Source organism: Lactuca sativa, chromosome 8 (genome assembly GCF_002870075.4).
Source record: "Lactuca sativa cultivar Salinas chromosome 8, Lsat_Salinas_v11, whole genome shotgun sequence".
In the NCBI taxonomy this organism is placed as follows: domain Eukaryota; kingdom Viridiplantae; phylum Streptophyta; class Magnoliopsida; order Asterales; family Asteraceae; genus Lactuca; species Lactuca sativa.
This window is the reverse complement of record NC_056630.2, coordinates 133,929,465-134,073,643: the sequence shown is the minus strand read 5'-3', so window position 1 is coordinate 134,073,643 and position 144,179 is coordinate 133,929,465. Positions and strand designations below refer to the sequence as shown.

General features: G+C 38.4%; 4 protein-coding genes across 7 annotated transcripts; 2 read left to right on the top strand and 2 right to left on the bottom strand.

Annotated features, from left to right (window-relative positions):
* The first annotated feature begins 45,286 nt into the window (after positions 1 to 45,286).
* LOC111918373 (leucine-rich repeat extensin-like protein 4) lies at positions 45,287 to 46,631 on the top strand. 2 transcript variants are annotated; one of them, XM_023914045.3, is made up of 2 exons: positions 45,287 to 46,257; positions 46,402 to 46,631. In XM_023914045.3, the coding sequence occupies exons 1-2, from the start codon at positions 45,390 to 45,392 to the stop codon at positions 46,533 to 46,535; spliced, it is 1,002 nt and encodes a 333-aa protein (XP_023769813.1). In that variant the 5' UTR covers positions 45,287 to 45,389; the 3' UTR covers positions 46,536 to 46,631. The 2 variants fall into 2 exon arrangements, with proteins under 2 accessions (XP_023769813.1, XP_023769812.1); XM_023914044.3 differs by having other exon boundaries at positions 45,290 to 46,631.
* Positions 46,632 to 49,654: 3,023 nt separating this feature from the next.
* LOC111918372 (60S ribosomal protein L31) lies at positions 49,655 to 50,662 on the bottom strand. Its single transcript, XM_023914043.3, has 3 exons — positions 50,536 to 50,662; positions 50,242 to 50,351; positions 49,655 to 50,061 (listed from the first exon to the last, which is right to left on the bottom strand). The coding sequence occupies exons 2-3, from the start codon at positions 50,322 to 50,324 to the stop codon at positions 49,782 to 49,784; spliced, it is 363 nt and encodes a 120-aa protein (XP_023769811.1). The 5' UTR covers positions 50,325 to 50,351; positions 50,536 to 50,662; the 3' UTR covers positions 49,655 to 49,781.
* Positions 50,663 to 76,455: 25,793 nt separating this feature from the next.
* LOC111918370 (zinc protease PQQL-like) lies at positions 76,456 to 82,999 on the bottom strand. Of its 3 annotated transcripts, none has more exons than XM_023914041.3 (21): positions 82,413 to 82,999; positions 80,846 to 81,092; positions 80,648 to 80,773; positions 80,425 to 80,562; positions 80,194 to 80,328; positions 79,824 to 80,081; positions 79,606 to 79,743; positions 79,456 to 79,525; positions 79,161 to 79,374; positions 78,952 to 79,057; positions 78,631 to 78,864; positions 78,373 to 78,537; positions 78,145 to 78,294; positions 77,963 to 78,054; positions 77,802 to 77,883; positions 77,643 to 77,726; positions 77,440 to 77,556; positions 77,244 to 77,354; positions 77,030 to 77,110; positions 76,783 to 76,953; positions 76,456 to 76,703 (listed from the first exon to the last, which is right to left on the bottom strand). In XM_023914041.3, exons 1-21 carry the CDS (start codon positions 82,622 to 82,624, stop codon positions 76,626 to 76,628), a joined length of 3,009 nt encoding a protein of 1,002 aa, XP_023769809.1. In that variant the 5' UTR covers positions 82,625 to 82,999; the 3' UTR covers positions 76,456 to 76,625. The 3 variants fall into 3 exon arrangements, with proteins under 3 accessions (XP_023769809.1, XP_042752961.1, XP_042752962.1); XM_042897027.2 differs by having other exon boundaries at positions 80,648 to 80,798; positions 82,413 to 82,553; XM_042897028.2 differs by having other exon boundaries at positions 80,648 to 80,798; positions 80,846 to 81,087; positions 82,413 to 82,551.
* Positions 83,000 to 113,631: 30,632 nt separating this feature from the next.
* LOC111918369 (deoxyhypusine synthase) lies at positions 113,632 to 116,168 on the top strand. The gene is made up of 8 exons (XM_023914040.3): positions 113,632 to 113,854; positions 114,139 to 114,395; positions 114,503 to 114,670; positions 114,766 to 114,984; positions 115,105 to 115,191; positions 115,306 to 115,411; positions 115,521 to 115,756; positions 115,838 to 116,168. The coding sequence occupies exons 2-8, from the start codon at positions 114,186 to 114,188 to the stop codon at positions 115,943 to 115,945; spliced, it is 1,134 nt and encodes a 377-aa protein (XP_023769808.1). The 5' UTR covers positions 113,632 to 113,854; positions 114,139 to 114,185; the 3' UTR covers positions 115,946 to 116,168.
* The last annotated feature ends 28,011 nt before the right edge of the window (positions 116,169 to 144,179 follow it).

Below are 144,179 nucleotides of genomic sequence, written 5' to 3'. Positions count from 1 at the left end.
AGGAATAGGGTTATGGAGTAGATGAGCATGATATAAGCAATTTTCCATATATATTGGAATTTAATTTAGGTGTATAAAAGAAAATTACCAATATACCCTTATCTAGGTTTTTGAATTGATTGGTTCATAATCATGCCTACATCCACACAATAAATAGTTAGAACAAATGAACCTACTTGCCTACCGATATATACATATATATATATATATATATATATATATATATATATATATATATATATATATATATATATATATATAAAGAAAAACTAAAAAAATGTTCCATAGTAGAATATTTTAGTTTTTATTTTAAACAAAAAACTCTAGTCCCAAAAGTTATTATTTGCTTTTGATAACTTTTTGCTTTTAATTTTTATGTAATTTTCATTTTTAATAGATAACTATTTTTGCCGAATAATTATACAAAAATAAAAGTTAAAGCTATCAACTAGTTTTGCCAAACAAATACATATTTGCTACCAATTAGTTTTTGTTGAAATTCACACTTGATATTTAAACAATCTGATAATTAGTATTATGGACTAATCACGAATTATTTAGAATTGACAAACAAATAAATGGTCATTCACGATCAAATTTGATTTTAAGAAAGGAGTAGAAATTAGAACGTCTAGATGTCGCAAGATAATAAATTCAATTATTATTATTATTATTATTATTATTATTATTATTGTTACCAAGTTGCGTCCATAAATCAGAATGATCTTTCATGATGAGATTTGATGGTAAGAAAAGAGTAGAAGCAAACTGTCGGGCGAATTTAAATGTGAAACGATAATGTAAAACTGACATTTTGATGGTTGATCTTGATTGTTGAAAACTGCACGGATCGGAATCATGTCCTTAAAGGTTTTTACTTCGCTTCTAGGGTTGTAAGAAACAAAGTAAAACATCAGGATTTAATTCATATTTATTGGTTTCCCAACAACAGTGAAAAACAATAAACGCAAAGCGAATAATCAGAAACCAAAAGAAAGTTGCGATTGCTTGAGAGACAAGGATTGTTTTTCGTGTGTGTAAATAGGACCTAGGAGGTCCTATTTATAGTGGATGAAAACCCTAGAGGCCCCCAAGAAATACGACCAGGTGACCAAGTCCAGCCTCTCACAGGTTGACACATGGCAGTTTAAATTTTGAATCAGATATCAAGATATGCTCTTATTCAAATTCAAACTTGAAGTCTATCCGATCTTTCCAAAGGATTCTAGAAGGTTACATATCCTCATCCACGAAGTCAATGGCGGTCAACTCTTTGACCAGTTCGGTCAAACTGACTTGACCCAAACTTGTCAAAAGTGTCAAGTGCGCCTAAATCAATCCATTTCGAGCACTTGCGACATCGGCTAGGCTAGGCGCACATGTGTGTGCTTGACCCATCTCTTGATCCACTTAAATCTTTGAAGGCTTATCAAGAGAAAACCAATATAAACCCACAAAATGTTTATTCCTCCAACAATGTAGGATAAACGAAAATATCCAACTTGCCTTATTGTCTTATAGTCTCCAACAATTTTACCTAGGGGTGTGTATGGGGCGGTTTGGTTCGGTTATTGGTCAAAACCGAACCATAACCATTATAATCGTTTAATGCATTTTGGCAGCCATTGGTTATTGATTAGTAGTGGGTTTGGTTAATAGTTTTACATGGTTAATGATTTTGGTAATGGTTAATATCGGTTAACCGTAATAGTCCAATATGACAATAAAAATAGATTTTAGGTTACTATAAAAGAATGAAAAGAGAAGGTATATTGATATATAATTAAAAAAAATATATTATATTGCTTCAAAACTGCATATCATTGTCACCTTAAAGAAAATAAGGTTTTTAAAGCAAAACTAATCCAAAACGCATATTAGATGGGTTGGGTTGGGTTACCTATTTGGGTTCATGGGTCAACCCGCTAACCCGCCTAATATATTTAATTATCTATCTATTTTGATTTTTAACAATCTGAGATCGTATTATACTATTATTTATCATATACTTAAAATTTAATTTGGTATTCGTATCATCAATCGTATAGTCATATGTATCATGTGTGTGGCTCGTCCATCCTTGACTCCTTGTGCAGCCATTGTGTGCGCTAATAAAAAAACGCATCTCTTTCCACCCTCCGGTCTCCACATTCACGAACGAAGGAGAAGGACTGAAATTCAAAGGAAGAACCATCACGAATTCACGATTCATTCACTCATCGACCGCTCCTCATCCGCTCAACGGTCATCGTCTGTCGCACTATCGCACGAAACTCGTCGACGTTGCACTCGCTGTTGTCAGCTTCGACCCACCTTCTTTTCTTTCTTCGGTAAGTAGCAATCTACATTCTACAATCTACACTATATAAATTAGTAGATTACCATCATATATAATTCCAATTTGAAATTCTTCCACATTTTGCGGTGCATACAAGCTACAACAAGATATAATGCTGATTTGAATGCTACTGTGCTATAATTATCTCTCATTCTATCTAATCTATCACTAAACCACTCCAATTTGAATTTTCTTCCACATTGTGTATCTTTTACCCACTATGTTAAATAAAAATCTGATTCTAATTAGTGATTGATTCCTGAAATTGAGTAGTGATATCGATTCCTGATTTTGACCTATTTTATACTAATGTTATTTTAAATTTTGATCAGTAGTGCTTCTTTTTCTGTTAAATAGTAATGTTAAATTGTTAATCGGTATATTGTTTGTGTAGGTCGATGTGGAAGATGTTATTGTTGACAACGAAGAAAGTGAAAGTCATGATTCGATTAAAGAAATTGAAGCATCAAATTGATCACAAGGAGTTGAAAGTATTTCTTCAAAGAGCTAAAAAAACTTCTTCCATTAACATGCTTGAGTTTTGGAAAGCCCAACAATATAGGTATCCAAAATTAGCTAAATTAGTTATGGATATACTTTGTGTTCCCATTTCAACAGTAGCATCAGAATCGTCTTTTAGTCTTGGTGGAAGAATTTTGAATGAACATCGAAGTTCCATGAAACGTGATGTGGTTGAAGCTTTGGTTTGTAGTCGGGATTGGTTGTTCGGAGAAAAAGGTAATATTTCAAAAAATTTGGTTTTTCGTATTAACTAACATTTTGTATTAATTTTTTTCTCTTTGTTATGAAGTTGATTTGAATGTGAACTGACAACCTAACTCAATATGTAATGAATTTCAATCAATGAAGACAATATGGAGGTCACAAATTCCAATATACTTTAAAGTGTCATTTGGTGAATTCTTTTTAGTACAAATATTTATGTATCTTTCAAAAGATCATAAATTTGCTTTTGCATATTTTTTCTATTTGAAGGTCATCTTGAAGAAGTTGGTGTTGGAGGAAGAAATGGGAATTGTAGCATGAATAAATTATCAAAATTGTTTTTGGATATGTTTGAACAATTTCACTTTTCATGAATATTTTGATTTTTTAGTTTTATTTGGATCTTTTGACTTTATGTTTATGATTTTATGACTTTATGTTTAATGTTTATGACTTTATGACTTCATTTTATTTGGATTTTTCAATTTCATCTTAAAATGTGTTGCTTATTAAATGGGTTATATGGGTTGGGTTCGACCCACTGACACGTGAACCTGCTAACCCATATACTTATACGGGTTATGTGGGTTGAGTTGGGTTGATGGTTCCAACCCGACAACATGATGGGTTTTGAGTAAAATAAATAAACTAGAAAAACAATTCCTAAGTTCACATGCAACCTACTTTGGATCTATGTTTTAACTATTGAACATATAACTATGAATTGCAAAACAAGAACCCTAAGGGAAGAGGCTATTTTTCAAAAATAACAAATTAGGGTTTAGAATCACATACCTTTCAATTGTTAAAGTAAACAATTGGTAATCCTTTTGATCTTGATCTTCTTGGAAGCCTAACACCACAATTGTAATGACTCTAATGGAATCACACCCAAGAGCTAGCAAGAAGAAAACTATAGAGAGAGAGGGGAAGAGAGGAGGAGGAGTATGCAATTTCGGTCTAGGGTTTCTTCAAGAAGGAGTGGCCGAATTTAGGAGCTCTAAGGCTCCTTTTATAGTTAAGCTAGCTAGGGTTTTAAGGGATAACCCTAATGTTCCTTTGCTTAAGGCCCAATCTAATCCATAAGCCTTATCCAAGGCCCTTGGACGAAATCATTAGGGTTTCCCTATGAATTTTGTCCACCTCCTCCAAGGAGGTTCTGGAATGTTCCTTCTAACTATTTAATAATTGCAAACTAGTCTCTGTATTTTATAATTAATACAGTTAACCCCAAAATTAATTCCAATTAATTTCTGGCTAATTATTAATTAAGTTGTATGATTTCTAGTTAGTATATTATTTTCATAACACATTAATAAATCATTTATATTAATTTATTAATCTTAGAATAACTTAATTTCTCTCATTTCATAATGTCCTTGTCCAGTTGTTAGGTTATCATCTAGTGGAGTGCCCTAGGGACTGTCTGTGGTCATGTAAGATAGCCTGAGAACTATTGATCTAGGCTTTCTTGCATGTTCCTTGTGTCGTTGTAGCTCTAAAGTAGGATCATATGTTCGGGTGGCTATCTCACCTCTGGCTACATATGGTTACACATTTCATGGAGGTTAGTTGGTAGTGGGACTGTATGTTGTGATATGACTAGTAGGCGATAGTGAGCTGGATGTTTGATGTTTTCCTATGTTATGTGCCTACTTGATCCTTGTTTTTTATATGTTTATATATGGTAGTGGTGGGATGAGGCAGTCCTGCTTTGTGTTGTAGGCCAAGATACTCAGTGCAGGCCGGATGTAAGCCGTAGGCACGGAGGCTCTGGAAGAGCGGTTGGGTTGAGGCGGTAGGCCAAAAAACCCTTGGTATTCCATCTCGATGGACGATTGGACCGATGCATGCTTGTGTGTCTATCGTATGGGGTATTTTAAGGGGAAACTCACTAAAATTTATGCCTACCCAGTTGTTTATGGTTTCAGGTATCATCGGTGATTGCAGGAAGGCAAAGGCGGGACTGTACACACTCATTAGCAGCAATGAGGGTTTCACATTCATCATAATAATCTAATTTCATTAATTGTAATTGATAATAAATGGTTTCTCTTAAAATGGTTTTTATAACTTGAGAAGCTTAACTTTAAATAAAAATGAAAATTTTTTGGCCATGAAATTCACGATTATTGAGGATTGCTCATATAAAAGAAAATTGAGAGGAATAGGGTTATGGAGTAGATGAGCATGATATAAGCAATTTTCCATATATATTGGAATTTAATTTAGGTGTATAAAAGAAAATTACCAATATACCCTTATCTAGGTTTTTGAATTGATTGGTTCATAATCATGCCTACATCCACACAATAAATAGTTAGAACAAATGAACCTACTTGCCTACCGATATATACATATATATATATATATATATATATATATATATATATATATATATATATATATATATATATATATATATAAGAAAAACTAAAAAAATGTTCCATAGTAGAATATTTTAGTTTTTATTTTAAACAAAAAACTCTAGTCCCAAAAGTTATTATTTGCTTTTGATAACTTTTTGCTTTTAATTTTTATGTAATTTTCATTTTTAATAGATAACTATTTTTGCCGAATAATTATACAAAAATAAAAGTTAAAGCTATCAACTAGTTTTGCCAAACAAATACATATTTGCTACCAATTAGTTTTTGTTGAAATTCACACTTGATATTTAAACAATCTGATAATTAGTATTATGGACTAATCACGAATTATTTAGAATTGACAAACAAATAAATGGTCATTCACGATCAAATTTGATTTTAAGAAAGGAGTAGAAATTAGAACGTCTAGATGTCGCAAGATAATAAATTCAATTATTATTATTATTATTATTATTATTATTATTGTTACCAAGTTGCGTCCATAAATCAGAATGATCTTTCATGATGAGATTTGATGGTAAGAAAAGAGTAGAAGCAAACTGTCGGGCGAATTTAAATGTGAAACGATAATGTAAAACTGACATTTTGATGGTTGATCTTGATTGTTGAAAACTGCACGGATCGGAATCATGTCCTTAAAGGTTTTTACTTCGCTTCTAGGGTTGTAAGAAACAAAGTAAAACATCAGGATTTAATTCATATTTATTGGTTTCCCAACAACAGTGAAAAACAATAAACGCAAAGCGAATAATCAGAAACCAAAAGAAAGTTGCGATTGCTTGAGAGACAAGGATTGTTTTTCGTGTGTGTAAATAGGACCTAGGAGGTCCTATTTATAGTGGATGAAAACCCTAGAGGCCCCCAAGAAATACGACCAGGTGACCAAGTCCAGCCTCTCACAGGTTGACACATGGCAGTTTAAATTTTGAATCAGATATCAAGATATGCTCTTATTCAAATTCAAACTTGAAGTCTATCCGATCTTTCCAAAGGATTCTAGAAGGTTACATATCCTCATCCACGAAGTCAATGGCGGTCAACTCTTTGACCAGTTCGGTCAAACTGACTTGACCCAAACTTGTCAAAAGTGTCAAGTGCGCCTAAATCAATCCATTTCGAGCACTTGCGACATCGGCTAGGCTAGGCGCACATGTGTGTGCTTGACCCATCTCTTGATCCACTTAAATCTTTGAAGGCTTATCAAGAGAAAACCAATATAAACCCACAAAATGTTTATTCCTCCAACAATGTAGGATAAACGAAAATATCCAACTTGCCTTATTGTCTTATAGTCTCCAACAATTTTACCTAGGGGTGTGTATGGGGCGGTTTGGTTCGGTTATTGGTCAAAACCGAACCATAACCATTATAATCGTTTAATGCATTTTGGCAGCCATTGGTTATTGATTAGTAGTGGGTTTGGTTAATAGTTTTACATGGTTAATGATTTTGGTAATGGTTAATATCGGTTAACCGTAATAGTCCAATATGACAATAAAAATAGATTTTAGGTTACTATAAAAGAATGAAAAGAGAAGGTATATTGATATATAATTAAAAAAAATATATTATATTGCTTCAAAACTGCATATCATTGTCACCTTAAAGAAAATAAGGTTTTTAAAGCAAAACTAATCCAAAACGCATATTAGATGGGTTGGGTTGGGTTACCTATTTGGGTTCATGGGTCAACCCGCTAACCCGCCTAATATATTTAATTATCTATCTATTTTGATTTTTAACAATCTGAGATCGTATTATACTATTATTTATCATATACTTAAAATTTAATTTGGTATTCGTATCATCAATCGTATAGTCATATGTATCATGTGTGTGGCTCGTCCATCCTTGACTCCTTGTGCAGCCATTGTGTGCGCTAATAAAAAAACGCATCTCTTTCCACCCTCCGGTCTCCACATTCACGAACGAAGGAGAAGGACTGAAATTCAAAGGAAGAACCATCACGAATTCACGATTCATTCACTCATCGACCGCTCCTCATCCGCTCAACGGTCATCGTCTGTCGCACTATCGCACGAAACTCGTCGACGTTGCACTCGCTGTTGTCAGCTTCGACCCACCTTCTTTTCTTTCTTCGGTAAGTAGCAATCTACATTCTACAATCTACACTATATAAATTAGTAGATTACCATCATATATAATTCCAATTTGAAATTCTTCCACATTTTGCGGTGCATACAAGCTACAACAAGATATAATGCTGATTTGAATGCTACTGTGCTATAATTATCTCTCATTCTATCTAATCTATCACTAAACCACTCCAATTTGAATTTTCTTCCACATTGTGTATCTTTTACCCACTATGTTAAATAAAAATCTGATTCTAATTAGTGATTGATTCCTGAAATTGAGTAGTGATATCGATTCCTGATTTTGACCTATTTTATACTAATGTTATTTTAAATTTTGATCAGTAGTGCTTCTTTTTCTGTTAAATAGTAATGTTAAATTGTTAATCGGTATATTGTTTGTGTAGGTCGATGTGGAAGATGTTATTGTTGACAACGAAGAAAGTGAAAGTCATGATTCGATTAAAGAAATTGAAGCATCAAATTGATCACAAGGAGTTGAAAGTATTTCTTCAAAGAGCTAAAAAAACTTCTTCCATTAACATGCTTGAGTTTTGGAAAGCCCAACAATATAGGTATCCAAAATTAGCTAAATTAGTTATGGATATACTTTGTGTTCCCATTTCAACAGTAGCATCAGAATCGTCTTTTAGTCTTGGTGGAAGAATTTTGAATGAACATCGAAGTTCCATGAAACGTGATGTGGTTGAAGCTTTGGTTTGTAGTCGGGATTGGTTGTTCGGAGAAAAAGGTAATATTTCAAAAAATTTGGTTTTTCGTATTAACTAACATTTTGTATTAATTTTTTTCTCTTTGTTATGAAGTTGATTTGAATGTGAACTGACAACCAAACTCAATATGTAATGAATTTCAATCAATGAAGACAATATGGAGGTCACAAATTCCAATATACTTTAAAGTGTCATTTGGTGAATTCTTTTTAGTACAAATATTTATGTATCTTTCAAAAGATCATAAATTTGCTTTTGCATATTTTTTCTATTTGAAGGTCATCTTGAAGAAGTTGGTGTTGGAGGAAGAAATGGGAATTGTAGCATGAATAAATTATCAAAATTGTTTTTGGATATGTTTGAACAATTTCACTTTTCATGAATATTTTGATTTTTTAGTTTTATTTGGATCTTTTGACTTTATGTTTATGATTTTATGACTTTATGTTTAATGTTTATGACTTTATGACTTCATTTTATTTGGATTTTTCAATTTCATCTTAAAATGTGTTGCTTATTAAATGGGTTATATGGGTTGGGTTCGACCCACTGACACGTGAACCTGCTAACCCATATACTTATACGGGTTATGTGGGTTGGGTTGGGTTGATGGTTCCAACCCGACAACATGATGGATTTTGAGTAAAATAAATAAACTAGAAAAACAATTCCTAAGTTCACATGCAACCTACTTTGGATCTATGTTTTAACTATTGAACATATAACTATGAATTGCAAAACAAGAACCCTAAGGGAAGAGGCTATTTTTCAAAAATAACAAATTAGGGTTTAGAATCACATACCTTTCAATTGTTAAAGTAAACAATTGGTAATCCTTTTGATCTTGATCTTCTTGGAAGCCTAACACCACAATTGTAATGACTCTAATGGAATCACACCCAAGAGCTAGCAAGAAGAAAACTATAGAGAGAGAGGGGAAGAGAGGAAGAGGAGTATGCAATTTCGGTCTAGGGTTTCTTCAAGAAGGAGTGGCCGAATTTAGGAGCTCTAAGGCTCCTTTTATAGTTAAGCTAGCTAGGGTTTTAAGGGATAACCCTAATGTTCCTTTGCTTAAGGCCCAATCTAATCCATAAGCCTTATCCAAGGCCCTTGGACGAAATCATTAGGGTTTCCCTATGAATTTTGTCCACCTCCTCCAAGGAGGTTCTGGAATGTTCCTTCTAACTATTTAATAATTGCAAACTAGTCTCTGTATTTTATAATTAATACAGTTAACCCCAAAATTAATTCCAATTAATTTCTGGCTAATTATTAATTAAGTTGTATGATTTCTAGTTAGTATATTATTTTCATAACACATTAATAAATCATTTATATTAATTTATTAATCTTAGAATAACTTAATTTCTCTCATTTCATAATGTCCTTGTCCAGTTGTTAGGTTTAAGGGCAACCCAAAAGGACTGTGTTACTATCAATTAAAGTACATACCAATTATAGTAATGGGCTTAGACACCTAATCCAACAGTCTCCCACTTGGATAAGTTTGTAATTATAATTGCCAGTATGACCTCTAAACTTACCAGCAAATTGTAGCTTCCAAAAGCTGCTGACGAACTCTGACCAAGTCAGTTACGTGTCCAAAGATAAGTGATCATAAAATCCTTCATTATGCAGGATATCCCTGGACATAAGACATGGAATGCAATCAATCTTTTTTTCCAGAATCTATGTTTCCCAATTTCTGATTTGTGATGATATAGGACTTCAATTGAACACATCAATTTAGTCCTGGCTGGGCCCATCACATAAGTCAACACCAAATCATCGAGGGGCCTACATATATCGCTTTTCCCATTAGGCAAAAGGAATGAATAAACTTTGAATCATATGCTTGTATCTTTTACCTGTCAAACCATACATGACAATACGTTTTATAACACCAAGTTACTGATGCGTTTTCGTATCACCAATGCATAACTGACTTGTAAATTACAGACTCATTTCTCCGTTTCAAGATTATAAGATATTATCGTCTCAGTATTACTCGTGATGAATTCCATGAAGTAATACTCTGAGTGAGGGTTTATCCAATACTCAAATCTCCATTTCTAAGTACTCATGAAGATTGCATCAATTTTATTGCTATGTCTAACTCCCTTAGATAATCCGCAATCCAATTCATGACAGTCTTAATTCACTACTTACTTCCAAAAGTACGAGCGACTGTGGAGTTTGAATAATCATATTATTTGGGAAGTAAAACATGAAAAATATGAAACACAATAATAAACAATTGACAAAAGGCGGTAAACAAACTCATAAATAACACTATATCATTTAATCACCAAAATTCAATTACATTTACTTTGTTACAAGTTTCAGAATAAACTAATCTAACTGCTAAAACTAATATCATCTCTCAGTCTGATGCTCTGATCATGTTGAATTTGCTTAACCCTACTCATACCCTTTGTAAGGGGATCTACTGGGTTATCCTTAGATGATAACCTCTTTATGACAAGATGTCCTTCTTCAACTCTATGTCTGATGAAATGGTACTTTCTTTCGATATGTATTGTTGTACCATGATCTCTGGGTTCCTTAGTTAAGGCAATCGTTCCTTCCTTATCGCAGAACAGTTCCATAGCCGGAAGCGAATGCGAGCCAGAAGAAGAAGGCGAAGGCGAGGCTTAGTCCGAGGGCTCGGTCCGAAGGTCAGAAGCGAGGGTTCGGCAGGCCATCAGAAGAGAAGGTTCGGTAGCCATTAGAAGAGAAGAGGTCAGATCCGAAAGGTGCCGAACGTTCGGGTTCGGTTGAGGCATGCGAGTTTCGGGCCCGAGAGGACCTTTCGGGTTCGGTTCAGCAGCCTTCGGCTCAGAAGGGTTCGGTTCCTAAGAGGGGTTTCGGTTCCTAAGAGGGGTTTCGGTTCCTAAGAGGGGTTTCGGCTCCTTAAGTCCGTTTTTCGCGTAGACTTCCGTTTTTGGGCTGTTTTCACCAAATTCGAGGGTCGGAATGCCCCGAGTGATTATAGAAAGTTGGGAGAGATTTCGAGAGAGATTTGAGAGAGATTCCACATACTCAGAGAGATTTGGGAGAGATTTGACATACTTGGAGAGATTTCACATACAGAGAGATATTTGGGAGAGATTTCATATTCTTAGAGAGATTTGGGAGAGATTTTGACATTCTTGGAGAGATTTCTCATACAAAGAGATATGTGAGAGAGATTTCACATTCTTAGAGAGATTTGGGAGAGATTTGACATACTTGGAGAGATTTCACATACAGAGAGATATTTGGGAGAGATTTCATATTCTTAGAGAGATTTGGGAGAGATTTGACATTCTTGGAGAGATTTCTCATACAAAGAGATATGTGGGAGAGATTTCACATTCTTAGAGAGATTTGGAAGAGATTTGACATACTTGGAGAGATTTCACATACAGAGAGATATTTGGGAGAGATTTGACATTCTTGGAGAGGTTTCTCATACAAAGAGAGGTTTGGGAGAGATTTCACATACTTAGAGAGATTTGGGAGAGATTTCTGATAAGAAGAGATGGAGTGAAAACGATTGAGAGAGGTTTCATTGGTGACCTTTTTGAGTGTCCGGCTTCGCAATGCAAGGTCCGTAAACCCCGTTAAGCCTTGTTTAAGGATCTTGCATACTCCCGATGAGTATGTAACATTGTTTTATCGGTTTGGCTCTCCACGTACCACCGTTTTAGGTTAAGGAGATCTAGATGTACGCACTTTTCGATTTATGATCTCTCATTAGAATAGAGAGTTGTTTAGAAATTACATAACGTAAACTCTAGTATCTACGGGCAAATTGACTTGACCAGTTTGACTTGTTGACTTTAGTTGATTTTGACTTGACCGAAAATTGACAGTTGTCACATCATCCCCCCGTTAGAGGGAATTTCGTCCCGAAATTTGAATTTAGGCAAGGAGTAGGCACGAATAATCGAACCACGAAGTGGGGATACTTCCTAATCGACTGGTTCTCGCGCTCCCACGTGACTCCAGGTCCTTGGTTAGTATTCCAGCGAACTTCCACTAATGGGAAGCGGCGTTGCTGCGTTCACTTAACCTCTCGGTCCATGGTCACTATGGTTCTTTCACGAAGATGAGGCTCTTGTGGAACTCGATCTCGTCGAGGGGGATTACAAGAGTCTCATCGGATAAATACTTCTACAAGTTCGGGATGTGTCGGGTAGGATATACTTTACTAAGCTCGCGGGAGTAGGTTGAAATTGCGATTACAGGGCTGATTCTTACAAGAATCTCGAAAGGCATAATTATCTAGGGTTTTTGCTTTCCACGCTTTCCGAAGCGTACTAAGCCTGCCCATAGTGAGGTTTCCAGAGGAATTTGGTCTCTTATTCCGGAATTCTAAAGGTTTCTTCCTTTTGCTTCTCTTCCCAGCCAAGGGTTGCTCCCTTCAGGGTCAAAGTCGTAAGGCGATTCTGAAATTTACGAGAAGTCCCAAAGGGACTAAGACGGTAAGTCAGCGAGACCCGAAAGTTTTGGGGTATTCCTGCTGACGTCTTTTGCGCTGACTGTTTTCTCAACGGTTTCGATCAATTGAAAGAGTCCTTAAGGATTTCCACATTGATAAGGATGTGTCTTAGGAATTTGAGTCCTCAATTCCAAAACTCGTATCTAGAGAACTTCGGGTAAAGCTTCTCTGATCGCATTGCTTTCGCGGTTTGTTGTAGCTGCTCTCCCTGGTTTCCTTCTTACTACGAGGGTAGATAAGCAAGTCACTTACAATGACAACGACGAACTGATCCTAGTAAGAATGGCACATCCTATGAATACTGCGAACGGGTTGGTCCTATCCGAGGGGTATCAATACGGACTTGCAGCGTCCGTATCGAATTTGGAGGATTGTCCTCGGACATCCTTCTCCAATACTCGCGACTGGTGATATTTAGATCTCAGGTCCAATTCCTGAAGGGTACCTCGTTCCTTGTGGTTGGTCAGCCTATTTGTCTATGCGAGGTAGATAGTAAAGGTTTCCATTGAAGATATTGTCGGGGCCTCTGAAGTTAATGGAACTATGAGCAATTTGCCTTTCTCTATGAAGAATAAGACCAGAGCTTTCCAAGGTGAGAAGCTTGGTTCTTCCATTTCACTGTTGGGTAGTTTGACAGGTTCGGACCTGATAGTTTTTGTAGCTCGGTAGGAAGCATGTGGGTTTGGTTTGCGCGACTAGGCCTTTTCGGATGGTAGGACATTTACTCGTCCCTCTGGGCAATCTTGGCCTGAAGCTCATGGCAGGACTCGTACCACATTCGTCCCAAGCTTCCGTGCTTGAACCTTGTCTGCTACATGCGTGACATTCCCAAAGGTCTCCTGTAAATGCTTGTGATAAGGTTTCGGGAAGTATAACACTCCTCTGATGCGTGTTTTGGGGTTCCATAGCAAAAGATGATCCGTAGGTTCGTGCTGGATGTTTATGAGAGACGAAGGATTCGATGTTTGGGGGGGTTAGGTGAAAGGTCCTTTTGTAGACGTTAAATCGGGAAGATGAGGGCTATATCAATGAAAATTGGATGATGACAGCAATATCTTTTTAGATAAAACGAGTTAAGCTGTATTCGCAATAAGAGATCACTAGAGTGATAGAGTATCTTGTGTTTCTTTTCAGGGTGATTCATTTTGTTTGATGTTATCATTATTGTAGATGATTCACACCATAGTGTCTAGCACTGGCAGTGGGTGTGTTTCGAGAATCAGTAATGATATTTGACATCATGATCCCTGACAGGTCTCCCTATGATCGAACGGTATATGAACGTCGTATGTGATCTGATGTTGGTGAATCGTCGAGTGGGTGGCCCCACTCAATTCTTACTACTAGACACGTAATAGGAGTCAGGATGAAATTATTTGTTTCAAGACTTCAGTATTTTGATTATAATTAACCCCGACGTATGCACAAAGTCATCACATCTTACAGGTAATGATCCTAAGATCATATATGAATGACTTTGGTTTGATTTGGATGAGGGAGTATTTTAACTACTTTTAGAAAGTCATGGATTTTAGCAAGCATATAAAAATTCATTACAAACATATGATACTTAAACGTTTTTGTCGTTGGGAAACATTACAAAAGTCCTAATATGGTTCCCTATTACCCTTGCTGGTTCGTTTGTTATGCTCCTTCGCTTTCCCCGTCATTCCTCTCAGTTTGACAGTTTCTCTTGAAGTGTCCCGTTTCACTACATAGGAAGCACACTGGAATTGCTTTGGTAATGGGGGTTGGTGTGATGTACTAAGTCGGGGTCCTACAGAAACGGGCGGTGTGCCCTTTCCTGTTGCAGTTTTTACAGTGTATCTCTTGGCAATCCCCATTGTGATGGAATCCACACTTATCACACTTTGGGAGTGATCCCTCATATGGTCTGGCCGACGTTTGAGTGGCAGACCTCGTGGCTAGTGTTGAGGCATGTGTCGTGACTGCTGTTGTGATGGTGGGGGTGGCCATAGGTTGTTGTCTTTTAGTGGATCTTTGAGATTGGTGGTGCTCTTTCATGTTCCAAAACTTTCTCTTCTTGCTCGTAGGTTTGTGGCCCGAGGTATTTTCACTGGCAAGCACCTGTTGGTGCTCCTGATTGTTACCATAATCTGTATTGTCAGTACCGCTTTCACTCCTGCTGGCATTGTTAGCGTCAAATTGTGCCATGACGGCTGTCACGGCTGCCGTGACTGCAGCCTGAAAAGTAGCAGCGTCTATCTGCAGAGTTGGCGCCTTACTAGTTGGTTGGTTGCCTCTTGGTGAAGACATAGCTCTGTTTCACGATGAAAAACGTCTTCGTTAGTGGAAATGATTATCTTAAGTGCATCCTTTCGATTTATATTTACGCATATAAATTTTTGCACACTACTGTACTATTCCTAGTGTTTCCGCTAACATTCTTGAAATGGAATTACAGCAGTGGGTAGGAGTAGGTTTCATACGGGCGTTAAGCTTTACTCATCTTAGAATCATGTGTGTCCAAACACGCTTGGCTGAGGAGTTTTGATGGGACCCGGTGTATTAGTGTTGGTATGATCGCACCCATAAGTCTATGAAGAAGGAACTTCTCAACAAAATGTTTAAGGGTGAGATGATAATGAGTTTTTAGAATGGCTATACGTCACGAGTTTCTAACTAAGTTTTATCTTATATCGATTTGTAACGTCATTTGGTCGTTAAGGGCATTCTGAAAACAATTCATAACGGGAGTCTTTATATGGTAAACCCATCAACTTTTAGTAGTTCTGTATCCAAGTGAACCCTTATACTTGACCCAAGCTAGGTCCTTATTATGACCAATTGATGTATGCTTAGTTATATAATTAAGGCTAAGTAGACCTTCGAGTCTGTTAGGTATGTCCTAAGCCCATCTTGTTAATATGACTGTAGTAATTTGGGTTTTGGTGAAAATTTTTGACCTAGATGTAGGTTTACCTCACATCTGTGCATGGAAAAGTTTTGATAGCAACTAGATCCCTCGTTTAGTATGACCGCTTAAATCCCAGTGTCGTGCTTACGCCTAGAATAGAGTAGCACCAACGCATACTCACGAATCTAATTTACAAGGTCTTGTGAGAGGTATGAACTCTACTTACGACGATCTGTCCCTTGCAATGCATGAGGCAAAGTCGATGCACCTTGCAAATCGATGCTTGGCTGCAATCCTCCTCTCTTTGAATGTTATGTGTCTACCCCGTTACTCTCTTACCTCTGCCTGAGTGGTGATAAGGTCCTAAATAGAGAGTTGGTCTCCGAAATAGTAGTCTCTTTCTGAGTCTCGGGTACGTGAGACAGTAGGGCCTGTAGTAGCGTGCAGTTTCCGAACTCGGGTTATAGTCTACCTGCTTTAATCCCCGATGTTCGCGATCTGCCGAGTCTTCGCCGGGAGGGCTCTGTCAGTCGGTCCCCCGTGGTTGAGGTCATAGCACCCTCGTTGGTCTCCACGTGGTGGTTGTTGCCATTGCTATCGACATTCAACCCTCGATCACGATTGCCCAACGGGGCACAGGTTCGATGTAGTCGAAATGGTTCGCGGAAACCCTTGCTATGCATGGAGGATTGATTACCTCCGGTTCTGCTTCTGATTCTCCTCATAATCATTCACCACTTCTCGGGTTCGGATTGGGAAAGTAGGGGTCTTCCGGTAAGTAGGATCTTGCTATGTTGTACTTGCGAGAATAAGAGTGGAAGAGATAATTACTAGGCGTCTAACTCTATAATTAATCACTTATAGGGGTGATCCTTATTAGTTACTTCTATGATGACATAGTTCATACTAATTACATATAACAAGATATGATAGACCTTCGAATAAGTGATCCTACCCTAGATCCACATCCAAACAAGGAAAAGGAAGTAAGGCAATGACCACAAATTCTAAGTCTATGATTTCTAAGTTATATAATATCTTAGGGTATCCACTTAGGGGCTATAGATCTATTATTAAGGATCTATTTAGTTTTAATATAAGTAATTATAATAACGCAAAATACCCCTATGGTATTTCATTGTGGTAGTGTTGGTAAGTTTTTAGACTTGTTGCCATATCACAACCATTCTTGGGCATGTGCTAATCACTCCTCGGACCAGCATAGTTGATCAGGCTATGCCACTCCCAAGACTGACCATACATCCCTGAGCTTACCTGTGATATCCAACAATCATTACTTTTGTTTTGTTCTAGAATGATGCTGACCTTAGTATGTATGCATGCATGTATACTTTTAATAAGAAACTACTTATTTCTAAAAGTATAGTTGTTTTGAAAACATAAAATCAGAGACTCTAGTCCCAATGCATTTATAGTTTGTATATCTTATGTGGTTCGATATACTGAGTTCACTATAAACAATGCTCTGATACCAATCTGTCACACCCCCAAACCAAGGATGGCGGAAACGTCCGAGGGTGGAGGACTTCATGTAGAGTATCACAACAACGAGTATAATAGTGCTCAAAGTAAATACAACCATCATAAATATAATTGAAAAAGTTACACCAAAGTATATGTTTACATGATTCGAATCAATTACATTATGATACAAAATGAACTGTTTGACGATTTATCGTCCCATCCTCAAAACGTTGTTGATTTCCTGTTTTCACTGGATTCCTGAGAATACAAGTAGTTTTGAAAAGTGTCAACACAAAGGTTGGCGAGTTCATAAGAGATTTTTTTGGAGAAGTAAACCATTTTCCTTGTAAAAGCGATAGAATATGTATCCAGAAAATCCGATATTTTCTTTATAAAAGTTATGTAATGTAGTCTTATAACCGAAGACCAAAATGTATAAGTAACCTCTCTTACTAATAGAAAATGATATGTGTTTAAATTGACATAAACGCGCTTGAATTAAATGAAATTCCCGTAAATTCTTATGTTTGTTAGTACTTTATGTATATGTAGTCCTAAATCCCAGGACCGAGAAAATAACAAGTGTTGTCCATACTTAAAGATATAAATGTGGTTTCAAATGATGTGTAGTCATAAATACCAAAACCGAAAGTGTACAATAATATCTGTACTTATTGAGATAAAAAGTGATTTTAAAATCGACATAAAACCCATTTAAGTTTTATAAAAATCCCGTAAACTTTATGTATTGTTATATCCCTATGTGAGTCGCTATAATCATACTATGACTAAATGAACCTGCCACGACGTTTCTCAGGCGTCGTAAAACTGAAATGACATTTGTCACCCGTAGACCTGCAAGTCCCACTATAGCTAGCAGCAAGGTGTGGGGTGTCAAACCCAATATAGATCTATACACAACTATCACGTTCTCCCTCCAGGAGACTCTGATTATAACTAACAGGAATTATATCCCGCACTCGGACGTACGGAAAGAGATTGTCTCACAATTTAGGTTAACAAGTTTACGAGTTGTGTGCGTGAGTGTAAAACCTTTCTGTATGAATGTACCCTTTTTGTATGTGTGTGTTACGTGATGTATCATAAACTATACCTATTATAGTTTTATCCAAAATGTTTGTAATATATAAGAACTCTTTTATGAAAAAGCGTTAGTGTTATGAAAACCATTAAACTATGCTTATTATAGCTTATATACGTGTTCTAAATAAATGAATAATCTTATCATGAATGACTTATTTTCAGTTTATGATGATAAAATTTACAAAGAAACACATTCGATACTTAGAATTTATTATTATACACTTTGCTCAACATAATACAAAGTGTTATGAAAATTATATGATGTTAACTAAATTAGACCTTCCTGCACTGTTTTAGAAAAGCCATAGTAAAATCATACGAAGTCGAAAACTAAATCCGTAACTTCTGAGAGTTCCCAAAATGTGTCTAGCTTACTCATAATTTTTATCATGATTTTTAATGATCTCTAACTTGGGTGAAAAGGTCCATAATCACAGACTGGTCCGGATTGGTGTTTGAAATGATAGGCAGTTTTGTAAAATTCACCATAAATTGTAGAAAAATCGTATGGAGATGTGCAAGTAGTCATTTTAAAGCTAAGAACTTGAACTACTTACACCTAAAACAGTTTTGAAAACAAAAATGTTTAAGTCGTCCAAAACAGTCCGTGAATGGAGTTGAACGTTTCTGATGAAGGCTGTTAGAAAAAGTTTAGTTATGTTCTTGGTGTTTTAACTTGTATTCCCCCCCTAAAAACTTGAGAAAACACGAAAATGTAGGGGTATGAACTCACCTTGAGTGATTTCAGTAGGTAAGTGTTGAAGAAGAGAAGTGTTCAACCCAAGAACACTTGAAGAATCACTTGAAGATTCGAAGATCTAACAAGAATGTGATGATGTTTGTGTAAGCAATCTATGATTTTGAGTAAGAGGATGTGTAATAATCATAAGAAAGATGATGATACTTACTAATTGTAGGAGAAAAGTCTTGGAGTATGCCTTGAAATTCTCGAATTAGAGAGAAAAAGATGAGAGAGTTTGGAGTGTGATTCTTGGTAAAAAAATGAGAGAATGATTAAAGTGTGAGGAGAGAGGATAGATGTTCCAGCCCTAAGAACGTGGGAATAGTTGAAAATAGTGAGAAAGGACCTATGAAGTGACTAGGGATGGGCTGGTGGTGAATAGTGACATGGAGTGGGTATGGGAGTGGTTGCTTGTGTCATAAAAATAAGTAAAGTCAACACTCTACCTTTGTACTTCACCCACTCTCTTGTGGATAAGGTTTTATCCTTAAAAATGTGATTAATTAATAGTTAAGAGTCCTTATATGTTAAAATAAAGTTTTGGGTGAAAATCCCGTGTTAAAACAATTAAAAACGGGCCTAAAATGTAAATTTAGTCGAAAACCGGGAGAAAAAGGCTTCCCAGCGAGACCTCTCGGTCCTAGGCCGAGGTTCGGTCAGGCTGGTGCCGAGCCGGAAGCGAATGCGAGCCAGAAGAAGAAGGCGAAGGCGAGGCTTAGTCCGAGGGCTCGGTCCGAAGGTCAGAAGCGAGGGTTCGGCAAGCCATCAGAAGAGAAGGTTCGGTAGCCATTAGAAGAGAAGAGGTCAGATCCGAAAGGTGCCGAACGTTCGGGTTCGGTTGAGGCATGCGAGTTTCGGGCCCGAGAGGACCTTTCGGGTTCGGTTCAGCAGCCTTCGGCTCAGAAGGGTTCGGTTCCTAAGAGGGGTTTCAGCTCCTTAAGTCCATTTTTTGCGTAGACTTCCGTTTTTGGGCTGTTTTCGCCAAATTCGAGGGTCGGAATGCCCCGAGTGATTATAGAAAGTTGGGAGAGATTTCGAGAGAGATTTGAGAGAGATTCCACATACTCAGAGAGATTTGGGAGAGATTTGACATACTTGGAGAGATTTCACATACAGAGAGATATTTGGGAGAGATTTCATATTCTTAGAGAGATTTGGGAGAGATTTTGACATTCTTGGAGAGATTTCTCATACAAAGAGATATGTGAGAGAGATTTCACATTCTTAGAGAGATTTGGGAGAGATTTGACATACTTGGAGAGATTCCACATACAGAGAGATATTTGGGAGAGATTTCATATTCTTAGAGAGATTTGGGAGAGATTTGACATTCTTGGAGAGATTTCTCATACAAAGAGATATGTGGGAGAGATTTCACATTCTTAGAGAGATTTGGAAGAGATTTGACATACTTGGAGAGATTTCACATACAGAGAGATATTTGGGAGAGATTTGACATTCTTGGAGAGGTTTCTCATACAAAGAGAGGTTTGGGAGAGATTTCACATACTTAAAGAGATTTCTGATAAGAAGAGATGGAGTGAAAACGATTGAGAGAGGTTTCATTGGTGACCTTTTTGAGTGTCCGGCTTCGCAATGCAAGGTCCGTAAACCCCGTTAAGCCTTGTTTAAGGATCTTGCATACTCCCGATGAGTATGTAACATTGTTTTATCGGTTTGGCTCTCCACGTACCACCGTTTTAGGTTAAGGAGATCTAGATGTACGCACTTTTCGATTTATGATCTCTCATTAGAATAGAGAGTTGTTTAGAAATTACATAACGTAAACTCTAGTATCTACGGGCAAATTGAGTTGACCAGTTTGACTTGTTGACTTTAGTTGACTTTGACTTGACCAAAAATTGACGGTTGTCACACTGCCCGCATCGGGCCTTCAGTCCACCTGGTCCACCCTCCGAGTCTAGTCATGTACATCGATTCTACAGTGTGATTGGCCCTGCCGCACCGGGCCTTCAATCCACCTGGTCCACTCTCTGAGTCTACAGTATGACTGGTCCACCCACACCGGGCCTTCAGTCGGCCTGGTCCACTCTCCGAGCCTCGGCACGTCTGGTCTGCCCTCTTGGGGCCTTCAGCCTATCCGTATCGCTCGTTGGGCCTTCGGAATATCCAGTCCGCCCTGGGTATGTTGGCCTACAGCACAAAGCAGGACCCGCCTCAACCCAACCCCCATCAAACAACCATGTGCACATAAAACAATTAATCACATAACAAATCCTTAACCAGACAAACAGTCTAACAGATCACATAGCATATCAACATCCTAACCAGGATTCCGACCTAACCGGTCACTAGCATAACATTACCCTATATATCGGGTACCAACCTTCACCAGGTCACTAACATAAAATTACCCTATATACTGGGTACCGACCTTAACCAGGTCACTAACATAACATTACCCTATATACCGGGTATCGACCTTAACCAGGTCACTAACATACCAGAATGCAGATCTAGCAAAGCAATAACATAACAAACAATACCCGAATTTCCATCTGATAAAGGGTCGACCTTGGTGCCGTAGACCCTGTCGATATAGTGAGGATAACTCACCTGCAATTGCCAACTAAAGAGATAAGACCAAGCTGCTCCGACCACCGACACAAACTTCACCACAGAACACTACCGAAAAACCAATTCCATAAATACCAAAATACCCTTGGAAGTCAAACTGGTCAACTCTTTGTCAAATTCAGTCCTCGGTTAAAGTCAACCTTCCTGGTTGATTTTACTCGCCGAGTTAACCCGTCGAGTTCCTATACTCAGAAACTCCCATAACACGACTCAACTCGCTGAGTCGCCCCAAGACTCGTCGAGTCCAACGATCTTCGAGTCCCATCCTGCTCAACTCACAGAGTCGTCCCTCGACTCACCGATTCGAGGCTTAACCAGAAGAGGTTAGGGTTTTGCGACCAGACTCGCCAAGTCCAAGGCAATCTTCAACAGACTCGTCGAGATGTTCTTCCAACTCGCCAAGTCCATGCTCACGTTCATACAACTCGTCAAGTACACCCATGTGACTCGCCGAGTCTCTCCAGTTCTCTATCCATACAGTGGCTTTTCGAGCCATGCAAGGGCTCTAATCCATAGATTCACTCTTCTACAGTCTAACCCTCACATAAAGTTGCAAACTTTACGTGAAACCAAGGAGATATATGCCCAAAACACACTAGGGCTTGGGTTAAGGACTAGGGGGCTTCACCAACAACTCTTAGACAGGAGCTTTATGAAATTTTGGACCATCACAAGCCTCGATCTGAAGTAGCAACCTCAAATCTAAGCCTCTTACTTGAAATAGCTCTCAATCATACCAAAAGTGCCCCAAATCTCAAATGATAATAGATCTAGATGCAAAAGAGCCCAAGCAACAGATTATTACCTCCAATATATGCCCCAACTGAAGTAGATCCCGGATCTACACCACTCCTTTGCAGCAAGCCTCTTGATCTTCAAGCCCTTTTCCAAGATTTTCTCTTCCAAAGCTCTATTCTCTCTATTAATGGAGGCTAACTCGATTCAAGGGTTTTTGGATCTCAAAAGGGTAGCAAAGAGACTGAGGGTGGGTTATAATGTGCTTTATATAGGGCACAACCCCCGGGATTAGGGTTTTCTCTCTTAAGCACCAACTCATCGAGTCCAAGCCGCCGACTCGGCGAGTTGGCCACTTAACCCGCGACAGATTCCCGCTCCGACTCAGCAAGTAAGCATGCCTACTCATCGAGTCCCTTTCCTTAATTTACACTTTAAGTCCTTCAATAGCACCTATGGAATTTGGGGTGTTACACTCGTGGTTTGAGTGAAACCTTTTGCAACCAGTCGAGCCTTGAATGTACGTACATTTCCATCCACGTCGACCTTCTTTTTGAAGATCCATTGCACCTAACTGTCTTTCGACCTGGTGCGTTATCAACCAAAATCAAAACTTGGTTGTCATACATGGACTTTACCTCGTTATCCATTGCCTCTTTCCATTTGGAATCCTCTGGGCCTGCCATTGCTTCCCTATAGTTAGCTGGTTCATCTAGGTTTACCAGTTTCCTATCACTAATAAATGTGTCGCCATCTGAAGTAATATGTAAACCATATAACTCAGGTGGCACACTAACCCTAGTGGATCTTCGAAGAGGTAATGAGTCATCAACTGGTTCAACAGGAACTGCTTCCTCTGGTTGAGTGCTAGTATCATCTAAGGTTCCTTCATTGGTTAACTCTTAAATTTCTTCAAGGTCAATGGTACTCCCACTGTCCTCTTTGAATATGAGCTCTCTTTCTAGAAGGACTCCTCTTCGTGCTACAAAGACTACGTTTTCACTAGGTCTGTAGAACAAATATCCAAAAGACTATTTTGGGTAACCAATGAAAACATATTTCTCACTTCTAGCTGCTAGCTTGTCGTGAGTCTCTCGTCTTACGAAAGCTTCACAACCCCAGACTTTAATATATGCTAATGAGGTAACTTTCCCAGTCCACATCTTGTGAGGTGTTTTGGCAACCTTCTTTTAAGGGACAAGATTAAGGATGTGGGTTGCTGTCTCTAAGGCATACCCCCAGAAGTGAATATGAAGTGAAGCACGACTCATCATAGAGCGAACCATGCCTAACAAGGTTCAATTACGCCTCTCAGCCACACCATTTAACTATGGTGTCCTAAGAGGAGTTAATTGTGAAACTATTCCACATTCCTTTAGATAGTCATTAAACTATATACTAAGGTTCTAAGTATCTTTATCTTCCTGCCCAATTGATTCTCAACTTCATGTTTAAACTCCTTGAACTTTTCAAAGGTTTCTGACTTATGCTTGATTAAGTAGATATAGCCATATCTGTTATAATCATCAATGAAAGTCACATAGAATCGATTGGCATCCACAGTGGTTGATCTGAAGGCTCCACACACATCAGTATGTATGAGATCCAACAAACCTTCACCTTTTTCACATGATCCTGTGAAACGTGATTTTGTCATCTTTCCCAAAAGACAAGATTCACACATATCATCTGGTTTTAGTTTAAATGATTCCAACACTCCATCCTTTTGGAGTCATGCTATATGTTTCTTGTTAATGTATCCAAGATAACAATGCCACAACCATGCCTTGTCTATACTATTAGATAATTCAATATTAAACACATTATTACCTAAGCTATCAACACAAGTCATTGTTTCATACACACTATCACAAGGTAAAGTTTCAAACACAAAATTTCCATTCTTATAAACAGAAATTGAACCATTCAAATCATTAAAAGAATACTTAAAACCTTGTTAGAATAATGCATGAAATGAAATAATGTTTTGCTTCATCTCTGACGAATAGCAACAATTCAATAAATCTAATTTAACATCATTATTAAGCAAAAGTTGATAAACTTCGATCTTGGTTACTGGTGAAGACTTTTTGTTTCCCATGATCAAGTTTATCCCCCTCGCTCCACCTCCTTACTTCTTTTAGCCCCTGCAAATCATAACAGATGTGAAAACCACATCTTGTATCAAGGACCCAAAAATGAGAAGATAATGAGTTATTAGAAGAAATAGTGTAAATACCTGTTGAAGATGGCTTTACTTTGTCATCCTTGATATCCTACAGATACTTTGGGCAACTTCATTTCCTGTGCCCCTTGTCATTGCAATAAAAGCAATCAACATCTTTTGGGTCAGAACCATAGGGAATGACAACATTGGGCTTGGCCTTTGGATCACTACCAGACGACCCAGCTTGGGCCTTGCCCTTCCAAGTTTGCTTAGGAGGACCTTTCCTCTTTTTCCCCTTTCCCTATCCAATAGCCAAGATGGGGGAACTAGCAAGAGTGGAGACTACACTTTATTGGGTTTTAAGTACTATAACACTCCTATGGTGCACATGCAACCCTAGATGCTTTGGATCTATGTTTTTTTCTATTTATACATGAAATTTCAATTTTCCAAAGCATACATCCTAACTAGCATACAATGGAGGATATAAAATATAAAACTCATAGTTAGATAAATACCAAATGCGAGAGGAGGCTTGAGAGAATAGGCTACTTAGCTCAAACTCGATTATCACTCTCTTAGAATGAATGGGCAACTGATTTTGGCTCTAGGGGATTGCTTTTATAGTATTACAAAGGCTAGGGTTTCATCCATGCAAACCCTATTGCACCATGACCCTTCATATTACTTAGGCTCCATGGGTTAAACCTCCATGGATTTTCATATTGGTTTAGCCCATCCTAATTAACCATGGATCATTGGCCCACGCTATAAGAATCATTGATTCAATTAATCAGTCCCCGTATATTTAATCGATCTTTTTTTTATCACTAAATTAATTCCAAATTAATTCTTGATCAATACTAATTAAATAATATGATTTCTGAATTAATATATTATACTTATAATATATTAATAAATCACAAATAACCTTATTCTCAAAAGTCCATCCTATCAAATTGCACTGGTGAAGGCAACCTAAAAGGACCATGCTACAATCGGTTCAAGTACATCCCAGTTATAGTTATGGGCTTAGACACCAAATCCAACATACTTTTTGTAACGACCCAATTTTCACGTCCAAAAATTTCGTTTTTAAAACATTGCTTAATTAAACCATTCACAACGAAAACCAAACTTGAAATCAATAATAGTTAAACAATCAAAATATCAGAGTATCAATCCCAGGATAAACTCATAAGTGCGGAAACAAGGAGTGTGTGTGATGAGCCGCTACCACGCCTGCTCCTTCCCCTTGGCTGAAGAGTTACCTGAAACAACAATTGAAAAACGTAAGCACAAAGCTTAGTGAGTTCCCTCATAGTACCACATACCATACAAGCATATAACATACCACATTCAGCTAGGAGTTACGGGCCTCGCCCACACTCATGAAGATACGGGCCTTGCCCACACTTTGCTAGCCGGGAGATACGGGCCTAGCCCACACTCCACCCTCGGAGAGATACGGGCCTTGCCCACACTCAACCGCTAACCCATAACATACAAGTATCACACAGACAACAAGTACGGACAACTCTAGCATACTGGCACGTATATCATAATCGACTAAACTAAGAGATACGGGCTTGGCCCATACTCTCGTGCTAACATTTCGTCTACACGGGTCGGCCTTGGTGCCTTAGACCCATTCCTAATGGGAGGAGAACTCACCTCGAAGTAGCTGCTGGGCTATGTGGGAATTGACTGTCTGCTGCTGCCGCTGCTCCGGAAATCCCCCGGCTATCATTCCCACAAAACACTCAATCAAACATTGTTAACTGACCATCAGGCAAATTGACCATTATACCCTTGGTCAAGTTAATAGTCAAGGCCAGAGTCAACTTTCGGTTGACCCGAATCGCCGAGTTGGCTCTCCAACTCGCCGAGTCTTTGTCCAAACAATTGTTTTGCAACCCGTCTCTACTCGTCGAGTCGGGCGTTGACTCGGCGAGTTCTCCTTCTAAGCTGATGTCCAAGTCCTTCATCCTACTCGCCGAGTTGTATGAACAACTCGCCGAGTTCATCTTCATCCGATGAACAATTTATGTTGTGACTCGCCGAGTCGTATGAACAACTTGTCGAGTCTGTTCTTGATCTAAGGAGATTGCCTTGAACTCGCCGAGTCAGGGCATTGACTCGCCGAGTTCCTCTATGGATGAGTTTGGCTTTCAACTCACTGAGTCACACCCCGTGACTCACTACTCACACTCGACACAACGAAAAGGGGACAACTCGGAGACTCGCGAGCAGACTCGCCGAGTCAGATGAATCGACTCGCCGAGTCGTCGCCATGCAGTCACTATATACGCGATTTTGCTCGATTCCAGTCCATGCCATTCACAGATCTGGGTTCCTAGAGCATGAATAACACGTAAAGTTTCCAACTTTACGTGTAGATATTCACCAATGAGAGTTTTAGGGTTCAAAATGCACCAAAAGAGTAGATCTAGGGTGAACAAGCAACATGGGTCTGTAAAGGCAACGGATCTGAGCTCCTGGAGCTCAATCATGCCTAGATCTAAAGGCCATTCAACTTATTACGAATTATATTGCACATACAAGCTTGGGGAAGGGCTCAAGAAAGACTTAATGGAGTAATAAGCATAGAAACAGAGGGAAAACGGGTTATACCTCAAAGGAATCACTGAGAGAACACTAAGATGCTTGGCTTCCTTCCCTTCCTCTTGATCTACTCCACTTCCTTCTCAAAACCTTCAAGAACACACAATAATGCTTCTAACTCTCAAGGAAATAAGCTTTGAATGAGGGTTGGGAGCTCCGAGGGTGAATGGGGGCTGGCTTGGGGTGGACATGAGGCTTAAATAGGGTGCAAACCCCTGAAACTTAGGGTTTCATCCAACAGCGGTGACTCGCCGAGTCCGGAATATGGACTCGCCGAGTCACCAACTTAAACATGTCCCGGGTCCCGTCCCTACTCAGCGAGTCGGACCTATGACTCGCCGAGTCCAAGGCTAAAAAATGGAAAATACTCAAATAAGATTTACGTACCAGGAACCAGGTGCTACACTTTTACCTTTCATCCCCGCCTCAGCTGTCTGCCACAAGTTGTGCAATTGGGCCAATATCTGCTTGGTGTTGTTTAGATGGTAAGTTAGGATGAATTGACCATAACAATCAGGCAGTGAGTTCAAGACCATGTCAATGACCAATTCCTCATCAAAATGCATGTTAAGTGATATTTGCATATTTAGCCTCATAATAAGTATAGATTTTTATTGTTTATTAGCTATTTTACTGCATATCATGGACAAAAGGTACTTAAAAGTGTTTGAATTGTATTTTCAGTCCAGAAGTGAAGCTCGGAAGCAAAAGGAAGCAGGAGAAGCGATTGGGAGCTTGGGAATTGAACAAAGAAGAAAAACACCAAAAACAACACCTACTCGGCGAGTAGGGACAACTACTCGGCGAGTCCGATCGAAGATTCGAGAAGATAAAGACTCCGAGACTTATCTGCCACAACTGTAAATTTTAAGCTATGTAATCTATACATTCAAGTTAATGTGAATCAGAAACTTTAATCAAATACAAGATACAAGTACTACAAATAGTCATCAAACAATTGGAGACCCTAGAAGTTCTTGTTAAGTCTAATTTAGACTAGAACTTCCTTATTGGATCCAAATGGGCCAATAAGCTTCCAATTAGACTATCATGGGCTTAGAACCCTAATTGGGCTCTAATTGGACCCACATTCGTTTATTTCAATATTTTGGGCTAGGTAGAACCTAGAAGGAAATAAAACACAAGTTTTGATCCATAATTAAACCTAACCTAGCTTAATAAAGCACAAAAATCACAATTTTATTTTATAAGTCCAATAAATACCCTAATTAACACTAATGTTGGGCTTAGGAGCAAAAAGCCCAAAAACCTTTTTTTTTCCTTCCCATTTTCGGCCCAAAGGAAAAAGCCCAAGAAGAAGGGTTGACTTAACACTTGCCACCTCACTATTATCCCACATATCTCCATGCATGGACCAACATGTACCAAGGAATGTCAACTCAAACTCTTTCTCTTCTCTTTCTTCTTGTTTGGCCGAGAGTTTGCACACACACACACAAAACACTCACAAACTCTCTCTAAAATACACTCAAGACTTCTTCCTCTTCTCCATCCAAGATCTCGAAATTTAGGGACCTTCCAAGAGGATTTTGCAAGTAAATCATCACCTAAGGTAAGATTATTCATGGATCTATGGTTTAAATTCTTTTGTTATTAAAAATCTCTTCCTAATCCATGTAAAAACCATGATCTTGCACTCTAGAAACCCCATAATCTCGAAAAATTCATCAAGGAGTGCAAGGGCCAAAAATCACTTCATTTCTTCCAATTTTTCTTCAAGAACCGAAACTACACACCCAAGGTGAGATTCATACCCCTATTTTCTGTTTTTAAGAGTTTTTGTGGGGGGGAATACAAGTGAAAGTGTAGATCTATATGTATTTGTATGCCTTGTATGATTTCCATGCTTATATGTATGCTTATATGTGTTTTAATGTTGGATCTAGCCATTAAACCCCTCAAAACCGAGATATAACTCATGTTTTATGATATTAGCTTCAAATATGTTACTACATAATAAGTGATACTAGATAAATAGCCAAGTGGTTAGCAACAATTTTCTTTAAGCTAAAAACACACATTTTGGGCCAAAAATGTGAAAAATACAAAATTAAGGGCCCAAATTGACATTTTACAGATTCTGATGGTTGGAATGTGCCAAAACAGTTTTCATAAAGCTATTTCTGGAATTCTATTCAATTAGTGGATTAAAAACATAAATTTCAAGCCTATTGGGCTAAAAATGAAAATTTCGGCCCAATAAGGCCCATTATGCAAATTTTTCTGTTTTGAAGGGCCAAAACTGTGAAATTCTGTAAAACAGTGGACTATAAGTGTCCCAAACCCTTTTCAAAGGTTTAAAATGCTTTTTAAATTTAAAAAGGACCAAAGTTGCAAAAATTTTCCATTTTGGGCCAAAATTGTCAAAATTGCGAAAAGATGGGCTAAAACCGAGAAAAACTGCATTTTCAGGGACTTAAACTGTTTTCTTTGAAAAATATGCTGGAAAATATTAATTTCAATAATTTTTGGTGTTAAAATGTCAAGAAAAATAGTTTAAGGACCAAACCGGGAAATATTTAATAAAAGGGTTGAAAATGTAAATTTTACAAATGATGAGGGGCTGAAAACAGAAATATTTCAAGGCTGATTCAATATGTACAATGTGATCAAATAATGACACCTCAACTATCAACGAAATACAACTCATTACAATACCAAAAGTCGTTGCTAAACGAATTGGCTCGGTCTCGAGCCAATGGAAATCTACAACTACTAACTCTTTGATACATACAAATAACGATTGGTAATACATATACACACGAGTGTGCACAGACGTCTACGCACCATCTTCGGGCCCCAAAAGTGTAAAATCTTGTTTGTTGGGCCTAGCTAGCCCAATGACCTGATCTTAAGGCCCGAAGACATTTTTTTTCTACGATGTGTTGAGTTTTACCGACTTGGCACAACGTAGGGTGACTTTCAATGGCTTGTACCATTGGACCCCAAGGGCCATGGTATTGCTAGAAAATTCTACACATTTTACGAGGCGGGTCGGGGACCCCTCGCACGCATATTTTCCCCAGCCGGTTAATGGAGTTACCGGGGTCTTCGTGACCTCTTTCTCTTCGGATGTGGGACTACACCTTGTCCGGGCGATTGGATAACGTGATTAGTACTGACGACGCCTTCGGGAATCGTTGGTATATCTATAAACCGGGCGTTTGTGTAATGCGGGTTTGTAGTAAATAATCAATGCTCGAGAACCTTCCAACGTCGCTTGGGACCGATACCACTATTTTCGTAATGGTTTCAACGCAACTCAATGGATTTCAAAAGAACTAGGGAAACATCGGGTTTCCCTAGGGTTTTCATTACATACCGATTTGAAACGCATACATCTTCAACGAACATTTTTCACAAGTATAGAAACAAACAAGCATACTTATGGATCTTCACAAACGTTTTTTTTAAAAAGCTTATCTTTTCAGAAAATATCGGATTTTCTGGTGGTTTTTCAAACAATACAAACATTTGAATTCAAACACTACTTATGAACTCACCAACATTTCATATGTTGACGATTTTCAAAATACTTGTATTCTCAGGAAACCAGTGAATCAAGGGAAATCATGCTCAGTGACGGTTGCAGTTTATTTTTGAATGAACCAAACAATATTAATTTTTGGAAATGTAATGTTTAACACAATGTATGACATGTAAACACTACTGGTTGTATTATGTTGATGAATGGTGACGAATGTTGTTTTGTTTCATATATATTCAATGTTATGGTATTCAATTGAGTCACGACAGCCCCCGGACGTTTCCGCCGTCTGGTTCGGGGGTGTGACAGGTTGGTATCAGAGCTTTGTTTATAGTGAACTAGCATGTCGAGCCATACATTGATATGCAACTATAAACCAAAAAGAGGGACTAACATAACTCTGAACAAAACAAATGAATAAAATACACTTGCTTGTATTAGGAGTAAGGACCTAACGCTGAATCAAACACCATAATACTGGTATCTCGGTTAATTCGGGACTTTTCTTAGTGATACCAAGGAGTGAATGTAGCCTGATCAACTACATTCTCTCCAAGGTAAAACTAACACATGTCTTGATGAGATCGGAATAGCCAGGGAACCTAAAAATTTTACCCTATATCACCCAAAAAGAGAATATTTGCTTAGTCTGTGTAATAGTCATAGTACCCTAGGAATAATGTAGCATAATTACGTACTCGCGCAGACAGCATGGCTGGTTTTCATCACCCTGGAGACCCCTACTTCCCTAATCAGGGAAACAACGGGTGGCTAGAGGAGGAGGAGGAGCCTGAGGAGGAGCAGCCGGGTATCCAGTTTCATCAGGCCTTAGTAGCTCACGGGATGCTGGTGGATGAGCCGGAAGAGCATCCAGGAGAAGCACACGACGTCGAACCCGACGAATATATAGACACCGACTACGAATTTGGAGAGGTCGACGATGACGACGAGGAGGGTCAGGACGGGGGCCAGGACCCCATCCCACCATGCGAGGACGAGGCACAACCAGATCACCCCGCTCCACCAGTGAACCCCCCAAGGGAGAACCGTTCCCTCGAAGCTGAGATTGCCGCACTGCGACAACAGCTGTATGCTATGGAAGCTCGGGCAGTGAGAGCAGAGCACGAGAGGGATGAAGTTATAGGAGACATGGCAGAGATGGCGCAGCTACTAGCGCAACATTTCGGCATATGACTTCGGCACCACCTCCTGACGCAGCTCATCGCGGTTAGGGATAGACCTATCGTAGTAGGATATTAGTAACTATGTTATGTACTCCGGCTCTATGTTTAAGTGACTACACTACTCATGGAGCCGTTATGCTGTCGGATTAGTGTTACTTATGTATGCCCCTACGAGCAAATTTTCTTGTACTAAATGCGGATAATATTAATGAACTTTTGTGTGTTTTGCTATGATATTCACAGTTGTTATGTGTTGAGTTGTCATGATTATATGCTTGATGATAGAAATGCTTAGGTTCGTACCCTACACCTAGTTAATAGGATCATAACCTCACCAAAACCACGTACACTCAACATCTTTCCGTTTCATGACAGAAAGATGCCTCGCCCAGCTACTCGCGGAAATCCCGAACCAACCCCGCCGGAAGTTGACTCCACCGCTTTCCAGGCAGCCGTGTCTGCTGCGGTCACGGCAGCTATGGCACAACTTCACCGAGGAAACAACGGAGGAGGCAATGGTCAAGGCTCCGGAAGTTCGAACAACGGGACGAACCAAGGGCTCACTAAAACATGCACCTACAAGGATTTTGCGAACGCTAAACCCCGAACTTTCAACGGCACTGGGGGAGTGATCGCTCTAAAGCGATGGATCGAGAAGGTAGAGTCGGTGTTCGAGATATGCGAGTGCCCCGAGCAGATGAAGGTGAAGTTCGCAGCCTGCACTTTCGTGGACCAAGCACTCACTTGGTGGAATGGTCATATAGAAGCTATGACACTCCCTGTCGCCAACTCTATACCCTGGGCAGAGATGAAAGAGATGTTGACGGCTGAGTACTGCCCCCGAGGCGAAATACAGAAGATGGAGCAGGAACTATGGAACCTCACGGTGCAGAATGGGAACATCGATGCTTACATATCGAGATTCAGCGAACTATCTCTGTTGTGCCCGGGTATGATCACATCAGAGGGGAAGAAGATTGAACGATTCATTTGGGGATTGACATCCCCCATTCAGGGGAACGTGATAGCTGCTAACCCTGAAACGTTCGACAGCGCGAAGAGATTGGCAAAGAGGCTCTATGATCATAACCACAAAAAGGGCGAGAAACCGGTAGAGACTGAGAAGAAAAAGGAGAGCGATGGTAAGAAGGGATGGAACAACAAGAGGAAGGGGCGTCAAGGTCCCGAGACCTCTAAAAAGCAGCAAACGGTGGCAGTTCACGCTGTCACTGCGCCGGTACCAGTCACATCACATGCTCCAGCCTCAGCTACTTCAAATACTTCAAGACCCTATTCCGGCACTCATCCCAAATGCAACAAGTGCGGTTTCCATCACCAAGGAGAATGTAGGGAGTTCCATTGCACCAGTTGCAACCGAAGGGGACACACTGCAAAGTTCTGCAGGACTTATCCTTCTCAGAATCAGAGTCAGGGAAACAACCAGAACAACAACAACAATCACCGCAACACCAACAACACCAATGCCGGCGGCAACAACGCAGGGCCTAGCCACACCTGTTTCGGGTGTGGAAGGACGGGACATTTCCGTCGAGATTGCCCTAACAACAACAACAACTCCGGAAACAGAGGAACAGGAAGAATGTTGACTATGGGTCAGAGTGATGCAGTTCAAGATCCCGCAGTTGTGACCGGTACGTTTCTCCTAAACCACACTTATGCATGCATCTTATTTGATACCGGAGCGGAGCGAAGTTTCGTAAGCGAGAAGTTTAAACATTTATTAAAACAACAACCCCAGAAGCTAAATGAAACCTATACGGTGGAAATGGCCAATGGGAAAACCGAATCCACTAGGGAGATCTACATTGGATGTACCCTAACCCTTAACCAGCACGTCTTTCGAATAGACCTAATGCCAGTATCAATTAGGAGTTTCGATGTGATTATCGGCATGGATTGGTTAAGCCCCCACCATGCTGAGATTTTGTGCCACGAGAAGGCCGTTCGCCTTCATCTCCCAAATCACGAAACCCTAGTAATTTACGGAGACAAACCCAGTACGAATCTCCGCCTCATCTCGTGCATCAAAGCGCAAAAACACTTGCGAAAGAACAACTTAGCGTTCTTGGCCCACATAGTGGACAAGACCAAAGAAGAAACTAACATCCAAGACATTCCGGTAGCGTGTGAATATCCGGACGTGTTTCCCGAAGATCTTCCAGGAGTACCCCCAGAGAGACAGGTTGAATTCCGAATCGACCTCGTTCCAGGAGCAACTCCCCTCGCTAAATCACCATATCGACTGGCTCCTGCTGAAATGCAGGAATTGTCCAGCCAACTCAGTGAGCTTCTGGACAAGGGATTTATCCGACCTAGCTACTCGCCATGGGGAGCTCCGGTGCTCTTTGTCAAAAAGAAGGACGGATCTTTCAGAATGTGCATCGATTACAGAGAGTTGAATAAACTCACTGTCAAAAACCGCTACCCACTCCCGCGAATCGATGATCTATTCGATCAGCTCCAAGGAGCTAGCTACTTTTCTAAAATAGACTTACGGTCCGGATACCACCAACTCAAAGTCCGAGAAGAGGATATTCCTAAAACCGCTTTCCGAACCCGCTATGGACATTACGAATTCGTCGTGATGCCCTTCGGTCTAACAAATGCACCCGCCGCATTTATGGACCTAATGAATCGAATCTGTCGACCGTTCCTGGACAACTTCGTCATTGTGTTTATCGATGACATCCTCGTCTATTCTCGAAGCAAAGAGGAGCATGGCCAACATCTTCGACAAGTCCTAGAAACGCTGCGATCGGAAAAGCTTTACGCCAAACTCTCCAAGTGCGAGTTCTGGCTTCGGAGTGTGAATTTCTTAGGCCACGTAGTTAGCCAAGATGGAATTCATGTGGATCCCTCTAAGGTCAAAGCTGTGGAAGGATGGGCAACTCCGACTACGCCCACAGAAATTCGTCAGTTCTTAGGCCTAGCAGGCTACTATAGGAGATTCATCCAAAACTTCTCTAAAATCGCCAAGCCACTTACCTTGCTTACACAAAAGAGCGTGCCATTCAAGTGGACAGACCGACAAGAGATTGCGTTTCGAGCCTTGAAGCAAGCTCTTTGTAGTGCTCCTGTACTATCTCTACCTGAAGGAACGGAAGATTTTGTAGTATACTGTGACGCGTCAAATCAAGGCTTAGGTTGCGTTCTCATGCAACGTGGAAGAGTGATAGCGTATGCGTCCCGTCAACTAAAGGCGCACGAAGTAAACTACACAACCCATGACCTAGAACTGGGAGCTGTGGTCTTCGCTCTAAAAATTTGGAGGCACTACCTGTATGGTACAAAGTGCACCATCTTTACGGACCACAAGAGCCTCCAGCACATCTTGAATCAGAAGGAGCTGAACATGAGACAACGAAGATGGGTGGAATTGTTAAACGACTACGAATGCGAGATCAAGTACCATCCAGGCAAGGCCAACGTGGTAGCTGACGCATTAAGTCGAAAGGAATACACAAATCGCCGTACGAAAACGCACTCGATAACCATTCAGTCTCATCTGACCGTTCAAATTGCATCAGCCCAGGCAGAGGCTATGAGAGCGGAAAATAGAACTAACGAGGCATTACGCGGAATGGAGAAGAACCTGGAAGTCAAAGAGGATGGGGTATACTACTTCATGAACCGCATTTGGGTTCCAAAAATCGGAGGATTCAGAGAGACCGTCATGAAGGAAGCCCACAAGACACGATACTCCATTCATCCTGGTTCGGACAAGATGTATTTGGACATTAAGCAGCACTATTGGTGGCCTAACATGAAGGCGGAAGTCGCAACTTATGTTAGTAAGTGCCTTACGTGTGCCAAAGTAAAAGTGGAATACCAGAAACCTTCCGGATTGTTACAACAACCGGCAATCCCTGAGTGGAAATGGGAGGGGATTTCTATGGACTTCGTGACCAAGCTGCCCAAGACATCGGACGGATTGGACACCATATGGGTAATAATCGACCGACTGACGAAATCTGCCCATTTCCTGCCAATCAAAGAGTCCTACAAGATGGAGAGGCTGACACGTTTATACCTACGAGAGATTGTAAGACTTCATGGAGTGCCAAAATCCATCATTTCGGATAGGGACAGTAGATTCACGTCACGCTTTTGGCAGTCGCTCCACAAGGCAATGGGAACTCATCTGGATATGAGCACCGCGTATCACCCACAAACGGACGGTCAAAGCGAACGAACCATTCAGACGCTTGAAGACATGCTTCGTGCATGTGTGATAGACTTCGGAAAGTCTTGGGATACCCACCTGCCGTTGATCGAGTTTTCATATAACAATAGTTATCATTCGAGCATTAAGGTGGCCCCTTTCGAAGCACTGTACGGGCGTAAATGTAGATCACCGTTATGTTGGGCTGAAGTAGGTGACACCCAGCTAGCAGGAACACATACGTCGGATAGAGCAATGACAGGACCGGAAATCATTCGCGAGACCACAGAAAAGATTGTTCAGATCAAAGCTCGATTACAGGCATCGCGTGACCGGCAAAAGAGCTACGCTGATAAACGGCGAAAGCCCTTAGAATTCCAGGTCGGTGATCGAGTATTGTTGAAGGTCTCACCCTGGAAAGGAGTTATACGTTTCGGAAAACGAGGAAAGCTAAACCCGCGATACATTGGACCTTTCGAAATCGTCGCCCGAATAGGTCCAGTAGCCTACAGACTACAACTACCCCCGGAGCTAAACGGTGTGCACCCCGTGTTTCATGTTTCTAACCTGAAAAAGTGCCTATCAGATGAAACTCTTATCATTCCTCTTGACGAAATCGAAATCAATGAGAATCTCCTGTTCGTCGAAGAGCCAATCGAAATCATGGACAGAGAGGTGAAGCGTACTAAGCAGAGTCGCATCCCGATCGTGAAGGTACGGTGGAACGCAAAGCGTGGGCCAGAATTCACGTGGGAACGCGAAGACCAAATGAAGCAGAAGTACCCTCACCTATTCTAGTTTTCTCAAATCTAGCTTTCAAACAGAATTTCGGGACGAAATTCCCTCTAACGGGGGGATGATGTCACAACTGTAAATTTTAAGCTATGTAATCTATACATTCAAGTTAATGTGAATCAGAAACTTTAATCAAATACAAGATACAAGTACTACAAATAGTCATCAAACAATTGGAGACCCTAGAAGTTCTTGTTAAGTCTAATTTAGACTAGAACTTCCTTATTGGATCCAAATGGGCCAATAAGCTTCCAATTAGACTATCATGGGCTTAGAACCCTAATTGGGCTCTAATTGGACCCACATTCGTTTATTTCAATATTTTGGGCTAGGTAGAACCTAGAAGGAAATAAAACACAAGTTTTGATCCATAATTAAACCTAACCTAGCTTAATAAAGCACAAAAATCACAATTTTATTTTATAAGTCCAATAAATACCCTAATTAACACTAATGTTGGGCTTAGGAGCAAAAAGCCCAAAAACCTTTTTTTTTCCTTCCCATTTTCGGCCCAAAGGAAAAAGCCCAAGAAGAAGGGTTGACTTAACACTTGCCACCTCACTATTATCCCACATATCTCCATGCATGGACCAACATGTACCAAGGAATGTCAACTCAAACTCTTTCTCTTCTCTTTCTTCTTGTTTGGCCGAGAGTTTGCACACACACACACAAAACACTCACAAACTCTCTCTAAAATACACTCAAGACTTCTTCCTCTTCTCCATCCAAGATCTCGAAATTTAGGGACCTTCCAAGAGGATTTTGCAAGTAAATCATCACCTAAGGTAAGATTATTCATGGATCTATGGTTTAAATTCTTTTGTTATTAAAAATCTCTTCCTAATCCATGTAAAAACCATGATCTTGCACTCTAGAAACCCCATAATCTCGAAAAATTCATCAAGGAGTGCAAGGGCCAAAAATCACTTCATTTCTTCCAATTTTTCTTCAAGAACCGAAACTACACACCCAAGGTGAGATTCATACCCCTATTTTCTGTTTTTAAGAGTTTTTGTGGGGGGGAATACAAGTGAAAGTGTAGATCTATATGTATTTGTATGCCTTGTATGATTTCCATGCTTATATGTATGCTTATATGTGTTTTAATGTTGGATCTAGCCATTAAACCCCTCAAAACCGAGATATAACTCATGTTTTATGATATTAGCTTCAAATATGTTACTACATAATAAGTGATACTAGATAAATAGCCAAGTGGTTAGCAACAATTTTCTTTAAGCTAAAAACACACATTTTGGGCCAAAAATGTGAAAAATACAAAATTAAGGGCCCAAATTGACATTTTACAGATTCTGATGGTTGGAATGTGCCAAAACAGTTTTCATAAAGCTATTTCTGGAATTCTATTCAATTAGTGGATTAAAAACATAAATTTCAAGCCTATTGGGCTAAAAATGAAAATTTCGGCCCAATAAGGCCCATTATGCAAATTTTTCTGTTTTGAAGGGCCAAAACTGTGAAATTCTGTAAAACAGTGGACTATAAGTGTCCCAAACCCTTTTCAAAGGTTTAAAATGCTTTTTAAATTTAAAAAGGACCAAAGTTGCAAAAATTTTCCATTTTGGGCCAAAATTGTCAAAATTGCGAAAAGATGGGCTAAAACCGAGAAAAACTGCATTTTCAGGGACTTAAACTGTTTTCTTTGAAAAATATGCTGGAAAATATTAATTTCAATAATTTTTGGTGTTAAAATGTCAAGAAAAATAGTTTAAGGACCAAACCGGGAAATATTTAATAAAAGGGTTGAAAATGTAAATTTTACAAATGATGAGGGGCTGAAAACAGAAATATTTCAAGGCTGATTCAATATGTACAATGTGATCAAATAATGACACCTCAACTATCAACGAAATACAACTCATTACAATACCAAAAGTCGTTGCTAAACGAATTGGCTCGGTCTCGAGCCAATGGAAATCTACAACTACTAACTCTTTGATACATACAAATAACGATTGGTAATACATATACACACGAGTGTGCACAGACGTCTACGCACCATCTTCGGGCCCCAAAAGTGTAAAATCTTGTTTGTTGGGCCTAGCTAGCCCAATGACCTGATCTTAAGGCCCGAAGACATTTTTTTTCTACGATGTGTTGAGTTTTACCGACTTGGCACAACGTAGGGTGACTTTCAATGGCTTGTACCATTGGACCCCAAGGGCCATGGTATTGCTAGAAAAGTCTACACATTTTACGAGGCGGGTCGGGGACCCCTCGCACGCATATTTTCCCCAGCCGGTTAATGGAGTTACCGGGGTCTTCGTGACCTCTTTCTCTTCGGATGTGGGACTACACCTTGTCCGGGCGATTGGATAACGTGATTAGTACTGACGACGCCTTCGGGAATCGTTGGTATATCTATAAACCGAGCGTTTGTGTAATGCGGGTTTGTAGTAAATAATCAATGCTCGAGAACCTTCCAACGTCGCTTGGGACCGATACCACTATTTTCGTAATGGTTTCAACGCAACTCAATGGATTTCAAAAGAACTAGGGAAACATCGGGTTTCCCTAGGGTTTTCATTACATACCGATTTGAAACGCATACATCTTCAACGAACATTTTTCACAAGTATAGAAACAAACAAGCATACTTATGGATCTTCACAAACGTTTTTTTTAAAAAGCTTATCTTTTCAGAAAATATCGGATTTTCTGGTGGTTTTTCAAACAATACAAACATTTGAATTCAAACACTACTTATGAACTCACCAACATTTCATATGTTGACGATTTTCAAAATACTTGTATTCTCAGGAAACCAGTGAATCAAGGGAAATCATGCTCAGTGACGGTTGCAGTTTATTTTTGAATGAACCAAACAATATTAATTTTTGGAAATGTAATGTTTAACACAATGTATGACATGTAAACACTACTGGTTGTATTATGTTGATGAATGGTGACGAATGTTGTTTTGTTTCATATATATTCAATGTTATGGTATTCAATTGAGTCACGACAGCCCCCGGACGTTTCCGCCGTCTGGTTCGGGGGTGTGACATTATCGTATACAGGAATTAAGAGATGGACTCGGCGAGTCGGCAATGGACTCGACGAGTCGGTTCGCATCTATAAAGATAACTTCTCATATCGACATTCGACATTCTGGAACCCTTCTGGAGAGATTAGCTGCGATTGAAGAGCCAGAAGAACCCTAGAGGACGAAGATACAACCTAGAATCCAATTCCGAAAGAGATTTGAGGCAAATTCTCATCATTCTACTTAATCTTTTGTTTTCCATTATGGCTAGACAATTAGAATTCGTTTTGTTGCTGTTAATTACCTCAATCATGAGCTAAAACTCTTAAACTTCTGTTTGGGGATACAATATTGATACTATGGTTTGATTTATGGTAGGATTAATTCAATGTTGGTGATTTTGTTGATTTTAGCTTGTTAAAGAACCTTGTGTGTGAATAATAACTATTTTTCTGTTAATAGGAAGATAATTAAATAGTATGAACATCTTTTAATTGTCAACCTCATATGTTTATGTGACCACTTCATCATATGACTAGGATTAATGAACATGAAACTAGAATTAATAAGAAAAATAGGTAAATTCATGTATGAGCTTGTGTGATGACCATCAACAAGAAGTTAACTAAAGGACCAAATTAGTTAGCTATTACAAGTCTAAATTAACCCGAACAAATAATCTAGTGAATTAAATTAAATTAGACAACTGATCACTGTTTGAGTTAGTTTGTTCTCTAAGGATTAGTGCAGCGAACGTGAATCTAATCACTTGAATCGGTAACCAATAGAAGAATTAATCCATTGCACAATTACCATAATATCAACCATATGATCAATTGAGTTGAACTAAACAGAAGTCCTTCCCATTATTGAATCTAGTTAATTCTTTGCTTTTCTAGTTCTTAATTTAAGTGATAGTAAGTTTCTAGTCTTGTAAAACTAGAGAAAACCCCTACTTATTAATTAATTTAGATAAAATTAGTTTTTAGTTTTAATTTACCGTTCCCTGTGTTCGATACCCTACTTATTTAGCTATACCACAATTGATAGGTACATTGCCTTTGTGTGTTCATTTTATAATTAAAAGTAGGTTTAAAACTAAGTTGTTCTACACACATCATTGAGCTTGACCAAACGCTATATGTAGCATTGCATTCTTTGCACATGACTAACAACCGAGTCCCGTTCCTTCATCCTGCAAGCCATGAGTGACTTGATACCTCAAGCTTTTCTTGACGAGCTCGCTTATGGTACTTTTCCATAAGGTCCTTATTCATCTCAAAAGGTCAGTAATCCTCATAGTACCTCTGCAGTTCTGGGGTCATGGTTGCGACCATGATGCAATCCACTTTGGTTGCATCGTCATATTCTTCGGGAGTAGCTTTGGTTTCACTAATCTCTTTGAGCTCCTTCTCAAGGAAATACTCTTTGTCCTCAAATCGAAGCGCCATTTTATTTTTACGCATCCAATCGTTATAGTTTGAGCCATCCATAACGACTTTGGAGCAAATGGAGAGCAAAGAGAAGTTGTGGTTGGAGGATGATGAAGCAGAAGTGTTTCCAGGAGCAGACATCTACAAAAGAAGATAGATTTAGTTAGATTTCAAGATACCTCCATATAATAACCCAAAGATGTAATATTAAGGTTAGAATCCAACTATGAGGATTTACGACTTAGAAATGGGATGTCGAGATCCAAGTGTAAATTTCATAAAGGTAGGTGAATGATGATTCACCAATTCCACCATTAGACGAAATGAAATGAAGTGAAATTCCTAATTCTTTTGAGATACATTGAAACTATTCAATGGCATGTTTTAATCTCAGATTATGCTCTTCTATTTGTGATTGGGATGTCGTGGATCACAAACAAGATGTGAATAACCATGCAATTATGCTTGGTAACCTCATCTTCATTTATCATATCTATTGATGTGTCGGTAAACCACACACGCTTCATCAACAATGATAATTATGAGATACCCATTACGACTCTTTATTAGTCCTTATTAGTGTGTCGGTTAACTACACATGCTCCACTAACGACTTATAAAGTGTAATGTGCAATTTCATGGGTTAGCATACTATTCACATTTTTTTCTTTAAGTAACTAGAGTTGGGATTTTGTAAAATAATGTTCTAGTACTTTATTAATAGCATTATACTTTTAATGAGATTAACTTGTCCTATCAAATCTGTTCTACTAACTACCCTCCACTATCAAAGAAGCGGTGGGTGAGAGTGGACACCCATTCAACCGTTATTTTATAGGCAATTTCCTTATACCCCCCTTATAGACTAGTTTCGTGAATGAGGAATACTAGCGATTCGACTGACCGATTCTTATACATATATAATATTTAACTTTTAATTATAATATATATAAGGTGTGTTTTAAACCTTTTAAAACTTTAAGGTTTATATAAATTTTCGAAAATCAAACTATTAATTTCAAATTTAAAATAAACCAAAAATTAGATTTAATAATTATCTATTAATTAACTTTTAATTAATTTATTAAATCTTGTGAGTATTATCTAATTAAATTAAACAAATAATTCAATCCTAATCCTTAATCCTTTAGATTTCGAAAATTTAGGGTATAGGATAATTTCCTTATTTATCAATTATCCAATTAATACAATTAAGTAACAATTATTCAAACAAGAAACCCTAAAACCCTAAGGTAATTTCGAAATCCGGGGAGGGAAGCTAGGGCTTTTCAAAACCCTAACCCTAATTTCGATTAGGGTTTATAGAGGCTATGGTTTTTCGAAAACCCCTGGAACCAAAACCCTAAAGACAAAAACTTTAGCTTTAGGGTTTAATAGCTATAAACCCTAATTTGCAATTCAACTATTATAGCAATTCAATTTAAAACAAAACCAATGGCTCTGATACCATTGATGGGTTTTAAGTAAAACAAATAAACTACAAAAACAATTCCTAAGTCCACATGTAACATACTTTGGATCTATGTTTTAACTATAGAGCATATAACTTTGAATTGCAAAACAAGAACCATAAGGGAAGAGGTTATATTTTGAAAATAACTAATTAGGGTTTAGAATCACATACCTTTCAATTGTTAAAGTAACCAATTGATAATCCTTTTGATCTTGATCTTCTTGGAAGCCTAGCACCACAATTGTAATGTCTCTGATGGAATCACACCCAAGAGCTAGCAAGAAGAAAACTATAGAGAGAGAGAGAGAGAGGGGAGAAGAGAGGAGAGGAGTATGTAATTTCGTCCTAGGGTTTCTTCAAGAAGGGGTGGTCGAATTTAGGAGCTATAAGGCTCATTTTATAGTTGAGGTAGCTAGGGTTTTAAGGGATAATCTTAATGTTCCTTTGCTTAAGGCCCAAGCTAATCCAGAAGCCTTATCCAAGGCCCTTGGACGAAATCATTAGGGTTTCCCTTATGAATTTCGTCCACCTTCTCCAGGGAGGTTCTGGAATGTTCCTTCCAACTATTTAATAATTGCAAACTAGTCTCTGTACTTTATAATTAATACAATGAACCCCAAAATTAATTCCAATTAATTTCTGACTAACTATTAATTAAATGTTATGATTTCTAATTAATATATTATTTTTATAACACATTAAATAAATCATTTATATTAATTTATTGATCTTATAATAAATTAATTTCTTTCCTTTCATAATTTCCTTGTTCAGTTGTTAGGTTTGAGGGCAACTCAAAAGAATTGTGTTGCTATCAATTCAAGTACATACCAATTATAGTTATGGGCTTAGACACCTAATCCAATACAACCCATATATTATATGGTTTGGGTTGAGTTTCTGAATTCCAACCCGAATCCAACCCAATTATCAGACTTAGTTAAGAGTATAGTTCTAAATCAAATAGGAGAATATAACATAGGCTAGAGGGTATGGAGCGGGAAATGAGTGAGATAACCTTTCCCTCGCCTCAGAACACCATACCGAGGGTGAGGGAAGATGAGTGCGGGAAAAAAGTGAAGGGAGTTTATCCCTTACTCTCTCTCCTCGTATGATTGGTCAGTCTTTTTTTCCAGTTTTTTTTAATATTTATTAAATTATATACCTACTAAAAAATTATAAAAAAATATATCAAAATTCATGGTTTTTAATTCCCTGCAAAATGAGTATAATATTTGTATAATATATATATATTTTTAAAATAAAAAAAATAAAACTTAGTGAAAGATAATCATTTTCTGTATTTTGATGAGTAAAATTAATATGATAGAAAGTTGACATGACACTCAAAAAGTGAACGATCTTTCTCATACATACAATGTTGTCTAACATAAACGCAAAAGTAATATGTGAAATTACAAATGTCAAGATTTGGTCGAATACGAAAAACAACTATTCAGGCTTAAAAGAAATATGCGTTGAATAAGTCCAAATACCGAAAACAACTCAAAAATTACTTCAATTACAACATTTGGTCTTAGCTATTTAGCTCTTGCATACTATGTTGAATGAGTGAATGCTTGTAATTAGCATTCAAATCGCATAGTATTTGACTCATGATTGATGTGTTTTTTCAAATTTTAATTGTATATATTAAAGTATAAAATTATCGGTTCGGTTTATAATGGTTCGGTAAACTTATAAAACCAAAACTGAACTGCTACCTATCGGTTAGAAAAGGATAGAATTCCAAATCACCGGTTTTAGAAATTGTTCGGTTATATCGGTTAATTTGATTTTTGTTCGGTTTTTCGGTTATTATGTTCGCACGTAGTTTTGCCAAACAAATACATAATTGCTTAAATGAAACAAAAGCGTTTGGAATATATTCAAATGGAGAACTTGATCTCTAAGTCTTCCCTAATCATTTACTTTTTTAAATATATTCAAATATCGATGTGTCTTCTGTCTTTTTTCTCAAGGTACTCAATGTACCATTACATACTTGATGCTACATAAACTTTCTAGATTCAAATGTTATATATCTTGATAATAAAAGCATAACTCAATTAATTGTTTCTTAGATTTGATTTATTGATCAACCTTTAATGAGCACCACGTATAGTGTGGGAGGCAGACCACACTACTCAAGTGCATGTGGGTATACCCATGGAGAATAGCTGCAATCCATACAGTACAATGTTTACTTTCACACTTTTTTTTTGCTATGTGCTTCATGGCTTTATATAAATTCATTTATCAATCAAAAGATTTTTATTAATTTATATAAAAATTATTTATGATTGTTGTTCAAAATAGGCTCACAATGTGCAAGAAAAAACATATAAGCATTAAGGTAACCACCATAAATGGGACACAGTCTAGTGATGTCAAAAAAAATGTACAAAAAATTCAAATAACCAATAACTTTGGAAAAAAAAATAGTTAGTAGTACATTTTTATGATAAACAGCATTGAATATAAAGTCTTTTTTTTTCTAAAATCTTACCTATTCTTAAATACCAAAAACATATTTCAAACATTATTTTCTGCATTTTTGCTATATTTAATCACCTAATTTTTAAGTGCTTTACATAAAGAGATTCAAAGACAATCATTTAATGCAAGACCAACCCCCATCATCTTCCCCAATAAATTTCTGTAGAAAAACACACCCAACTCCAAGAACAACCCCAAAGAAATGGAGGAAAAAACTAAACTTTTATTACTTTCTTTACTCTTTCTAGTTGCAGTTCACGGCGGCGCCGGAGGTTTTGTTGGTGGTGGAAGAACCACCAGAAACGGGTGGTCAAACTCAAACACATCGACTCTCAACAATGCTTACATTGCCCTCCAAGCATGGAAGTCAGCCATCAAAGATGACCCTAAAGGAATCTTGAACTCATGGGTCGGGTCAAATGTGTGTGATTACAAAGGAGTTTTCTGTCAAGATTCATCAGTTACAGGGATAGACCTTAACCATGGTGGTCTCGAGGGTATTCTCGTAAAAGAACTTTCCCTCCTCAAAGACATGACTCTCCTTCACCTCAACAGCAATAGTTTCACAGGCACAATCCCAGATAGCTTAAAAGACCTTTTTGCCCTCACTGAACTTGACCTCAGCAATAACCAATTCTCCGGACCTTTCCCTACCATAATTCTCCAAATCCCAAATCTCGCGTATCTAGACCTTAGATTCAATCTTTTTTCAGGACCCATTCCAGAGCTTGTATTCACCAAGAATCTTGACGCAATTCTACTCAATAACAACAATTTCGAAGGTCAAATCCCACAGAGTCTAGGCAATTCCCCTGCTTCGGTAATCAATTTAGCCAATAACAAGTTGACAGGTGACATTCCGATTAGCTTCGGGTATTCTGGTTCAGGATTGAAAGAAATCCTGTTCTTGAACAACCAATTAAGCGGTTGTATCCCTCAAGGAATCGGAATGTGGTCAGATTTACAAGTTTTTGATGCGAGTTTCAATTCGTTGATGGGTCATATCCCTGATTCGATTTCTTGTTTGGAAGATATTGAAGTGTTGAATGTTGCACACAATGAGTTGTCGGGTGAGTTGCCGGATCTGGTTTGTGAGTTGAAATCGTTGATGAATTTGAGTGTTGCTTATAATTTCTTTTCTGGGTTTAGTCAAGAATGTGGGAAATTGTATGGTAGGAATGTGGGATTTGATTTTGCATTGAATTGTATTCCAGGGAGGGAGATGCAGAGGCCTGAGCCAGAGTGCGATATGATTCCCGGTGGTAGTTTGAGCTGTCTTAGAATCCCATCTATGAAGTCTTTTTCTTGTGGGACATCGTTTAGATCTTCGAATTCGCGAATCCCATGAGGATAAATATAAGATTTTGTATTGGAATAGAGAAATTATGTTTCAAATTGATTATTGACATTAACTCGCAAAGTGAGGTCGGAAAGTTATGGGTTATTCTCAGTATTCTCTTTGCACGCATATAAGCATGGATTTCATATTGGCTTTTAATTTGTTTCCACCGTTTCGGTTTGATATGGATATATTACATACAAAGTTTTATCGTTTTTTAGTGTCTTTGGCCTTTGGGTTTTACCAAGATGAAAAGAAATATGCCAATGTATGTTAAATATAAGGCAAAAAAATGATTACTTTTCTATTTAATGTTAAGACATGGTTTAGATCAATAATGACCATAAAATCGAGCATATTTGTGAATTACGAAATCCAAAACTATAATGAACATTTGTTTGAAGAGCTTTTTGGCTAAAATGAACATTTATCTGAAGAGTATACCTTAGTATAACTCTTATTTTATGGCTTTAAGTCTTTAACAAAATGACCATTAAATCCTCAAAACAAACCTCGCGAACCACGAAGGTAACACAAATATCAAAGCTATTCATGGTGTCTATGGGGGTTTTGGCTATAATATTGAAGGATTGAAGAATAAACGAGTTCGGCCCTCCATAGTTGGTTCTATTAACCAAAAAAAAAAGTCGATTCCGCATACAATTTTGAAAAAAAAAATGCATTGGAGATGGAGCATTGACCAAGATTTGGACAGAACTTTGGCTCAGTTAAAGATTGTCGAGGTTCCGATGGTTGGATTTAGGGATGGAGGTGGACCATACAATGTGGAGCCAAGGACCAATAGCTTTTGGCTCTTCTTCAGCTCCCTGAATCGTTTGTATTATTGGAGAAAAAATGATTCATGGAGTTGGGTGTTGGCCTACATTGAAAGGTTCACAATTGCAATGGTCAGAAGTCAAATAAATGATTAGATTGTGGGAAGTCGTATGTGTGATTCCGAATCGAAATACTCGTTTCAAGTTTTCTTAGCCCGTGTAGCTGCTTCACAACCGTAGGGTCTTTTTTTTTAGATGGAGTAACCTTTCTTTTATGTGTTTCTCTTCGAACAAATATCAAGTTGACTCACACTAAGAAAAGTGTCATTGAAGCGTTACAATGCCTATGTGGTGGGTTATATATAACTACGTCAACTTCCTTATCTTTGGATGGAAGACCGCTAGGAAGGATACAATATTTGTTAGTATTGTACAAGTTTTTATAATTTGTTTAATTTTAGATTTGGTAAACTGAAAGTTAGTAAGGTCTTTTGGATTCAAAACCAAGTCTTCGCAATTAATTGTAAGCTTTCTAGCTTCTTGCTAACTTCTCATAATATTAACCCTTTCAGAAAAGAAAAAGAATATATATATATATATATATATATATATATATATATATATATATATATATATATATATATATATATATATATATATATATATATATATATATATATATATATATCACAGGTCCATACTTTTCAAAAGTTCATTTTCATCTTCATCATTGTTTGCCATCTCTTTCACCGCAAAAATGAGCAAAAGTCATCATTTTTGTTTGTGCATTTGGATCATCAGTTGATAAAAATGAATGTGATGCAAGCAAATAATCATTAAACCTTTGTTTTTATTGTAGTAGCATAATTGTTAGTTGAACACACTTGGCAGTGGACTTTAGCATTTAATGTTATTTTGTTTTGGTTATTTGGGTTTGATAAGCATAAAATACCATTTCCTTCACTAAAATTGAGGTAGTTTAAGGGAATCAATAACAACATGATGATGAACCCCTTAGTGGCGGAGCTTCAAGTATTGATTTGGGGGCCGAAAATAAAATATGTATAAAAGTTGAAGAATAGGGGGGCCAAAGTCAAAATTTATTGTTTTAGGCTTAATATGTAAAAGTTTTAATAGTCAGAGGGGGAGGAGCCCCTCCTGGCCCTACTTAAACTTCGTCCCTGGAACCCCTTCCACATGGTTCATGTTGGTTCGTGAGACCCGCACAACTATCCATTAACCATGCATGAATGGTTGAAATTATTCACATTGACGTTGTTGTAATGGTATAAGTGTGAATATGTAACTGTATTTTCCGTGTGATTCGATATATATAATCATTGTCTAAAATGTCCTTTGATCAATGGTTATTACCCGTCCTTATTAACCATCAAGGTGAATGTGCTATTTATGAATGAAATAAAGGAAAGGTTGTCTCCTACTCCAACTCCAACGACGCTATTTAGAAATTCATATTTTGGATCGTGGTTGGAGTTGTGTAATATGAATGGGGATCCTTCACTCATCCATATGATGTTGATTTCAATCATTCATCATTAACATGACGATGGTGCATTGTAGTTTCTATCTAGAGGATACAAACTACATTTTGGACATGAAGTGTTTTACGTATCTTCCTTGCACATGGGTGGATGAGAATGATATTTGCTAGTTTAAGAGTATTGCCTAAATATATTGAGGATTTACTTGGGTTGTTTACGACATTTCCAAGGAGAAAGTTATCCGTGTACGTCTCTTATTTGCATTGTAGCTCAAGGTTTTACCACATTTTCGAGGATAAAGTAATCCATGTATGACTTTTGGTTACATACAATGTACATGTGTCGAACATGTGTCATTCTTAAAGCTTTTTTTTGTTTCAAATTGTTTTATGTTTATTATAATGAATTCTTATGGAAAATTACATACATTTGGATGCAATGGCCATTTGTTAGACCGTTGTCTGTGTTTTGTTATAATGAACTTTTTTGTTGCAAAAGTACCAATAGGCAATGGGGATCTTTTACATGGAAATTTACAATAAAAATTGAACTTTATGCAGAACCAATAAAAATAATGTATCCTTATTTTGTTTGGTGAACCAAACCAAGTGAAAGGGTCGAGATTTGAGAGGATGTAATTGGCACCCCTACTTGTCCAATGGCTTATGAGTTATGAGTGGGGCAGACTACAACTACAGAATTGTTAAATTTTGGTATGAGTTGTGAAAGAGGTGAAGAATTATGAAGGGGATATGATCTTCTGTAAGAAATCTTCTATACTGAAGAGACTTTAAAACTTAGCAGATGCAATATAGTTTCTTTCAAAGACAACACAAATGAGCTACCATAATCCATCAAAGACAAAATGTAATAGATTCAAGGAAAATGTAAATTACTAGAATCCAAATAAAAGTAGCAAGGATAAAAATAAAAACTAAACTCTGCCAGTTGTTTCAAAAAGGTTGGATTTTGATGAATTAATCTTCATCGTCGATGACCTTAGTGCCTAGTCCCTTCAACCCCTCTGCTGGGATCTCTGCAACAGTGACAAGCGAGTAAAGTTCTTCCTTTGCATCTTCATCATCGTTCCTCTTGCGGGCAATACGAACCCTAACCCTTCTGGGAACACTTCTGATTCCTCGGCTCCAAACATACTTGTTTAGCTTCACATCCACCCTTACATCTGTTGTACCCATGGCCTTCTGGGCAAACTTCCTGATCTCCTTAATCGCCTTAGGAGCCTTCTTCTTGAATGTGCTGTTGATCAACACAGATAGAAAATTTTACATATAGGGTAGCAAAAAATGTACAATCAAAGTCAAGCATAAACGCGATCGCATAATACAGATGTTGGCAAAAATAAGGCTTCCGAAAGAAAGTTCAATCGAAGTAGACAAGCATATATGAATAATTTATAAGAATGAATCAAGTATGTACCATCCATGGAGGCGCTTGTGAAGGTTGATAGTGTACTCCCTGGTAACAACCTCTTCTTTTCTTCCTTTAGTTTTATCCACCATTTTTACTCTCTCGTATCTGCACCTTACCTGCAGACGAACATACAAACAAGGAATCAAAACAACAAATCAGTAAAATTTCCATCAAAAAAACATCATAATTCTTATATGAGGCAACAAACAATATCTCCATTGATTGCTAACAGATATGCTACATCATCAAATTAGATAGTCATGGAATTCATTTGAGCATCAGAGAAGACAGAGATCGAACCTGCGATTTGGGAGCTGGAGAAGAGAAGACGGAAACAGAGGCGCAGAAATGATGGGATGAAGGCAATAAAACCCTGATATTGATGCGTTAGGGTTTCCTTTTTCTGTGGGCTTGGCCCAGAGGCTGTATTGGGTCATTGTTGAAACTAACGGAAGGCCCAATTCATAAAAGGATTTTTTTATGGCCCTGAGAATTCGAGACTGGTAAAGAATTAATATATATTTTTGTGTTTGAATCGATTCGTTTAAAAAAAATGTATTTTATGCTTTATAAATGATTATATAAGTTTATTATTATAATAATGATGACATAATTTTTGGAGGTTGTACAAATTAAAAATACTGGATATTTTTCGATTAACTTATTTGTTTCTCTTTTAATGTGATTTTTTTAACTTATATTCACTATTTTGATAAGAAAATGGTTCTTCTTGCGGTCTCTACTAATTCATGTAAATTGTTTTTTACTTACATGTTATTTATGTATCAAATAAATTTTAGATTTTATAAGTTTCTTTGGTCCTAGACATGCCTATATGTAAATAAGTAAAAATAACACAAATGTTCTAAGAATTTTTTAGAATTGGCCTATTTAGTCTCTAAACTATTTACATGGCTTTATGAGGAAACGAAGTCGTTTTTTACGGGTCGATTACATCTTTTTGGGCAAAATGAAGAGGTCACCTAGATACCCATATTGACTTTGAATGTTAACCCCATGGAGCACCTGATAAACTCAGTACTATTGTTCTTCTTCCCCACCCTAAACTCACCTTATAACGCCATAACCAACCAGATAAATTCACTTTTTGTTGCATTATTGATGGGTTTTGAAGAAGGATAACTGGAACAAGACGACAGTGGGTTCCTGGTAGATTGTATTCTTGAGAGAGAGAGAGAGAGAGAGAGAGAGAGAGAGAGAGAGACCCCAAGTATTGTCTATGTGTCACTCAAACCGGCTAAAACAAGTAAAATGGACTAAAAAGACAAGTTGACCACGAGCTGGTTTCCTCATAAAGCCTCGAAATTGTTTAGGGACTAACATAACCAATCCCAGAAAATTCGTAATGCATTTGTGTCATTTCCTCATGTAAATATTAACATATTCTCTTAATAGCTAAGCCAACCTATAAACCCCCCAAAATAAGACATTGTCTCTAGCAAGCAACCACAAAACTAACATCGGTATAAGATCGTACCAAAAAACAACCAAATAGCATCACCCTCGCTAAAAGAACGAATAAACTCTTTGATCTCGTCAACACCTAAGATACTCAACATAAACAAAGAGCCCTTAGCATCTCTGTTGTCTGGCTCCCAACAACAATCTTGCTACGCAATCCTCACCAACAACCTCATCGCCCAGCCCTTAGCATTTGTGTTGTTTGACTCCTGACAACAGTCTTATTGTGTAATATTCACCAACAGTTTCATCTCCTAGCTCTCACCAACCTTATTTCCTAGTCTCTCAGTAGCTTGCTACCCGACTTTCCATACCAATTACCATTATATTTCTGCCCAGACTGATCACCCGAGGTAGACAATATGATCGCAGGTTTTTCAACTCAATTATGTAAAGGTTCAAAGGTCCATGAAATTTACCTTGAGTTGATTGGCTTCTTAGCCCAATTCCATCTTGATCTATTCCATGTGATGCTCTTCTGCGTGACTTTTTTCACGATCGTCGGCTCCTAAGCCCGATCTGTTCCACGCGATGCTCTTCCGTGTGACTTTTCATGATCACCGGCTCCTAATACCGATTTGGTCCACGCAATGCTCTTTTGCGTGACGTTTTCACGATAATAGGCTCCTAATCCTGATCTGTTCCATGCGATGCTCTTCTGCATGACATTTTCATGATCGCTGGCTCCTAAGCCCGATTTGTTCCACGCGATGCTCGTCCGCATAATTTTTTCACGATCGTCGGCTCCTAATCCCGATTTGTTCCACGCGATGCTCTGTCGTGTGACGTTTTCACGATCGTCGGTTCCTAAGCCCGATTTCTTCCATGTGATGCTCTTACACGTGACATTTTCACGATCTTTGGCTCCTAAGCCTGATCTATTCCACGCGATGCTCTTCCGCGTGACCTTTTCACGATCGTTGACTCTTAACTCCTATCTATTCCATGGTATGCTCTCCCACGTGAGGTCTTCATTATCTACTTGCTTCTTGACCCAATATTATTAAGGCTCAAAGGCTCGTAACCTTTGCCTCATTCTCGATTTCATTTCAAAATGATTATTGGCTACTAATCTCAACCCTAAATCACGCGATATAAAATATGCAATGTCGCACCTCAGACGATGAAGAACCTTTCCTCAAATTACGTCTCATTACAACACATGCATTATCGTACAATAACATAACGTTTTTTTTTAAAAAGAGTAGTACACTACTACTGTTAATCTGCAAAGCATTTTGAAATCATAATTAGTTTATAATTTCAAGAAATATACTAACTATCAAATTTGATTTTATTAGTTTTTTTAGATGCAAGTGTTATAGATTGCAACTTAACACCCTAGCAGCCTCGCTGCTATGACAACACGCATTGTAACGGCCACATCGGTTTGTAAAATATTCACAATGGACTTCTAAAAGTGTGCATTGTTGATCAGTCACAAAATTGTCCCACCCACGGGCAAAGAAATGACAGTTCCCTATGGATATCAACGGTTTCCGCTCTGTGTGTGAATACCCATTCTTGCATAGCACGCGACTTCCTCAATGGTGTTTTTATGAACAACTTTTCGCAGTGAATGGAAGTCATGAATCACAGACATAATACATTTCATCTAGTTTACAGACTTCGACGGTCGATACAACATTGCTATGGAAAGGCTACACTTCTTAGCTACCTTGACCCAACATCCTATCGGCATCTTTGTCGCATAACATTCTTATAAGCAACCTTGCTGAATTGTCATCATATCATCACTGTTGCACATTGTCCAAATAGCAGCCTTGTTGCATACTGTCAAGCCATCCATGCGCTAGAAATGGCAATGGGGCAGGTTCGGGGCGGGGCAGGGTATCCCATACCTGAATCCGAAATCAAAATTTGTCCTCATCCCCGACCCAATACCCGACGGGTTCCTTATCGGGGCGCCCCATCGAGGCTGAAAATTTCCCCAAACCCGACCCTAAACTCAAAATCCGACATCGACCCAAAGATCGAAATCTATGCCAAAAAAAATAAACTAGTTTGGAAAAATCTACAATGGAACAATAAGAAATTAAAACTTTACATAGGATTACAATACCAACTTTTACGGTTTTACAAATTCAATAATATATTTAAACCTTACATGAACCTCATACACTCCATCTTCATTTCCATCTTCGTTAAACCTTACATACGTTTTTATTATGCTTAATAATATATTTAAATAACCAAAGTTCTCATCTCCTTCAAACCATAAGATCTGAAGGATATTACAGATGTTTAGACTTCCATTGACTAAAATGATTGTAAGAGTTAAAGTTGATGGCCAATAGCCTTGCATATTAAGCATATCATCTAAACCCTTCAATCTCTCCATTCCTTAACTAATCAAGTAACGAATCTTTTTGCTTGTCATTGCAATCTTTGTTCTTCTCCATTTCTTGTCTAACTATTTGCATCAATTCGCCTAGAAACATATTGTTACAAATCAGATACATAGTTTTAATCAGATAAACTCATATGTGTATTTGATATATATATATATATATATATATATATATATATATATATATCAAATACACATATGAGTTTATCTGATTAAAACTATGTATCTGATTTGTAACAATATGTTTCTAGGCGAATTGATGCAAATAGTTAGACAAGAAATGGAGAAGAACAAAGATTGCAATGACAAGCAAAAAGATTCGTTACTTGATTAGTTAAGGAATGGAGAGATTGAAGGGTTTAGATGATATGCTTAATATGCAAGGCTATTGGCCATCAACTTTAACTCTTACAATCATTTTAGTCAATGGAAGTCTAAACATCTGTAATATCCTTCAAACTCCATTTTGTTGACCACAAATGTTTTGCATGGGGAGTCAAAGAATAATGACAAAATTGTTCCTACTGTCTTGATCTTCTTCTCCGCGGGTATGTTATCTACACAAACCTTAATTTGATTTCAAGTTTGTTCACCAGTTGTCGTTAATCCATTCCATGGATTTTCTTGCCCTGTTGAAATCTATTCGGATTTGTTTCTTGTTCTCCGATCTCGCAAACTCAAGATATGTTCAGATGTTTCAATTTAGGAATTTAACATTGTTCTTCCAAGTTCTAATTGCAACTCAATTTGAGTTAATAGGTTTAACATTTATGGTAAATTGTTCTTCTAGGTTCTAATTTTCATATAGTTTTTTACCAAATACATTATTCTCAATTCTAATTAAACCATCACTACACCACTATTTCACAATTGACACATGAATGCAACATTTCTCCTTCTATGTAAGTCAATTTTTATGTTCCATTTTGAATAATTTCTTGTTTTTTTTTGCACTTTATTTTGTAATTTCATAAAGAAAAAAAGATGGAATCACTTGAGCGACAATAACAACCAACTCAACGGGCAAATTTGGGTGAGCCTTGATGATATTCCCAATCTTCAATATGTAACTTTGTTTTATGAGCTCTAGATATATATGTGATAGATTTAAGACTCATTTTGTCGTAATATATATGGGTTTGTCTCATACTGTCCTTTCCCTCAGCAAATGATTCTCAGTTGGTCCCTGCAAGGTTTATACGGATACCAATAAGAAGAAACCTGAAAACAACCGGGTTGAATTGATTGATACATGAAGTAATATAAATCTCCACAAAGGTAATTAGGCCCTGATCGATGTCCATTATATCAATCTATTTTTTTTCAACAACATAATTGAGCTTCTTCTCCATATGCTCTTACTTTTCTTTGATTATGTTACAGATTCACTAATTAAACATCAGTTGGTTTTGCGTAACCACAATTTCATTGACTCCTGTGTATATCGAGGATGCAAAGTTAAGGGTATATATTTTGGATTGTGAAAACAATTTTGGTTTCATTCATAAATGTGCATGATGTTCTTGACCTAAATACTCCACCTCACTTCCCTGATTGTTTCTCTGTTTTCTTCTCCTTCCTTCCTTTAGTGATTGCTCGATTCCACAAAATCACTATTGAGTTCAAAACGATTTTGCTTCAGGTATGAACTACATATTAATTGTTTAATGTTGTTTAACTGATAATTGCCTTAGATGAAATGCCTAATATATTAGATAATTGGACTTTTTCTTATTGCCTAATAAGTGCTCGACTAAATGCCTAAGAGATAAGATGACTGTAACTTTGCTTAATGTTGTGTCGTTCAAACAACAAAGAATTGAATGACCTCCTGAAAGCTCTTGTTAGAGAACAAGCAACCAATATGTTCTTATGCTTATTTGATGTATCATGTTTCACTCTATTCCTAATTATAGGGGTTTTATAATGCACTTCATTATAATCATGCTTAAGGTCACAAAATGGTAAGTTTAGACTTGTAGTTTAATCATTCTTCTAATCTTATCAATGATTCATCATCCAAATAAAAGGACATGATATCATCAGGTAAAGAATCAGATGGCCTATCATGATACTCAAAAAACATATAATATAGCACATCCTCTAAATAGCATCAGGGGCATCATATTTGATGATAAAATGAAACTAAAGCCCATATAAATGCAAATATAATCAAATCATGGCTTGATATAAACCGGCCATATTAAATAGAAATGTTTATGTTAAGAATAATATGTGGAAATCATAGGTATAGAAGATGTTTACTGTTTTAGACCTGCTTTATCATTATTTCTTGTGCTCTTGGCATGTAGGGGACCTCAATCTTTAAGAATTTGGGAGTTATGGTTCTTGAGGATATGATATACCTTTATACCAAATACATGTCAAAGGGCCTACAGTCTTATCAAATTAACAATGTTATTGTCATTTGTTATTATAGTAGTATAATTGATTGCATGTATGTACAACTCACTAAGATATTCCATGAGACCATGATTGATCAATTTCATTTTTATATGATTATGAATGAATGTGCTTATGTTTCTTTAGGTGTAATAGAAACATAAAAATAACAATATGTAACCCATAATAAGGACATACTTACATTTCTACACATCAAATAGTAGTGTAATTACAGTCCTAACCTATAATAGCAACATATTTGTCTCTACTGATGACAAAATATTTCATTGTTAAAAAAGGCAAGTACATTGATGTTATGTGTAAAAAATAGAAATATGTTCTATTCCCTGAATATGCCCTTCTTTTTTAAAAAATGGATAAATAAATTGTTTTATATTGTTTTACTAAGCTTTTGTGTTACTTGCAAGGGAATTATGGGGTACATGTGTAGTGTATGGATGATACATTGCTTGTTGTCCTATTTATTTGGATAAATTTTAAAGTCAATATATTGTTCGCTCAGTTGATGAAAGTGTCTCTATAGTGTCACTATGATATGCACCAAAACATGGTCACATGATGGTATGCTTTTTTTGTACAGTGGGTTTAATATGAAAAATGTGACACATAGCAATATCAAATTTATGAGATTTTTAATGGTACAAGATTTGATGGTTAATTTTCCAAATTGCCATATCATATACCGAAGAGGTTAAGAAAGGAGAGGTGTCCAATGTCCCACTACCTCAAATTAATCTCTTTGGAGCAAAAGATTTACTGTAAACTATTCTTAGTGATCATATGAAGAACATATTGTTGAAGATAAAGAAGCAGGACATGCCGGACAAGGTAAGGTTCCATGGGAAAGTTATAATTAGGTGATTCAATATTTTTTTTGGTGATTATATGGTTTTAGTTTCTAGAATAATTACTTATTTTCTATGAATCTTATGTTCTGGATATCTTATCAATCAAATACTGATATGCATTAATTTTGCTTTCTAGCATATTATCTATTGACTTTTTGGGTGGTTGACTATTGCATCATGATCATTATGCAACAAGAAGCTAAATGCTCGTAGTCTTCCAATTTTGATGAGCTTCAAGGCTCTTCTTCAACTCAACAAAAATAAAATGGCAAGAATCATTTTTAGAGTCTCTCATATGAACTCATCCTTCTTAATAGGTTATAAAAAATGCTTGAGGTAAAAAATAGCCTTGGAATCATGTATAAATTTTGAAGACTATGCTTTAATCATAGTCTTGGGTCGTGCTTATCATGGGCCTAGAACCTTCTATATATATATATATATATATATATATATATATATATATATAAGATAAAGTAGAATGAAACCCATACAATGTTAACTAAATTATGCTAACAGATGAACAACCCATAAAGCAGAATGCAATCAATAGTTAAAGAAAAAATCAACAACTTACACTCCTATGATAAAAGCGGATTACATGTTTATCAAATCATATTTACTTAAATGTGGTTGTGTATGAAATTAGCAAAGACATCGACTGTTTATGAAATGGGGATTTGAAATAAGCAAAGAAACCGACTGTGAATGAAATCAACAAATACATCGATTGTGTATGAAATCAGCAAAGAACATATTTTATATAACTATGTGTAACACCCATAAAAATCATGCCAAATTTAAACTTTTCCAAAACACTTAAAACCATTTAACATTACATAATTTGTTTTCAAAATAATAAATATAAGAGTATCCCAATATCAAATCATGAAATCATAACAGCAGGAGGAACGGTACGATCATGTCTTCGCCTTTCCACAGTCACCAGAGGTACCTGAAATAACAAACTGAAATTGTAAGCCTGAAAGCTTAGTGAGCTACCCCCAAAATACCCATACCCGCGATAATATACATATAATCATAAACAACATACTATGGGTCCAATCAGCCATCGGGTTGGAATACCTCAGGCCCACAACCAACATGTTGGAATGCCCACATACTATGAGTCCAATCATCCTCGGGATGGAATGCCCAGGTCTATTGGCCTCCGCACAAAGCAAATAAGCCTCAACCGCCAAACAAACATGTGCACATATATATAACAAACAAACACATAACAGTCTATAGACAACAACTAATCTAACGGATCATACCACATAGCACATAATACCATCCGATCTAACAGATCATACCACATACTACTTAATATTATCCTACCCTCTAGGATACCGATCTAACAGATCATACCACATACCACATAATATTATCCTACCCTTTAGGATACCGATCTAACAGATCATACTAACATAACGTAACCAGATAACAATCCAAAGGGCCGGCCTTGGTGCCTTAGACCCTTGAGTATAATGAGGATAACTCACCTGACACTGCTGAAATCCCACAGATAAAACTCCAGTTGTTGGTTGATTGATTCCTGAACTGTCAACATCAAACAAAACCCAATTAATAATTGGGTTCCAAGCCCAAAGTCCAATTCATACACTAAAGGCTCAATAGTCAAGTAATGGGCCAAAAGCCCAATATATGGCCCAATTTTCCAAATTGGGCCCATACCTCTACATGGTCTTTCTTTACAGCCCATCCAATTATTCTAGTCCAACTCTTTGTATTCCCATGACCTAATATCACATAATCATAAAGGCCCAATTATGGCCCATCTATGGCCCACTTTTCCAAATTGGTCCCAAGACTCTGACATGGGCCTCATCCTAAAATCCATACAATTATTTTGGTCCGTTTACTTGTTCTTGGATAGCCCATCAATATTCCAATAACTAAGACCCAAGTGAAATTAGGGTTTTCACAGGAAATGACGATTAAGGTTAAGTGTTCCTATTTAACCCATTAAGGACTTATTCCATTAAAGACTTAATCCATTAAGTCCAATATTGCCCTAGGTTAATTTTCCAATGATTATAATTTAATATTTTAAGTTCATTAAATAATTCAGATGCAGTCCCGATAAGTCCTAAATTAGGGTTTCATGGCATTAGGGTTTTCCAAACCCTAATTAGGGTTTCCAACCCATATTAGCCCAATAGGCCCAATAACTAGGTCCTTTGGCCAATTAGGGTTCATTAGACCCATTATGATTCCACTAGGCCCATTAATATTTCACTAAGCCCATTAGGGTTTCAAGCATCCCAACCAAATCAACACAACAAGGCAAAACACACCGTCACTCGACACGGCGGCTGGTGGCGACAGCCACCAACCTACGGCAGCCACTTTACAATGCTAAATCTCAAAATAAACACACACTATACAAAATAAACACAAACAACCACCCTATGGTGGCCGGTGGTGGTGGTAGATAGTGGCAGCCACCACCTCACGGTGGTGGTGGTTGTTCTTGCAGTTTTCGGCCAAACAACCCTACACGTGTCACAACTAGAAATTTTTGTGCCTTGTAACTACAACACTTATGTCAATTATGAATCAAAAACATGAAAGCATGTATGAGTCTTACTCTATAACAACAAAATTTCAATCAAACACTTCATACAAGCACTACAAATAGTCAACAAACAATTGGAAACCTTAGAAATCCTTGTTTAAGTTCATTTTGGATTAGGATTTCCTTATTGGGACCAATGGACCAATAAGCTTCCAATTGGACTATCTTGGGCTTAGAACTCTTGAATGGGTTCTAATTGGACCCACTTCCATTTATTTCAATATTGTGGGCCATATTAGGCCTATAATGAAATAAATTATTTAAATGAACCATATTGGGCCATAATTAACCTAATTTAGCCCTAATAGGTCATAAAAATCACATTTATATTTATTTGGACCAAAAATCACTCAACATAACCACGAAAATTAGGCTTAACCATTTAAGGCCCAAAACTCTCTTCTCTTTCCTCCAAATCTCGGCCCAAGCCCAACCAAAGAAGGAAGAGTTGACTTGTGAGGTTGCCGCCTCATTTATACATCACATACCTCCATGCATGGACCAACATGCATCTAAGTTAGTCACCTCAACTCTCTCTCTCTCTCTCTTCTTCTTCTTGATTCTCGGCCGAGAGCCTCCCAAACATACACACTTCATCCAATTTTCTTAAACAAACTCTCTCAAAGAACATCCTCACTTTTCTTCATCAAATTTTCGAGAATCAAGAGCTTTTCAAAAAGACTTTCCACAAAAATCATCATTCAAGGTAAGTTTATATTTAGATTTATGATCTAGTATCAAACATCTCATCTTAACTCATGCAAATTCATGATCTAACTCCCTAGAACCATCTAAGTTCGAAAACTTCCTCAAAAAGTTGCTAGGGACGAAATCTTCTCTCAAATCTTCATCAAAACCAAATCCAAACCACAAGGTGAGTTTCATACCCCCCTTCTTTTCGGTTTTTATAAGTTTTTATGGGGGAGAATACAAGTAAATGTGTATATCTATGTGTAAATGTATGCTATGTGTGATTTGATGCATGTATGTGTGTGATATCATGTGTTTGTGATGAATATGTTATCCAAAAAGTGTGTAAAAACCGAGATCTAAAGCATGGGGAAGGAAATAAACATAACTTAAACTATTTTACACTAATCAAGTCAAGAAAAATAGTTTATATGGTTAGGATGAACATACTTGAACATAAAACTCATTTTTGGGCTTAAATTGTCAAAAATACAAAATCTGGGGTCCAAACCGACAAATTATAAATTCTGGAGGATCAAAAGGGTCCAAACAGTTTCAATGTTAATTTTTCTGGACAACAACATTTTTGAGGGGCTTAAAATGTAAATTTTGGATTTAATGGGCTAAATTTGGGCTTTTCGGCCCAATAAGCTTCAAATTTGCGAGATTTCTAAATTTAAGGGGCTAAAAATGAAATTTTCTGTAAAACAGGGGATTTGAAGTGTATAAAAACTATTACAATGGTCAAAAATGCCTTTCAAATTCAAAAAGGATAAAAAAAATGTAAAAATTCTCTATTTTGGGCCAAAACTGTAAAAGTTGCGAAATTGGGAGTTTTAACCGAGAAAACATTATTCTGGAAGGACTAAAGCTGTTTACAAAACAAAATTGGGTTAAAAATGTCTTTTCAACAAGTTTATGATACAAAAGTGTCAAAATAATGTTTTAAGGACTAAAATGAAATTCTTTTATATAAAGGACTAAAAGTGCTACTTTTATAAAAGAAAGGTTGTGAAAAGGTAAAAATCTTACTTTTAAACAAATTAATTTATTAAGACAAAATACAAGATCTAATAACTACCGACGAAACGTAAAAACAGATACACTCTCAATAACAAATATCGTTACAAAACGAATTGATTCGGTCTCGAATCAATAACAAAATGAAAAAAATCAATAAACCAAAGTATTTCAATAAACACGCGATAACTATGAGGAGCCAATAAACAAACTTTGGGCTTGAAAGTTTCAAATCGTGCTTGTTGGGCGTTGCTAGCCCAATAACATGATCTTTGGGCCCGAAGGGAATACGCTTACATGTTAATGGGCCTTCTATGACCCAATTCCATGTAAAAGGACTTCAATAGCTCTAATGTGTTATTGGGCCCTGATGGTCCATTAGTACTGCTAGTGAGGTCGAGAAGTCAAATGCGAGTTGGTCCAAGTGCTTTTCGCATTCCCGATAGCCTTGATTAACTTATGGAAATAAAGAGGGCTTTGTACCCTCCTTTCTCCTCGGTTGACCGACTTATGAGAATTCGAGTAAACAGATTCGTGACGTTAAACAAGAGAAGTCAGGGTGGTTGGATTATGTGAGTAGTATGGACGACGCCTCAAGGATCGTTCGTAATTTGTAGTTATAAACTAGTCATTTTCATTAATGCGTGATTGTAACAACTCACAAACCTTAATTAATCCAATGTCACCTGGGTAATCAAAAACAATCATCGTATAGGTATAACAATAAACAAGTCATGTAATTTACGTATTGGGAAAACATCGGGTTTTCCCGGGAAGTTCAACATTTTCACCTATGTGATGTAAACAAAATTCAACAATTGTACATGTTTTCAAAATCGACAAGCATATTTACGGATCTTCACACTTTTTATAAACAAATACTCTTTTCAGAAAATATCGGATTTTCTGTTTTTTTTTTCAAACTTCACAAAAATCATTTTTCCATAACATTACTTATGAACTCACCAACATTTCATATGTTGACGTTTTCCAAAATAACTTGTATTCTCAGGTACCAGGTAAGCCGAAGAATAAGTATCAAGTTATGTCATGGTGTTTTGCTTAGATTATTTATCGAACGATTTATGTTATGAAAATTGTAATGTTTAAAACAATGTACTGAATGTAAACAATATCAGTTGTAATATTTCAATGCATGGTGATGAATGATGTTATGATTCATGTATAATCATTGTGATGGTATTCAATTTAAGTTGCAAGAGCCCTCAGACGTTTCCGCCGTCCGGTTCGGGGGTGTGACAGGTTGGTATCAGAGCTCTGTTTATAGTGAACTAGCATATCTAACCACACATTGATATGCAACTATAAACCAAAAAGAGGGACTAACACAACTCTGAACAAAACAAATAAAACATAACAATAAAAACATCCTTTCTTGTATTAGGAAAAATAACATTATACCGAACCAAACAAGATAATGCTAGTATCTCGGTTAAGCCAAGACTGTTCTTAGTCGTATCAAGGAGTGGATGTAGCCTGATCAACTACATTTCCTCCAAGGTACAACTATCACATGTCCTGAGGAAATCGTGATAACTAGGGAACCTAAAAACATACCCCTTTACCCCCAAGAAGAGAACATCCGTTCAGTCTATACAATAGTTGTAGCGTCTTAGGAATAATGTTAGCATATTTACGCACTCTCGCAGACAGCATGGCTGGTTTCCATCACCCCGGAGATCCTTACTTCTCTAATCAGGGAAATAATGGATGGTTGGACGAAGAGCCTGAAGAAGAGCCTGAGGAAGACCACGAGGAGGAATCTAACGGGGAATCGGAGGCAGAAGTCGAGGGCGAACCTGCCGAACCAGTAGAAGAACAGGAGGAGGAAGAAGATGAAGGAAGCTTCGAGGAGGAACCCAGCGATAACAAAGGGGGTGATTCGGACGCGGAGTCTGAAGTCATCAACCCCCTTACCCGATTAGGGTGCCCGCTTACCGGGTGGACCCCACTGGCCCTACACCCCCTTGGGGTATTGATCTTTGGAGATGGAGCAGGTAGCAGGGACAACGAAACCCCGTTCGGCATGTCACGTGAGTTCTTTGACCTGAGGGATGGAGGTCCGGCTGATCGAGTCCTTCCGGTCATGGTGAGACGATTACGGAACACCGACGACCTAGCTCAGAGCACCGCCGACCAGGTACGCCAGATGTGGGATAGGGTCGAGCGTGCAGAGCAGGAGACATGAGACGTCCTTCGAGAGTTCCACATGAGGCTGGTGAGGTGGGAGTCCCGACTCCGGGACGCAGAACGACATGTGGCTCGTCTTCAGGGAGCATCCACTTCCTCAGCCCCACCCCCGGGCACATCTCACCGCGACTAGGAATAACAGTATCAGTCTTTAGTACTATGTCATTAGGATCCATGCTATGTACCCCGACTCTATGTTTAAGTGACTACACTACTCATAGAGTCGTTATGCTGTCGAACTAGTATCACTTATGTATGCTCTTACGAGCAAAATTTTCATGTATCAAATGCGGATAATATTAGTAAAAATTTTATATGTTTTACTTTGACGTTGTAATCTGCTATGTGTTACATATCCATGATTGTGTGCCAAATTGTGAAAGTACCTAAGTTCGTGCCTCACACCTAGCTTATAGGATCACACTCTCACAAAAAGCACAGATACTCAACATCTTTCTGTTCCATGGCAGAAAGATGCCTCGACGACCCACCCGCAAAAACCCTGAGCCAAACCCTCCCGAGTTCAACTCTGTTGCTTTTCAGGCAGCGGTGTCGGCTGCGGTCACCGCGACAATGGCCCAAATACACCAAGGGAACAATGGAGGAGTCAACGGACCAGGCGCCGGAAGTTCGAACAACGGGACGAATCAAGGACCTACCAAAACATGTTCCTACAAAGACTTCACCAACGCCAAACCACGAACCTTTAACGACACTGGAGGAATGATCACCCTGAAACGATGGATCGAGAAAGTGGAATCGGTATTCGAGATACGCGATTGCCCTGAAGAGATGAAGGTAAAGTTTGCCGCATGCACTTTCTTTGACCAAGCGCTCACTTGGTGGAACGGACATGTGGAAGCCATGACACTCCCCGTAGCCAATTCCATGCCATTGACAAAGATGAAAGAAATGTTGATGGTCGAGTATTGCCCTCGAGGTGAAATTCAGAAAATGGAACAAGAGCTGTGGAACCTCACCGTCTGAAACTCGGATATAGATGCACACATATCAAGGTTCAGTGAACTGTCTCTGCTATGCCATGGCATGATTACCTCAGAGGGTAAGAAGATCGAGCGATTCATATGGGGACTAACCTCCCCGATCCAAGGAAACGTGATAGCTGCAAATCCCGAAACTTTCGACAGTGCCAAGAGATTGGCCAAGAAGCTGTATGACCACAACAACAAGAAGGGTGAGAAGCCAGTGGAGACTGAAGTTAAGAAGGAAAATGATAGCAAGAAAGGGAAGAACAACAAGAGGAAGGGACGTCAAGGCTCCGAATCGTCCAAGAAGCAGCAAACAGTGGCAGTTAATGCTGCAACCACTCAAGTTCCATCCACACCACATGCTCCAGCCTCAGCTGCTCCAAGTGCTCCTAGACCTTATTCCGGTAATCTTCCCAATTGCAACAAGTGCGGTCTCCATCACAATGGAGAATGCAGAGAGATGTAGTGCACCAGTTGCAATCGAAAGGGACACACGACAAGGTATTGCAGGACTTACCCTCCTCAGAACCAACAACAGGGAAACAACAACAACAATAACCGCAACAACAACAACACCAACACTGGCGGCAACAATGCAAGACCTAGCCACACCTGCTATGGATGTGGAAGGACTGGGCATTTCCGTTGAAATTGCCCCAACAACAACAATCCCGGAAATGGAGGAACAGGAAGGGTGCTGACCATGGGTCAGGGGGAAGCTATTCAGGATCCCGCTGTTGTTACCGGTACGTTCCTCCTAAACCATACTTATGCATGCATTCTATTTGATACCGGAACAGAGCGAAGTTTTGTGAGCAATAAGTTTAAAGAATTGTTAAAACAACAACCCCAGAAGCTTAATGAAATCTTTACGGTGGAAATGGCCAATGGGAAAACCGAATCCACTGGGGAAATCTACATCGGATGTACCCTAACTCTAAATCAACACGTCTTTCGAATAGACTTAATGTTTGTTTCCATTAGGAGTTTCGATGTGATTATTGGCATGGATTGGTTAAGCCCTCACCATGCTGAAATTATGTGTCACGAGAAGGCCGTTCGCCTTCACCTTCCCGATCACGAAACCCTAGTTATTTACGGAGACAAACCTAGCACGAACCTTCGCCTCATCTCGTGCATCCAGGCACAAAAGCATCTGTGAAAGAACGATTTGACGTTCCTGGATCATATAGTGGATAAAACCAAGGAAGAGGTTAGCATTCAAGACATTCCAGTAGCGCGTGAATTCCCAGACGTATTTCCTGAAGATCTTCCTGGAGTACCCCTAGAGAGATAAGTTGAATTCCGAATTGATCTTGTTCCAGGAGCAACTCCCCTTGCTAAATCGCCTTACCGACTAGCTCCTGTTGAGATGCAGGAATTGTCCAGCCAACTCAGCGAACTCCTGGGCAAAGGATTCATCCGACCCAGCTACTCGCCATGGGGAGCTCCGGTCCTCTTTGTCAAAAAGAAGGACGGATCTTTTAGGATGTGCATCGATTACAGGGAGCTAAACAAGCTCACTGTCAAAAATCGCTATCCACTCCCACGAATCGACGATCTATTTGACCAGCTCCAAGGAGCTAGTTACTTCTCTAAGATAGATCTACGATCCGAATACCATCAACTCAAGGTCCGGGAAGAGGATATTCCTAAAACCGCTTTCCGAACTCGTTACGGACATTATGAATTTGTCGTAATGCCCTTCGGTCTAACGAATGCCCCTGCCGCATTCATGGACCTAATGAACCAAATCTTTCAACCATTCCTCGATAACTTTGTTATCGTTTTCATTGACGACATTCTAGTCTATTCCCGAACCGAAGAAGAGCATGGCCAACATCTCCGACAAATCCTGGAAACCCTGCGAACGGAGAAGCTATACATAAAACTCTCCAAGTGTGAGTTCTGGCTCCGTAGCGTGAACTTTTTAGGTCATGTTGTTATTCAGGGAGGAATACATGTGGATCCTTCTAAGGTCAAAGCCGTTGAAGAATGGGCAATTCCGACGACACCCACAAAAATTCGCCAATTCTTAGGCCTAGAAGGCTATAGGAGGTTCATTCAGAACTTCTCTAAGATCGCCAAGCCACTTACCTCACTTACACAAAAGGTCATACCATTCAAATGGACGGACAAACAAGAAGTTGCATTCTGAACTCTAAAACAAGCACTCTGCAGTGCCCCGGTACTATCTCTACCAGAGGGAACAGAAGATTTTGTGGTCTACTGCGACGCGTCAAATCAGGGTTTAGGTTGCGTTCTCATGTAGCGTGGAAAAGTGATAGCTTACGCATCCTGCCAACTAAAGACACACGAAGTGAATTATACAACCCATGATCTGGAATTGGGAGCAGTGGTCTTCGCTCTGAAGATTTGGAGGCATTACCTCTATGGTACGAAGTGCACCATCTTCACGGACCACAAGAGTCTCCAGCACATCTTGAATCAGAAAGAGCTGAATATGAGGCAACGAAGATGGGTTGAACTATTAAACGATTATGAGTGTGAAATCAAGTACCACCCAGGCAAGGCCAACGTGGTAGCTGATGCCTTGAGCCGGAAAGAGTACTCTGATCGTCGCGTGAAAACTCTCTCAATAACCATCCAATCTCACTTAACCACTCAGATCAAGGTAGCCCAGTCAGATGCCATGAAGGCGGAAAACAGAGCAAGCGAAGCATTACGCGGAATGGAGAAGAATCTCGAGGTGAAAGAGGACGGAGTATACTATTTCATGAACCGTACTTGGGTCCCTGAATTTGGAGGATTTAGGGAGGTAGTCATGAATGAAGCTCACAAGACGCGATACTCCATCCATCCAGGTTCGGACAAAATGTACTTGGATATTAAACAACATTATTGGTGGCCTAACATGAAGGCAAAAATTGCCACTTATGTCAGCAAATGCCTTACTTGCGCCAAAGTAAAAGTGGAATACCAGAAGCCCTCAGGGTTATTACAACAACCAGAAATCCCCGAGTGGAAATGGGAAGGGATTTCTATGGACTTTGTGACCAAGCTACCCAAGACGTCAGATGGATTAGACACAATATGGGTAATAGTCGACCGACTGACGAAATCCGCCCATTTCCTGCCAATAAAAGAATCCTACAAGATGGAGAGACTGACAAGAATATACATCCGAGAAATTGTGAGGCTTCACGGAGTGCCAATATCTATCATCTCAGATAAAGATAGTAGGTTCACTTCACGTTTTTGGCAATCACTTCAGAAGGCACTTGGAACCCATCTCGACATGAGCACTGCTTATCACCCACAAACGGACGGTCAAAGCGAACGAACCATCCAGACGCTCGAAGACATGCTTCGTGCATGTGTGATAGACTTTGGGAAGTCCTGGGATACCCACTTACCCTTAGTTGAATTCTCGTATAACAACAGTTACCATTCGAGCATCAAAGTCGCTCCTTTCGAAGCGGTACATGGACGTAAGTGTAGGTCACCGTTGTGTTGGGCTGAGGTGGGCGACACCCAGCTAGCAAGGGAACTAGCATCAGACAAGACGTTAACAGGACTGGAGATCATACGTGAAACCACGGAAAAGATAGTTCAAATCAGAGCTCGACTACAAGCCTCGCGCAACCGACAAAAGAGCTACGCTGATAGACGGCGAAAGCCCTTAGAATTTCAGGTCGGGGATCGAGTACTATTAAAAGTTTCACCCTGGAAAGGGGTCATTCATTTTGGAAAATGGGAAAACTGAACCCACGATACATTGGACCTTTCGAGATCCTTGCCCGAATAGGTCCAGTGGCGTACAGACTGCAGCTACCCGCTGAGCTCAGCAGTTTACACCCCGTGTTCCATGTTTCCAATCTAAAGAAGTGCCTATCCGATGAAACTCTCGTCATTCCCTTGACGAAATTGAAATCAATGAGAATCTCCTGTTCGTTGAAGAACCAGTCGAAATCATGGACAGGGAGGTGAAGCGTACTAAGCAAAGTCGCATCTCGATCGTGAAAGTACGGTGGAACGCGAAGCGTGGGCCAGAATTCACGTGGGAACGCGAAGACCAAATGAAGCAAAAGTACCCTCATCTATTCTAGCATTCTCAAATCTAGCTTTCAAAAGAGTTTCGGGACGAAATTCCCTCTAACGGTGGGATAATGTCACAACTAGAAATTTTTGTGCCTTGTAACTACAACACTTATGTCAATTACGAATCAAAAACATGAAAGCATGTATGATGCTTACTCTATGACAACAAAATTTCAATCAAACACTTCATACAAGCACTACAAATAGTTAACAAACAATTGGAAACCTTAGAAATCCTTGTTTAAGTTCATTTTGGATTAGGATTTCCTTATTGGGACCAATGGACCAATAAGCTTCCAATTGGACTATCTTGGGCTTAGAACTCTTGAATGGGCTCTAATTGGACCCACTTCCATTTATTTCAATATTGTGGGCCATATTAGGCCTATAATGAAATAAATTATTTGAATGAACCATATTGGGCCATAATTAACCTAATTTAGCCCTAATAGGTCATAAAAATCACATTTATATTTATTTGGACCAAAAATCACTCAACATAACCACGAAAATTAGGCTTAACCATTTAAGGCCCAAAACTCTCTTCTCTTTCCTCCAAATCTCGGCCCAAGCCCAACCAAAGAAGGAAGAGTTGACTTGTGAGGTTGCCACCTCATTTATACATCACATACCTCCATGCATGGACCAACATGCATCTAAGTTAGTCACCTCAACTCTCTCTCTCTTCTTCTTCTTGATTCTCGGCCGAGAGCCTCCCAAACATACACACTTCATCCAATTTTCTTAAACAAACTCTCTCAAAGAACATCCTCACTTTTCTTCATCAAATTTTCGAGAATCAAGAGCTTTTCAAAGAGACTTTCCACAAAAATCATCATTCAAGGTAAGTTTATATTTAGATTTATGATCTAGTATCAAACATCTCATCTTAACTCATGCAAATTCATGATCTAACTCCCTAGAACCATCTAAGTTCGAAAACTTCCTCAAAAAGTTGCTAGGGACGAAATCTTCTCTCAAATCTTTCATCAAAACCAAATCCAAACCACAAGGTGAGTTTCATACCCCCCTTCTTTTCGGTTTTTATAAGTTTTTATGGGGGAGAATACAAGTAAATGTGTAGATCTATGTGTAAATGTATGCTATGTTTGATTTGATGCATGTATGTGTGTGATATCATGTGTTTGTGATGAATATGTTATCCAAAAAGTGTGTACAAACCGAGATCTAAAGCATGGGGAAGGAAATAAACATAACTTAAACTATTTTACACTAATCAAGTCAAGAAAAATAGTTTATATGGTTAGGATGAACATACTTGAACATAAAACTCATTTTTGGGCTTAAATTGTCAAAAATACAAAATCTGGGGTCCAAACCGACAAATTATAAATTCTGGAGGATCAAAAGGGTCCAAATAGTTTCAATGTTAATTTTTCTGGACAACAACATTTTTTAGGGGCTTAAAATGTAAAATTTGGATTTAATGGGCTAAATTTGGGCTTTTCGGTCCAATAAGCTTCAAATTTGCGAGATTTCTAAATTTGAGGGGCTGAAAATGAAATTTTCTATAAAATAGGGGATTTGAAGTGTATAAAAACTATTCCAATGGTCAAAAATGCTTTTCAAATTCAAAAAGGATAAAAAATGTAAAAATTCTCTATTTTGGGCCAAAACTATAAAAGTTGCAAAATTGGAAGTTTTAACCGAGAAAACATTATTCTGGAAGGACTAAAGCTGTTTACAAAACAAAATTGGGTTAAAAATGTCTTTTCAACAAGTTTATGATACAAAAGTGTCAAAATAATGTTTTAAGGACTAAAATGAAATTCTTTTATATAAAGGACTAAAAGTGCTACTTTTATAAAAGAAAGGTTGTGAAAAGGTAAAAATCTTACTTTTAAACAAATTAATTTATTAAGACAAAATACAAGATCTAAGAACTACCGACGAAACGTAAAAACAGATACACTCTCAATAACAAATATCGTTACAAAACGAATTGATTCGGTCTCGAATCAATAACAAAACGAAAAAAAATCAATAAACCAAAGTATTTCAATAAACACGTGATAACTATGAGGAGCCAATAAACAAACTTTGGGCTTGAAAGTTTCAAATCGTGCTTGTTGGGCGTTGCTAGCCCAATAACATGATCTTTGGGCCCGAAGGGAATACGCTTACTTGTTAATGGGCCTTCTATGACCCAATTCCATGTAAAAGGACTTCAATAACTCTAATGTGTTATTGGGCCCTGATGGTCCATTAGTACTGCTAGTGAGGTCAAGAAGTCAAATGCGAGTTGGGCCAAGTGCTTTTCGCATTCCCGATAGCCTTGATTAACTTATGGAAATAAAGAGGGCTTCATACCCTCCTTTCTCCTCGGTTGACCGACTTATGAGAATTCGAGTAAACAGATTCGTGACGTTAAACAAGAGAAGTCAGGGTGGTTGGATTATGTGAGTAGTATGGACGACGCCTCAAGGATCGTTCGTAATTTGTAGTTATAAACTAGTCATTTTCATTAATGCGTGATTGTAACAACTCACAAACCTTAATTAATCCAATGTCACCTGGGTAATCAAAAACAATCGTCGTATCGGTATAACAATAAACAAGTCATGTAATTTACGTATTGGGAAAACATCGGGTTTTCCCGGGAAGTTCAACATTTTCACCTATGTGATGTAAACAAAATTCAACAATTGTACATGTTTTCAAAATCGACAAGCATATTTATGGATCTTCACACTTTTTATAAACAAATACTCTTTTCAGAAAATATCGGATTTTCTGGGTTTTTTTTTTCAAACTTCACAAAAATCATTTTTCCATAACATTACTTATGAACTCACCAACATTTCATATGTTGACGTTTTCCAAAATAACTTGTATTCTCAGGTACCAGGTAAGCCGAAGAATAAGTATCAAGTTATGTCATGGTGTTTTGCTTAGATTATTTATCGAACGATTTATGTTATGAAAATTGTAATGTTTAAAACAATGTACTGAATGTAAACAATATCAGTTGTAATATTTCAATGCATGGTGATGAATGATGTTATGATTCATGTATAACCATTGTGATGGTATTCAATTTAAGTTGCAAGAGCCCTCAGACGTTTCCGTCGTCCGGTTCGGGGGTGTGACAACACGCAATACCTACTCGACAGAAATACACCCACACACATTTTGTTGGTAGAAAGGACCCAGCTACCCACCTAGCGGCGTACAGTGGCGCCGGAGACGCTAAAGGCTGCGGCAGGCAGCAACACCCAGCGAAGGGCGGTCTTTACGAGTTCGTTTCCTGTGACAGCAAAGTAACACACACACATAAGTGTCGCTTGAGATCCTGAAGCATCTTGTCGTCAACGGAAGTGACAGCATTAATGACTAGCGGCGACACTAACGCCAACTAAGGGAAATAGCGAAGAAGGGTGGTGGCGGAGAGAAGATGCGACCGTGGCAGGTCGCGACCTCAATTGGCAGACGGCAACAGCAACATGTCGTGTTCCCTTACACGCCCACTGCCCCAACGACCAGGAGCAACCCCTGTCTTCAAAGGAATGAACGCACAATGGTTCTTATCTTCGATGTCGGCGGTGGAGCGACGGTATCTAGGGGTCACGGTGGTTGCTTGTTGATTGGAGATGGGATGGTAGCGGCACCGGTAGGGAGGTGTGAGGGTGGCATCAGTGCCGGAGACAAAGGGGGAAGCATAAGGTGGAGAGGTGTGGCGGCTGAAGATGTTACGCTAGGGTTAGGTTTATGGGGTTATATACCCGACGCCATCCAAACTCATCCTCATAATGACAATTATGGTCCCCCCCTTCCATAAATAATTTCGAAAGTAATCCAATATTTACGCTTTCTACCCTGGCTTTGGAAATCTTCTTCGAATTAAATCTGATAATTACCATTTAAACCCTCAACATTAAAATCCTTTACACCTTAGGTACAAAATTTACCAAACATCCCCCAATATCTTAATTACGACATAATCAACCCTTCCACCACATTTCCTTTTAAATTAAATCCAAATAATCACCAAGGAGCCCCCGTATTCATAAATAATTATAAACTGAGTCCGAAACTTACACTTTTAACCCTCAACTTCTAAATTATGCCGATTAACTCCTCGAAACCAATACCCTGCATATATAATTATTGATTTTAGGGCTACTATACATTCATCAATTTATTTATTTATTTAATAAATAAGCGGGGTGTTACACTATGAAATCAAATTCAAAAAAGAAATCAACAAATACATCTTATTCAAACAATGGCATAAAAATCGAAACTTATATGAGTCGTCGTTGCCTTGCTTCATCGGAGTGAAGGCAAGGTTGCGTCGGTGAGTAGAAATCAATAAGATCATCAACGAAGTAGCGAACAAGGGAATCAATCTTCTGAGGCGTATATACGACAAGTGGAGTCGACGAAACAGAACCATTGTGAATTGTGAATGTCGACTGCAAACGGAAGAATGGAAAGCTGAGAATTTGGATACGCTCTTAGCGTTACTAGGTTAAAGTCATAATGGGCAAAAATATAATTTCATATATATATATATATATATATCGGGATGGGTGGGGTGAAAATATCTCATTCCCTGTCTCGAACCCGATAATCCTTGATAACAACCCGTTACCCAATAAGAGCAACCCGACCCATCCTGTAATCTTTGGGTTTGGTTTTTTTTTTGCCATCCCTACCCTGCGTTGCACATATCTAAGTCAACCTCGGGATCTACTACATAACACTACAACTTCTTATGGGCAAGGTCAGTTGTTCCATTAATGTTGGTGCACATTTGTTGCTCAGTCCAATGCAATTAGCTGCAAACCAATCACATCGGACTGGGGGACTTGATGGTATTGGTCCATTATGATGGCCCAATAACATGACTATGTGGCTGCTTAGTAGCAGTGATGGCCAACCTTGCCTGGCTATAATATTTCCTGCATGACACCACTTCCCGACCGCACAGCTTGCTGGCACCGCTGCCAGCTAGTTGGGCCTGAAGTGGGTTGGCCCAAGGTCTGACCTAATTCCAGTTAACCTAATTGTCCCCTATAAATATAATGTTTCCTCCTCCATGAAGGGGAAACTTCTGATCATTTGGAACTATAAAGCATCACCCTTCGTTATGCTTATACTCACACCCATCACACCTAGATGGTTCCCTCTGGCCAGGAGGAACCATGTCCCTTTACACACCAATCTGACTTGATCGTCGGAGCTTGCTCCTGAGGCATAATCCATGGGGAAACTCTAACGGTCTTGTTACTTATTGTAGTTAGGAATCCAATTGGGAACATGCTAACGACGCTCATCTCCGATCCACGATCCATATCCAACACACAAGACATGATGCCCGAATTTTGATGTCGCATCATATGGATATATCATAACTAACTTGAAGGTCTTATATTTTTGTTGGCTCAACTAGGTAAGGTTAGGTAATCGCCTTCTCATAGGTGATCTGAGTTCAAATCTTAGGAGTTTCAAATAAGGTTCACCATGAGTTTGGGATTGTGAAGCAATTCTGAATAAGGTTGCTTAGCACATCACCTATGATAATTCATATCGCCTATATTCTTGTAAATTGAGAAATCTATAGCGAGCAATAAAAAAAATATTTTGAAGAACAAAAAGGAAATAAAATATCTAACGTGAATAAAGACATGCATGAAAACCCTATATACTTTATATGTATAGTTAACTATTGATCATATACAATGACAATTTCTAAGATTTCAACCAAAATATAATCTATTAATACATTATCATTTTTTTACGTTGAAACATTACATAAGTTCAATTGAAGGTGTCTACTTGTATACCAACATCTAATATATAGAAAAATCAAAGCCCTTTTCACTTAAACATATGAGAAAGTCCATGTCCTCAAATTTGAAGAGGGCGAAAGTGAGAGTTGGAAGGTCGGTTATAAGCCATAATGATTGACTTTAGTCAATACTTAGCCCCTTATAAAAGACTAGTTGAAAGGTTATTGTAAAAAAAGTTTAAACCAAAAACTCTTTTCATTAAAAAGAACAAAATTATATCAAAATCTCACTACAAGACACACTCTCACATACATAAAAATAACCTAATCATCAAAGATAACTTATTATAACTTATAAACTAGCTTTAGTTTTTGATAAGCTACTTTGAAATAGAATTTGATTTGAGAAGCTTATGAATTTTTTTCAAAAATATTCCAAATATATCTTTAATTATATATTATGTTAATTTTTAGTTATATAGCCAAGTATCTATTTATGTAAATTTACATTTACTATCTAGCTTATAGCTAATTTTTACCAAAGACTATTAATTTATAAAGTAACTTATAAGTTACTAGCTAGTTTTTCAGAGTTTTTAATCTAATTTGTCAAATAGAGCCTTGAGAGGTCCGAGAGAGAGTGAGAAAATAGGCGGGAGAACTATATAAGCCTATAAATACAGAGGGATACACGCGTATAAGTATACAAACACATATATCCTTCCGGTTGTCATCCGTAACTCAATGGTACACATTCCAAGATGCCAAGTACAAGCATCAAAGCAACATCCAATCCTCAACTCTACCAACAAATCCCTTTAGTTTTACATTTGTTAGAATTAGTCCTTCAAGTATTAAACTATGCACCAAACTTGTCAAGTTAGAATGGTGCTTATATGTGTAATTAAGAAATACCTTTTCAAAAACTATTTATTTAAGTCAATAAGTGTTTATAAAATTTTCTTATCTAAACATTTAAAACTTCTTATTATCAATGTCAAACTGCAATAAGTCAATAAACACTTCAAAATAAACAATCTCAAACACCCCCTTAGTTAGGACAAAACCTAATATATATGGTCTTTTATGATTTTAACAATTATTTTTAATAATTGGCAATGAACCCGCACATACCCAACCACATTTACAAAGGCGATTAAAGAACTAAAACAAATGTTTTTTGGGATGTTGAGATAGATTCTAAGATCAATCATATCAATTCTTTGGATTTTAGAACTAGACATGATATATATTCTACATGATTTTTCTCTACTCAATCATATGCAACAAGATGGAAGACTTGTTAACTTGAATTGTATATTTGAGAATGCTAGAGTGAGGTGCAAACCAAGATACATCATTTGTTTCTTTTGATCTATGGATGATTAAAGATAACACTAGTTTTAACTGTTGCAACCACAACAATAGAAATATGTTTTTCTACAATGAAACTTGTATAACTGGATTTGCACAAGTTGTATTTTAGATAGTTTTTAAACGACTGAGTATTTGCATCGTTAAAAGACAATGATTTTTCAAGGTCACAAATGAAGATGTTATAAATCATCTCCAAAATGAACTTGTAGTGAACCGGAAAATATCATTTTTTTTCATTGTGTTAATGTTATTTTACTTTTTGTACTTTTATTTTTATTATCTATTGTCTATTTAGTAGCTATCGTGTTTTAGATTGTTCTTCCACCATCTCACTCTCCTTCCCTCTTTCCCTGGTTTGGTCTGAACACACACACAAACCACATACGGCCTTTGGTTCATACACACGAACATTGTTTTCCTTTTTCAATTGTAATCAGTGAATTCTAATCAATTTTTGGTTTGAGTTTTAACCAACAATGCCTCTCCCACATAGACCATGATGTATCTTGTATCTACTATTCAAAATTTCTAGGTCCTGATGACTACTCAAGCACAGACTCTATGATTCCGAAGATCTTCGTGCATATCTCCAGATACAGAAACCCAAAACTACCATACCACCAAATCCAACTTGAACCTGCACCCACCCACAACAAAATCATTACTTTCTCATAAAAGTTTTGTAAGGAGTCATTGTTTTGACTTTTGTAACTGACCTTTGCATCAGTGATGAAGGACTTTAGCCTTTCAAAACGAGAAGCCTGAGGCATTAGAATTACTACAGTGTATTGTTTTTTGCAAGGGAAAGGTAAAGTCTTTTGCAGTGATTGCTGAGCTGTCACTGGTGTCAAGATTTTCCTAACGTCTATGCGACTCTCATCTTGAACCTGCATCAAAAAATCACCAATTATTATTCAAAAAAAAAAGTTACATGGATAAGATTGTGTGAACACAAACACTTACAGCAAATGAAGTACCAACATCCCCTGAATAGATCCTAGATTGATAGCTGTGCAATATCCGATCAAGCCACCAATAATTCTCCTGAGATTTCTTACTTTTTTTAGTTTTGTTTTTAGACTAAACAAAATCAGCTACACTCAAGGGTACCAAAAATGTAATCGACTCTTGTTTTTAACATAGATATCACTTTTTGAGTTTTTTTCATATTAATCACCTGTAGTCCATTTTCGTGGGCCCGTTGTTCAATCTCGAGTACTGTAGAGATATCTGCGTCTGAAGGTCCTTCTTCTTGAAGACGTAATATCTCATCCAAAGCAAGATCAACCTGAAAGGAAAGTCATATACTTTTCATATGATAAATGAAAAATATCCACAACTGTTTTCAAGGATCAAGATGTAAAAACACATACCAGTGCTAGAGCGACATCTGGATCACAAGAAAAGTTAACACTAATATCTCCACGAGCATTACCAACTCGCGAAGGTTTATTGCCACCAAGAAATACAGAAACACCAGCTGAGTAGATCTGGTATGAAAACAGCATTAGAGTTTTAATTAAAGTGATGAATGAATTTAGGCAATGAAGTTTACACGTGAAGCATAAAAACAAACCTGTCCATGCTTGAAACGGAGAACCTGAATTATTTTGGCTTCCAATAGTTTGCTCAAAAACCCAATGAAGTGAACGTCCTCCATCTATCATGGAAACAAATTATTACTTTATTAGTCCTCCATCTATCAAGAAATGTCACAAGCTTCTCATCAGCATACCATTTTTTCATTCTTTAACTCAACAGGGAAGCATAACTGAACAGAACACTGTGCTTCCACCATAGGGCTGCGAACAACTTCTCTACAAACAACACCATGTATTAAATAAAATTTACTTATTTTTTGTTATTAAAAGTGAAAAGGGAAAAAAATGTACAAACCGAGTTATGGTTGTGGGAAAAGTAAAAGGCAAGCCTTTCAGGTCATCACGGTTGTACTTTAAAATCGGTTCAGATGGTCTTGGGATTCCTCCCTGCAATAAAATTCCATAACACATTTCACATAATCATATTTCCAAAAGTTTTAAGTTAAATTTAAATATAAAAAACACAATTCTACTCACCAAATATTGTAGTATCAATGGCCTTGCAATATCAGGATCAATATTCCCGACAATCACCACAGTGAAAGTTGACGGGTCCTTGAAACATTTGTTGAAATATTCACATGCTTTAAATGGGTCAACTTTTCGAAGATCACTAATTCTTGTTGGCTGAAAAAAAGATTGTAAGATGTACTAGACTCTATAAGTAAACCAAAATATTTTTTTTTTTAAAAAAAAAAATCTTACCCTGAAAAAATAAGAGTTCCCATAATTAATCTCCCTCACACGGTTTGCAAAGACAGTATATGGGTCTCTTTCTTGGGCATTGACCGATTCTTCTGACATTTGCATCACAATCTTAATGTCCTCTTCCCCTGGTACCACCCCAGTTGCAAACAGTTGATAGACCAACTAGCAAGAAACATAGAATTTAAAAAATAGGATCAAGAAAAGGATATTAGGAATTTTAGCCAAAAATGTGTACAAATGATTAGTTGAACAAACCTGGAAGGCAGTTTCCAAATCGGTAGGCGAACAGTCACCGAAGAAAGTTCTCATATATGCACCAAGTTTTGTACCAATTTCAGCTCTTTTACCAGCAAGCATGTCTAGAAGTACTGAAGGCCTATAACCAAAAATACCAATTTCTCCAGCAATTGTGGAACTCATTGAACACGAAAAGTATTCGCTTTCTGGAAGTTCAGATAAACCCCCGTAGGCGTATCCTGTGAACAAAACCTGTTCAAACACAGCATTTTAATCACATGACAAATATGCACATAATAAGTTTTTACAAGTAGTAATTTTAAGTGCATGAAAACAAACCTGGTCTTCAAGGAAGTCTGTGTGCTTATAGCAGACACGCATTCCATTTGACAAAATCAGCTCAGTGACTCCAATATTTGAATATTCAGACTCCTGAACTACACTCCTATAATAGACCAAAAAAAAAAAGATTTACCAATGGGAGATTAGTAAATATACAATTTGCAGAAATGATGTCATCAGTTGCATTTCATGATGAGGAAAGTTACCCGGGGTTTGGTTTTAAAGTAACGATTTCTTCTGGGATGTGTTCTTCGTCCCAAGGGGAAATGTTTCCATCTTTCTCGAGTGAATTTATTTTTAAAACAATATTTTTTAGATCATCCACTGTTGCAGCAGCTCGAGGCTCGATTGTCTTTATCACACAACTATGTGTGGTGCGAAAATTCTCAGAATACTTTGATACCTCGGATGCAGAGATATCTACCACATCAAAAAGTAAAGCCACCATTAGTATGTAACATTCAAAAACATATCTATAAATTAATGAAGTTAACAACTTACGTGGCAAAATAGTTTTCTGAAGTTGTGCTTCATACTCAATTCCAACAACAGGTTCGCCACGAAGAAAATGCTAAAAGTTAAACACCAAGAATTAGAAAATAAAAAAACTTAAACTACAAAGATAACGATACAAGGGAATCAGTGGAATACATGCAAAAATTCCTCCCGTAAACTTGCTGACTGTACTTGGTCCCGCTCCAAATATGCAGATTCGATTTCGGACATCATTGATGCTCTTGCAACAGAGGTTTCGCGTTCAGAAAATCCATGTATCCGAACCCTAGCAATCTGAAAGAATTTATATTAGTTAACAATATTGAATCACACATTCACACTCCAACATAAAGATGGAAATGAAGTCATGAAACCTCTGTGAGCATGGATTCCAAGGCATAAAGAGTGCCTTTCTCTTTACAAGATGAAGTCATTATATACGCCTTAATTGGTTGAACAACCACATCTGCAGCAACCGAGCATGAAAAGTAAGGTGGGTCCTTCTTGCGTGACATTTTAAAGAATCTTTGATTCATCGCGTGGTAAAACATGGCTTCCACAAGTAAATTCCGGTAGTCCTTTACGGTTTTCAGCTCATCCACTTGTGACTTGCAGCTGATCATAACTGCTGACTGTGACAAAAAGAAAATTTTATATTTCATATGTTTTGTTGAATGTAACCCCAATAAACATATGATATTAGTTCTATACTATTTATTACATTGGAGATTGTAGAACACTAACCCCAGCAGCTTCAGATTCCACAAAACATGAAATACGAGGTTCCTCGTGAGATGGAACTACAAATTTGGGTATTTCCATGTAATCGGTAGCTAACACTTTACCACCAAAATGGGTCTTTATCAATTCAACAACACTCTACAAGAAAGAAAAAACAAGAGATTAAAATATAGCTTTTTGTTTGTCACTTATGATAGACAATTAGAAAGCAATTGTATCATTCTAATTTCTAACCTTTGTATCAGAAAAGTCTCCAACAGCAATAACAGCCATATTCTGGAGATGATACCATTTTGTGTAAAATCGTTTCACAGTTTCAGGAGAAACTGTCCGGATCACCTTCTCTAATCCAATTGGTAAACGCTCTGCATACTGGAATAAAAATAATTGAAATTTTAGAAAGAAATATTTTTGAGACAATGAAAAATAAAAAGAAATATTTATGACAGATACAGACCTTTGAACCTTCCATCATCAAAAGCCAATGTGCATCCTGCATTCTGCCATTGGCGTTCCTGTTTGCTCTGTACTCTTCCATTACAGCACCTCTTTCTTTTTCTAAATCCTCTGCTGATACTCGAATCTGCACACATAAAAAATATGGAAAACTGGAAGAAGGATGATGCAGATGTATGTCATGTATATTTGTTCTTACCTCTGAACTAAATTCTGCCAAGACTGAAATGGCTTGAGATAATAGCTCAGGTTTGTCAATAGGAACAAACAGCTCATAAACTGTTTCATCAGAAGATGTGACTGCATTTTGACAGGCACCAAACTCTGCTCCAATGCTTTCAAGAAATTTGACAATGTCATGATTTGTGTATTTCTTGGTTGCACTGAAAGCAAGATGCTCAACTATGTGAGCAACTCCTCGCTCTTCTTCCTCTTCCAGAACTGAACTGTCATGTATTAAGATTTTCAACCATTAATGTTCATTTCTGACTAAAAGTACTTGCTTCTATATGGGCATATACTTTACCCCAAATTTAAGGTTCTCCAACTTGCAACATAAAACAAGCAAAGGTATGAGGTATCTATGATGTAGTTAGAGGAAACACGTGGTTCTTAAGTATTAGAATGGAAGTATAACAATAAGAACCTACTAGAAACTAGCACAACCCCATGACTTGCACGTTAAAAGGATAAGTTTCATGGCCTCTTTAACACCAAAAGAAGTAAAAAAACAGGGCATGCACATATAATTATGAAAACTTTAGACAAACCAACCAGCAAACCCTAATTCACTACTGTGTCTGTAATCTCATAAATGTAAGAATAACTAAGAGCGTGTCTACACATAATATATATCTAATGAACTATGCACTGCTGGTGACATCCCATCAAGATAAAGTCAAACATAAACCTGATTTTCGAAAAAAAAAATATTACATTTCTTATAATTACATAATATACATAAAGAATTTTAAGTGCTAAACTGTTGAAAATTTCAGGTCATAAATATACACCACGTCAACAGGAAAGTAAGATAGTTTTGAACAATCTTTTTAAGTCATAAGTGACTTGAATCTTTTCCTTATTGATTCCCTGTAAACTTCCAGATTTTGACCATTTTAAATGCATCCAAATGTGCATCAACCAAATCAACTAGTCTGCTAACTGTCATCCTAATTGCTTATCCAACCAATGCATTAAGTTATCAAATATCATCTATAATTTGGCCAGAAATGTATCACAACATCAGATTTCAAGCGCAAAACTAGTACATAATCAAACATTATTTACAATTTCAACTACAACCAGCAACATTGAGTTCAAATGCATACTAATTATATACTTAGCTAAATCCTTAACTTGAATCATTCACCAGAACAATCCAACAAAAAGGCTTAAAATGAATCACTAACATTAGCAGTAACTATAAAAAATTAAGCACAGCTTTCAGATGACAAGGGAAAAAGATGAATATTAGTAAGTAGATATTAAGGCGTAACACATAGCATTTCAGGAAGATTAAATGGGAATCATGCAGTTACATTTGTTCCAGAAAATGCATAACCAAATATTATCGGATAACAAGTAAATCAATATACATCAACATTATGCTAAAACCCTTGCAAATCTAAAGTAAAACTGCTTGGCGCTAGAGTAATCAACAAAAAACAGTTTAAATAATTCAAAACGTGATGATGAATAAGAAAAAATAAACACAAATTGCAAGTGAAATTAAGCTATTATCATGCTGATAATAAATGTGTTACCCGACTCTGACGGCGAGTGCCAGCGCTGCTCTCATTTTAGGCTTGGAATTCAATCGCACATAGTAACGGAGTCCATTGTCGAGTTTACCGTAGTCCGCACCGTATGGAACATCCGATAAAACTTCTTCATAATTCAAGTCTACCATTTTCAGTGACCTAAATCTATGCTTCTTCACAATCTCCGATGACGCCTCCGCCGGTAACAAATCCATTTCTCCTTACTCCTTTCTCTTTCACACACATAAACACACTCCAAAACCACGCACAATTTCTCTCTGTCGCGGTTGAGAAGTGCCCAGAGAAGATCCGCGACGTCTTCTGTTTTATACGAGTCACTATCTCTCCACGTGTATGCCGTCGGGTTTCCTTTTCCGGTAAAGGTCAAACAAGTGAAAACATACGTCAAATCATATACGTGGCACTTACTTATTGGGTGAGATATATTTTCTTTATATTTTGACAAAACTTCAAAAATGGTCCCTGTATTTTTCAAAAATATCAAGTTTAGTCCTTAAGTTCAAAAAACCTCACAGATGGTCCTTGTGGTTTCAAAACTTTTAACATTTGGTCCTTCTGGCTAACTCCGTTACCATTTAACCGTTAAGTCAGGGACATTTTTGTCATTTCATTACACAGGGACCATTTATGAGGTTTTCAAATATTTTTTTTTTAAATAAATAAATAAATATATAATATTTAATATACAAGGGGTCCCACCCCACCCCATCTCTCTCTCTCTCTCTCTCTCTCTCTCTCTCTCTCTCTCTCTCTCTCTCTCTCTCTCTCTCTCTCTCTCTCTCTCTCTCTCTCTCTCTCTCTCTGACGAGCCTCGTCTTTATCTATCTTTCTCAGCCTTCGTCTATCTCCATATTTCTCCCTCGCACCTGAAGTCCAACGCAGACCACTGATTTGGCGAATTAGGGAAACCCAAATCGATTTGGCGGCGACGTTCTATAGAAGACGAAGGGCAGCGACGAGTTAGGTTTTTCAGATCCGGTGAGTTAGAATTTCTAGACCAACGATTTAGGGCCGCTATCTTCCCCATAAAACCCTAGCTCCAAAATCTTCATCGGCAACCCGAGCCCCGATATGTTGAACGATGACCCTAGCTTTGATTTCAGGTTTGATAGCTTGATTTCATATGTGGTTTTGACCAATGATTTCAGGTACGGTTATGCTTGTAGATACACTCCTAACATTCGATAGTTTGTAGCTCCATATGCTTGTCCGCATAACGCCTCCAAAGCACTCGCCATTCCTAACTGGATCGATCCCATATGAAAAGATTTAAAAGCAAAGAAACAAATAGAAAGTACTCAAATATTTCGAAAAAGGGTAAAAATCTTTGGGTGTTTAATTACCAAAAGGCCGAAGTCGAAGCCGACGATGACATTGGTGCCAATGGAGATGGCGGCGAGCTCAAGATCGCCGAGATGGTCGGCGAAGGCTTGGGTGATCATAAACATGGACTAGGAGGCTATGCGGCTGAAAATGGCTGGGCCGACTATGTGCCATAGCTTTTTGGATTCAATCAAGAACCGGTGTCGGAATGAGAGATCGAGGTCTTGGTTCTGGAGATTGTACCCTTTCATGTATCTGACAACGAAAGAAAGAAGCCTCGCTGCTTCCTTTGATCGATTTGGAGAGAGAGAGAGAGAGAGAGAGAGAGAGAGAGAGAGAGATGGGGTGGGACCCCTTCCATATTAAATATTATTTATTTATTTATTTAAAAAAAATATATAATTAAAAACCTCATAAATGGTCCCTATGTAGTGAAATGACAAAAATGCATCTGACTTAACGGCTAAATGGTAACGGAGTTAGCCGGAAGGACCAAATGTTAAAAGTTTTGAAACCATAGGGATGATCCGTGAGGTTTTTTGAACTTAGGGACTAAACTTGATATTTTCGAAAATCATAGGGACCTTTTTTAAGTTTTGTCTTATTTTTTATCAACTTAATACATAGCAAAAGCAACTAGCAAGTATAACCATATAATAATGAAAAGGGAAATTACACAAATGGTCCCTATGGTTTGTTGTAATCTGCATGGTTAGTCCCTAAGAAGAATTTTTAACTCGAAATATCCTTTTATTCGTTTTTGTTGCGTCTTTAGTCCCTGTTCGACCTAAAATTACTTTTTTACCCTTACTTTTTTTATTAATTAATTTATTTCGTATTTATAATTCTAAAATAAAAAACCCACCCCACCATGGCTTCACCAGTTCATCTCTACCTCCACCTTTCTCCCTCTCCCCCAAATCAATGAAAAACGTAAAATTATTAGACAAGCCGCCGTCAACCTCCACAGCTCCTCCGACAGCCTCTATTACTCGTCTGCCACCGGAAAAAAGGCAGGTATTAGACCAACCCAACCAACTCGTCTTCTTCCCTCTATGATAGAAGACCCAGTGATACCCTATCCAATTCATCTCCGACAAAGATGATGAATGTCAAAGTCAAACCTATGCAAGTCAAAATCAAACCCGAAGGAAATGAAAACCAAAACTAATGTTAATCGAAACTAGACTTGATGATAATCAAATAATGAAGATAAAAATCAAAATCAAGATGAAAATAAAAATCTAATTCATGAGGTTGCTGAAACGATTTTGGTGGTGAGACAAGATCTAAGCGTATACCATCGCCCCCACCCTAAATACGACACCTGTAACAGAGGCAAATAACCACTACCATCACTCGACTGCAGATCCAAGAATACGAAATTGTTCAGATCGATTGCAGATCGGAGAAAACGATATTCTTTCTACTTCCCTTTATCGATTTGGATCTCCAGCACCAACAGTCGGTGATCCACCGCAATAGACGAACTTAGATCTCTGGCACTGACATTTTGATATTGCAGGGGTTAGGGTGTTTGCCAGAGTTCAAAAAGAGAGACGAGATGAGAGAAGATTGATGATGCGGAGTTGAGAAAAAGAGAGAAAATTGCGCTCTTCGTTCTCCAGAAACATGCAAGGCATTTGCAGCATTTGAGGGAGATATGGAGAACGGTAGGGTAGGAATGAACTAGTGAAGCCATGGTGGGGTTGGTATTTTTTTATTTTAGGATTATAAATAAGAAATAAATTAATTAATAAATAAAATAATAAGGGTAAGAAAGTCATTTTAAGTCGAACAGGGACTAAAGATGCAACAAAAACAAATAATAGGAACCTTCCCAGTTAAAAAATCTTCTTAAGGACTAACAACGCAGATTACCCCAAACCATAGGGACCATTCGTGTAATTTATGGGAAGAATACCACTCAATCCTAAAGAAATGCAATTCGATTTCGATTTGCGTTTTAATCACTTGAAAGAGTTAACTTGTAAATCATCAATCGTCTTCATTGGATTGTTATAGATATGTTGTTATAGATGTGTTTGAACAATGAGTCATTTTTCGCCTTCCAAATAACCCTAAAAAAGAAATAAATTAAAGTTCATCTCAATTTAAAACCATTTTTATCCAACTTCAAAATCTTTAAATTGAACAAGAGCTCCATTCGGTTTTTAGGATAAAATGGGAACAAAATAATCCACGGATGCATTCAAGACCAAATTGTATCAGCAAAAAAAAAAAAGGATCCACACCTTCATCACAAATCGCATAAAGAGGACAGCTAATCGACGACATTCTCACACACCGAATGGTAAGATTAATTGTCACTGGTATCATGTCTAAAAAGAGCCTTTAAGCAAAATAGTTTACCTTAATTTGAACCCACTTAACCCACATAAACATGTTAGTATGCTCATCTTCTATGAGCATCCTAAGAGACTAAACTAGAAAAGACCCAAATTGTAACGTTCTAAATACCATAGTAAGAATTTTCAAATTTAAAAGGAAATAAAGGTCATTTTCATAAATCCAAACACCATGTAACGTCTAATTTTCACAAACAATTTTTTCATTTTTAATCAAGGTAAAACATCATTTTATAAAACCTAAGTAAGAAAATTCATTTGTTTTAAAATACACTTGCTTCAAAATCAGAATATTGTAATAAATGCGGAATCTCCAATGCTCATGATGAGTGTGTATAATTTGTCACACCCCCAAACATGAACGGCGGAAACATTCGGGGGCGGAGGACGTCATGTACAGGATCATAACAAATGTAAAATAGTAATCAAAGCAACAACAACCATTGTATTGATAATAAAGTGTTTACATTGAATACATAAAGTATATAGTGTGATTTCAAAAGTAGATGACCAAAACAAAGACTTGAAGTTACTATGCTTCATCTTCTTGACACTTGTACGAGTACCTGCTTATTAGTTTCCTGAGAATACAAGTGATTTTGAAAGTGTATCAACATTTAAGTTGGTGAGTTCATAAGTATTTGATTTAGAAGGTAAGTTTATTGTTTCTTGAAAATGTTTGTATGATATTACAAAAAATCTTATATTTTCTTAATAGCTTGAAGTGTAGCCCGTAGCATTGATGACAAAATATATTTGATTCTTACGTTTAAAGAGTGATATATGATACTTTGAATTTGTATATGAGAAGTGACCGATGTTGGTTCCTACCATGATTACTTAGTGCATATAAGTTATATAAAATCAAGGATCGATGTAACACTGAAAATTTTAAAATTTATTTTTCACAATTTATAAAAGCATTTCTCTCTTAATTTCATAAAACATCAAATTTCAAATTCCAATATGTATCATACAAATCCCAAGATCACATAATTATATCGAATTCCTCTACGTGTGTACAGATCAAGCCGGCGCCTTCCCACGGTCATCGCTAGTACCTGAAACAACAACACTAACACTGTAAGCACAAAGCTTAGTGAGTTCCCCAAAATACCACACATAAAACACATATTAGCCACTCGAGGCCATAACTCTATGGGTCCGTGCACCCAACTCTGTGAACCCTCAGGTTCTAACTCTGGGAACCTTCCGGTTCCAACTCTATAAGCATGCACAACATAAATCACATAGACATCATGCAGTACAACACATAGCATACACATAACATACACATACTCTATCACATGACTCTGATTACCTACTCAAGGTAAAGTATAGTGAGAAGACTCACCTCGCGTGTCTCGGTATCTCACGATCCCTGGAAATCCCTCGTACTCGATCCTCCGAGCTCTAATCCTCCTATAACATCACAAGACTCTAATTAACACTTTTATCTCTAAGGTTGACTATCCCTAAGAAGTCAACACAGGTCAACGGTCAATGGTAAACGGTCAACTTTGACCGGACTCGGCGAGTGCACGCGGCAACTCGGCGAGTCTAGACGTTCTCACCAACTCTCTAGGATTCCCTTTCTACACGTCGAGTACTCCCCCTGACTCGACGAGTTCCACCTGGAAGAATCGCGGGACCACCCCGACTCAACTCGCCGAGTCTCAAGAACGACTCGGCGAGTCCCAGCTCGACTCAGACCACATGACAATCCTCTCTAACTCGCCCTGACTCACTGGGTCAACTCCTGACTCGTCTGGACCACTCTCTGGCCGGTCCAAGGCAATCTTCAAGCTACTCGCCGAGTCTGCTCATCGGACTCGGCGAGTCCATTCCATGCAATCACTCAAACTTGCTTCTAAGGTCAGATCTACTCCAACAATTCATAGATATGGCCCTCCTAGACTGATTCATCACGTAAAGTCCTAGTCTTGATGCATTAACAACCTCTATATGACTAATTATGAAGAATCTTCAACAAATCTCACTACACAAGGTCATGACCTCCATTGTTCTCTATAAAGCTTGAAGAATGAGACTCTCTGGACCTCTATGGATCCAGATCCGAAGTCTCATCACTAGCATGGGACTATTTGGCCATCAAATCAACTCAACAAGGCCACAAGAAACTCTAAAATCGGTTATACTTCACAAAACAGGAGATGAGTCGAAATTATACCTTTAGATTGAAGGGTCAAGCTTCCAATCCACCAAATAGCAGTCCCCTTTGCCTCCTCTTGGCTAGAGCCTCCTTCTTCTTTGCTAAACAACACACAAATGTCAAGAATTGCCTTCTTTCACTCTCAAATCGCTAAAGCACTTTTAGGGTTCCTCTCTATGGACTGATGGATGCAAATGACGGCCATAAGGCCATTTAAATAGGTCCCAAACCCGAGAAATTAGGGTTTCATTAAACAGCGTGGACTCGCCGAGTCCGAACGAATCCCGCGTCCAGAATCGCGACCCTACTCGGCGAGTCTGAGCTCCAACTCGCCGAGTCCCTTCTCAAAACTCAAAATATTAAAACAATAAAATACCTGGAGATCCGGGCTGTTACAATTCTCCCCCACTAGGATTAGACTTCGCCCTCGAAGTCTCGCTCTAAAATAGCTCCGGATGCTGAGCCCGCATCTCGCGCTCCGGCTCCCAGGTCATCTCTGATCCCTTCCGGTGTTGCCACTGAACCAACACCAAAGGTACCTCCTTGTTCCTCAGAACCTTGACCTTCCGATCTCTGATGGCTACTGGTCTCTCGGCGTAATTCAGGCTCGCATCTACCTGAATATCCTCTAATGGAACTACTGCCGACTCATCGGCAATACATTTCCTCAATTGCGACACATGAAAAGTGTCGTGGATTTGCCCCAACTCTGCTGGCAATTCCAAACGATAGGCTACCCGGCCTACCCTCGCAATCACGCGAAATGGCCCAATATACCGGGGCCCCAACTTGCCCCTCTTCCTGAATCGAATCACCCCTTTCCAAGGAGAGACCTTCAGGAGAACGAAGTCACCGACCTGAAACTCAAGCTCGGACCGGCGTCTGTCTGCATAACTCTTCTGTCGACTCTGGGCGGTCAACAACCTCTGTCTGACCTGCTGAATCTGCTCTGTCGTCTGAAGCACGATCTCGGTGCTGCCCATCACTCTCTGCCCGACCTCTCCCCAGCAAATGGGGGTCCGACACCTCCTACCATACAACAACTCAAAGGGTGGCATACCAATGCTCGAATGATGGCTGTTGTTGTAGGAAAACTCTGCCAAGGGTAGATACGCATCCCAGCTACCCCCAAAATCCAACACACATGCTCGAAGCATGTCCTCAAGCGTCTGAATCGTCCGCTCACTCTAACCGTCTGTCTGAGGATGATATGCGGTACTAAAATGCAATCTAGTACCCAACTCCTCATGAAATTTCTTCCAGAATCTGGAAGTAAAGCGCACATCACGGTCTGAAACAATCGAGATCGGCACCCCATGCCGAGATACCACTTATCTCACATATAACTCTGCCAACTTCTCTGCTGAAGAACTCTCACTGATGGCAAGGAAGTGAGCGCTCTTCGTCAACCTATCCACAATCACCCAAATTGCATCAACTCCCCTGGCAGTTCTCGGCAATTTGGTGATGAAATCCATAGTGATCTGTTCCCATTTCCATTCGGGAACCTCCAATGGCTGCAACTTGCCATGCGGTCTCTAGTGCTCGGCCTTAACCCTACGGCAGGTCAAGCACCTCTCAACGAACCACGCGACGTCCCTCTTCATACAGGGCCACCAATACTCTCTCCTCAAATCCAAATACATCTTCGTAGCCCCCGGATGGATCGAAAATTTCGACTGATGAGCCTCCTCCATCAAGGAAGTGCGCGTACCACCCACAAACGGTACCCAAATCCGACCCTGAAAAGTCATAAGCCCTCGCCCATCCGTAACGAATTCTGAAACCAAACCAACGACCCGTTCCCTCTTCTGCATCTCCGGCTGCACAGCCTCGGCCTGTGCCCCACGAATGGCATCCAATACCGGAGCTATCATGGTCAATCTCAAACATACATCTCGCAATGGAGTGCTTTCCGCCCTGCGGCTCAACGCATCGGCCACCACGTTGGCCTTGCCCGGGTGGTACAGGATCTCACAATCATAATCCTTGACCACATCTAACCACCTCCTCTGACGCATGTTTAGATTGGGCTGATCCATCAAGTACTTCAAGCTCTTATGGTCCGTGTATATCGTACATCGAACCCCATATAAGTAGTGGCGCCAAATCTTGAGGGCGAACACTACTGCCCCCAACTCTAGATCATGCGTGGGATATCTTGTCTCATGAGGCTTCAGCTGCCTCGATGCATATGCTATCACATGACCCCTCTGCATCAACACTGCACCCAACCCCAAAATCAATGCATCACAATATACTACAAAATCCTCCATCCCTTCCGGGAGAGCTAATACCGGGGCTTCGCACAACCTCTGGCGAAGTGTCTCAAAGGAGGTCTGCTGCTCGGGACCCCATGAGAATGCAACACCCTTCCGGGTCAACCTGGTGAGCGGCACTGCGATCTTGGAGAAATCCTTGATAAATCTCCGATAGTACCCTGCTAATCCAAGGAAGCTCCTGATCTCAGAGGGTGACTTTGGCACCTCCCAACCCATCACCGCCTCAACCTTGGCCGGATCGACCAGAATCCCTTCCTGGTTAACGAGATGTCCTAGGAACTGGACCTCCCGTAACCAGAAATCACACTTGGAGAACTTTGCATAAAGCTTCTCCGATCTCAGTACCCCAAGGACCTCCCTCAAATGTTCCTCATGCTGCTCCCTAGATCTCGAATACACCAGAATATCATCGATAAATACAATCACCGACCGATCCAACATCGGCCTACATACCCTGTTCATGAGATCCATGAACACCGCCGGGGCATTGGTGAGCCCAAAAGGCATCACCACAAACTCATAATGCCCATAACGCGTCCTGAAAGCTGTCTTCTGGACGTCCCCATCTCGCACCCTCACCTGATGATATCCCGACCTCAAATCGATCTTGGAAAACCAAGATGCTCCTTGCAACTGATCAAATAAATCGTCGATCCTCGGCAACGGGTAACGGTTCTTGACCGTCAGCTTGTTCAACTCCCGGTAATCAATACACATCCGGTGTGAACCATCCTTCTTCTTGACAAACAGAATAGGTGCTCCCCACGGCGAGCTGCTCGGCCGAATAAATCCCTTCCCCAGCAACTCCTGAAGCTGCGAGGATAACTCTTGCATCTCTGGAGGTGCAAGACGATAAGGCACCTTAGCTATAGGCGCAGCCCCCGGAACCAAATCAATACCAAACTCTACTTGCCTCACAGGAGGTACTCCCGGCAGCTCCTCGGGAAAGACATCTGGAAACTCACATACCACCGGTACCTCCCCAACTGAACTCGGTCTCTCGGAAGTCGCTCGCGCATCCATCACATACGCCACAAAACCCTTACAGCCCTACTGTAGACACTGCCTCGCCCTGGCGGCCGAACAAAAGGCTGATCCCGAACGTGTACCCTCACCGTACACCGAAAGAACTCCCCCACTAGGGTCTCGTATAGTCACCAGCTGACGCTCACAGTCGATAATCGCGCCGAATCGGCTCAACCAGTCCATGCCCACAATGACACAAACATCACCCATCGCAATAGGAATCAGATCAATCGGAAACTCAATCCCGAAGATCTCTAACACACATCCCCGGAAAACCTCTGCGGCACAAATCACTCTATCATCAGCTATGGAGACTCTCAGAGGCCGACTCAGTGCCTCACGACTAGCACTGATATGCCGGCTAAAGGCCAAAGATACAAAAGACTGACTCGCACCCGAGTCAAATAACACTAAAGCAGGTACGGAATTCACAAGAAAAGTACCAGCCACAACATCGGGCGCAGCGCGGACCTCCTCCGCAGTCAGCTGGAAGGCTCTCCCTCGAGCTCTCGGCGTCTCGGTCTTCACAGGCCGACTCTCTGTAACTCTGGTGGCGGCAGGAGCAGACCCCTGAGATGCCCCGCGCAACTGCGGACACTCGGCCTTCCGGTGTCCGGTCTGGTTGCAGTGAAAGCACACTGCAAACCCCTTGGGGCAGTCCTTGGCCATGTGCCCCTCCTTGCCACATTTGTAGCAAGACCCTGCTCGGCAGACTCCGTCATGACCCTTGCCGCACTTTCCGCAAGTGCGGCCCTTCTGGCTCCCTGGTCTGGGATCAGCAGGCTTGGCCCGCTTGGCGGCCGGCTGCGACAGCGCCGGTCGCCGATCCCTCCCCTGAGACTCTGCCTCCTCCCTGGCCTGGGTCTCAAGCTCAATCTCTCTCTTCCGGGCATTTGCCTGAAGCTCAGCAAATGTCCGGTACGAGGAGTTCGCAGCGAACTCCCGAATATCCCTCCTCAAGATGCTCAAGTAGCGGCTCATACGTGCCTGCTCAGTGGACACGTGCTCAGGGCAGAACATCGCCCTCTCGTGGAACATCCTCGTGATCGCTGTAACAGACTCAGTACCCTGCTTGAGGGTCAGAAACTCCTGTGCTAAACGCTCCCTCTCCACCTGGGGAACGTACTCATCCCGAAACATAGTGGTGAACCTCTCCCAGGTCACCGCAGAAAGCTCAGCAGGCGAATAATGCGCTGTCACAAACTTCCACCAGTCCTTCGCTCCCAAGCGAAGCTGGTTCAGCGCGAACCGTACCTTCAAATGCTCAGGAGACGAGCAAGTGAAGAAACACCCCTCAATATCAGATATCCACCTCATAGCTGCCACCGGATCCTGAGTTCCATCAAACTCTAGTGGTTTTGTGTTGCTGAACTCACGGAACAGCAACGCATCCCCACCCTGCGGCCTCGCAGCAGCAATCGCTGCGGTAGCCGCTGCAGCAGCAGCCTCAGAAAGAGCGGCATAACGCTCATCAAACGTCTCAATCAAGGTGGTCTTTATAGACCCAAACATCTCCGGTATCTCTGCCCTGATGGCCGCAGCCACCTCCTCCTGAATGATCCGGCGGATCTCCTCCTCACTGGTACCACTGCTCTCGGGCATCAAACGTGTCCTCACCATGATCTACCTCTAAAATACAACATACGATAAATTAGAATCCACACGAGTATGCTCACACTCGACAACTCTTTTCTCCTTGATTCTTGGCATTCCAAAGATTCTGACTTAGGCTGCACACTGCTCCGGTGCTTCCAGTAGTACGGGCCCAATACTACTGTCCGCACCGCACCAGAATACACTCCAAGTCCTTCTCTTTGGATCCCAGGTCTCAAGTACTTTATCATGCATAGACTACTCTCTAATAGATTTCTCATAAGTCCCTTGCTGCTACCTACTCACTCTCAAGCATCTCATAGCAGCTCACCTCTCTCTAGGCTAAGGCATCACACATCAGGCCACTCTAGTCCTAATAGCAATACCTAGCCTACTCTAGCATGCGGATACATCATATCAATATCAATATCACATAATATATAAAGGTATTTTGGGAAATCACCGTTCGGGCGCTGACTGATCGTACACACATCTCTTGCTCTGCGTTTTTCGAAAATCTTTTACTCTTTTTTGAAAATACATCTCAAATCCTCAGTTTGAGTTCAAATACGCCCGAAGGTGTACTCGAATCCCTCAAACCAAGGCTCTGATACCAACTTGTAACACTGAAAATTTTAAAATTTATTTTTCACAATTTATAAAAGCATTTCTCTCTTAATTTCATAAAACATCAAATTTCAAATTCCAATATGTATCATACAAATCCCAAGATCACATAATTATATCGAATTCCTCTACGTGTGTACAGATCAAGCCGGCGCCTTCCCACGGTCATCGCTAGTACCTGAAACAACAACACTAACACTGTAAGCACAAAGCTTAGTGAGTTCCCCAAAATACCACACATAAAACACATATTAGCCACTCGAGGCCATAACTCTATGGGTCCGTGCACCCAACTCTGTGAACCCTCAGGTTCTAACTCTGGGAACCTTCCGGTTCCAACTCTATAAGCATGCACAACATAAATCACATAGACATCATGCAGTACAACACATAGCATACACATAACATACACATACTCTATCACATGACTCTGATTACCTACTCAAGGTAAAGTATAGTGAGAAGACTCACCTCGCGTGTCTCGGTATCTCACGATCCCTGGAAATCCCTCGTACTCGATCCTCCGAGCTCTAATCCTCCTATAACATCACAAGACTCTAATTAACACTTTTATCTCTAAGGTTGACTATCCCTAAGAAGTCAACACAGGTCAACGGTCAATGGTCAACGGTCAACTTTGACCGGACTCGGCGAGTGCACGCGGCAACTCGGCGAGTCTAGACGTTCTCACCAACTCTCTAGGATTCCCTTTCTACACGTCGAGTACTCCCCCTGACTCGACGAGTTCCACCTGGAAGAATCGCGGGACCACCCCGACTCAACTCGCCGAGTCTCAAGAACGACTCGGCGAGTCCCAGCTCGACTCAGACCACATGACAATCCTCTCTAACTCGCCCTGACTCACTGGGTCAACTCCTGACTCGTCTGGACCACTCTCTGGCCGGTCCAAGGCAATCTTCAAGCTACTCGCCGAGTCTGCTCATCGGACTCGGCGAGTCCATTCCATGCAATCACTCAAACTTGCTTCTAAGGTCAGATCTACTCCAACAATTCATAGATCTGGCCCTCCTAGACTGATTCATCACGTAAAGTCCTAGTCTTGATGCATTAACAACCTCTATATGACTAATTATGAAGAATCTTCAACAAATCTCACTACACAAGGTCATGACCTCCATTGTTCTCTATAAAGCTTGAAGAATGAGACTCTCTGGACCTCTATGGATCCAGATCCGAAGTCTCATCACTAGCATGGGACTATTTGGCCATCAAATCAACTCAACAAGGCCACAAGAAACCCTAAAATCGGTTATACTTCACAAAACAGGAGATGAGTCGAAATTATACCTTTAGATTGAAGGGTTAAGCTTCCAATCCACCAAATAGCAGTCCCCTTTGCCTCCTCTTGGCTAGAGCCTCCTTCTTCTTTGCTAAACAACACACAAATGTCAAGAATTGCCTTCTTTCACTCTCAAATCGCTAAAGCACTTTTAGGGTTCCTCTCTATGGACTGATGGATGCAAATGACGGCCATAAGGCCATTTAAATAGGTCCCAAACCCGAGAAATTAGGGTTTCATTAAACAGCGTGGACTCGCCGAGTCCATATCCTGGACTCGCCGAGTCCGAACGAATCCCGCGTCCAGAATCGCGACCCTACTCGGCGAGTCTGAGCTCCAACTCGCCGAGTCCCTTCTCAAAACTCAAAATATTAAAACAATAAAATACCTGGAGATCCGGGCTGTTACAATCGAACTGACAGTCGGATGAGTAGATCTGCCCTAAGCCCACAACCAAACAAGGAACAGGAAATGAGGCGGAAACCACACATTTCACTATCTATCGAATCTTCATTTTATATAACCCAAACATACCCACTAAGTGATCACATCAATATGAAGATACTTGTATATGTCTCCAGAAAATCCGATATTTTCAAATGAAAAGAGTTATGATTCGTTGTGTTGAAAATGAATGTATTAGATCCAAAAAATCTCATATTTTCCCTAATAGATGAGTTATGATTCGTCATGTTGAAAATGAATGTATTCGATCCAGAAAACCCCATATTTTCCCTAATAGATGAGTTATGATTCGTTGTGTTGAAAATGAATGTATTAGATCTAGAAAATCCCATATTTTCCCTAATAGATGAGAGGCAGTCTTAAATGACCAAGACCGTGATATGTAAGTAACTATGACATACTTAGCTTTATAGCTTGGTAGTTTTATTATTAAGTAAAACTAGTTAAAGTTGCGTTTACTGGATTCTGAATGTGCTGATAATACCCTATCATGATTACTTAGTCCCTACAAGTTATATATGCCTAAGATTGGAACCAACATTCGATTGGATGATTCTGCCTTAAATCCACAACCAAACAAGGAACAGGAAATGAAGCTGAAATCATATGTCCCACTGTTTATCGAATGAAAACCATATATAACCCTGATGTAAATATGAAGTGATCATATAGTTATTATTCCCCGAACTTGATTGAGTTGAGTATTACTACGTGTATGATTCATTGTTTCCACGTTGCGAGTTCCTATAACCATGCTAACATGACGGATATCCTTACTGTAAATGGCATTTGTAACCCCTGAACTTTCGCTCCAACTGTAGCTAACAATCAGGGCATGAGATTTCTGTCCCGTATAGATCTATACACAAACTCACGCTCTCCCTACAGGAGACTGTGGCTATAAGTGATGGACTTTCGTTTAATACTAAACAAAGTTGTTGTCTCACAGATGATTCGCTAACAATAAGTTCACTAGTAATATATGAAAAACCTTTTAGTAAATAAAAATAACAGTTTTCATTTATAACTTTGTACGATATAAAGAGTGGATTGACTCATAAATTATACTTATCACAATTTATATACGTGTTTTTCCTATCGTTGTTCCTTTTAACCTGTAATTTCCATAAAACGATACTTATCATAGCTTCCATGTATATTATTTATATAATGGAACTTTATTTAGAAGTTTATAAGTTTGATAATAATGTTTGTGATTCGAAGTCGATATTTTTGTGTAATAAATACGTAAAATATAAGAAAACATAATCAATAGTTTGCAACACAAGTTTCCTTGTGTTATACTTGTATTCCCCCCTATAAAACATATAAAAGTTTGGAAAAGGTGTAGGGGTATGAACTCACTTGAAAAGTGGAGAATCGGACAGCATTTCGTTTATAGGAATGATCGTTCTTGACAAAACAACAGGTTTCTGGTGAAAAATCGGGCTTCACACGGGTAGTACTTTGACTGGAAAAGATTTATTTCTCGGGAACTTCAGGACTTCGAGCCTTCATCGGGATCTGGACGCGTAACTGGGACGTCGGGGTAGTCTCAGGATGCTAAACGCAGAGTAAAAGTGGCCAGAAGAAGAGAAATGAGCAACCTAAACCCGAGACCTTCGGTTTCTATTTATAGGGTCATTTTTGGGGTCTTACGTCGTGAACCAAGCTTATTCACGTCGTGAACTTTGTCATTACTGCATGCGTCATTGCAAGTTGGGTTTGACAGAATCCAGGAGGCGTCAACACTGAGTTCACGTCGTGAACCTTTGTTTCACGTTGTGAACTCTGACACAATGTTGGAGTTCGCACCCCGAGATTATGCTCTACAACTTTCATTTAGTCTTCGTCGGTTAATTTTGACTTTGAATTTTATTATATTTATTTTTAGTAGGTCGGGACAGAAAAACTCCGTCAAAAATTCATAACTTCTTCATCTGACGTCCATTTTCGTATGTCTTTTTACCGTTGCATTACTATCAGCGAGATCTTCGATTCTCGTTTAGATTGTTTTGACTAAAAATCACTCGATCTCTATTTCGAGTTTGTAGCTGTCTACTACTATGTTTGAAACTTCGAAAAATCATAACTTCCTCATACGAAGTCATATTTGGGCGTTCCTTTTGTGTACGTTTACGGTTTAATGATATCTACAACTTTCATTTAGATACCTAAGGTTGAAAAGTATTTTATTGAAATTTCGTATTTTACCCTTAACAACATTTTACCGGTTTTGTTGCGGATCTTCGATTGGTCATAAATTCTTCGTTATAACTCGGATTTCAGTGTTCTTTATATTTTTTGAGATCTAGTTACGATCTCTACCAATTTATTTATCCCAATTAAGGTTATTGAACAATTTATTTTTGACCTAAATTTGACTGGTGTTACAAGTCAGACCTTCGCTTTTCCACGATTACCAATGATACTTATAAAACATTTAGTCCACAACTATAAGTCAAAGCTTAGTGAATTCCCCAAAAATACCACACACCACAATACACATACAAGGTATGAACACACACAATCCTTAATTCTGATTGGACCGCCTCACAAGGCCTACAGTGCACCTGGACCACTCTCCTGGGCCTCTAGTCCATGACTGGTCCCCCTCCCATGCTTATACCATACAAGTAGTTAATATTTACATGGGGCTTTCCCTAAAGCCCATTTACTTTTTCTAAATTAGGCCCAATTTTCTAAATTACGCCTATACCATACAGGTAGTTAATCTTTACATGACTGGTCCCCCTCTAGTCCATGATTTTTTTTATTATTATTAAGCCTACCAATGACCCAATTTTCTAAATTAGGCGCAAACCCTTACATGGTCCTTTCCCTAAAGCCCATTTACTTTTTCTGAACCAAAACGCATATTCATAGCTAACCCAACAAAACCCCACGCAATACAAACCCATAAGATAGCCCGAACCCGAAATGGCACCATAAGGCCCAATTACCATAATTAGGCCCAAATCCATCATGGACTTATCCCAAGAAGGCCCAATATCCAAAAGGCCTGAAAATACTGAATAGTTAACCCTAGTCAACTTCTGGTCCAAGGTCCAAAGCCCAAAAAGTCAACAAAACAAGATGAGTCAACCAGGTCGAGTACGTCTTACGTACTCATCTGGTATGCAAAGCGTACACCCTTTGGGGCTAGTACGTGCAACGTACCAGGTGGGTACGCCCAGTATACTCCTTTGGACTCCAAACTTCTCCAATAAGCACTTATTCACTTTAGCCCTTGCTCCAACTCTCCAATCTGATTCCGATGGATAACTTTTCAAGTAAAGTTGGCAACTTTACTAGCATGCATGGTTTAATGGGACTCTAGAGCTCAAAAGAGCTTAATGGATGGTCTTAACTTATGCTTGAGCTTAAAAACTCCACAAAGCTTGCACCTTTATGAACGACCTTTAAAATGTCTATATATACTAGATTGAGCTCCTAAAACGACCCTAGCTCACTAAGACTAAGCAAAAGGGACTAAAATGGCCAAAAACAACCCAAAGTAGATTTATTCGATGAATAGCCAAGTTAGAGACTTTATAACTCTAAAGTCTCGAAATGGAGATGCTAACACTAGATCTCTAAGCTCTTCTACAGAGGTTGAGTCTTTCACTTTCTTCTTCTCTTACACAAACCACCAAGAATCTTCTTTCAAGCTCCAAGCGTCACCCAAGGCACTATAGGGTTTCATGAATGTCAAAAGGGGTGGTGGCTGCCTTAAAATGACCAAAAGGGTGGTATAATGTTGCTTATATAGGGTAGGAACCCCATAATTAGGGTTTCGCTTTGAAGAGAGTACGCCTCGCGTACCCCTTAGTACGCCCATCATAATCACAAACCACTTACGACCAGACGACCTTATACATTGGGCGTATCCAACCAAACATGCCCATGCATCCTTGCATGCATGGGGACTGATCTGCAAAATATTTCCATTAGGGGCCAAATCTGCTAGTATCTTCAAAATACCATAACTCTTTCATCCTACGTCTGTTTCCAACGAACCTTATATCCACGAAAAGATGGAGAGAAGCCCTACACACCCAAACTTTAAAACCTCCCGAATAAAACCCACACTCCATAAAAGATCGAGATATCAAATTATGATCATACCCCTGGCCTCCGCAGACACAATCGAATGCTTGGATCACTTATACCATGACAACCATATCCGAAATGAGCCAAATCCTTCATTTCCCAAGGCCTAGGAGTGAGCATGGTGCTGTTCGGTGCAGTTTTTGGCCAAAACCGAACCGAAACCGCAACTTCATTTTTTTGAAGTTTAGAAACCGCACCAATCGGTTTTTATGTGGTTCAGTGTTTGCGGGTTTTTTTCGGTTTTTTTCCGGTTGGGTTTTTTCAAGGTTGTAGAAAACGTTAGACGTTAACTACTTAGTGGACTGGGGTCTAGGGATTAATTAGCTAGGCGGAGATTAATCGGGGAATTAATCGGAGACCATTAATTATTAAGAAAATTATTCAAAAATTTATAAATCTAACTTTAATTGTAAGAATATAAATAAATAAGCATAAAAGTTTAGTAATAGGTTTAACAAGCACAACAATTTATCATCCAATTAATAAGAAAAGTTATTCAAAGTTTAATATATCTTAAGAAAAGAAGTAAATTTGGGTATTTATATACTTGAAAACATAGAAATTTTGAAAATTTTGGAGAAAAACTTTAAAAAAAAATTCAAAATCTTATATATATTAGTTGAACATTGAAATACTATGAACTTTTGAAAATTTGAAAATTTTGGTCTAATATTTAAAATTTGAAATTTTGAAAATTTGGCCGATTTGGCTGCCTAGGACCGATTAGGACTGCCTAGGACCAATTAGAACCGTCTAGCTCCGACTTTGACCCCCTTTGACCAAAACCGATTAAGCTGACCGGTTAGCCTTAATCATATTCGGTTGAAGACCGTCTAGCGATTAATCCCCGATTAATCGATCGCCTAGATTGATTTTTACAACACTGGATTTTTCTTTGCGTTTTTTTGTCGTTTTTTTTTGTTTTTGTTTTGCCTTTTGACTAAAACTCAGGTAACTCAACGAGTTACTTTGACTCGGATGAGAAGTCTTAATCATTTTTTGAGAAACTTTATGTACAGATGAGGAATGCCAAATTTTTCATCCCCAGTAATTTGCGACTCCTCAAAGATGTGAGTTAAAAGCCATAGACTTGAGTCTCTTATATGAAATGTGAGAATGATGAAGATTTTATCTTAAGTGCAACTAGGGATACTCTTATAAGGCTAGAAAAATTAAAGCCCAAATGATATATTGGAGATGAACCAATACAACCACCTCTTGTTTTGAAATCAAATAACATAATCACTCGTCCAACATGCTTCTAATGTCTGAATATAATACGAATTAAATATAATATATGTTTCACAGGTACATACATAATAGCAATTAATGTATTCATAAAAATGATAATATCATCACTAGTACTCTTAATATTAAAATGTTAGAAAATATAATAACATTATTTGTTCTTGTAAATATCACTATATGTATTCATAAAAATGATAATATCATCACTAGTACTTTTAATATTAAAATGTTAGAAAATATAATAACATTATTTGTTCTTGTAAATATCACTATATGTATGCTTAAAATATACACTTATTCTTTGATAAGATAGATATTTATATTTAGGAAAATCTTCAGAAAAGTCCTAAAATTTTACCTTAATTTACGAAAAAGGCCCAAACTAAAATTTATTTACGATAAAGCATGAATTACCGGTAAAAATGGCGATTTGACCATTTTTTCCCGGTTTACCGGTTTCATTACTTATATGTTTCATTAAAGTCCCATTATTTTACCTTAATTACGAATAAGTCCCAAACTAAAATTTAGTGACGATTTAGCCCTTTTATCCATCAAACATACATTTTATCGGTTTCATTGCTGATACATGTAGTCATTAAATTAGTTGATAAGATAGGTACGATGGGTTATATAATACTATATTTAGTGTAAAATTTGATATCCATCTCATCAGCTCATTTATCACTATGTATCTAGGTCAGCAATAAACCAATAAAATATGTGTTTCCAAGAAAATTGGGAGGAAATGAGCTGATGTATGATGTGATGGATATATTGGGTTACATAAGAGTAGATAGAGAATTTGAAATTTCTTATAAACATAATAAATGGTGTAGTTGTTGCTAGTTTATGTGATTATTACAGTCTTCGTCGGATGCATTTTATATTCCAAAAAATATACAATATATCAAGATATCAAGTTTTATGGTAAACATATCATTATATAACTCAACATATCCATCTCATTGACTCATTTAATGATTAGGCGTCCAGATCAGCGATAAAATCGGTAAAATGTATGTTACATGGAGAAAAAGGGGCAAATCATCACTAAATTTTAGTTTGGGACTTATTCGTAAATTAGTATAAAATAATGGGACTTTAATGAAACATGTAAATAAAGAAACCGATAAACGGGGAAAATATGGTCAAATCGCCATTTTTACCGGTAATTCAAGTTTTTTCGTAAACAAATTTTAGTTTGGGATTTTTTCATAAATTAGGGTAAAATTTTAGGACTTTTCTGGAGATTTCCCTTATATTTATAGAAATTTTTAATTGTCATGAGTTCTTCGTTCTTACAAATATCAATACTTAATATATATATATATATATATATATATATATATATATATATATATATATATATATATATATATATATACGATGCGGTTCGGTTTTTTGCGGTTTTTGCAAGACTAGAAACCACACCGCACCGAACATGTTGGTTTTTAAGAAACTAAAAACCGCATTGTCGGTTTTCATTTCGGTTTCAGTTTATGCGGTTTTTCGAGTTTGCGGTTCAGTTTTTGCTCACCCCTACCAAAGCCCTAAGCCTTATGACAACTGATGATTGGGCCGCAACCCTGAGTGACGAAGCAAATCCTAAACCGAGTGTTACAAAGTTGGTCAAAAATCAATGGTCACTGGTCAACAAAAGTCAAGGGCCCCCCAAGGCAACACTCGCCACAACGTGGAGAGACACTCACCATGTCGCAGAGAAATACGCATGACGACGTGGAAACCTTTTGGCCACATTTTGGGGATGTCAGGACAAAACAGTCGACATGTATCCTGGTATATAGAATGTTGCTAAGGTGATTTGTTAGATCTGTATGATTATCTATTATATTTGTTGGTTATATGTTTATCTGTTGCATATGTCGACATAATATGGTTGGGTTGAGACGATATTGCTATGTGCAGAAGCCAACAAACCCAGGAGCAATCTAGATATAAGTTGTGGGCCGAAAAGGCAAACCATACTTATATTGTGGGCTCAGGAGCAAGCCAAACATAACTTGAGGCCCGGAAAGGCAAGCCAAACTTATGTTGTGGGTTCGATGAGTACTAAAACTTTCATTTAGACTACGTTGTCTATTTCTCACTTTATTTTTAAGGTTATATTTTTAACAGACTTATATTGTTAAAGTCCGTATAAAAAACGTAACTATGTGGGCCACGTCTACGTCTTCTAGATGGTGGGCTCGCACCCTTCACGTGCACGTACGACTTTCCAGATTTTTTTTTTATCTTTCTCATACGAGATTTGTTTTTGACGTTCTTTATATCCACACGTAGCCATCAATGAGTACTACAACTTTCTTTTAGACTACGTGTCTATTTCTCACTTTATTTTTACGGTTATATTTCTAACAGACTTACGTTGTTAAATTCCGTATAAAAACGTAACTCTTTCATACGACATTCGTTATCGACTATCCTTATATCGACAAAATCCTATTCACATTATCTTTAACTCTCGTTTAGATTTTTTCGGCTAACAATCAACTGTTTTGAATTTCAATTTTTTTGTCCGCACTGTTGTGTTGAAACTTCGAAAATCAGAACTTCCTTATATGAAGTTAGATTTGGACGTTCTCTAAATGCATGAGTTCAGTTTTATGATTACTACGACTTTTGGTTAGATTACTTAGGCTAATAAGCAACCTATCAAAAATTCACTTTTTACGACGTACTATGTCATATATGGTTGAACACGAAATTTCAAATGATCATAACTTCTTCATATGATGTAACGTCCCAAAATTCAAGACAAAAAAATTTCTTTTAATAAAACCTCACTTTAAGCAAATTCATCATTTAAAAACATAAACAGCGTAATAGTTTCCAAAATACATGTTCGTTATCAGAGTAAACATTCCCAGGCTGTCTAAACTATGGTGTGTGCCATGCGATCAACCCGAGCTCCTCCCTCCGCTAACGGAAGTACCTGAAAACAAAACTGAAAATCGTAAGCACGAAGCTTAGTGAGTTCCCACCCCTACCACATACCATGCATAATCACATATTGCACATACTGGGCCACACCCACTATTCTGGGCCTCGCCCGCTACAACGGCCCCGCCGCCCCAGGCCCCGCCTGGCTTCGAGCCCCGCTCGGATACAGATCTGTTTCACTCAGGCCTCGCCTGTCACATGGCCCGCCCACTAACATATAATAGCACATACACATATCGCATAACATCACATAAGCTAAACATATACTAACGACTCTTACTCTAAGGCCTCGCCTATCTCTGGGCTCCGCCCGTGTCCTGCTACTGATGAGTCATGGAACCCCGTCCATACTCCTGCTGATAGTGAGATACGGGCCCAGCCCACCCTCACTCCTTTCCTAACTTGGGCCTCTCCCCTGGACTGCTGCTACTGAGATGTGGAACACCATCCACACTCTGCTATTGGTGAGATACGGGACCTCGCCCACACTCGCCTCCCTACCAGGCACATACAAGTATCACACAGACAACAAGTATAAACTATCACATAAACCATTTCTTGGGCACCCTCCCTCTATCATTGGACCTCGTCCGAATATCATACTAGCATACTGTGTCTAGGGCTAACCCCCGGGTCTTCTACTCATAACTACATGGGACGACATTGTGGCCGTAGACCCATTCATACAAAGGGAAACTCACCTGCACTGGCTGAACTTGTTGATGATCCCACTAGCTGCTGCCCGACCACTCACTGAACTCCTGCTCTACTTGCTCCCCGAACTATCAATATCAATGCAACACTTAGTCTAACTGACCCCATAAAGACCACCCAGTCAATCCTGGTCTAAGACAAAGTCCTGGTCAAAGTCAACCTTTCCAGGTCAACCCTAGTCGCCGAGTCCACTTACTGACTCGCCGAGTTCATATACTCATGGTCCTTCCATTCGTGACATGACTCGCCGAGTCAGTCCATGACTCGTCGAGTCCAAAAATTACCGAGTCCTGACCTGTCCAACTCGCTGAGTCTCCAACCGACTCACTGATTCGAGTCTCAACTTGAAGGGTTTGGGGTTTCGCGACCTGACTCGCCGAGTCCAAGAACAGACTCGCCAAGTACCAAGTAATCTTCATCCAATTCGCCAAGTTGTTCTTCCAACTCGCCGAGTTCAAGCCCAACATCATCCGACTCGACGAGCTGTTCATCCCACTCGTCGAGTTCCTCCTCATCTTCATGGTACTCGCCGAGTCCACTCAAAGGACTCACCGAGTCCATTCAGATCTCCAAACATGCAGAGGACTTTTGAGTCATGCAGGGACTCCAAACCATAGATCCATACTTCCAAAGCTCAATCCCTACGTAAAGTTGCAAACTTTACGTATAACTAAAGAGATCTAGGCTCAAAACATACTAAGGTTTGGTTTAAGGACATAAGGGCTCCACCAACTACTCATCTCCTGATGCTTTATGACATAATGACCATCCCCACAATAGATCTGAAGTGGCAACAACATATCTAAGCCCCTAACCCGATTTTGGGTCTCAATCAACCATAAAACCCCCAAATCTCATGACAAAATAGATCTAGATGCAAAGAAGGGAAAATGGCAGCTTAATACCTCCAAGATGAACACAAACTGAAGTAGATATCGAGCACACACCTCTCATTTGAAGCAACCTTCTTGATCTTCAAGTTCCTTTCCAAAGTTTCCTTCCTCCAAAGCTATTTCTCTCAAATGATGGAAGCTCACACGAATTATAGGGTTTACAGGTTCTCTGGGATGATATGGGGGCTGAGGGAGGGACATAACACCCTTTATATAGGATACAAATCCCGGAATTAGGGTTTTCCTCGCACAAACCAGACTCACCGAGTCACCTTGGCCGACTCGCCGAGTCGGTCACTTACTCCCCGACCCGGATCCCGCTCTGACTCGCTGAGTTCCTCCTTGGACTCACGGAGTCGCCCCTTAACATTAAGGTTTTCTTTCCTTTCTTGGCCTTCAAAACTTGGGTGTTACAACTCTCCCCCACTTAAACTAAACTTCGTCCTCGAAGTTTGCCATGGCCCACCGCCTGCGATCTGCCTCCAATACCCCACCAATTAATCCAACACCAGCTGCCTACCTTCGCTGGTCTTCCTCCTAGTCATTCTGACTAGCATCACTTCTTTCGGATAATCATCTCGGGTCAATCCTGACCCTGAATATTCTGGAAACACAACTTACTCAACCGACAATCCTTCTGTTACTCTCCGAGTACTGCAACTGAACCTATAGGGGTCCACCCCCTTCTTTCCTCATGCGATTCCCTTGCCTTCCCAAGGCGATGCTCCAAGAACAACTATTTCCTCTGACACTGTGAAGATCCTATCTTCACCATTCCATTATTCCCGCTAAATCCAGTACGGGTCATCACCGCTAGTAACCACTGACTCTCCTCTCTTGTCATAACTTGGTGTCGAGCACTCCTCAAATCAACTAACTGAATTCCACCATAACCCGCTTTCCCGCACTACTACTGACTGGATATTTCTACCATTCCTCATCTGCCTTCCGGGTGAACTGAGACCGCTCTGGTCCCTACCAACCTATCAATATCTGGATTACCGGCTCCCACCGGTAACTAGTCCCAACACCATCACTAGTCGCTCTCAGCGACTTCCAAAGAAACCTCGACCACCTATAACTGCTCAATCAATTTTGCCATTCAGGCACTACAAACCTGGGATCCCCGATCCCCTAACTTGACACTAAGGTCCCTACCAGATCCCACCTGCGCTGCTAAAACTCATGGGCCTCGCCCACGGGTCCCACCCGCCTCTATCCTTTTAGTCCCACTAGTCTATTCACTCTCGCTTGGGCCTCGCCCACGGGTCTCACCCAACCATACTATTGAGCAACCCTGCTCCCAGGTCTCATCTACACTGCTAATCTCATACGGGCCTCGCCCACGGGTCTCACCCAACTATATCCTGGAGCGGCCTCTCCCAAGGTCTCACCTCGCTAGGGCTATACAGGAAACTCCCTATCATTCTCAACCACTACCCATCCTGATCCCCATCTGATCACTAGGAAATAAGGGCCTCGCCCCAACTCCGCTAACGAAGCAACTAAGGAATGCTACGGCTTACCCGTAGTCTTATATCACCCTCCATTGCTGACTGCTAGTGAATGCTACAGCTGCCCCATAGTCTTACAACACTTCCTACCACTGACTGCCGTCACGAAGGCACCCGTGTGCCATTAGCTCTCAAGATCCTCATTCTGACTCCCTCGAGTCCTACGGGCGATCCACAACCTGAATTCCCAATCACGCATTAACCATTACCAACACACGCACTAACTGGTGGGGAGTCCTCAAACTCCCAACCCTGAATCCTCAAACCATCAAACGCTGAACTACTTCTTTTCCATCTCGGAGGTCACACACTCATTCTGGGTCTGCGTGCTCCTCTCTGGGCACACTCGGAGGATTCTCCCCCACTTCGATCCTGCTTACCCCTTGCTGCTCGATACTCAAAAGAGATCCCGATATTTGCTACCAATCCATATTCCATCTACTGAGGAACCCAAGCCTACCATAGCTAGGCATCTAATCAACCCATCTCTAACACTACACAACCCCGATCTAGTGAGACATACCAAGTCCCTCCCAAGCATGCTACAGTTACTACATCCTTCGAAACCTTCTTCAATAGAGCACATCCCCTAACTACCATACAAATATCCAAGGTATGCAGATGGCATATAACTCGTTCACAATCAACCGCTCAACAATAAAATACTCATACCGATAATGATGCAGAACCATAACAATAAAATCATGCACAAATAAAAGAACTGAAAATGGAAATTGCATACCTGCAACGTCCGGCGTTGTTCGCGTCTCCAAGGTCGTCATCTGAAAAGCCCTGCTCCCTGCTGCAGGTGCCTCTACCCGGCCCTGACGGCCATCCGTGATCCTCAAGGTTGCAGGGGCGGGTGCCATCACCCGTCCTGCCGAAAACAAACTGGGACATTGGGCCTTCTTGTGGCCCTGCTGATGGCAATGAAAACTTAACAAGTCTGATTCCTGCGCGGTGGTAACGGTACAATCCCTACTGAAATGACCAGTCCGACCGCACTTGAAACAGCCAGACTCACCACCGCTACCACTCCTGCACGCGCCCCCGTGCGCCCTGCCGCACTTTCCGCACCGACTGCGGTCCTGATGATCCCTCGATCTCGAATCCGATCCCTTGGGCCTTTTGCCCGAACCCGCAGCTACCTGAACCTCATCCGGCTTCCTCTTCCGGATTTGCTCCAAATCAATTTCCCTTTCTCTAGCCCGAGAAATCATATCTTCCAGCATCTTACAGCTGGATCTGCTCACGAACTCCCTGATGTCATCCCTCAACATCTCATGGTACCGCGCCTTCTTCATTTCCTCATCTGCGACATACTGCGGTACAAGAAGAGCCCTCTCCCTAAACTTGGCGGTGATCTCCGCCACAGTCTCAGTAGTCTGCGTCAAATCCTGAAATTCTCGCGCTAGCTGCTGCACCTCAATCATCGGCGAAAACTCCGCCCTGAACCTGGCCGAGAAATCGCTCCAAGTTATTGCGTCCAATGCGGCATCATCTCCCAAAGCATGACCAATCTCCTCCCGCCAATCCCTCGCTCTGTCCTTCAGAAGACAGGAAGTGAGTCTAACCTTGTCCCCCTCGAGACACTTGCTCGTATGAAAAGCGTTGGCAACATCAGCCAACCATCTGCTGCTAGCAATGGGGTCCCTAGCCCCATGATAATCTGGTGCCCCGCAGGCTCTGAACTCTCAAAATGTCAGAGTACGCGCTCCCATCAATACCATCATCTCAGTACGGAAGGCTCCCAGCCTCTCATCCAAGATCTCCAGTATACCCTCCTTGACCGTGCCAAAGATTACAGGAGTCTGAGCTAGAATACTGCGCGTAACCTCAGCTGATATCAACTCTCTCATCCGCTCCTCAAGCTGCTCGACCCCTAAACCCGAGCCCGATCCCTCTCTGGTGCCTGATCCGCCCGCTGGTCTCTCTCGCAATGTCACCATGCTGAAAATATACCACAACCACTATCAGAATACTCATCACTGATGCGAGACCAAACATATCCTACCAGGTTCCCGGTCTTGTCTCGGCCCTTCCCGAATCGAGTACGGATCCTCTGCTTTTAGTAGTACGGGCCCATACTACCTTCCACATCTATCCGTACTTTCCTCAGGAATTGCTTTGACTCCACCAGGTCCCTTATCCACTAATACTGCTCCCAGCACTATCTCATCCTAGGCTTACCCTAGGGAAACCTCTGACTCAACTCAAACCAATCCTCAGCTGTTGAAGGTCTCCTTGTGATGCCAATTAGCCATCACCTGGATACCATCACATGCGACGAGGCTCAGATAATCCTTCAAGTAAAAGACTCGTCCCTACAACGGTTGGACTCAAACAAGAGCTGCGCAATAGGACCAAATCCAGCACTCTGAGATTATTCAACCCTGATCGCATGTGACGTGTCGTATCCACCTAATGGTTAACTCCCATCACTCAGAATCCCACAATGCACAAAGCAAGCAACATTCGAACAAGGGAAAATCTAACCATAACATACTCAAGCAATCATATCCACATAGCAAGAATCTGAACTAGCATGCAACACAAACTCATAACTCAGGCATAACCTAAACAGGCTATCCTACTACTGTCTAATCAGCACTACTATGCAGCTCAAAAGCACCAATAACAGGCACATAAGGCATCATCCCTAGATCCTCAGTCCTATTCTAGCATGTTGTTCTATCAACTGATAATCATAACATAAACTTGTATGGGTATTTTGGGGGTACTTACTTGAGCTCGGTTGATTGCATGCACCACACCTCTTTTCTCTTTTCAAAGTTCTTTTCTTTCTGAATTCTTTTTGCTTTTCTAGAACTGTTTTTCGTTCTAAAAATTCTTTTTACAAAACTGTCTTTTCAATTTTGAAAACTGTTTATCCGACCCCTCAGTTTGAGTTCAGGCACACCCGGGAGTATGCCCGAATCCCTCCAACCAAGGCTCTGATACCAACTTGTAACGTCCCAAAATTCAAGACAAAAAATTTCTTTTAATAAAACCTCACTTTAAGCAAATTCATCATTTAAAAACATAAACAGCGTAATAGTTTCCAAAATACATGTTCGTTATCAGAGTAAACATTCCCAGGCTGTCTAAACTATGGTGTGTGCCATGCGATCACCCCGAGCTCCTCCCTCCGCTAATGGAAGTACCTGAAAACAAAACTGAAAACCGTAAGCACGAAGCTTAGTGAGTTCCCCACCCTACCACATACCATGCATAATCACATACTGCACATACTGGGCCACGCCCACTATTCTGGGCCTCGCCCCCTACCTCGGGCCTCGCCCGCTACAACGGCCCCGCCGCTCCAGGCCCCGCCTGGCTTCGAGCCCCGCTCGGATACAGATCTGTTTCACTCAGGCCTCGCCTGTCACAGGGCCCCGCCCACTAACATATAATAGCACATACACATATCGCATAACATCACATAAGCTAAACATATACTAACGACTCTTGCTCTAAGGCCTCGCCTATCTCTGGGCTCCGCCCGTGTCCTGCTACTGATGAGTCATGGAACCCCGGCCATACTCCTGCTGATAGTGAGATACGGGCCCAGCCCACCCTCACTCCTTTCCTAACTTGGGCCTCGCCCCTGGACTGCTGCTACTGAGATGTGGAACACCATCCACACTCTGCTATTGGTGAGATATGGGACCTCGCCCACACTCGCCTCCCTACCAGGCACATACAAGTATCACACAGACAACAAGTATAAACTATCACATAAACCATTTCTTGGGCACCCGCCCTCTATCATTGGACCTCGTCCGAATATCATACTAGCATACTGTGTCTAGGGCTAACCCCCGGGTCTTCTACTCATAACTACATGGGACGACATTGTGGCCGTAGACCCATTCATACAAAGGGAAACTCGCCTGCACTGGCTGAACTTGTTGATGATCCCACTAGCTGCTGCCCGACCACTCACTGAACTCCTGCTCTACTTGCTCCCCGAACTATCAATATCAATGCAACACTTAGTCTAACTGACCCCAGAAAGACCACCCAGTCAATCCTGGTCTAAGACAAAGTCCTGGTCAAAGTCAACCTTTCCAGGTCAACCCTAGTCGCCGAGTCCACTTACTGACTCGCCGAGTTCATATACTCATGGTCCTTCCATTCGTGACATGACTCGCCGAGTCAGTCCATGACTCGTCGAGTCCAAAAATTACCGAGTCCTGACCTGTCCAACTCGCTGAGTCTCCAACCGACTCACTGATTCGAGTCTCAACTCGAAAGGTTTGGGGTTTCGCGACCTGACTCGCCGAGTCCAAGAACAGACTCGCCGAGTACCAGGCAATCTTCATCCAATTCGCCGAGTTGTTCTTCCAACTCGCCGAGTTCAAGCCCAACATCATCCCACTCGTCGAGTTCCTCCTCATCTTCATGGTACTCGCCGAGTCCACTCAAAGGACTCGCCGAGTCCATTCAGATCTCTAAACATGCAGAGGACCTTTGAGTCATGCAGGGACTCCAAACCATAGATCCATACTTCCAAAGCTCAATCCCTACGTAAAGTTGCAAACTTTACGTATAACTAAAGAGATATAGGCTCAAAACATACTAGGGTTTGGTTTAAGGACAAAAGGGCTCCACCAACTACTCATCTCCTGATGCTTTATGACATAATGGACCATCCCCACAATACATCTGAAGTGGCAACAACATATCTAAGCCCCTAACCCGATTTTGGGTCTCAATCAACCATAAAACCCCCAAATCTCATGACAAAATAGATCTAGATGCAAAGAAGGGAAAATGGCAGCTTAATACCTCCAAGATGAACACAAACTGAAGTAGATCTCGAGCACACACCTCTCCTTTGAAGCAACCTTCTTGATCTTCAAGTTCCTTTCCAAAGTTTCCTTCCTCCAAAGCTATTTCTCTCAAATGATGGAAGCTCACACGAATTATAGGGTTTATAGGTTCTCTGGGATGATATGGGGGCTGAGGGAGGGACATAACACCCTTTATATAGGATACAACTCCCGGAATTAGGGTTTTCCTCGCACATACCCGACTCACCGAGTCACCTTGGCCGACTCGCTGAGTCGGTCACTTACTCCCCGACCCGGATCCCGCTCTGACTCGCCGAGTCGCCCCTTAACATTAAGGTTTTCTTTCCTTTCTTGGCCTTCAAAACTTGGGTGTTACATATGAAGTCAGATTTAGGCGGTCTTTATATGTACAAAATCATCATCACGACTAATGCAACTTTCGTTTAGATTATCTGTCTTAAATAATCTTTTATTTTTGACGCTTATTTGAGTCCTAATTATTATGTTATTTTATAAACGTTATATACACATAAATCACATATACTCAAATAAGTCTCTTTCATTTATTCATAATAAGGTTACAATCGTCAACCGACGTACACACATCTTTTATAACTAATGCATAGCGAGAAACGCGGACATTATATGTTACTACATGTAAAATGATTCCAATGTTTATGTTTGGTTAATTTTATTTTATTGTTTATGTTTGGTTAACTTGATTCCATGTTAATACTACTCATGATTACATTGTTTAGTTAAACTGATTCCAATTATGCTTGATTCCAGTCATGCATGATTCCGGTCATGCTTGATTCCATTATGTATTGATTCCATTGTGCATTGATTTCATTGTTTATTGATTCCAATCATGGTTACAATGGAAACACTTATAATTCAATAATTCATACATAAACTTGTTACTTCATTTCATTTCATAATCTAATGAGACACAAAATATTACAACCTGACCACATAACTACATAAATGCATTGATACTAGTCTAACGATCCTAAGTCATAACCAAAACAAACACAACAAAACACATTAAAATAACTTTCCATCCATCTTATGTCTATCCTACCAATCCTTCAACATAACCAACACAAACACAAAAGAAACCATAAACACATAAAATAATGATTGTCATCTTCCACCTTCGTTTCCATTTTAATGTTGAATACCCACTCCTTCCATTGGTTGTTTCACAAAGTCTCTAAATAGTCCAGGGTTTCCCATAACTTTTTGTTGTTTAAAATCCCAAAATATTGCATGGTTATTCAAGTTGACATTGTTGTGAAATTTTAATAAGATGTTTACATACCATTGATTTGATAGAGGATGATCCACCCATTGAAAATACTTGCAGTCTTTGAGTTCATCTCGGTAATTTAGGTAGCCTATGAACCTTCTTCTAGGGTTTAATAAAGTCCATGAAGTCCATCTTTCCATATGATCACCACAATAACTCCTGATTTATGAGACGATGCATTAATGTTCGATCTGGTCTTTGGCTTCCTACAAAAGATGAAGACGACCTGCTCATGTTGCTTCGATTTTTGCCTTGTTCGATTTTAGGGGCACGAATAAGGCTTAATAGCCTTTAAATACAATCCTCATTTAGTGAGTTGTAATCCATTTCAGTATCTCTTCACCGCATCAACAAGGATAGCAGGTTAAACGAGGATTACGTGATAAAAAAATGTTAAAATGAATGATCCTATCCGGTATGGTTGGTTTTTTATTCAATTTTTTAAAACTTCATCGTTAATTTTTAAATTTTTTCCCCATAAAACAAATACCATTAACTGCTTTTCATAAAAATAAATAAATAAATAAATAAATAAATTTTTGTTAAATATCTTCGGTTAATATTTTCCGATTACAAAGCGAACTCCTTTGTCTCCTCAGCATTTCGTCGCCGGTACCTCCCCGCCGCCTCTCCCTACCGGTTCATCTTCCCCACCGGCGCTCCCTCTCCTTCACCGGCTCGACAATATCTTTTTCGCCCTAGTGTTCTACAGGTTTGATTCGTTTGATTCGTTTGCAAATTTGTTTGATATGTTTGATGTCTTGCATATATATGATTCTTTGATTTATCGCAACTGAAGTAAAATTTGTATGATGACTTATTTGACTTTTATGTATATTGGGATAATTGTCTGATTTATCACAACTGAAAGATAAGTAATATTCTGAGTTCTGATTTATGTTAGGTTAGCTATATAATGATTCATTTGTTTATATTAATCTTTGGAGGATTACTAGTCATGCTGTGTATTTGTAAATTGTTTGTTTCGTAAAACAGAAACAGCCCCTTAGTAGCGTGAGAGTGCAGCAGCCCAAGTTGCAGATATGGGGGAAGTCGTTAAAGAGGCAGGGGTGATTGAGAACTTAAGGTCGGTGGTGTTCAAGGAATCAGAGAGTTTAGAAGGCAGCTGTGCTAAAATCCAGGGCTACGATTTCAACACTGGGATTAATTATTCGCAGATTCTCAAATCCCTAATTTCCACTGGATTCCAAGCTTCTAACCTCGGTGATGCCATTGAAACCGTTAATCAAATGGTAAGTGGTTCGTTCTCAGATTCTTTACCACGTATATTGTTTTTATCTTTTGGAATTAGGTTTTTCATGTTTGTATGATCTTGAGGCGTCCAATTTGTTGATTGTAGCTAGACTGGAGGCTTTCTCATGAGCAAGTAACCGAAGATTGCAGTGAGGAAGAGAGTAATCCAGCTTACAGAGAGTCTGTCAAGTGCAAAATCTTTCTAGGGTTCACTTCAAACCTCATTTCTTCTGGTGTTCGAGACATTATTCGCTATCTAACTCAACATCATATGGTTAGTAATTTGCAACTTTTATGATGATAAACATACGAATCAGTTTTATTCTTTTTATAACTAAAAACTTTTGTGTTATAATATATAAAATCCAGGTTGATGTGATTGTGACGACAACCGGTGGCATTGAGGAAGATCTGATAAAATGTCTTGCAGACACATACAGAGGTGAATTTTCTCTACCTGGTGCTGCCTTAAGGTCAAAAGGTCTTAATCGTATTGGTAACTTATTGGTGCCAAATGATAACTACTGTAAATTTGAGGATTGGATTATCCCAATATTCGACCAAATGCTTCAAGAACAAAATACACAGGTATTCATTGTATTTTCATTCAAGGTGTTGTTGATTTACATTTTTGTAATCTGTTCTTTAGATTCAAAATCCTTTCCATCATATAATAAATTTATACTCTATCCGCTTTGTGTTTAACAGCATGTGTTATGGACTCCATCAAAAGTAATATCACGTTTGGGGAAGGAGATTAATAATGAGAGTTCTTATTTATATTGGGCATATAAGGTAATCCCATGCTCACATTATTTATTTATTTTTTTAAAAAAATCTCTCCATTCTGATGGTTTGGAGTTGGGTTACTATTATATTTATGCAATAACATGATTAGTTTTATTGTAGAACGACATTCCTGTGTTTTGCCCAGGCTTAACAGACGGGTCTCTAGGGGACATGTTATATTTCCATTCATTTCGCAATCCGGGTCTTGTTATTGATGTAGTACAAGGTGACATGACAATTTTCTCTCATCTTGACTTTCTTCAATTATTATTATTATTATTATTATTATTACAATCATTTTGCATGTGTTATAATTTGTGAAAACTGATCAACAGATATACGCGCGATTAACAGCGAGGCTGTGCATGCAAACCCTAGAAAGACAGGGATGATAATTCTAGGAGGAGGGTTACCAAAACATCACATTTGTAATGCGAATATGATGAGAAATGGTGCGGATTATGCTGTTTTCATCAACACTGCTCAGGAGTTTGATGGCAGTGATTCTGGTGCTCGACCTGATGAAGCTGTCTCCTGGGGGAAAATACGTGGTTCTGCTAAATCTGTCAAGGTTTTTCATTAAAATAAATACAATGTTTTATTTTTTTTGGTGAAGTTTTTTATTTAAATGGTTTTGATTGTTTTGATCCAGGTGCACTGTGATGCAACTATCGCGTTCCCTTTACTTGTTGCAGAAACATTTGCTGCAAAGAGAGAGGGGGAGATGAAAAATGTTGAGTCAACCAAAGCTTTGGTTTAAAAAGGTGGAACAGTGTAGGACAGGGACTCATTTTTGATATTTTGTTTGCTAAAAAATGGTCTTTGGAAGAATATTGATGCACACAAACAAGGAGACAATGTTACTGATCTTGGAGAGTGTACATGTAAAATGTCTAAATAATTTCAAAGCTTCTCACAACAAATCAAACTTATATGCAATTTTTAATGGGGTTAAATGATTCATACAGTCAAATTTGAAGTAATATTTTAATGCATGAACCTTTACTTATCGTCAAAAAAGCCCTTCTCATTATTTCCAGAGAATAGATTTACAATTTAGAGGCTCCTCTGCTGGACATAATAATAATAAAAAAAAAAATCAGCTTCTTATTTTTTTTTTACTAAAGGTCCATATAAAAAAGAAAGAAAGAATAGAAATGGATCTACTTTGGTTTGCAATTATTGTCATCGTAAAGGATACACTGTTTAAAGGTGTTTTAAGCTAACTAGATTCCTTAAAATTTTTAAAGTTCAAAATGAAACAAAAAAAGATCAATTGCTAATAACAGTGTTTATGATATCATTGTGTGCTTCTTGGGTGAAGGTCAAGCTCCAATACATCTCCTTAGTGATCATGGAAAGTATAAATACTTTTGCTAATATGACATGTATCAATTTGTCTTCTTCAATTGTTGACTCAACTGCAACTCAACAAATGACATGTACTGATGATCGTTTGGAAAATATTATTAATGTCTGAGAGTTAAAAATGACCGTGGACCATCCCGATGGGACCGACACCAAAATTTCAAAAACTGGCAACCTAAGAGTTTCAGACATGTTGGCAAATGTGCTAGTTGTGCCAGATTACAATGTTCATTTTCTTTGTGTCCATAAATTAACCCAAGATAGGAGGCTTGGGGTTTACTTTGATTAAAACAATTGTTCTCTATAGGATTTACGAGTAAAACAGATTATAGAGATTGATAGTCTCATGGTCTGTACTTTTCAAATAACTACATGCAGAGTAATTCAAATAATTGTTCTACATAATCTTTCTTTGTGTCTATGTTTGTATAGCACAATAGACTCAGTCATCCCGATGACCAAGTCATTTGTGTTTTAAAAGAAACCTTAGTGTATGATAGTGGTGTCGTGGTGATGTCATTCCTTATGACATTTTTCATAGTGCTAAGTAAACCTATGAGACTTATTCGGTCAATGAACATAAAAGGTCAAATCTAAGTGACTTTGTACACCTTGATGTGTGAGTTAGTATATAGTCTTTACTAAGGTCCCGTTTGATAGTTGATGTTGGGAAAATGCTTTATGAGAAAATGTTGTCGGGAAAGTTTTATGACTGATAAAGAAACCATATTGTTTGATTGTACATCTAACTGACTGTGCTGAATGATGAAAAATGATCATATTACCATGTTGTTCTATATTGTTATGGATGAAGCTCTTGAATAACTATAAAAACATACAAATTGTCATACAAAATCAAAATTACAAAACAATCATTTAAAAATTCAAATACAAATTGCCATACAAAGTAATTAAACACAAATCAATTAAAATTCAAATAGAATGTTGATTAGGTTGTTTTTAGTTTATTGTTTTTCAAGTTGATGTTACGTTGTTATTCTTTCTAGCCATTTAGTTTTTTCTTATAACCCAACGTGTGATTCTTGACCCGTTTTATGTCCGATAGTGATGAGATGGATGAGATTTTTTAATAAATTAGGATGGCGGTGGTGTAGTAAAAAAAAATTAATCCAATAAAAATGAATTAAAAAAGTAACTAAAAAATATTAATAATCCAATAGAGTAATATTTATCAATATATTAATATTATATATTATAACTAATATTTATTAATATATAATAATCTAATAAAAAATAAATTAAAAAAAATTAATAATCCAAAAAAGAAATAGGTGAGGTTTGGGGCATAATTGTCTTTCCAGCCCATTCAGCTAGAAATATATGGTTTTGTGGCTTTCTGGGAAAGACATATCTTATCGAGAAATACAATTTTTTTGTGTAAATCAAACAGTCTATCCGGTCCATTCAGCCAGAAAGATCTATTTGGACTTGAAAAAATATTTATCAAACGGGGCCTAAGCAAGAATTCATATTTTTTCTCAAAGCCGTTGATGACTTTGCTTAAGTAGTTTGAATTTTTCGATTAAATTAAAAGAAAGTATAGCGTTTTCCTATTAAAATGGAAATGATGATGTTTTTGAAAACTTAGTTGCCTGATAAAACAACAATTTTCAAAATTTGTTAAAAGTTTTCGTTATGACTATGCAAAGGAAAGGAAAGTGATGAATTTGTAAAATTCTAAGGTACCTTTTGGTTCGCAGAATGTTGTTGAAGGAATTTAAATTGGAATTGAAAAAGGAACCTGTCAAGAATTTGAATTCAATTCCATATATTATTTGGTTGGCAGGAAATGGAATTGAAATTAATTCCAGATTTTGTTTGGTTTGTAGGAAATGGAATTAGAATTCATATACTATGACATAATTACCCTTTTTGCCCGTTTTGCTTAAATTTACCTTGTTTTCTAACTTATAATACATTATATAAATTATAAAAACAGTAAAATTTCAACAGTGGTAGCAGTGGTGGTGGGGGGTGGTGGCGGTGGTGACGGCGTCAGTGACGGTTGCAGTGACAGTGGTGGGTGGCGGTGATGGTGTCGGTGACGACGATGGTGATGGTGACGGTAGCATTGATTATGGTGGTGGTGGTGGTGATGGTAGCAATGGTGGCTGGTGGTAGTGACGACGGTGATGATGGTGTTGGTGGCAGTGACGGTTGGTGGCAATGGTGGTAGCGAATGTGCTAGTGGCAGTGTTGGTGGTGGTCGTGAGTAATGGTAGTGGCGACGTTGGTGGTGTTGGTGATTTTATATCACTAATATTATTTAAGTGTAATGAGTTTAATTTGTTGATCAATGTCACTTTGACAATTGTTGAACAAATCGATTTGGTGCAGAGTGCGCATTTGTTTAATTTTTGTCTTTATTGAAAGTATACTGCTATTTAGGGGTGAAGCCCCTAAACCAACGGGGGTCTGGGGGCAGCGCCCCTGGAAGCGGGGTCCAAGGGGCAGAGCCCCTAGCTGCGGTCGAGCTGCCAAGTCAGCACAATTTTTTTTTTCTATGAGTTATGTTGTTATATAAAAAATGCATCAGAAAATCCGTATTTTCTTTAAATACACCTGATTTTTTTGATCCATTTATAGACCCGATTTTATGTTAGTTTGTGACAGTTTTTGGACAGAAAGTTGTTTTCCTGCAACTACCATATGACAGTTTTAACACAGGAAGTTAGTTCCTGTTATATTATCAATTTCGAAATCATTTTTGGGTACACATTTCATAACATCTTCTTCATTCTCCATGTATTCACTTAGAACTTTGAGAATGTATTATCTTCTTGTATTCACTTAGAATAGAAAGGGTTCAATCCTTAGTGACACCATGATATTCGAATATTTGGAATGAGTAATATATTAATGGGAAATTTAACCATCATGATATTTCATTTATGCATCAGTTTGTTGTTGTTATGATTTTAACTTTAAGTTAATCATTATTACACTTAAATGGGGGAGGTTTGTTGATGATTTTATATCACTAATATTATTTAAGTGTAATGGGGTTAATTTGTTAATCAATGTCACTTTGACAATTATTGAACAAATCGGTATGGTACGGAGTGCACATTTGTTTAATTTTGTCTTTGTTGAAAGTATACTGCTTTTGTCTTTGTTGAAAGTATACTGCTATTTAGGGGCGAAGCCCCTAAACTGACGGGGGTCTGGGGGCAGCGGGGTCCAAGGGTGGCAACCCCTAGTGAGTTCCAAGGGCTAGAGCCCCTGGCTAGTAATGTGACAGTTTTTGGACGAGAAGTTGTTTTCCTGCAACTACCATATGACAGTTTTAAGACAGGGAGTTAGTTCTTGTTATATTATCAATTTCGAAATCATTTTGGGTACAAATTTCATAACATCTTCTTCATCTCCATTCTAGAAAACAATGAGTTTCATCCGATTAGAGATTTTGAGTGTACCCTCAAAATTCTTTAATCTGAAAGTGTTTCATAACTCTCATTGATCCAAGTATATCTATACCCCGGTTTTCTAACAGGTGGTGGTGGGTGATGGTAGTGGGTGCGGTGGCGGTGGCAGTGATGATGGTGAGGACGTTGGTAGTGGTGGTGGGTGATGGCGGAGGTGGTGGTGGCGGCCTTGATAGTGGTGGTGGTGGGTGATGGTAGTGGTGGCGGCGACATGGGTGGTGGTGGATGGTGGCGGTGACGGTGGTGAGTGGTCGGTGGTGGCGGCAGCGGTGGCGGCGACGATGACGATGGTAGTAGTGACGTCGGCGGTGGCGTCAGTGGTGGTGGTCGGTGATGGTAGTGGTGGTAGTAGTAGTAGTAGTGGGTTTTCTGATAAGTACAATGGTATTTTTGTAATTTGCCACTTTCCTTGATGAGAATGAGTGTTTTCCATCCAACTTTGAAATGAATTAACTTTCCTCCATATAGTGGAAAGTTTATTTCTTTTAGGAATCCATTTATCCCCTCTAAGTCCAACCAAACGCATGAATTCGAAGAAATTGTAATTATTTTTCCTCGAATTTGATTCTTTTACTGTCAACCAAACACACTCTAAATCAAACTGTCTTTTTAAAAGAAGGCATTATTCACTACACGTCATATATTTCCGTTCCATTAAAAATAATGTTTTAAAAGCAAAAACACAAACAAAAGCACAAACACAAACATAATGAATATGACCATATCCTTATTTGACATGGGATGGTTAGGAGTGTAATGCTCTAAATCAACCTTTCTAAGCAAATTTGAAAGGCAAATCACTTTTCCAAATGATTTATAAAAGAAGACATAATATTAATTTTGAATTTATAAGGTCTTTGGTTGTTTGGTTATTTCTATAAGACGAAACATATTTAATAAGCTTTCTTTTAAGATTTGACAAATGTATTTTGATCGATTATTCTAATATTAGGAAAGTTAAAACTTCTAAGTCTTGATAATAATCTTGTTTTCTTTTCCGTAAGTGTGAAGTTTTGTGAATTCGTTTTTCATTTCAAAATGGGTTTGATGGGTTACAACTAATGATTACATAAATCATATAAACAATTTTTTGAGAATATGTATCAAAAGAGTACATGTAAAATAAGTCATTGTAATTGTAATGACACCTTTTAGATTCAATTTCTATCCAAATGGTCGTATGATGAGAAATAACATTGCGATAAAGAACTATGTGCTTAAAATTTTCATGTAGTCATTTTAGGTTTTACATTTAAAGGAAATCTATAAAAAAAACCCTAACTTTAACTCTATTAACAATAAAGCTATGTTTATTTTTTTAATGATTACGCTTAGGGTAATGGCTAATGTTTGCAAAACGTCTCATACTAGGTTACCACTTATCTAACCGGTTCCTTGGCTGACGTGGATAAAATGTTATGAATACTAACATAAATTTTTCATAGGTAGGGAATCTCCGGTTGCTATTGTATTTATCATTTTTATTAATAAATTTTAATGAAGGTGCCGCTCTCGTTTATAAAAAAATGGGTTTTTTTTAGTATTTTTCATTTAAATGAGTTGAAGGGTACACTTTCTTGGTCAAATCCTCGAATCGGTCCATGTTTGTTGAAGCATTGATTATTAAATATGGCTTAGTGAGTGTAATGAAGCGTAAGGGTAAGAGTGAAGACAATAATTTCGTTGACATAGACCATGAAAAGGAAGAACTGGATATTAACAATAGACGTTGAAGACAAAGACAATTTCATAATCGAACCACCAGCTAGATGCAAAGACGTGTTCCTTAACACAATCTATGGAGATGCTAATGATTACATTCCTAAAGAAGAAGTCTTGGAGGAGGAAGGTGGACTTAGGGTTGAATATTTCACCCACGATTCCTTTGTGAAGTAGAATAAGATGTAACCTCTACATGGAGAAAGGTATGAATCACCTAACCAATTGAAACTTTGTTTAAGGAATTATGCCATTAGTAATGAGTATTGGCTAGATATATGATAATGTGATAATGACAGTTAGATGTGGGAATAAAGGTGAGGAAAAACAGTGTCCCTTTAGTATCTAGGCGTTTTGGATGAGTAAAAAGAGGTCCTTTCAAATTAAAACCATGGCTGATGAGTATAAGTGTGTTAGGCCCTCGGATAATGCTCCCTTTATGAACCCAACATGGATTGTAAGGAAATTTTGAAAGAGTTGATAAAAAAATAAAACCTAAAATGTAAAGAGATGCAAACTATGATACAAAGTAAATTTCATTGTCAAATATCTTAGTCAAAGTGGTATAGAGCTAGGTGCACTGCAATGTCTCTCATAGAATGAAAATTAAGTGATCACTATGCAAGAGTTTGGGATTATGAACATAGATTGATGAGATTCAATCCAGGTAATATAATTAAAGTTACTTTGAGTGTCAACCCTGATAACAACATATATTTTCACTAAATTTACATATGTTTTACATAAATTAAAGGTGGTTAAAGAAGAGATTGTCATAGGGTAATTGGGCTTGATGTCTATTTTCTAAACAGTGTAAAGGAGGACTACAAACTATAATAGGGAGAGATGCCAACAACCAATTTTCATCCCATAGGTTGGGATTTTATGGACATTGAAAATAAGACAAAATAGGTGAAAGGTGTTTATGTATTATTACTGATCAACATAAGGTACTCCAAATAAAATATTATATTTAAAAGTTATTTGGTTATAGTAGCTAATTAATATGCTATATATGTCAAATGTAGGGGCTGCTTGAATCAACAAAAGAGAACTTGCCATATGTGGAGCACATGCAGTGTGCTAAGCATATATATATGTCTACTTCAGGAAGGTTTATAGTGAGCTAGTGTAACGTCCCAAAAATTATAAATAGATTTTTCATTTTAAAACAGACTAACCAATTAAACCTTTGTTTCAAAAACCATTGAATAACATTTGATTGATTGAAAACCACACATTATCAGAGTTAAGTTCACAAAACCGTGGAAATAAATATCTTTGATGCATGTATCAGTCCCGCCGAGCTCTTCTCATAAACGACCCACAAAATGTTTAATCTACAACTGTAAGCGTAAAGCTTAGTGAGTTTCCTAGTATACCACATTGTTAGATGCCATTTTATGCATCTTTATAGTAGTTTTTATTAGTGTTTTGCATTATATTTTATGCATTTATGTCTGCATTAGTTTAAATAATGTTTAGCTCATGTTTATTGCTAGAATTCCCGTACTGATCATGTTTTTATGTCTTTTTCAGATATTTTGATTGGAGCAGAGTTTTGGAAGCAGCTTGGATGCATGTTTGGAGCTTCATGGAGCTAAAATACCCGAGGGAGCTAGAGATTGGTTCAGATTTGCTTAAACTCAAGAGTTCACGTCCGAAATGCACATTTTCGAGTTTACACGATCGTGTTTTTCACCATGCGATCGTATTTTTGGTCGTGCTTCATATTCACAACTTTTCCATGCCAAAAGTCAAGTTTCAGGATCCCATAGCACAAACACGATTGTGTTTTTGAGTTTTATGTCCGATATAGCAACACACTTCATTAAACGGAGAATTCATGTAACACCTCAAATTTTAGACCAAAATTTTCATTTTTAATTTACTAAAATTAGAGTATCACAACCAAGTTATCAATTACATAATTATCCCAAACAACCAGTATCATAATTATCAGAGTTCATAAACATGTCCCAGTAGTAAATCTCCCAGCGTGTGTATACAATCAGACCTTCGTCTTCCCGCGGTCCTGTGAAGTACCTGCCACATATAAATCAATAACTATAAACACGATGCTTAGTGAGTTCCCGAAGATACCACATACAACACAACATAAATAAACAACCATGGGTTATCAACAACCCTAAGGACTATCAGCAGTCCCAATGAGCTAACAACACACCATGTGGGTTATCAACAACCCTGGTTGGCTATCAGCAGCCTCAGTCACATATAAATAGCATATCATAACCATAACAGCTAAACCCATCTGGTCATCATAAATACAACTATTCTACCATAAAGGTAAGAATACGTGATGAGACTCACCTGATACTGAGTAAATCTAGCACCCGATCTGCCGAACCTAGACTCTGCCTAGTTAAGAAAATAATTAAACCTAATTAATAATTAAGGTCAACAACTCACTCGTGAGTCCAAATCCCACAACTAAACCTTCTAAGGGAAAAAGGACCATTTTGCCCTTCTCATGGTTCAAACCCCTAAATCTTCACCAAGGGTTAAAGTCAACAGCCCAACGAGTACGTTGGGCATACCACAACCTACGCGGGGCGTACAGCTCGAACAACGAAATGACAGGGCTGGGACCGGCTACGCAGGGCGTAGCCAGGAGTATGCCCAACGTACTCTGTCTGTTCCCATTTCTACTAACTTGTGTCTTAATCCTTTAACATAATTACCCCAAACACAGATCTGGCCTTTCTAAGATGTCTAAAACCATACAGTCATCGACTTTAATCCTTTGCATGGCTAGAAAAGTCCTAAAGAAACATTCATAAACTCCCAACACATTCTAAGCTATTTTGCTCATGCATGAACCAAAGGAAGTGATCAAGCCACCATTTTTATGAATTCACAAGTCTCATAATGCATGAAAGGACAACTATAAACCCCTGGAATGCCCCAAACTCATAAAGGTATAATCTTTGGGGACAAAACTCTTAAAACTTCAAGCATGGAGATCTAATAAAAGACTTGCCAAGATACAAACTTTATACCTGAAAATGATGCACAAGGAGGGAAGTTTTCTGGATCTACAAGCTTTCTAACACCCACTCTTCTTCTCTAGTTTCCTTCTTCAACTAAATGCACCCAAAACACCCAAATGAAGTTGCAAGGCTCACACAATCACTCAAACTCGGGATTAGGGTTTAGGGAAGGCTTGGCGGCTGATAAGGGTGACCAAAAGAGGACTTAATGTTCTTTATATAGGGAGCAACCTATGAAATTAGGCTTTGGAGTTTGGGATAGTATGCCCGGTGTACCACACGTACGCCCAGTATACTAGCTGGCCATTCGCGATGATGCACACTACATGAGTACGCTGCGCGTACTCTCGTGTACGCCCTACGTACAACCTAATTCGTGAACCTTTTTCTTTAAGGGACCAAATGTGCCATTTTGATAAAGATTTAAGATATAAAAAAATATACCTTATTTCGGGATGTCACAATTCGGGACTTCGGAGAAAAAACACTATCAAAATGATCGTGTTTTTCACCAAAGCACTATCTTGTTTTTGTGAAAAATTTTGTTTGATGCTTCTGGCTTGCGTATAAATACTCCTTATCTCTTCAGTTAAAACCCTAGACGTTCCCAGTCAACGAAAGAAACTTCTGAAGGCGATTTATGCACTTTTCATCACTTTCTGAAGATTTGAAGGTTATGGATCATCTCAATAATTCATTTTAGTAAGAATTAGTAGTTTAATGTCTCTTTTCATTAATGTTGGTCCGATTTTAGCCATGTCTGTCTAAACCCTTGATTTTAGTTCTACACAGATTAATACTTTTCAGGTAATCAATCATTAGAACTGGTTTTTGATTTGTGATTCTATCTGGATTTTTCAGTTGTGTGCTTAATGAATGTTTGATTTTGATTCTTTTTATCCTGATCACCTAATTTAGGATTAAATCACTCTAGTTAATCAATTAACGAAATCCATAATTGTTCTAATCAATTGATAGTTGGAGTACCCGCTGTTTTCTTACTTTTGAAAGCGTCGTATGATTTGAGCTGGCTGTGGCATCGAAGACTATCTCATATGAATTTCAAAAATGTAAACAAATTGGTGGTAAATGATCTTGTTCGAGGCTTACCCATTTTAAAATTTGATAATGATTCGTTATGTGTAGCATGCGAACAGGGGAAGCAACACCGTCAAGGTCATCCAATAGTCATCGTTTTGAAGATCATAGAACCTCTGGAACTTCTTCACATTGACCTTTGTGGACCTTCGACTGTCGAGACACTCAACAAGAAGAGGTACAACTTCGTCATTGTCGATAATTTTTCATGATTTACTTGGGTTTTATTTCTTCTTCATAAGTCCGAAACAGCTCAAGTAATGATTGATTTCATCAAGCCCATTGAAATCAGTTTGAGGAAGAAAGTCAAAAAAATCAAAAGTGATAATGGCTGAGAATTTAAGAATCATGTTCTTGATGCGTTTTTGGCTGATCTAGGGATAACACATAATTTTTCGTCTCCTTACACACCTCAAAAAATGGTGTTTTCAAAAGGAGAAATAGGTCATTATGCAAAGCAACGAGGACTATGCTTACCTATGTGAATCTACCCCAATATCTCTGGGCAGAAGTGGTTTCGACAGCATGTTTCACTCAAAACCGATCATTTATTCATCGCCGTTTTAATATCACCCCTTATGAAATCATTAACAATCACAAAACAAATGTGAAAATTTTCCATGTTTTTGGTTGCAGATGTTTTATCATGAATCTCAAAGATAACCTTTCGAAATTTCAGTACAAAGCTGATGAGGGGATATTCTTGGGATATTCGATCTATTTAGTCGCATATCGGGTGTTAAACAAATGAACAAGGAAGATTGAAGAAATTTTCAATCTAACTTTTGATGATTACTATGTTAAGTTTATCGAAAAGACTTTTGAACAAAAGCCAATTCTCATAGAAACAAATGATGAGTCAACGATTACCAATTCTTTCGATTTTGATTATGACTTAATTTTGGTGTTCCTGACAGGGCAATAGATGCATAACTTCATGCTGATGATAATCATATTCCCGAAGCATCAAAACATTTTGATGATTCGACAATAACTTAGGACGATGCTGATTTACACTCTACCACAAACTCTCCAATACATGTTGAAAGTCACCAAGGGTTGCAACGTGATCAAGTGGAGGGGGAGCACTTGAATTCGCATGATGAATTCGAGGGGGAGCATGGATGTTTGACTACAGATGTCGAGGGGGAGCATCAACATACTAATCCAATTGTCAAGGGGGAGGAGCATCAACATATCCATCCAATTTTAGAGGGGGAGCAAAATGGATTTATACCTACTTGTTCAAATGACCAAACTGATGTTTTTCATGATGTGACTGATAATGTGTCTAATGCATGTAAAGGTTCTGAAACAGATGAAATGTTCGAAGATGCACCTTTGGATTTTGATCCTGCATATCCACCTATGGACAGATGGACACGAAATCATCCTAAAGAACAAGTTCTTGGTGATCCTCAAGCTGGAGTTTTAACAAGAGCTCAGCTTCACGCTAAAAATGAGGTACTCAATTTACATCAAGAATTTTGCATGTTTGACATTTTTATTTCGAAAATAGAACTGAAATCAGTAAAGGCTGCTTTGGAAGATCCTGATTGGATTGTTTCCATGTAATATGAACTTGCTGAATTCGAAAAAAGTTTTGGAGACTAGTTCCAAAACCTGATGATGTCTCAGTTCTAGGCTTAAAATGGATTTTTAAAAATAAATCTGACAAAGAAGGTAATGTGGTTTGAAACAAAGAAATGTTGGTTGTTAAGGGATATTCGCAACAAGAAGGTATTGACTATGATGAAACCTTTGCCCCTGTCATGAGACTCGAGGTTGTTCAAATATTTCTTGCTTATACGGCACACAAAGACTTCGATGTTTATCAGATGGATGTCAAGTGCGCTTTTCTCAATGGCATGTTAGAAGAGACTGTATATGTTGAGAAACCACCAGGTTTTATAAATGATAAATATCCTAATCATTGCTATATTCTCGATAAAGCTGTTTATGGATTAAAACAAGTACCTCGAGCCTGGTATGTAACTCTTACCAATTTTTTAAAACTCTTGAAATTTAAACAAGGATCTGTTGATCCCACTCTATTCCGAAAGAAAGTGAGCGATCATTTGATGTTTGTTCAAATTTATGTAGATGATATTATTTTTTGTTCGACTGATCCTTCATTGTCTAGTGAATTTGAGCATATGATGAAAAGTCAATTCGAGATGAGTATGATGGGTAAGATTAATAATTTTATGGGATTGAATATTTATCAAAGTAGAGATGGAATTTTCATAAATCAGGAGAAGTAGTCTTGAAATCTTCTTGAGAAGTTTGGCATGACGAATAGTTCGAAATTGCGAGTACCAATGGTAGTCGGCACACGCTTAAGGCCTTCGTTGGATAAGCCTGCTGTCGATATTACTTTGTATAGGAGCATGATCGGTTCATTACTATACTTCACTGCTAGCCGACCTGACATTATGTTTGCTGTTTGTAATTGTGCTAGATATCAGTCGAATCCCAGGGAACCCCATTTAACAACTGTAAAGAATATTTGTTGCTATCTCACAGGGACAATCTCGTTGGATTTATGATACCCTTCAAAAAAAGGTTTTTTCATTCAAGCGTTTTCTGATGCAGATCTTGGCGGATGTCAACTAACCGAAAAATCACTAGTGGTGGATGTCAACTTTTGGACGGGAAGCTTGTTAGCTAGAAATCAAAGAAACAAACTTGTGTTTCGATTTCCACAGTAGAAGCAGAATATGTTACTGCTACAGCTTGCACTTCTCAAGTCATCTGGATACAATGTCAACTTCGTGATTACGTAATCAACATAAAAAAGATACCTTTGTATTGCTATTCACAAAGTGCCATATGTATATGCCATAATCCAGTGCAACATTCGAAGACCAAGCATATAGCACTTCACTATCATTTCATCAAGGATCACGTTGAGGATGGAAATATCGAGGTTTACTTTGTGAAAACAATAGATTAACTTGTTGATATATTTACCAAACCTTTGGATGAGAAGTTATTTCTCAGAATCTTGTCTGGATTAGGAATGATTGATGCAAATGCTGTTCTAAGTTTAAACTTCGTCGAGCCATAGAGAAGAGCCGAAACATCGCTGAATGATTCATAAGTTACTGTTCACTATTTAGCGTTCGGCATGCTTTATTTTCGACATCTCTCTGAATGATTCATAACATACTTCGTTGTCTAAGCAGACTTGATGTTTCGAAGTTAGATGTCTCAATGTCGATAAATTTCATTTCGTTCATCTGGTAACATTTTCTTGTTTTTCATAGTGTTTTTTGTTTTTATAAAATAAAAAATACCAAAAAGATTTTTTTGTTTTTCAAAAACCCTAAAATTCCAAAAATAATTTTCTTTCTTTTGTCTTTAAATTTCAAAACCAAAAATTCCAAAATGATTTCTTATTTTTGTATTTTTCATTTTAAAAACAAAAATTCAAAAATATTTCTTTGTGTTTTGCGTGCTTACTAATTGTCTATGTAGTTTTCAATCGACATATTATGGCGGCTATTGCTTCGTGACAATGGAAAAGGTATAATTTCGAATCTTTGCACTAGTTAGGTGTCCTTAGAAGCATGCTGTTGTATGTCGACCTAATCCTCATAGACTCTATGTGTTTCGAGGCCTTAATGGACCATTCACTATGAGGGTTCCTTCCTAATTAGGCTATATTGGCATCAGTCGATGAGCTACCTTTCTCTTCTCATATTGAGTTAAGAGATGTCTGCTTAGTCCTCATCATTCGCAAAGGTACACTATGTTTCTTAACAAATCTTTTTCATCAACTTAATTCTTCACGATTCATACAATTCACTTGCGTATCCTTGACATCTCTGGTTTAAACCATTCAGAATGTAGATACTACATAGGTCTATGTTAATGATCTTGATTCATGAGTCTGTGATGATAGTGAAACCCATAATTCCCAACTTATAAAGGAATTGACGATGAACTTTTAGTTCAAGATTTTCGTGAAACATTTGTTTCAGTACCTTCTTCGATATTCAAAATCATATTCCTATCCTTTTGCGTGATCTTGATATAATGTTCTTTAACCAAGACATTTTTACCCTACAAGATCCAATTCTTATTTTTTTTGGAATATGATTTCTGTTTGAATACAAGTTTGAATTCTTATCACTTTACACTTTTATCTCACCTTTGCTTGTCACTGACTACACTGGACATACAAGTAATTTTGATCATTAAATTCACACTTATTTTAAGTTGTGATCATGAATAAAATTGAGCCTACCTTTGAAGCCTATCTAAAAGAAGCTCTTTTGATATTCTTTTATGAATATTAGATTGTATTTCATGGAATACCACACAAGCAGTTCGATATCACTCTTGATATTGAATGAAGTGATCTTTGTCTTCCATATGATTTTACATCAAATGTTTATTTGATGTCACTATTCGCATATTTTTTTTTACCTTGGTTCCTACTTTTCTTTGGCACACATTTGCACAAGAAATCCTTGAGGTCTTGGGTATTACAAACTCAAACCTAGATTTCGAAAATCTGGCTATGATTTTGTTTCTCATCCCAAAAGCGAATGATCCTTGCCTCGAAGTAAAGGTTCAGTGATGGTTCTTATCCTCTTGGGGCAAGCGGAACGATTGATTGCTGTGACTGTTTGGTTGCTTCATGGGTTTCAAGGAAAAAGTGCTCATTACTTTTCAGACGTGGTGACTTTTACGACAACTGGTCCACTTTCCTAGGATACACGTGGCAAGATTTCATTGATAATCGCTTCAAATTCAAACCGTGTACTAAGTATAAAAGGATTTTGGGGGTCACACATTCAAACTTTACACATGCTAGTTGCAGATTTTCCCCAAATTCTCTTTCCTTATACTTATCTTTTCACTCAAAACTCTAAACCCTAACAATGGCGGCAACCAATGTTCATGTTGATCTGTCCTAACCACTGATGAAGCCACATCTCAACCCATGTTGAAGATCCAAAGTTCAAATTTCCGAGTTCAACCAAATGTTTCAAACTACCCAAACGAGTTACAAATGCTAATCGTGGCTCTTAATCACTCTGTGCTTTCCATGGTGATGATTGTTTCTTTTTCTGTGCCAATGACCTGGTTATCTTTGGCTGATTCCACTGCTGTGTTCAACAAAACTTCCAAGATTTTCACGTTCCAACTCACGAATGAGAACAAGTATAAGATCTCCAAGAAACACTTTGCCCAGATCATGAAACTTCCCAATAATGGTCTGTTTTATGAAGTAACCAATGACCAGGTGATCCATATTTTCAATGAGATGGATCATCAACCTCTACTTACCGACATAAGCCAGTTTAAGAAGTCCTATCTACCTAGTATTTAGAATTTTCTTTTTGGGATTTTTTTTCGATGTCTCAAAGGTTGAAGTGTTGGCCTTGATAAAGCTAAGTTGGAAATCTATGCCCTAATTGTTGGGATAGACTATGAATTGAATGTGGAATATGTTTCACAACTATGGAAGGAGTTTGGAATTGGTATCTCCCATAACAATTTCATGCGATAGGTACTAGAGTCTCATTCTTCAAGATGTATATGAGAAGGAAGGGATTCTTGTTCCCTCGGATGTTCCAAAAGCAGAGTTTTCCATTTATCAACTTTCGAAGATTGTTGAAGATGACTCAGAGATGTTTCCTTCTATTGTACGAATTCCGGATGCCATGCTTCAAAAGGTGGATCTGAAATATATTGCTCTTATTTCTTACCTTTCAACAATCAACCCTTCTATGCAAATAGTGGTTTTGTTGCCTAAAGGAAGTGAAGGTACTTCGAAATGTGGAAAAAGCTCCAAGAAATCCATGAAGGTTGAAAAACCTAAATCTATACCTGAGGTAGTAGAGAAGGAGATCACAAAGCCGATCCAAGAACCTGTTGTTCAGGATATTCAAAAGGAAGTAGTACCATCGAAAATAGGTGTCCTCAAAAGGACGAAGAATCCCACGCATAGACCTCAACATTCACCAGAAAGGAGGCCTATTGTCGAAGGAGTTCCTAGGAAGTCTCTTTCGTCACCCAAGGAGGTTTCTATTTCAAAAGCAAAGAGGATTCACAAATGATGGCTAAGTAAAAAGGGTGTGGTCATTCGCGAAATTACTGCTCCAGCTGGCTTCAAAGAAACGAAGATTCCATGCCATGATTAAGAAGATCAAGAAGAAGCAAATGAAGTTGCAAGATCCTCTTGATGAGGTTGTGGTAGAAACATAATTCGAAGACAATAGTGATCAGTCTCCGCATCGAAATGATAACATTGGATTCACTTCACCTCAAAGGGACTCTCTAGTCAAGTCGACTGGAAGTCTTAGTGGCTCTGTGAAAACATCTAATGTGGACACTGTTGGATTAGGTATCTAAGCCCATAACTATAATTGGTATGTACTTGACCCGAGAGTAGCATGGTCCTTTTGGGTTGCCTTCACCAGAACAATCTGATAGGATGAATATTTGAGAAAGAGGTTACTTGTGATTTGTTAATATATTATAAGTATAATATACTAAAATTAAATCATATTTAATTAGTATTGATCAAGAATTAATTTAGTGATCAAAAGAGACTAATTAAATTAACGGGGACTGATTATGTAAATCAGTGATATATATATATATATATATATATATATATATATATATATATATATATATATATATATATATATATTATTTGGGCTATTGATCCATGATCGGCTAAGTTTATGTAAGTATTCATGAAGAGTTAGCCCACATGAGATATGGATCATAACCTAAGTGTATGGATTAGGGTTTACCCATGACTCTTGGATTCCTACACTATATATATGACACGCCTTAGCCTAAAATTGGGGACACTAGCAATTTTGGAGATAGTATAGTCGAATTTTAGTGCCTATAAGCTCTTTCTCATTATCCTCCAATTGTTGGTGGTGTTTGTAACTTATTATAGGCATCACATTTGAGGTGCTTTTAAAGTCCAAAATTCAACAAGCTACAACAAGAGGTAATCTTCTAACTTACTTTATGATTCGTATGCCAAATTGTATGCTAGTTGTAGGCTTCATGCTTTGAAAATTTTTATTGCATGTATAACTAGAGAAAACTTAGATCCAAAGCATTTAGGGTTGTATGTGCACCATAGGATGTTGTAGTACATAAATCTCAACAGTGGTATCAGAGCCATTGGTAGTTTTCTGTTATATTGATGCTTGGTTAATTGTTCAAAGCAATAAAAATTGTTTTTTTGGAATCTGCATGATCACCACGACGTGGTCAAAGTTACCACAACGTGGTGACTGTTCAATGGATGACTTTTTCAGTTTTTTGGCCAAGTTTTGGATTAGAATCATTACCACAAACTGTTTTGGACTGTTAAAATTCTTTTTTTATGATATGATAATGATTATCGCATCCAATTAAAAGATAAATTGTCAAATCATGAAATTATTACTAGTTTATATGACAAGCCAATTGTTTGTAATATTTTGATTTGAAGCTATCTTGCTTTAAGAGTTGCATTAAGTCAAATTTGTAAAAGATAAAATTATGATTATTTTAATGGTTTTAAAATTTGATCTAAATATTTTTAGGAGTTACAAAACTTGTCATCAAGTTTTGGAACTCAAAAGTTTTTATGGATTGTATTAAATTAATTAAAGTGTTTAATTAAAAGAGAGGATTAATAAATCTATAATAATAACATGGTTTAAGTTTAATTAAATTAAGAGTATAATTTATTAATTAAACCATCAAGTATTATAAAAGTTTAAAATACACACTTATACTATAAAAATTTAAAAATTTAATATATTATATATGTATAAGTAAAAAGTCAGTCTTACCGTTAGTAGGCCTCATTCACGAAGCTGGTCTATAAGGGGTGTTTAAGGAAATTGCCTATAAAATGACGATTGAATGGGTATCCACTCTTACCCACCGCACTCTTGAGTAGTGGAGGGTCGTTATCCCAACGGGTAGGATAAGACACAAACTATCATTAAAAGTATAATGAAATACCAAGTAACTAAATACTTTTAAAAGTTACCAAATCTTAGTTACTTAGGAAAAATGTGAATTTAATGTTATTCCATGAAATTGCACTTTGCATATTGCCAAGTCGTTAGTGGAGTGTGTGTGGTTAACTGACACACTAACTTGGACTAGTAAGGGTAGCAAAGGGTAGCTCATAGTTTGTCATAGATCAATAGAGCGTGTGTGGTTAACCGACACATTGATTAGGTGATAAATGACTTCGAGAGTACCAAGCTAATTTGCATGGTTATTCACACCATGTTTGTGATACTCGGTATCCCAGTCACAAACTTGAAGGGCATAATCGAAATTAAACATGCCATTGAAAAGTTCAATGAATCTCAAAAGATCTAGGAGTTTCATTTAAAAATTAATTCATTTAAAAATTTCGTTTTCATGGTGGAATTGGTAAATCGTCATTTACCTACTGACAGATAGTTTGCAATTGGATTACGACATCCCTCTTCCGAATTGTAAATTATTGTGTTGGGTCCTAGCCTTAATATTTCATTTGGGTGTTATATTAAGGACTTAAATCAACTAAACTTGAATTTCTCCATTGTATATGTCTAGTTCAGACAACTATGGTCTTCCTGAATCTTTTGGAAAAAGCTTTCCTCATGAAGATGATGTTCCTAGAAATCATACTTCACTTACTCCACCTCCTCCGATAGTTCTCCCTAACCTACATGCTCGTCGACTTGACAAGTTCAAAGTTACTCAAGCCCTATTGGCTAGCAAACACCAAGATGGAAGGTCTGTGTGTGCACATGTCTTGGAGATGAAGTTACACATTGACATACTGGGAATGTTGGGAGTCGTTGTGTCGAGGAAGTTGGCTGTTGACTTGGTTATTTAGTCACTTCCCGAGTCATATAGTCAGTTTGTTAAAGACTGCTATATGACAGACGGCGACGTGACCCTTATTGATCTTACCTATTTGCTAATTGTTGCTGAATCGGAAATGATTTGCCGCACTGGTCAAGCAAATTTGATTGGAAAATCTACCTCCCAAACTTCCATGGACATTGAAATTGGAAACATTGGAAGTCCAGAAAAGTCTTCTCTTCCCAATGGAAAGGGATTGACCATGGTCAAACCATTTGACCAAATGGTAAAGAGAAAGACTAAGTCTGAGATTGTCCAGTGTGCCATTCCAAAAGAAACTGTTTGTTTCTACTGCCAAGAGAAGGGGCATTGGTTGCGAAGCTACCGTATCTACCTGAAGGATCATAAGGATCGTAAAGTCAGAGTGTATGAATCTGCTTCAGGTAAGTCCACTATCTAGCTCTATTAAGTTCCTATTTGGAGATTCTTAATACATGATGTAGTGTAATTACATTTTGATGTTTTGTAGCATTGAAGAAAAAAAAAGGAAGCCTAAAGGACGAGTAAGCTGAATCTGATCATGAAGAGATGGATTTTGATCGCCTGATTCGATGATTGGATTTTTGAGCTGCTGCTTAGGAGTTATGATAGATTGCTTAGAAATATGTAGTCATAGTTTTCATTTGTAATTGCATTGTTAGGAAAAATTTTTCCGCTATTTTATAAATAAAGAAAAGTTTTTGAAATTTATCTTATTTTATATTTCCTTGCAATGACATTTGTGAAAATTTATGTTTGTATGTTTATATTGTTAGCAATGTTGAAAATGGATTTGATACTTTCATTTGTGGTAGTATCAAAATTTAGCAAATAAGGAAAGATTCTCGTCACCCAAGTTTCAATTGGACAGAAACTTGGAATCATGCAACTTGTATTGCATGATGAATGAGAAATTTTGTCTTTGGGAAATTACGACTAATTCCTTATTCACATTTATATGTGAGTCAAGTGAAGGACAAGGGGATCAGGTACACTTGGTTGTGTACGGGTCAGGTCCACCACAAAGAACGACAAAGACTATTCTTCATGATTTACTAAAATTTTAGTAAATATGGTTATGCTTACAAGTTTAAGTGTAATTCCAAATCATTGAAAAAGTATCAATGTATAGCAGGACGAATAAGAAGAATCAATTAGGAAGAAATATAAAAGTTTCTCCAATCTGAATGGAAAGGAGAGTACTTTAGTATCGTATTTTATGATCATCTTAATGATTATAAAAACCATATGACAATTGATCCTCTAAGGACACCTTAGTGCACTTGAATGACTAAGAAGATGAATCGGGAATTGTTGAAATGGCTAAATCAAAAAGGTGAATCATACTTCGTTCCAAAATCGAGTATTAGAGTTATGAGTGACATATTCCAAGTAGGTTTATAACACATCATAAAATGTGGAGTAGAAAAGTTTTCTTGCTCATGCACATTTGAGATTGGTAGTTGTGATGTATTGGATAAGACAAAGACCAACTAAGACCAATTATATGAAGTGTCATTCTTGATAAGAGCCCGCACTAACTCTTGAATATTTGTTTGTCAAGGAATGGTTCTTGACAAGAGAATCTTATATGTCAAGAGGTCAGTGGGAGTCTTAAAGACCTTGAAAAGTTTCAGGAACTAATCAATAGTAAACCTATTGTTTATCACTAGCACACGACTTGAGGTTTGTAACCTATCTGTTGACACATTCTTGTTTCTGTGCCATTCCAGTTAAAGTTGACTAGGCATGTGAGTTCTATGAGTTCTCAATTGTTTGCATAAGGCAAAGCGCCTTGATCAGTGAAAGTTCATTGATCAGTAAGGGTGACCTGCTCAACAACTTGGAAGACATGGTAGGCCCTTGTGCTACCAAGTGGCAAGAAATTAACATTAAGTAAGTTCAATCCATATGAGTTTGATTTTGTCATAAACCTTGTCTTATGATAATGGATGGAAATGATATTTTTCACATAGATAGGAACATATACACCATTAAATCTAAGTGACATAAGGTTTCTCTCCACTTCATGAAAATGATAGTGAGGAAACGCTTCCACTAAGTAGATTTTAAGAAGATAACAGTTGTGTTAATTGTGTTCTCAAATTCGATTATGATTACGACATCCCTCTTCATAGATTGAATTGTGAGAGATGGCAAATAGTTTGAACATTTAGGACTTATTGTTGTAAGTTCTGAAATAGTTTAGACACACATATGGGCTTTCTAATAAAAGGTGTATGAGCTTAGATAAAGGCTTATCGAAGCAATTCGTATTAGAAATCTAAACTTTGGTAAGAAAGTAAATAAAGTATTGATTTCTAGAAGTCTAGCTGATTTATGGGTACATGTCAAAGCTAGTGGGAGCGTAAGTGTTATGCTAGTAAGAATATAATTATCATGATAGTGGGAGCATGATTATTATGTGAAGTGTTGCAAGTTAGCAATACTAGTTTTAGGAAACAAATGTTACAAAGTTGCAAAATTTGAAAAAGTTGTTTCGCTATAATAAGGGAGAGGATACTTATACTTTATTTCGAATCTAAAAGTTTAGATTGAAGTATTAATCAAACTTAGTCATGGATATATGAATACCATGTTGAAATATTTCAACATTGGAAATTCTATATATGGAAATATTATAGCAAAAGACTGGTCAAGTATCATGTCTTTATGTAAGACATTATGAATCATATCCCATATGCTTCGGGTATAGGATCGGTTGCATATGTTATAATATTCACATGTTCTAGTTTTCCAAATGCCTAGGACATTAAGAGGGAAAAGGACTAGAACCGGATATGACTAAAATTATTAAACAACTGTCATGGACGATGTAAGGTTCGCTAAGGATTGATCGCTTGTAGTTGGAAGTATAGTAATGGATAGACCATATTGACATTATTATGAATAGACAAGATTCTATTTATAACGAGTTGTATATGGCATATACGGAAATGTTTCCACAATGGGAGATGGATATTAAGAATCTATTCATGCAAGAAGGATGTTCAAAGGAATGTACTTTGAATTTGAGACTTCGCTTCCTTGGAATTGTCTTGTTTTCAATCTCCAAAGGAATACTTTGTAATATCATTGGCAAAGTCTCAGTGACCTTTGTACCTCGACATTACAAAATGATCATTGCATGATAGTGGCAAGAATTAGGTGTTCTTACACTAAGGATTTGGAATTGTGAAATGAGTATTATTGAAATGTTTTCAGTTGATCTATTTCACAAAGTAAGGACCATAGGTAAACATACTGTGCATGCTTGGAGCATAGGATAACTATTGTTTAATTCAAGTATTAAGTTAATTAGTCGAAACATTATACAATGAATAATGTGTAATCAATATGGTGATTAAATGAAAGGTGTTTTATTTATGTTCAAAACTTTTGAGACCATATTAGATTCGATTATTCTTGTGTTTCACTTCGCTTTTTTTGACTTCCTGAATAATAAGATTATTCAAACCATCCACAGTCGATCATACTTTGGAAGTAGGTATTGAGGCAAGACCGTCATGAATCTGACTGTAAATTGTCTAGAGTATTTAGACATTGCACAAGTTTGCTGCAATGTACATGAGTACTCCTATAGTAAGATTTGAGTATTAGATTAAACTCACGCTCATATGAATCACTTCATGGATTTTATCACGAGTGATTAGTGAGATGATAATATCTTATATTCCTAAAACGGAGACATATAGCTACAGTTTACAAGTTGGTTGCACATTGATAATATGTAAACGCACCAGTAACTTGGTGTTATAAAACATATTATTGTGTGTGATTTGATGAGTAAATAGAGCCAGCATATGAGTTGAAGTTTATCCATTCCTTTTACCCTTATAAGGATAAAAGTGATATATTTGGGCCCCTCGATGATTTAATGATGACAACCATAAGCGCTTGTCCAAGCCTTGACTGATTTGATTTGTTCAATTAGTCGGTCGACGTAAATCGGAAAACGGGAAGCAACATACGGATAAAGAGAATGATTATAATCCATGTCTCAGTCCATACGATATTTATAATGGATGAATATATGATCCCTTATCTAAAGGAAGCGTCATTGACTATGTCAGAGTTCGACAACGACTTTTAAGAGCTACGATTGCTAGTCGGGATTTTGGAGTCGTAATTGGAATAATAGTTATTAGACTTATCCAAGTGAGAGACTGTTGGATTAGGTGTCTAAGCCTATAAATATAATTGGTATGTACTTGACTCGAGAGTAGCATGGTCCTTTTGGGTTGCCTGCACCAGAACAATCTGATAGGACTCGAGAGTAGCATGGTCCTTTTGGGTTGCCTTCAAGAATTAATTTGTAATTAATTTAGTGATCAAAAGAGACTAATTAAATTAACGGGGACTGATTATGTAAATCAATGATATATATATTGTTTGGGCTATTAATCCATGATGGGCTAAGTTTATGTAAGTATTCATGAAAAGTTAGCCCACATGAGATATGGATCATAACCTAAGTGTATAGATTAGGGTTTACCCATGAATCTTGGATACACTATATATATGACACCCCTTAGCCTAAAATTTGGGACACTAGTAATCTTGGAGATACTATAGCTGGATTTTAGTGCTTAGAAGCTCTTTCTCATTATCCTCCAATTGTTGGTGGTGTTTGTGACTTATTAGAGGCATCACACTTGAGGTGCTAACTTATTAAAGGCCAAAATTCAACAAGCTACAATAGGAGGTGATCTTCTAACTTACTTTATGATTCATATGCCAAATTGTATGCTAGTTGTAGGCTTCATGCTTTGGAAAATTTTATTTCATGTATAACTAGAGAAAACTTAGATCCAAAGCATTTAGGGTTGTATGTGCACCATAGGATGTTGTAGTACATAAATTCCAACAGACACAACTACTAATTTGGACGATTCTTCAAATCCTTCCATCCCTGAGCAAACTACAGTCATACCACCCGAAGTCTCGATGGCTGAATCCGTTTTGGAGGAGGTTCGAACTTCTGGCATCCCTGTGAACATATCTAATATGGACAAAAATGTCAACATGGGTGATGGGATGTCAACATTTGAAGCACAAGGTAATCCTCCTGTTGTAACTTCATCTGTTCCCATTTCAATTTTTCTTTCGTCTACCATCGAAACCACCATTATCAACACTTCTACTTCACTACCACCATTTATTTCTAGTACTCCTATTTTGTTACCATCTTCCATTATTTCACCCACCTTCAACAAGATCATGAATCAACCTATTACTTCTCTTTTCCCTTCTCAATCAACCGAAGGTGACAAAGCCATTCCTGATCAAGATGAAAATGATGTCATGGTTTCCTTTGCTAACATACAGTTCGACTCAGAGGAAGAACATATTCCTGATCATATTCTTATGTCAAGAAAGCAGTTCAAGATTTTGAATCAAAAGCTGAATTTCTTAATTCAGATCCAGGTTAACATTGGGAGTCGAAACACTGTTTCTAGGATTGAATTTGATGTTTTACTTAAATCCTAAGAACATCGATTGAAAATGGTCATGGAACAAATTGAATCAAAAACATGAAGAGCGTTTGAAGCGTCAGGCTGGCAATTTTCAATCTGAGGTTAAGGATCTGAGGGCAGTTGCTAAAGAATGACATATTTTGTTTGTTGAAGAAGTTCAGAAAGTAGAGAAGGCTGTTAATCTCCAAGTCGAGGCCATCAAAACCGAAATTTCAAAGGATATTGCAAAAATTGATCATAATTACTCAACTCTTCATTCTAAGGTTGATGTAATTGCTGATGTTGTTACAGAAGCTGTGGAGTTTTACAATTGTCTTACCACTAAGGTTGACTCGAAGACAGAGTCTGATTCTAACTTGTATGCTAAACTAGAAAAGTTTGTGGGGAGTTTGAAGGAATACCTTTCAACACTTAATGTTACTTATCCATCTTGGATTTCTTAGGAGTCTCTCTTAAAAATGTTTTCTTCGTTGGAGTCTAATCTGAAACCTAAATTGGCTCCTTTTCTCAAGCTTGTGCATTTGATGCCTACAGGTGCCCCACCTGTTAAAACAAGGGTGCAAGGGGGAGAAAAGGATGTTGGACCATAAAAGGATTTTGATCAAGGTAAGGTGGTTGGCAAGGTGATGAGTACACAAATTCCAACTTCACTTCCTAAGTCAATGTCAACAACCTCAAGTACACTAACTTCGAAGCCATTGACCAAAGGCATAGGTATTGGTTCAACTACTGGGGGTTCGAGTTCTAAACCACCACCTTCGAATCATGCTAAAGGTGATAGAGGGAAGGGCATTAGGAAGGAATTGTCAGAAGAAGAGAAGAAGAAGAATATCGAAAACGACATGGAAAGACAAAGGCAGATTAACAACACTCTGAGACAAAGGCAGGGTGATCCTCCAGGTCTTGAGAAAGGAGATCCAACCAAACTATACTATTACGAAACAATTGAACATATTGTTTCTCTTGGTAACATGTTGATTTTGAGAAGATACCGAAGAAGAGCTATGAGATAGATGTCGGATTAGGTGTCTAAGCCTATAACTATAGTTGGTATGTACTTGACTCGATAGTAGCATGGTCCTTTTGGGTTGCCTTCACTAGAGCAATTTGATAGGATGGACTTTTGAGAAAGATGTTATTTGTGGTTTATTAATATATTATAAGTATAATATATTAATTGAGAAATCATATTATTTAATTAGTATCGATCAAGAATTGATTTGGAATTAATTTAGTGATCAAAAGAGACTGACTAAGTAAATCAGTAATACTTATAATATGGGCTAATGATCCATGGTTGATTAGGATGTGCTAAACCTGCATGATAGTCCATGAAATATGAAGGGTCATGGTGAGTTAGGGTTTGCATGGATGTAACCCTAGTCTTTGCCACACTATAAAAGCAACCCCTTAACCCCTAAAATCGGCCCCATGCATTCTTAAGAAGAACCATAATCGATTTTAGTGCTATCTAGCCTCTCCTTATAAGCCTATTCTTGCATTTGGTGTTTATGACACATCAGAGGCATCATATTTGAGGTGCTAAAGCTTTTAAAGGCCAAGAACTACAAGCTACAGTAAGAGGTATTCATCTAACTTAGTTTTATGTTGTATATCTCCAATTGCATTCTAGTTAGGGTGTATGCTTTGGAAAATTGAAATTGCATGTATAATTAGAGAAAACTTAGATCCAAAGCATCTAGGGTTGCATGTGCACCATAGGAGTGTTATAGTGCTCAAAACCCAAGAGTGGTATTAGAGCCTATGATTGTTTTCTATTATATTGATGTTATTGTGTTATTTTCAAAGCTGAAAATTTGTAATTCTGGACTCCGACTGCTGGACTCGACGAGTCCTATGATTAAACTCGACGAGCTGGATAATTAGATGATGAACTCGACGAGTCCATTGCTAGACTCGACGAGTTGGATCATCAGATGGCAGTTTTCTTGAGTTTTTGGCCAGAATTGGATTAAGATCATTACCACAAACTATTTTGTATCATTAAAAATGTTTTTTCGGATATGGTAGTGATTATCCTTATCCAATTAAAGGACAATTATGAAATTTTAAGATAATAAGTTGACTATTTGTATTATTTGATGTGAATTGCCTTGCTATATGAGTTAGATTAGATCAACTTGATGAATAAAAAATTATATAATAATTGAATAAGTTATAATTGATCTAAATTGTTCTTGAAGAGAGTTTCATAATTTGTACTCAAGTTATGAAATATGAAAAGTCTCATTCATGAACATTAAAACTCATAAGTTATGGAAACCAAAAGTTTTGAAGAGTTACATAACTTGCCCTCAAGTTTTGGAATTTGTAAAGTCTCACTTATGAAACATTTAATTCCAAACCTTAGAATTTTAAAAGTTTAAAATTCAACCCTTATACTATTATAATATTAAAAGTTATATATATATATATATATATATATATATATATATATATATATATATATATATATATATATATATATATATATATATATATATATATAAGACAAGTCAGTCTTACCGTTAGTAGGCCTCATTCACGAAGCCGATCTATAAGGGGGGATATAAGGACACTGCCTATAAAATGGTGGTTTAATGGGTGTCCACTCTCACCCACCGCTTCCTTGATTGGTGGAGTGTCGTTAGCCGAACGGGTAGGATAGGACATAAATCCTCATTAATAAGTATAATGAAATTATATAATAACTAAACTTTTATAATACTTTAGGAATAATGTGAAAATGGTGCTATTCCATGAAATTGCACTTTGCACCTTGCCAAGTCGTTAGTTTATTGTGTGTGGTTAACCGACACACTAATTTAGGACTAACAAGAGTGGCAAAGGGTAGCTAGATGTTTGTCATAAATCAATGGAGCGTGTGTGGTTAACCGACACATTGATTAGGTGATAAGTGACATCAAGAGTACCAAGCAATTTGCATGGTTATTCACACCTTGTTTGTGATCCTCGGTATCCCAGTCACAAACTTGAAGGGCATAATCGAGATTTAAACATGCCATTGAAAAGTTTAATGAATCTCAAAGAATCTAGGAATTTCAATTCATTTAAAACTTAATAATCAATTTCGTTTTTCGTGGTGGAAATTGGTAAATCGTCATTTACCTACCTTCAAATATTTTGCAATTGGATTACGACATCCCTCTTCCGAATTGTAGAATATTGTGTTGGGTCCTAGCCTTAATATTTCCTTTGGGTGTTATATTAAGGATTCTTATCTAATCTAAACTTGTTCTTTTTCCTTTTCAGATGTATATCCCAAACAATGCTTCAGGCTCCAACCCTTCTAGCTCATTGTCCCTCATGAACTTGGTTGGGAGAACTATCTTCGATGGGTCAAACTTTAACGATTGGATTTGAAACATTCCTATGGCCCTTCTCTACGAGGGGAAAGAATATGTCCTCGATAAAGAGCTGAAGGAGATTGATAAAGAAACTGCTACTCTCGAGCAAAGAATATAGGGCTCATGAGAGGAACGCGACAAAGGTGTCATGCATTATGATTGCTACCATGACTATTGAGCTTCAAAAGTCCTATGAGGACTTCTGGCCCTTCGAGATGCACCAAGATTTGATGGAAAGGTACCATTAAAGTGCTTGGCAGGAAAGGTATGAGATCATTGCCTCCATGATTACAACCAAAATGAAGGATGGAGAGTCCATCGCAATCCACTTGCAAAAGATGCAGAGGTTTGGGGACTGCTTGCTTAAGTTGAATGTGAACTTCAATAAAGAGTTGGCTATTGCCATCATCCTACATTCTTTTCCTCCTTGTTATGATCATTTCAGAATGACTTATCATATGAACAAGGAGGAAGTAACTCTAAGCAAGCTTCAAGGTCTACTAATAACTGCAAAAACTAATTTGAAAGGCAAGGCTGTTGTACCCGCTCCTACTGTTGTTGCCCCTAATCTGGAAATTGGACATGGGAAGGGAAACAACA

Excerpts from the sequence above, each read along its gene's own strand:
- LOC111918372 (XM_023914043.3), bottom strand. The coding sequence starts at position 50,324 with ATGGTGGATAAAACTAAAGGAAGAAAAGAAGAGGTTGTTACCAGGGAG. Across the intron at positions 50,062-50,241 it reads CACAAGCGCCTCCATGGATG|CACATTCAAGAAGAAGGCTC; the intron begins GTACATACTTGA and ends GTTGATCAACAG.
- LOC111918369 (XM_023914040.3), top strand. The coding sequence starts at position 114,186 with ATGGGGGAAGTCGTTAAAGAGGCAGGGGTGATTGAGAACTTAAGGTCG. Across the intron at positions 114,396-114,502 it reads TTGAAACCGTTAATCAAATG|CTAGACTGGAGGCTTTCTCA; the intron begins GTAAGTGGTTCG and ends TGTTGATTGTAG. Across the intron at positions 115,757-115,837 it reads GTTCTGCTAAATCTGTCAAG|GTGCACTGTGATGCAACTAT; the intron begins GTTTTTCATTAA and ends GTTTTGATCCAG.
- LOC111918373 (XM_023914044.3), top strand. The coding sequence starts at position 45,390 with ATGGAGGAAAAAACTAAACTTTTATTACTTTCTTTACTCTTTCTAGTT.
- LOC111918370 (XM_023914041.3), bottom strand. The coding sequence starts at position 82,624 with ATGGATTTGTTACCGGCGGAGGCGTCATCGGAGATTGTGAAGAAGCAT. Across the intron at positions 77,557-77,642 it reads TCCGTTTCAAGCATGGACAG|ATCTACTCAGCTGGTGTTTC; the intron begins GTTTGTTTTTAT and ends TTTTCATACCAG. Across the intron at positions 76,704-76,782 it reads CCTTCATCACTGATGCAAAG|GTTCAAGTTGGATTTGGTGG; the intron begins GTCAGTTACAAA and ends GGGTGGGTGCAG.